The sequence below is a fragment of the Nyctereutes procyonoides genome, unplaced genomic scaffold (genome assembly GCF_905146905.1).
Source record: "Nyctereutes procyonoides isolate TBG_1078 unplaced genomic scaffold, NYPRO_anot_genome, whole genome shotgun sequence".
Lineage (NCBI taxonomy): Eukaryota > Metazoa > Chordata > Mammalia > Carnivora > Canidae > Nyctereutes > Nyctereutes procyonoides.
In genome coordinates, this window is record NW_026575131.1 from 41,658,895 (window position 1) to 41,797,131 (window position 138,237).

Here is a 138,237-nt window from a genome sequence, read left to right on the forward strand (position 1 = left end):
CTGAGGAGGGACCTATGAGTGAACGTGTGGTTTAAGAGTTTGCTAGTGACTTTTATGTGCACCAAAGTTAAGCACCTCTGGCCAAGAGTTTTAAAAAGGTGCTGGATATTTTGGTTCGAGACAGTCAACAGGCCAGCCACATTCCATCAGGGGACTTGTGTTTTATGGCACTGAGTGAAGAAACGGGGAAATCTACGAGTGCTGATCTGAACAGCAGTAAGTATATAACATGCGTTATTTTTCACCCGAATCCATGCTTATAAAATACACACACGCCTCTCCAAAGACTGCTTTTGCTATATATCTGGCTCTTCTCTTATTTTCACAGGAATATTTTTACTTTGTCCAATGTAGTTTTTCACTGAAATGCAATAAAAATGATTTACTTCTAATATTTAAAAAATAAGACAAGAATGAACAAGAAGGTATTAGGAGTGTACTCTTTATTTCTCTTTGGTTTTTTTTTTTTTTTTTTAACACAAAAGACATGCCTTCTATAAATAAAAGGAATAAGATTTGCTGGGAGACAATGAAGGGGGGGGAGCAGAATTTCTACCCACTCCTATCTCTGTGGCTGAGTCAAAAGGCTGGTCTTCAGCTCCCATCCTGGCTTTGATCTCAGGTGAAATGTGGAAGACAAGGCTCTGTATGTTATCTGGGAAGGGGAAATGCCCAAGGACAGTGATGCCACAGTCCCATGCTCAGAGCTGGGCTAGATTCCTAGGTCCACTGAGCACGGCATCTCTCCCACCTGCTGGTTACACCCTTTTCACGATATCCTGGGGTGATGACTTCTCTTCATGGGCTCCTGGAAAGGCTCCAACACCAAAGAGCCAGCCCAGCCATTTGCAAACATCCCCTCAGACTGAGGAGCTGACTGCTGAAGAGTGTGAAAATGTTGGGTGTTGGCTCCCTTGTGCTCAGAGCCCACCCAGATCAAAACACCGGCCTCAGGTGCAGCAGTGTAACTTCTGCACCAGGAGGTGGGAGTGGAGTTAGGAAGGTTAATACAAGAGCAGAAGATCATGGGGAAATGACCTATCAGCCTCAATGGCAAAATGTATGCCACTGTCCTGAGGACCTGGAAAGCCCACTTGTTAGCCCACTGACTGATCCTTAACCCCTTCACAATCTGGGCTGGCGAGGTCTGCTTCTAGTTCACAAAAGGGGTTATAACAAGATGGGTACTGACACACTCCTCTCTAGCAGGAAACATAGACCTACCCACTGCCTTCTGAGTCTACCTCTGTAGGCAAACCAAGAGGGAGGGAGAAATGCTGGGGCTAAGCTATATCAGGTTGTTGGGGCTTTCAAAATAAAAACATCATTTTCAAGTGCTTGCAGCAGAGGCCCAGCTCCTAAGTGGCCTAAGGTACTTCCCTCTGGATACATGGCGATTGCACACACTCATAAACCTTGTAGTGCCGGGGTGGGAAAGATGTCTCAGGCTCCACACTGGGCCTTTCTGAACACGCTTCCAGGCCACCCCAGGCAGGCAGCAAGGGACAGGAGACCAGCCAGGTGGAGAATGGGGCCCTCAGACCCAGTCTTGCAATTAAAGGGACTGCATCCTTTTTTAGTCTGTACTGGAAGCATTTTAGAAAACCAGATTTTGGCAGCAGCAGTTGACAGACAGCCCCACTGCCCAGTGCACTGGTAACAGAAGTGTCCTCCTGTTCGGGTCCTGCTGTGCGACATTGAGGTCCCGTCCAGGGAGGAGGAGGAAGGAGCATGGAGTCTCTTCAAGAGGTCATTTGCTGAGATCAGAGGAAGAAATATAAAATTGGTTCTTTGCAGCAGCAAGAGATTCTTTAGGCCTTTAGCTCTTTGCTATAAAGTCAGCTTTGCTTGAATGTAAAGGTCCACCTTGCTGGTTGGTCTGCCAAGGGCTGGAGGGAGGCCAGGCCCCTGGAATTGGCGAGTGGATGGAGAAGCAGTAGACTGGCAGGGTAGACGAGGTTACTGGACCAAGCCAGCCATGGCTGGTGGAAGGACCAAGTCCCTGGTTAGGTTCTAGAGGTACAAATGGTCAATGTGCCCTAGAAGCATCACAACAAGGAAAATGATCCAAGAATGATAGATGGGCGAGAATCTGGCCAGACCTGCTATCTTCCTTGCTGGTCGAATGAGGAATGAAAGTGGGGGCGGGAAATATGAGTGAACACCATGGTGGCCATGGGAGGTAACCCAGGGGCACCTCGAGCCTCCGGCAACCGGCTGGGAACTCCCACCTAGAAGAGCGGCTGGCCGTAATTCAGCCCACTCGCTAAACCTACGGTTAAAAAAAGTCCTCTGATGGTGGGTGTGAATAGAAACCCCGTGAGCACCTTGCCAGAGGACCAGTCAAGAGCACACTGATCCCAGACACGAGAGGGCTCAGAGGCGACCCCGAGTGCTGTGCGAGGTCTCAGGACCCTGGGACCCGAACATGGGAGCGGACGCCACCTTTTTTGTGGTGGGCAGTTTTCCACTGAAACACATCATCGCCTTTAATGTCTTTTAACAGTTTCTTCTCCCAAAGAATGTTCCCTTAAAAAAAAAAAAAAAGTACTTTTCTTTCCAGTTTTCTTTCAAGTGTTTGTTTCCATTTCTTCTGGTTTCTTTCAAGTATCTTTTTTTCCCCCTCTGCTGTTACTCCTCAACAAGATGAAAAAACCTCGCTGAAATCCCAAAACTCCAGAGGAAAATCTTCTGTTCTCCCTGATTACCTAGCAATGAGGACTAAGTCCTCTGTGCTCCCAGATGGAAGAGGGAGGTGCTTGTACGCAACCTGCACATAGCTGTGGCTGCACCACCACAGGCAACCAAGACACCCCCATCTGTATCCTAGCTTCCAACAGGCTCAGCACTACAGCCACCCCACTGCAGACAGGCCACAACATGCATGGCTGGAGAACAGCGGGTGAGGAGGAGCGTCTGATGGCAGGCCTTCTGCAAGTGGCAGGTGGGAGCTGGACTTGGATGGAGCCTGTGGACGTGTGGACCAGCAAAGCAGTCCCATGGTCACCAGCTGCGGAACCAAGAGGGGCTCTGTTCCACGTGGTGCACCTTGGTGACCTGGGCATGAAGGTCCCAAGGGCAGCACAGAGAGGGAGGATGTAAGCACCTGGAAAGGCTGCACCTCCAGTGAGCTCACATTCACCCCATCCTCTGGTCTATCACCTCTCCCAAGAGGGCCTGTCCCCCGAAGGGAGTGCCTATGTTTGTACCAGATCCCTACCCCACCACATCCCCCTCTCCGCCTTAGATGGTGAGGAGCGGGATGCAGCCCACACCGACCCCACCCTCGTGACATGCCATGGGGGCCATGAATGTCCAGCGGTCCGTCTCCGGGTCATACATCTCTACTGAGCTGAGGTTTGATTGTCCATCATAGCCCCCCACGGCATAGAGACGCCCACAGCTGGCCACCAGGGAGACGCGACTCCGGCGTGTGAGCATGGGGACGATCAGACACCACTGGTCCGCCACAGAACTGTACACCTCAGCGATACTGAGGAAGCCAGAGCCATCGTAGCCCCCACAAACAAACATCTTGCTTCCCAAGGAGGCGGCTCCATGCCGACAGCGCTTGTTGAGCATGCCAGCTGCTGGGTGCCAGGTGGCCGTGTGGTGGTTATAGTGCTCCACCTGCATCAGGGAGAGAACCAGGGAGAGAGGGGCACAGATCCAGGCGTCAGAGCCAAAGCTCAGTCCATGGGGGGGGGAGCCTCTTGGGGCATAGTGACCCACGTGGTGGCAGAGTCCAGTGAAAGGCCAGCGTGTGCTCTGGCTGCAATGCCCAGTCCCCTCAACTGTACACCTGCTCTTGGGCTTATAGAGAGAGATCTCCTGCTCTGACCCCTCCTATTTTACATCTCAGGAAACAGGGTGTGGCCAAGGATGCACTGCTGTGTAGGAACAGAGCCAGGAGGAGAACAGGGTCTCCTGAAATTTGTCCAGAGTGCATTCCATCACAGCACTGACTCACTTCACGGATCTACTACTAGATGGCAGTTAAAGGTTTTTTTGTTTGTTTTTTCCTTACAGAATAAATGCAATTTCAAACAATGTATCCAGAATATAACTCTTTGCAAATTTACATTGTCTATAATTGAGCTTATTGTGAATAGGATTTAGCCAGCTCTCAGGCAGGATTCAGTGGAGAATTGAACGGGGGGTGGGGGTGGTGGCATGGCTAGCCTCTACCTCTCCTTTGTGCACACTGGCTCCATTCTTGGAAGAATCTCAGAGCACGTGGCAGATGGCCTGAAACCTCACTAGATGATGCTTTGCCCAGCTATAGCAAGGCTGAAGTTTCTTCCAAAGAACTGCCTTTCAAAATTATACTCAAAGGTGGGGGGGGCGCCTGGGTGGCTCAGTTGGTTGAGTCCAACTCTTAATTTTGGCTCAGGGCATGATCTTAGGGTTGTGATATTGAGCCTTGTGTCAAGGATCTATGCTCAGCAGGGAGTCTGCTTCTCTCCTTTTCTCTTTCCCTCTGCCCCTCTCCCCAAAATAAATGTATCTTTAAAAATAAATTATTCTGGGCAGCCCCGGTGGCGCAGCGGTTTAGCGCCGCCTGCAGCCCAGGGTGTGATCCTGGAGACCCTGGATCGAGTCCCACGTCAGGCTCTCTGTATGATGCCTGCTTCTCCCTCTGTCTGTGTCTCTGCCTCTCTCTCTGTCTCTATGAATAAATAAATAAAATCTTTAAAAAAAAATAAATTATTCTCAAAGATGGAAGGAGTGAGTGCCCTTAGCCCAGGGGAGCCCAGACTCACACTGTTGAAGATCTGCAGACCGTCGTGGCCGCCCGACACATATATCCTGCCCTCAAACACCGTCACCCCAGCAGCGCTGCGACTTGAGCTCATTGGGGTCACCACCGTCCACCTTCAGGAGAGAGCCAGATGAGGGGAGCCATGAGATTTAGTGTTGCTGTCCTCCCAGGACAGCTCACTAGGGTTGGGGCAAATGGAGTAGCATTTCCTCTCACACTGGACTACCTCCCCACTTCTGTAGGCACTCAAAATTAGCATGTCCCACACCAGGCCCCTCTCTTATAGAAGTGCTCCTCCCCTGCACTGCCCAGTCTTGTTAATGGGACCACTAACCATCTAGTCCTACTTAGATTGTTTACATGCTTCTCTCCCCCCTCATCCTCAACATTCCTGTGGTCACCAAGTTCCCAGTGATCTGTATTCTAGTCATTGCTTGTTCCTATCCCCACTATTGCTGCCCCAGCTCTGGCCTCTTCCTGGGACAACCTATCGCAGGCTCCGTATGGGCAGCCTGGCTTATATACTGACCCCATGCAGCACGCCCCTCGGGTGGCTCCTCACGGGTTCCTCAAGGCAGTCTGAGTTCCCTATGCAGTTATCTCTCAGGCCTCACTTCACTTTTACATCCTGCCATGTGCCACCCATGCTGGGTCCTCATCCACATCGAGCACTTTCCTTCCTCTGGACCTCTCCTCTTGCTGTCCCCCTGCCTATAATGCTCATCTACTGCTATCCACAATGGGTCTGCTCTCAGAGGTCATCCCTGCCACCCTGCCTCTCCCTGCCAGCCATGGTAAAGATGAAGGTGCTCCCCACCCTTCACCCAAGAGCTCCAGAGAGGTCTCCAGGATAGGATAATCACGATAATCAGTCTGCCCCAGCAGACTGGCTGCTGCTTAAGGATCTTAGACACCCAGCTTAATACACAGTAAGCTGGTGAAGTGAATGGAATATTGGCTGAAAAGCATTCTGATGAATCCATTCAACTAACTGGCTTATGAGAAGATTCAAATACCGAAATGAAAAATTCAGGCTAACCTTGCCAACTCTTTTCCAAAGAGTATATTCCACAAAATAAGATGGTGACAGGCATTATGTAAGATGAAATTAAACAGATGTCTTTACTACAGAATTTTTCAATCTTTAAAATGTTACTATGTTTTATGAAAAGATTAAGCATTCTAGTGATACAGACATCAATGTCTTCCAAGTTTATCTGACCAGGTAACATTTTTTGCTTCTCTGAATCACGTCCTACCCAAATCATACCTATCTTACTTTGGAAAGTGTTGTTCACTTCTTTCTCACCCCCTTTCACCTGCATTTTCATTAAAATGGGCTGATTTAACAAAGAGGTGCAGATCATTAAATAAACATCTCCAACAACCTAGGCAGACCATTTGTTTTTAAAATGTATTCAATCCTTCATTCATTTAACCAAAAGTTATTAAATACCTATTATATGCAAGGTACCAGAGAAGCTGAAATGGTAAGATATTCCCATCCTTGAGAAGCTTAAATCAAAAACTGCATAATTCTTCAAACTCTCTGTTTAACCAGTTCCAGTTTTCCCAGGGGAGCTGGAGTCCTTACTTGTCTGTCTCAGGTGAGTAGGTCTCCACAGAGTTGAGAGAAGAGTTGCCATCATAGCCCCCACAGACGTAGATCTGCCCATCCAGCACGACTGTCCCCATGGCACTGAAAAAGACAGAGCTGTCATGCAGAAGGGCCTCAGACATCCTGGGCCAGCCTTTCACACTCCCTGGGAGATCCACCTAACCACCAACTGCCTCTTTCTAGAGCAGACCCAAACCCCATGTGCTTGATTAAGTGCAAAATTGAGGGGGAAGCAGCTGCCCTGCAGGGGCCCTTGCTGGGGTCCCTTCTCAACCCTGGATGTGTCTGAAAGGCTTACCTTCCACCCTGCTGTGTTCAATCAAGGTCTAGTTACATTTAAGGCCCAGGCCTCTTTCTTCTGCTCAAAAAGCCAACCTGGACCCCTCAGCAAGAATCTAGCCCTCCTGGCCCCACGCTGCTGGAGTAGCTCCTTTACCACACCACTGTATGGTCACTCATTCACCCCTCAGATCCCATGAGGCACTCAGGAGGCTTGCTGTCCCAGGCCCTAGATTCACAGTGCTGACCAAGTCAAAGCTCCTGCCCACAGGTGCTTATTCTGGCACCTGGGGTTATGGGAAGCCATCTGTCACCTCTTAATAAGTGGGGACCTCCTGGAAGACAGGGGTCTTCCTCTGTGTGATTCTGACAGTGCTTAGTGCAGTGCTTTGTACAGGAAAGGCCTTCAATATGTGTTTGTTGCGTTAGCCTGATTTTCCTATTTAGTTCCCTGTGAAGTTTGACAGATGTCTTTTCATGACAGATATGGCCATGGCAGCCTCTACTTTTGTCTCAGTGGGTGACACTCTGCTCCCATTGTGCACTGATGACATGTGGCATGTACTCTATGCTTTGCCATTTGTCCCCCACCTCACCACACCCTACAAGGAAGTAGCATGATCTTCATTGTACAAATGAGCGGCCACAGCTGGGGAGGTTGGGCCTTCTCCGGGCTGCCCAGTGAAAGGCATGCCTCGGATTTAAATGAGACAAGCCCATTCCCATGCTGCCCACCATGCCCCACTCTCCTCAGATCAGAGACCCAGTGGTCTGGCATAATCATAAAATCTTCTGTTCTATACAATGCCTTGTGAGAAATTAAACATGAGTGCGAAGCTGGCCAATTCACTGTTTTCAAATCTGATGCCGGAGAAGATTAAGAATGAATCTGGGTGGCTGAGAAACAGGAAAATAAAATATATCAAGTTTACTGCCATCTTTCAAATGTACACAGCAAATCAAACTGATCCACGCAATGTCCCTTTGAGGGACACTGTAACAGATTCCCCCAAACCTGCCCAAAACAAGAAAAGACTTTTGCCTCAGGCAAGGACTGTGGGAAGACCACAAATACACTAGATGTGTCACTATCCTTCCAGAAGAGGACAGAAGTAACAACACAGGAATTCAACAACAACATGAGAGGTGTCATAAACTGAGCAATATTAACTATCAATCAAGTGGTAGAGGCCACTGTGAAGAGGGAAGAGGACTGGAACGGTCCACCAGAGGAAACACTGTGGAACACTGCAGGCGAGGGGAAGGATGACGGCAGAAAGGAGGTTGTCACCAACAGGCAAGACAAGAAAGCCGTGTGGGACGGCAGGAGAAAGAAGACTCAGAACATTTTTAGGCAGCCTATAATTTAAAAGGGATATAATGGAGCTGGGTCCATGCTACTAATAACAGGGCATTAACCACAGTCAGGGAAGGGGATGCCCAGAGGACTTTCCTCCCACACAACACTCCAAACTCTGTGACATCAAAGCAAGCAAGCTGCCCAGAGCAGACACACAAACAAGAGCAACTGATTGTAGTGAAAGCAAAAAAGGCACTCATGGCTGGGGAAACAGAGCAATGAATCACTCAAGGCCAGAAGGCTGGTAGGCACCTGAGAAGCAGAAAAGGGAAGCCCCAAGGTAGGGAAAGGGAGAGGAAGGAACCACAAGAGTGTTAGCTCAGGGCCTTCGGAGGAGCAGATGGCTTATACAAATTTTCTTTTTCCCAAATGAACCCATTTTGACCCTTTGTGAACCTGGTCTTGTTGGTACAAAGGCAGATTTCTCCGGGCTTGAGGCCACACACTAACACTACAGAACATGGTACATATGTCTCTGGGCCTGACACTTCTTTGTGGCAAAGGTCACTCTGATTCTTCTTCCTTACCACACATGCAGTCTCTTGATCTTACACACAGAAAACCCAAGGCGGGGCCAGATAAAGAGGTCTGTAGGGCAAATGTATAAACCACAGAATTTACAAAGCTGAGAAGCCCTTAGAGAACATCTGCCCCGGTGGCTTTCAAACTACCCCTTTCGAAAATAATTCATGTAACTTTCTCCCTAACGTTGGGCATCTGTCAGGGAAGCTCAATTCATGAGAAAGAAATGCAGAAGTATTCTGGTTATATGGGTAGGGACTACTTCCTCTCCTGTCAGTCCCGGAAGAGAAAGCTGAGTACCTCTTGAAACCACTGATTCAGGGTGGCCCCACTGAGGGCAGAAGAACAGAAGAACCTGTCTAGTTATCCCTCCTCCACAGCTCAGCCGTGCACATGCTCCACACATGCCTGGTGTAAGGGAAGAGGCCGCCCTCCCCTTGAGCACTAAGGTGGTGGGATAGAGGTGCTACTCGGATGCTCTCTACTCTTCAGGAAATTGGAGCAGGCAAGTGATGGAGGAGACAAATATCCAGAGTGTCTTAAGAGATACAAACTTGGGGGATTCCCTGGGTGGCTCAGCAGTTTAGTGCCTGCCTTCAGCCCAGGGTGTGATCCTGGAGTCCCGGGATCGGGTCCTGCGTCAGGCTCCCTGCATGGAGCCTACTTTTGCTTGTGTCTCTGCCTCTCTCTCTGTGTCTCTCATGAATAAATAAATAAAATCTTAAAAAAAAAAAAAAAGAGATATAAACTTGGTCTACCTAGGTGCTCACACCTGGCGGGGGCAAGTGGGTAGCCCTGAAGTGAAATGCATTGCTATGGCTCACATACTCCCAGGGTGGCAGAAGCACCCGTGTGGCAGAGATCTAGGGGGTAGCAGGGGGAAGAGAGTATAAAGGACGATACCTCTCCCGTCCTTTTATCACTAATAAAGTTAAATCCTCCATATTATTCAAGTTTCAACCTCTTCCCTGAAATCTTTCAGATGTTTCCATCAAGTTTTTTTCCCTTCTTGAATCTTCCATAACATACACTTTCGGTCCTTATCTGACACACTTAAATAATACAACTTCCACACATCTCTGCCTCATCTCCCCAAGCTCCTCAGAGTACAGGGCAGGGATTTTACTTTGAGGAGAATAAGGCTAGCTCCTGGGATGTGCTGGCAGTGGCTGGCCTGGCGGCAGGAAACTCTCAGGCCAGCTCGGGCTTTATTTTATTATTATATTATATTATTATTATGTGCCCTGCTTGTCTAGCACAGCGCTACCTTCTCTTGCACAATACCTTCTCTTGCTATTCATGCTCCTCACTCTGGTCCATGTGTCCATCTCTGGGTTGTAGACTTCCACGGTGCTCAGCCGGAGCTGGCCATCATACCCCCCGATGGCATAGAGAAGCCCATTTACCACAGCCACACCAACGCGGCTGCGGGCCGTTGTCATTGGATGGCACTTCTCCCAGCGATTGGCGATGGGGTCAAACACTTCCACCACATTCAGGGAATCACCTGCATAAAAATTTGCTACTCAAATTAAAACAAATGAGACCATGTGTTTAGATCACAGCTGTTGGGCATTGATTACATGGAATGTTTGACTTGACTCTAACGGTTCTTCCCACAGAAATACTCAAGCCAGATGGGCCCACTAAGACACCTCAGCCGTGCTAACCTCAAACCTAATTCTTCAAGGAAAATAAGAATCAGACAGGAAGCACGTACTTTCTAGAGAGGACAGTTTTATTATTATTATTATTATTATTTTTAGAGAGGACAGTTTTAAACTGCAGCGAGGTATTCCGCCTGCTTGAGGCCAAAGTGGAAGGGAGATGGACATACTACTTCCCCAGTGCAGGAGAGATGCCCAGAGAGAAGGGCATGGGTTCCCCTGCTGACTTTCACTTACTAGCATGCGACCCTGAGCAAGGTGCTTTGTATCCCCATCTCCTGTTCTCACGTGTGAAATGGAGATCATCTCTATGGCAGGGATGTTGTCACGATTAAAGGACAGAATAGGCAATGCACCTATCTTACATAGTTCTAGAACACACTAAGTGCTGAATACATAGTAGTTATAGTAGCCAGGAATGATGATTCCAACCTTACCATTTACAACAGGGTCTTTTTTTTTTTTTTTAATCAAATAAAATAATCCCCCCTCCCTGTCTTATTCTACTGTGGGGCACCTCACACCTACCACACTCCAGCATTTACTAGTTGAGGACTTCTCTCTTCCAGAACACATGGTTAACAGACATATGGTAAACAGACTGACACCCACCTGTCATTAACCTTCAATTAAAAACAAAACTCCCCAGGACTGCCCACCATCTGCACCCCTCCATGAGCCTAGGCTGTCACTGAGCAGAGGTCTGGTCTTTACATGGGAGATGCCACCTCCCTTTGCCTCTGTGCTGCAAAGATTTAGGAGCCCACACTCCCCTTCCTATGAAATCTCCACTGCCCTGCAGTGGTGCCTTGGGTGGGCAGGAGGGCCAGGGGCCTCAGGAGTTTGCCTGAAAACTTGGCTGGATGAGAGCTGCCAGTAACACACCAGCTCTAAAGCATGTGTGCACTGCATGGGAGGCAGCAGGTAGAGAGAAAGCATTATTACATATTACAGATGGTGGCAGACCCTGTGTATTTGCAGAATTTTCCTTCTCATGGTGACTGACTCACAGTCTAATCCCAGAGATCCATATGACCAAATGTGATTAGCCTGGTAAAAAAAAGAGATGGGTCTCTGCATTCTATCCAGGGCTGGTATTTAGCTGATATTCTGATTTGATGGTATTCATACCTGCTGTGCTTTCACTGCATAACATTAACATAACTGCATAATCTAAAAGCTGCATAAAATCAAGAAGGACCCGTGTGATGACACACAAAGGAGGGGAACCAGAGGGCCAAGCCAGGTTTTTTGGTGCAAGACAGGGCCCTGCAAGGGGGAGCTGCAAGATACCTGCTGAATTGAGGCCCCCCACGGCATAGATAAGGCCTGTGATGGACGTGCAGCAGCGAGGCCGAGTTCTGAAAGCTGGCAGGTGGGGCCGGCGCTCTGGCATGAGATGATAGTCCTTTGCTTCATCTACCAGGTCCCTGGAATAAGGTGCAGGATGTTATGACAAGAGGTATTTCCCCCATGTGGTCTATATTTGTATTTCCAAGCCTAGTTGCCCCACCCCCAACTGGAGGGGAAACCTGGGAGAAGAAGCCTTCTGGAAGGTTTGGTCTTGAACCCAAGTGAGTCCAGGGGGAACCACACACAGCTACTGAAACATGCTCAAAATCGGAGGGGCGGGATGAGCAGCACCCACCTCAGCTAATGTAATCGGAACAAGCATCTTCTAACAGGCACACAGCTGGCAGAAGAAGAGCAGGGTAGGGGCTACAAGAGCTGGCATTGGAAAGGGTCAATAAGCAGGCTGCATCCTGTCACCACTGAACTACTGAGACCCAGCTCTTCCTTCCTATCCCTATTGCTTGCACCCTGCAATGTGCCATTTCTCACCTACACTGGTAGCAGAAGCCAACTGCTCCTGATGGATTTCTCTGCCTCCAGTCCTGCCTCTCCATTCCACCCTCCACACTATAGCCCACGCTAAGAACCTTCAAGAGCTACCCATGGCCTACAGAATAAAGTTCAAATTCAACAGCATACTTGAGAGTGCTTGTCACGGGGCCCCACCTGCTGGCAGCCACACCTCCACTCCCTCCTGCCACACACCTTCATACCAATTGCACACAGCCACTGGCTTCCTCTGAACCCGCTGTGAATATGACAAGCCGTTTGGAGGAAGGTGAACATTTTCCTTTGCTGCTCTACTTTTATAATGATCCTCTTATATGGCTACTGCCTTCTGAGCTGTTTTGGGAGCTCTGCTGCACCATGTCATCACCGATTTACCCTGCATAAAAGTTTCACGTGCTGGTAAACATGCCCCCTGTTGCCCATCACTGTAGACAGGTCCAAGCCCATCTGACACCAGAGCACTAATGTTTCTTGGAGAGGATGAGGAGCCCCAGGGAGTCACCACTGAGTCAGTTCCTGGAGATGCTAGGAAATCCTCAGGGAGCATAGAGAAGGAAGCCCCTTCTGCCTTGATGCTCCCTCCTGGCACATTTCTTTGACTGAGGGTTCAGACTTGGGCTCTTCCAGGCTCTAGACGAGGAAGGCAGAGCAGGTGCTGTGAATTAGGGCTGACAACTCCAAATCCTTCCTCCCCTGAGCTGGACACAAATAGCTTTGGTGGCCAAGTTCTCTTCTCTGCCCAGACCCCCCGCAGTATCCTGTGCAGGCTGGCCCTCGCTCACCTGCACTTGTGGCAGCAACGCACCAGGTCATCCTGCTGCACACGGTCTGACAGGAACTGGGGTCGGCATAGGGGCAGGCGGATGTTGGACAGCAGCTCAGGCAGGCAGGGCCCCCTCTGCTCCCGGTCATATCTGACCCAGGCCAACGCAGCTTCAAAGACCTGCCATGGTACAAAGTTCAACCTGTGTAGTCACTCCTCTCTCCCAGGGGCGACATCCCCAGGCCCCCCAGTCTCTTTGGGCCCATCCATCTTTCCTCCTACTTGTCTCCTGAAGTCACTGCTTTCTACTTCCCCAAGCTGCCCCATTTGGCCCAGTCTTTTGAAAGGCAAGCCTCAGTGACTGTAACAGCTTCCTGGCTTTTATTCTGTCTTCCTAAAGAAAAGTTGCCAATGGTTCCTTACTCCTTTCTGCATCTCACCTCAGTGGCCTCCACCCTCTGTTTTCCCAGGCTGGCTGGTTCTCTGTTCACACTGTCCCCTTTACCTCGAAGGCCCCTCTTCTCCTCCTCTTTGTCTAAACTCACCCCACCCCATCCCGACTTTCCTTAAGGCCGGGTTCCAGATGAATGTTTTCCGAGCTTTCCCTAACAGCTCCAGCCACAGGGGTATGTCCCTCTAAAACCCTGACCAAATGTATCAGTGATGACTGAGCTGCACCAGGTTGAACTCATTGGTGGAAGAGCTTGGGACAGGGCTTGCTCTTGGGATGGGGTTCTTCCCTGCACATCATAGCACCCACACTGCCACACTCAGGGCCCACTTTTCTACTGCTCTTTGGACATTAGGGAAACAAGCTGAGTTGGGACTAACCTCCCAACAGCTTGCCTCTTGGAGTCTCGGGCTCCTAACCAGAGTTTTGTGACAGGCCAGGATTCCACACTGCAAACATCCCAAGGTGCTCTGCCTGGGGTTTTGGTCCCATCTTTTTTTTATCTATTCTTTTTAGTAATTTCTACACCTAATGTGGGGTTCAAACTCACAACCCTGAGATCAAGAGTCACCTGCTCCTCTGACTGAGCCAGCCAACCACCCCCTGGCAGGTCTATTCTAAATTTTTGACTGCTGATTTCATCAGGGCCTGCTTTCCACCAAGCCCTCTTCCTTTCCCTGGCATATCTATTTCCTCTCCTGCTCCCAGAGGGATGGCTCATGCCGTTTCATCTCTCCTCACATTTCTCACCCTCCTCCTAATTCTCATTCTCAGCTAAGAAAATAGAAACATGTCAGAAGAGAACATCAACAGAATTGGCCAGCATCTCCCTTCCCACCCTGGCCTCCCTGTACTCCTCCTGTGCGGGTGGATGGGCATGGCTGGTGCTCCCAGCAGGGACACCCCTTGTGACCTTGACTCAGTCTCTTCTCATTTACTCCAGGGACATGTGCCAGCAGCCATTCTCCCTTTCCTCCTGCATCACCAACTCTTCCATCTCTTCTGGAAAATTCCCACTAGGAGTCAAATGTACTGCCATTTCTCTCACCTTCAAAAACCAACCAACCAACCCTTCCCAACTTCATATTCAATACTAGAAATAACCCGAACATTTATGAATAAGGGGTGTGATGCTGATAAAATCAATTGAATGTTAGACACTAAAATGGATACAAAGCAGGTGCCTGGGTGGCTCAGTTGGTTAAGTGTCTGCCTTTGCTCAGGTCATGATCCCAGAGTCCTGGGATCAAGCACCGCATAGGGGCTCCCTGCTCAGTGGGGAGCTTCTCCTTCACCCTCTGTCACTCCCCCTGCTTGTGCTGTCTCTCTCTCTAATAAATAAATAAAATCTTAAAAAAAAAATAAAATGAATACAAAGTTCTTATGAAAAATGCACGTAGTATAATGAAGCAAAGCTGCACACGTATCATGGTCTTTGTGAAAGAAATATTAATAGAAAACAAAGATTAGAAAGAACAGCAGATGGCTACCACACTCTACAGACCTGCTCCTCTGACTTCACATTAAGCTCATCCCGAGACACCAGCTCCAGCACGTCTTCCAAGGGCAGGGCCAGGAACTCTTCTGACATGGACACATCCACGAAGTGCTGGTGAATGAAGCTGTTGGCTGCGTCGTAAAGCACGGCACACATCATTGTCTCAGCAAACTGGCGGACACCCAGGCAATTTTTTGGGTGAAGACTTTTGGCATGAGAAAAGATGAAAAGAAAAAAATGTAGAGGAAGTAAGTATGTTATCTTTGGTCATTCTCAGGTTAGTGCTGGGGAAAGCTACAGAATGGAGAAAACCCAGCTTTGCTCTTGGCTTGGCTGCAAACTCACTGCATGATCCCAGACGCGCTGCTTAGGGACTCAACGACAAAGGTTTAAAATGAAGACAGTTTATCCTCAGAGGTCCCTGCCTCTTGGGCCTATGGCTCAGTGCATCTAAGTGGAATGAGCTTTCTGGGAAGTCCTAGGAAACAGCTCTGAGGACAGAAGCATAGAACACGTGCTAGAAAACTTGTTTGCTTGCCTTCAGCCATTGACATTCCTGGTGGGACATCTACCTGGTCCCTAGGAGGGCACTGAAGTTGTAGAATGAGAGTTTAAACCATGCGGAGATGACTTCTTAACATCAGGACCTTACACTTCTTTTTTAAACAGTAAAAAGCTCTGAGTCTAATTGTTCAGACACCCAGGAATGACGGCAACTAGCTACCACTTGCTCAGTGTCCAGTACTTTGCCAGGCCAGGATCTTTTCAACAGCACTGCAAAGCAGTCATTACTTCCATTTTTATTTTTATTTATTTTTAAAAAAGATTTATTTATTTATTCATTTATTTATTTATTTATTTATTTGAGAGAGAGAGAGAGAGAGAGAGAGAGAGGCAGAGACACAGGCAGAGGGAGAAGCAGGCTCCATGCTGGGAGCCCGACGTGGGATTCGATCCTGGGACTCCAGGATCGCGCCCTGGGCCAAAGGCAGGCACCAAACCGCTGAGCCACCCAGGGATCCCCTACTTCCATTTTTAGATGGAAAACTGAGGCTCAGAGAAATGAAGCAATGTGCTCACAGCCCTCTACAAGCAAGTGGTGGTGCCAAGACTGAACCCTGTGTGTGTTCCCATTACCCAGAGGCAGATCGGCCCTCGCTGGGGCCCTCTGAGTAAATCAGGCCCTGCATCGCACCAGGTGAGGCAGGAGGGTTCCTCGGGTGTCTGTAACAGTCTCACCTGGAAAAAGGTGAGGAAAACAGCTATCCAGCTCCTACAGCTGTAGCCATGTGTAAGCAAGAATGTAACAAAAGCACTCAGCATGATGCCTGGCATGAAGTTGGTTGCTGTCTTAATTTTTATCACAGGTTTTTTTTTTTTTTTTTTTTTTTTACTATTACTGCATCTGACAAAATCTCAGGTGAGCCCAATGTGGTTCTGAAATCTTGGCGACAGCAGGAGATCCTGGGGATGGGGCTTTTCTTATTTTGATTTTGTGACTGATACTCCTTGGAGGGAGAGGGTATTTATCAGATGGAAACTGCCTAGGTTTTACTAGAATGCTTGCTTTCTTTCCCATGCTGTGTTGCTTAAAGTTACAGGTAGAGTTATACTCACTAGCCATTGTCCCCCCCCCCCCCCCCCCAGCAGCACAGCCGAAGGGCAGAGTCTCTCAGGAGCCTGGCTTTGGGATAATCTAAATTCCACAAGTTGTTGCTTCCCTTCTAGCCTGAACTGGCTTTGTCCATTGCCTTGGAGACCTACATGCATTTCCACTAAGGACAGGGAAGCATGAGCACCAACAATGAGGCAAGGCAGCGTGGCCAGTGAGGAACACCAGGCTCAAGGTCAGAATGCCAGCTCAGTTCTCAAATACCACCTTCTTCCTGGAGCATTTACAATGACCGAATAAGATTTGTTAAAAGGCCTCTACGTACATGTGGCAGTGAGGAGGCTACACCTTCCCTGAGCTTCTACACCTGGTGCCTCAGTGATACTGATTGCTGTGACATCAACTCAAGAGGAGTCAGTGCCATGGACTGGGAATTAGACAGAAGCCAAAGACATGGGAAAGGATGATCAATATGTGTGTGCCTGGCACACACTTCCACCCGCTCCCTCTCAGGTTAGGACTCCTATACCTCACCTTTGGCCATCTTTCACTGGCATGGAATAACAAGGAGGGCAAAACACACCTTCAAGCGAACTGGGCTTTTGCATAGAAGAGGATGGGATATGGGAAGGCTGCTTGTGAGGCAACTGGTGAGGAAGGAGAAGGGAGAGCTGCCATGCAGGAGAGGGCCCCATTTAGGAACAGGAGGAAGAGGGAAAATGAACCCAAAGAGCAGAGACAGACACACAGCTGTAGCCACTCCCCAATGGGCAACCACCTTTCTTGCCAGCACAGCTGGACTCTATGCAAGGAGGCCATAGAGAAGATGTAATGCTTTATCAGAGGCAGGAAGCAGTGACTTGAATTAAATAAGTTACTGACTTGGTTCATGGATGCATCCAATGTTCTGATTCAATTCTGAGAGAAGAGTTTTGGAAAATACACAGTGCCAGTGCTCACCTAAAAACAAGGAAGCCCATACATCTGAAGGCTGGAAAGGGGCCACAAGAAAAAAAAAATCAACCCCTACCTCATGGAAAACTGACAGCTTTACAACTTCTCTGTGCTCTGGAAAATTATGTCTTTTCCACTACTGCTCAGAATGGGTTCTCTCAAGTCATTAGTGATCACACCTTGAAAATCAAGGGTCCATATGCTTGTCTTCAAATATGGGTAAGTGGGCAGGGAGCAGGTGGGACGCCCTAACACTCTGCAGCCAGGCTCAAGGAGAAGCCACCCCAAGGAATAGAGGCAGTGATGGTAACTACTGGAATGAAAACAGAAAGCAGGTCAAGCCTCCGGGGCCTGTGGGAAGGTATAAAGACAGGTATCTGGTGTGAAGTGAGGCTTCAGAAGGGATTTTGCAGGACTGCATGGAAAAATGTTAAGGAAAGACTCATAATATCAGGCTTTGTGTTAGTATGTCTTCCTAAAATGTCATTGGTGCATGTAAAAACTCCACAGGTCTAAAAATCACTCTTCCAAGCATCTTTTGGATGAGAACTGCTTTGAAACAGTATTGAGAATGATGACCTCAAAAGCCCCTAGGTGGAGCTGTTGTCCCCTTGTGAGAGTGGCCAACTTAATTCTTTCCAGAATGCCTACTTAATCATTCTGGGCTCTGTGGGGAGAGAGAGATAAACCGAGTCTGGTCTGTGTCCTTAAGCGGCTCACAAATGAGGAGGAAAGACAGTGCGCCTCATACCCGCCACACACATCCCTCCAGCCTGACCAGAAGGCATCCCAGGGCAGGGTCAAACCAGGCTCTGCGACTACACTGTCATTATGTGGCCTTCATCTATAAAACCTGAAACAGGACCACCTGCCTCACAATGAAACCACTCACCCTGCACCCAGCAAAGAGTGCCCTGTGTGCTGAACATCATTATCATGGTTATTAAGACTAGCTGCACTCACAGCAGTCATCAGTGATGTCCATGATCATCATAGGGGCAGGATGGGGAGAGCAGGTGGGGTCCAGAGAGGTGCTGAGTGAAGTGGATTGGTGGGACAGGAATGGGAGAGGGAGAGGTCACTCTAAAAGGCAATGAGGTTCAGGAGAGCAGATTTGAGATGGGAAAGAATGCTGGTCTTCAGGCCACGGACCTTGTGATCACAGTAGCTCAGGTGGAGGCCAGGCCTTGGAGAGTACCACAGACAAAGACTATGTGGAGCCCTGCACATTATAACCTGCACCCCCAAGTCCCAAGTGGGTAACAGGCAGCTTTTACATTATGGCTAGGAGTTCTTCCTCTTGAGGGGGAGAAAGAGCCTTGTTATCTGCTCAGTCATCAATAAGTCATTGCTGAATGCCAGACCTAGGGAGGGATATACTTCATGGTCCTTACCCTAAGACAGAATACAGTGATTGCTTCTAGGAGACTAAAGGGGAAAGAGCATTCCAGGAGCTGAAATTTGGGAAGGAGGGCCCTAAAGAGCTAAAGGAAAAAGAAGTCAAGACATCAAGGCAGGAGAAGGATCTACACAAGATGGAGACAGGCTATGGAATAGTGAGGCAGCATGGAATCTGTTGGTTTGGTGAGAACAGTCAGCTAAATCAGTAACTGGTCAAACTGGAAGACAAGAAGAAGAGGTACATGTCAGGCCAGGAGAGAACACAGGTATGGGTCCATGAATACGTTCCTCAAAGGTTCACTCCCAAAAACCTGGCCACTGCTTGACCACAATTTGAAGAAAGGTAATTTCTGCAGAGTCAGCCCCCTAGCTCACTCCCTTCATAAAACTCTGTGTGCCCGAAAGACTGAGCAAACTGGGAGGGGGTTCCATGAATGACAGCGGCGCACGCCCTATCACGGGCCAGGTTCATGGCCTCACCGTTCTCGGAGGAACGTGCAGCAGGCGTCCTTGATGCTCTGCAGCTGCAGGAAGCTCGCCCCCATCAGCAGTGACTGCACGTTCTGCTGGTCAATGGCAAGGTGGCCGTTGTAGGCAAAGTTGATAAGAGCCTCCAGGGCGCTAGAGAAAGGAGGAAAGATTTGCTTCAGAGACTGGCCCTCACTGAGTTGACACACTTACCTGGGGAATGCTCTAAAACCCATTTAGCCCATACCTTTCAAGAATCTGAGAGGAATAATGACTTCACCAGAGGCGAAGACTCATTCTACTTCTTAAGCTGTCTTTATTGCCCAAATAATTTTATTATAGAAAATTCTAAAAAGAGAAAGCAAGTACCCACAATCTCACTACTGAATGAGCCAAACAGTGGTTACTTTTGAGGGTTCACTTTCTTCCTATTTTCCTGCATGCATAAATAGTATGGAAATAATCACAAAATACTTATCAAGTCCTTTCCTATGTTGCTATAATGTCGTCATGTTTATCATTTTTAGGGGTTGCTATAAAGTATTTTAACACATAAATATGCTATAATTTATTTCCTTTATTGGTAGACCTAATAACTAATAATATCTTATTGCCTTCATAAATAATGTTTTTATTATTTTGAGGGGATATATTTCTAGAATGAGATGCCGACAAATTTTTCTGCCTTAAAATTCTGGGAAAGGCACTCCACCAGGAAAGAACTACAAGTTCCATCTCAGGGCTGTATGTGGTCTGGCCCCTCTCCGGCTCTCTGACCTTGTCATCTTCCATTTTTAGCCCTTGCTCTATCCCAACATGCCAAACACATTCTCACCGCAGGGCCTTTGCACTGCCTGCTCCCTCTGTTTGGAGGGCTCTGACACCAGACAGCTCACTCTCACTTTGATTATGGTCTTGGCTCAAACGTCACCTCATCACAGACACCTTCCCTGATCACCCTGAACAGCAAAGACCCCCACCATCACTCACTTTACTTTTCTTGCATCACTTTTACTTGCCTCCCTTATTGTGCATGTGTGCAGTTATTGCCAGATCCCCCCAACTAGAAAGTTGGCACAATTAGAGGCACAGTTTTCTCGGGGCTATATCTCAGTGCTTACAGTAGCACACATGACAGGTGTCCAGTCTACTTCTGCTAAATGAAGCACTTGAACTGTGCATGGCGAGGAGCATAGCTCCTTCAGATACAGACCTCAGAGAAGAGCGTGTACAACTGCCCTTGCAGACCCACTTCTGTGTCTTTCCTTATAAGTAGCTGGCCTTGGAGTGGGTATATAAATCCTCTCCATGTGCTGGGGCAGATCACTTTCAATCATCCAGAGGGTACTACAGTTTCTTGGCTCCTTTACCCCTAGTTTCCACCACTATGACATTAAGAAGGTAAGCAACAGATGACAGGTTATTGGCTGATGTTTTAGAGTCACTGGTTTATTGTTTCTCCTCTAACAAGAATGTCATTGCTCCGAATCACCCTGTGTGTCTTGTTTGCTACTGCATTCCCAGACTTCAGAACAGTGCCACGCACATAGTAGGTGCACAGTGGAGCCTTGCATATAGCCTATGTTATAAACATACAGCCTCAGTTCATAGACTTGCAGCAAAATCAAACACAGAATCAGTCATATAAACATCCTTCTCCTTTTCAAAGCCCAAAAAGGCATACTATGAAATATGTTTATATAAAGTCTTCATACAGTAATCAGGAAAGTATTTCCATGAAGAGGGTTCAGTAGTAAGCGACTCTACATGTCAGGACAACTTTAAGTAAATACCTAAATGACATGATTTCAGTGGTTATGGTACTCCCTCTTGCCCCTAACATTCATCTAGAGCAAAATTTCTTAGTCTTGGCAGGACTAATATTTGTGGCCAATAACAATTTGTTAGGGAGGGCTGTCTTGGACGCTGAAAGGCATTTAGGGGGGTAACTTTTGGGCTTGACCTCTTTGGGCTTCCATTTTTCTCAACCATCAAATAACCACGATTTTGCCATCTTCTGAGTCTGTGTTGTCCCATATATATATAGTAGCCACCAGCCACACATGGCTATTTGAAATTATTTTTAAATTAAGCAAAATTTAGAATTCAGTTCCTTAGTCCCACCAGCTAAAATTCTGGTGCTCAGCAGCTACATATACATATGGTTAGTGGCTACTATTCTAGAGGGTACAAATACAATGTTTCCATCAGTGCAGGGAGTTCTAACAGACAACACTGTTCTAGATTGATGGGAAGAGCACTGAATGAAGACACTTAGTTGAAAAACTATTTTGCCAGCTATAATGGTTAGCACAGGAAAGTGCATAGAACATTCAACCAGCTTTATACCCAATTCTAATTATAACAAGTATCTTGGATGCTATATCTCAGTGCTTACAGTAGCACACATGACAGGTGTCCTATTAAATGTGGTTCTCTAATAGAGTAAAAACACATCGAAATTGCTCCTTGATTTAACTCTGTCTCAGGCCACCGACTGAGGTTCTAACTGGTTTCCTAATCACCCACTGTGTGCATGGAGCTGTGCGAGAGGCTGTGTCCCACCGTAGGCTCCCCAATGGCGCCACATACAAGGGCTGAAGCTGTGCCTGGGAAGCTATGGACTGAGAGACCTAGGGGAGAAATTGTACCTGGGGTCCATTCCTTGCATTACAATCTCATCCTGCTTGCATTCCATCATGTCATTTGTAAACATAGCGTGGAAGTACGGGATTGAGGCTGCTAAGACGATCCGGTGGGCACTGAATTTGTGGTCCCCAATCTGCAGACAAAGTGAGATACAAAGAGAGACTCTGAGGAATGCCAATACAAAAAACAGCTGGCCAACTGGTCCCTTCCCTGGCTTCAGCCTCTGCCCATCGCACAGGTACTGAAGGCATCCCAGTACATGACAGCTGAGCTTATCACAGAGACCCAGAGATTTTCAATTCCACATACTTAGTTGCGGTAGAAGAATGTAAACAATACATTTTCGTGAGGCATTAAAATGGTTAAAAAAAAAAAAGCCCAAATGCTTCTAGTAGTAGTTTTTACTTATATGGCAGTCTCAGTGCACTGCTCCTAACTCCTCGCCAACTCAGAGACCTGATTTCTTTAACATGTTCTCCTAATCCCAGTTTTATTAAAGGCAGATTAGAAGAGACAAACTGTCCAAGAACCCTGGAACTCCTGATAGTAGGCTCCTCAAGAAGAATACACACACAGTGGCAGGAAGAGATAGGGAGAAACAAGACCAGACTTGAACAGGGGCTCATGTAGGGTGGAAGGACAGAGCAGGGATGGGAGGTAAGGATGGGGGGGGGGTCCTGGGGCAACAACCGGGCTGTGGTAGGCCACATGGAGCCCAGAGCTCCTCTCAGGAAAATGACCCCGGCAGCAACCAGATCAGACAACTGGTACTGTGTACTGGATGGTGCCCTGCAGGGCGCACAGGGCTCAGGCCACACGGGGACAGAGGCCAACTCTCTCCAACTTGTATTGCACCCTCCCGACAGACACATCTTTAGCCTGGGGAGTCCTATAAAGTGCTTTCCAACTATCTGCCAAAAGGATAGTCCTTTTAACAAGCCTTGCCATTTATAGCTTCTAGCCATAAACATTTCCACTTAAGAACTTTCTAGTCTTCGGAAAGAACAAAATAGTCTCCCCATCCCGCCCCCTAAATTCCATTAGTGAAATGCCAGAGCGATCTCACTACCTGATGCTCTTTTCTTTCACATTTATTTAGATATTCTAGTTCAGGTTCTGTCACTTCAGCCTCTTTGCCACTTTAGATTTATTATCTGTAAGCTGTCCTTCAAGATCATACAATCTTTAAAAAAAAAAAAAACTGCTTTAAAAAAAAAAGATCATATAATCTTCCAAATACCAAAGGATTAATGAGGAGTGATTCAGAGGCTGTGAGCTTCTCACCTAATCCATATGTGGCTCTGCTATTGGTGTTGAGGATGGTAAGTGGCTGTGTGCTTTGGGGGTTTTCATACTTAAAAAACATATATATCAGTAAAACATGGAAGTATTTCTTTTCTATTTTTTTAAAGATTTATTTATTTATTTATTCATGACAGACATAGAGAGAGAGAGGCAGAGACACAAGCAGAGGGAGAAGCAGGCTCCATGCTGGGAGCCTGACACGGAACTCGATCCCAGGACTCCAGGATCACACCCTGGGCCAAAGGCAGGCGCTAAACCGCTGAGCCACCCAGGGATCCCAACATGGAAGTATTTCTTAAAGTTGTTCTATAAAGTGTTTTTTTTTTTTTTAAGATTTCATTTTTTATTTATTCATGGAGAGAGAGAGAGAGAGAGAGAGAGAGAGAGAGAGAGAGAAAGGCAGAGGTAGAAGCAGGCTCCATGCAAGGAGCCTGATGTAGGACTCGATTCTGTGACTCCCAGGATCACACCCCGGGCTGCATGCGGCGCCAAACCACTGCGCCACCGGGGCTGCCTATAAAGTTTTTAAACTGGCAGTTTCTGGTTCCCTTATTCCTGCTCTCAAGAGCCATCTCTTTCTTCTGGTACTTATCTCTATCTTTCCTTCTTTTTAAGATTCATTTGATTATTTTAGAGAGAGACAGTGAAGATGAGTGAGTGGGCATGGGGGGAAGGGCAGAGGGACAGAATCCTCAAGCAGACTCCCTGCTGAGTGGGGCACCTGAGGATGCAGGGCTTGATCCCATGATCCTGAGATCAGGACCTGAGCCAACATCAAGAATTGCATTCTTAACCTATTGAGCTACCCAGGCGTCCTATTTTCCACCCTCCTAAGTAATGTGCCTCTAGTAATAGTTCTTGAATTTTCATTTCTAGTCATTACTTATAATATCATGTCTCCCAACAGCCCCCCACAATCCCTGCCTCCTGGCATTCATACCCTTGTGCAGCCCTCTCCCACACTGTCTCAGGACTGGTCTGTGTGGCTGACACAGTACAACAGAAGTGACGGTGTCATCTGAATGCATGCCACATTCATGGCTGGGTCATAAAAAGCACTGTACACTCCTTTTACCATCTCTCCCGGATCACTTCTCTTGGGAGCTGAGTAAAGGAATGACATATCCTGGGGAGAGCTGTACAAAAAGAACTAAGGCTTCTTTCTACCGCTATCTGAATGAGCCTGGGAGAGGAGCCTCCAGCTCCAGTCAAGCCTTCAGATGCCTGCAACCTCATGAGAGATCTCTGAACTGCTTCTGAATTCCTGACCCACAGAAGCTGTGTGATAATAGGTATTTATTATTTTAAGTCACTAAGTTTTAGGGTAATTTGTTAGGCAGCAAAAGAGAACTATTACATTACCTACTTAAGCCCTGTGATGGAAGAGCAGGATTTTGTTCTGACATTCTCTTCACATACAACCCCACTTAGTCTCCCCATCTTTCCAATATAATTATGTCCACTTTTAGTTAAATTAAGAGTTGCATTATTAGGTCTATGTGAATATTACTTGCAGCCAAGCCATGATGTATGCTATGATTACATTTCCTTTCTTACAGAATCACCCCCCCCCCGTGATAACAATAAAGTGTAAAACTCCTTTTAATATGTTCAATCAGGTACCCTAGCAGCTTGCTCCTAGGGTATTCCCTACTGGAACTCTGTCCTCACAGGAATCCCTTTCACTTCACCTACTTTGGAACCCATTTCCTGAAGTCCACTGAGTCCTCTTCCTGATTTATCCCCTTGTTCTGATGAAAAGCATCTTCTAGCAGAGTTGCTTAAGAAAGGGTATTCTATAAACTGTTTTTTGTTTTTGTTTTTTTTTACTCATAGCACTCTGACACCAAATGTGTGGGGTTTTTTTTTTCCCCCTCACACAAACCAATTTTCCAACTCTCCAGACACCAACTGCTATCCTCTAATATACTTCAAACCTGACATGAACTCCCTAGGGCTGGTGCAGGTTAAGGGCTCAGTCCCACAAGACGACCTCTGCTTCAGATGCCAACTGCAAGTCTGGCCCCCTTGTACTTCTGGGCAACTGGCTATAAAGTTGGGGTGGGAGTGGGGGGTGGGAATGTTCCCTACAACCTTCTCCTCAGATGTGATAATTTGCTAAAATGGCTCACTGAACTCAGGGAAAACAATTTACTATTACTGGTTTATCACAAAGGATGCAAAGAACAGCCTGCTGAAGAGGTAGAGAGGGCAAGGTCTAGAAAGGTCCTGAGCACAGGAGCTTCTGTCCCTGGGGAATTGAGGGGTGCCATCTTCCCCACACGTGGCTATGTTCACCAACCTGGAAGCTCCCCAATGGTCAAAGGGTGGGACTGGAAGTTCAAACCCTCTAATCATATGGTTGCCCTCTCTGGCAACCAGCCTCATCCTGAAGCTATCCAGGGGTCCACAGAGAGTCACCTTATTAGCATAAACTCAGGTGTGGTTGAAAGAGGTTTGCTATAAATAACAATGGACACTCCTCTCACTCAGGAAATTCCAAGGGTTTATAAGCTTTTGTGTCAGGAACTAGGAATGGAAGAGCAAATATTATAATAAAGGATGCTCTTATCACCCCTACCACTCAGGAAATTCCAAGGGTTTTAGGAGCTCTGTGCCAGGAACCAGGGAAAAAGACCAAATATGCATTCTTTTTTTTTTTTTTTTAAAGAACTGTATTTTTTTAAAAAAGATTTTATTTATTTGAGAGAGAGAGTGAGTATATGAGAGGTGAGAGGGGCAGAGGGAGAAGCAGGCTCCCCCCTGAGCAGGGAGCCAGATATGAGACTCAATCCCACAACCCTGGGATCATGATCTGAGCTAACGGCAGGGTTTAACTGATGGAGCCACCCAGGTGCCCGCCCAAATTCATATTCTTATTATATCACAATATCATAGGGCATATGCACAAAATGTCTGAAAATGTCTTTATTAGCCTTCAACCTGGGTGATAGTTCAGCTGGCTATAAAATTCTAAGTTGGGAATATTTTTTTTCCTATTAGAATTCTGAAGGTATTGCTCCATTGTCTTCTACTTTTGTCGCTTTTGAGAAATTTAATGCCCTTCTCAACACTAACCCTTAGTACATAACTATTTTCTCTAGAAGCTTTTAGTACTTTCTCTTTATCCTTAGAGTTCTGAACTCTTACAGGGTTACACCTTGGTGTTGGGTCCTTTCATTCATAGTGCTATCTCAATCTACAGACTTTATTTTAGTTCTGGAAATATCTTTCCATTCTATTTCTTTGATAATTTCCTCCTCTCTACTGCCTATTTTTTTCTCTCATGAAATTTCCATGAGTCAGGTGTTAGGTCTCTTGGAATGATCCTGCATTTTTTCACCTGTTCCTCATTCTGCACCTTTCATTTGGTCTTTCTCTTAGGAATCTTCTTCAATTTTATCTTTCAATATTTCTGTGGTTATGTTATTTTTAATTTCCAAAAGGTCTTTCTTGTTTTCTGAAGGTTCCCTGCCCCACTTTTTATTGAAAGAATCTTCTTTTTAAAAAATATTTTTTAAAAAAGATTTTATTTATTTATTCATGAGAGACATAGAGAGAGAGAGGCAGAAGCAGGCTCCATGCATGGAGCCCGACATGGGACTTGATCCTGGGTCTCCAGGATCACGCCCTGGGCCAAAGGTGGCATTAAACAGCTGAGCCACCCAGGCTGCCCAAAAAAAGATTTTATTTATTTATTCATGAGAGACAGGGAGAGAGGGGGAGGGAGAGGGGGAGGGGGAGGGAGAGGGAGAGGGAGAGGGAGGGAGGGAGGGAGGGAGAGAGAGAGGGAGAGGGAGAGAGAGAGAGAGAGGCAGAGACACAGGCAGAGGGAGAAGCAGGCTCCATGCAGGGAGCCCGATGTGGGACTGGATCTCGGGACTCCAGGATCACACCCTGGGCTGAAGGCAGATGCTCAACCGCTAAGCCACCCAGGCGTCCCTTATAGAAAGAATCCTATTCATCTTTCATGAATGCAGTATTTTCTCTAACCTCTCTCAAAATATAGTTACATTTTTTCTTCTCTTTCTCTTCCTCCTCTCCGCTTTTACTGTTTCCTGAGTTCTTTTCCCCCCATTTGGGGAAAAGGGGTTTTGGTCTCTGTATTTTATGCTAGAGGTTTGCTTTAAATGCCTCCTGACACTTGGCTCTCTGCTCATACTTTTAGAAGCTGTTTGAAAGTTCTGTGTGGGGGTGGCTAGGCTCAATAACTTCTGGACTTCTTATCAGGGAGATCAAGTAAGAACCTACCATTTTACTGAGGACTCCTAAAAGAAGTACCTTTAGGACTTTTTCCTCTGGGGCAAACTTTATCAGAGATGGATCTTCCAATCTCTTGCATGAGAGTGCCTGCCTGCAGGTATTCTGAATCTGAGTGAGAGAGGGGGATGGTTCTATCATGCACTGCTTAGACCTTTGCCTTATAGCCCTTATTTTCAGTTTTGCTCCATATTTCATCCCCTCTTCTATGCTTGGTATGCCTCAGGTTCAATATGTAAGACTAAAACTCCTGTCTCCTGGGAGAGTAGAGGAGGAGCTGTAGGCAACTAATTGTTTTTCACACAGACTTTCAACTAATCTTCCTGTTTTCAGTACTTTGCTTCTCCAATTTTGGAACTATTCCAGAGTTCTGCATTACAAATCCTCTTTCTTCCTAATTTCTCCTCCAGCAGGCACTTTCAGTTCCTCTGGTCAAGTTCAGCACACTTCATACTTTCTGGCTTCAATATTCCATTGATCTCTCATTGGCTGATATCTCTTCTCTATTATATTAATGGTATTACAGCAGGGCAGAGGGGTTAAAATATATGTTCAATTACTTGCGTTAAATTGCCATGCATTTATTTTTCATCTGGAAAGTAAATAGAAGACAAAAGAACAAACTGTACGTGCATAAACAAGGTGACCTGGATTCCCCCCAAAAGCTCAACTAAAGAGAAGGCAGGCCTATCTTGGGATATGCTAGCCAGATTACAACTGAATTCTGTGGTCTGTTAATTAAAGGGAAGAACAAATTTGTCTTTATCTACAAGAGGGAGACCAAGATGGGAAAGGGTCTGGAAGTTGCACCAAAGAGGAATGGTTAAGGATAGCTTATTTGTAAAAGATAATTTGGGGAGAGAGGTGGGATACAGTAGCTGTCCTCAAGCCCTAGAAGGGCCATCACATGGATGAAGGCAGATCTAAAAGTGACAGGGAGGCAGACTTTAGTTTATTATAAAGAATAAGAGCCTATCACCTAAGAATGTTTAGGGGAGTCCTTCACTAGTTCCAGAATTATTAAGGGATATTTCAATACTACAATCCTAGGACACTTCATTTTTGTGAAAAGCTTTAAAAAATGCAAATACTCTCATTTATAATCTCAGTTGAAAAAAGTCACTCAAAAAAAGAGATGATCATTTATTGAGTTCCTTTTTGCTAAGTACCCACTATACATTCTTTTCTCATTTAGTCCTCATGGCAACCTTCTACATTAAGTAGCTGCTGCAAATTTCATTTTGTAGAAGAGAAAACCAAGATTTAGAAGTCATATAACTTGCCCCAAAATTAAGTAGCTATGTATATAAAAGAGAAAGAATTATGCTCGAGCTGTTTATCAGTGGAGCTTGAGAGGGATCCAGTAAATAACACACCTCCTCCCAGCTCAAGTTCTCAGCCAACTGGGAAATTTTTGAAATAATAAAAAGCCTACATGTGATAAAATTATATCAAATTAAACACACACATACACATACCGCTGCGCCACCCAGGGATCCCACAATTTTAGGGTCTTAAGATTGAGCCCTGCATCAGGCTCTGCAATCAGCACAGAGTCTGCTTGAGAGTCTCTCTCTCCCCTTCTGCCCCTCCCACTTGTGCATGCTCTCTCTCTAAAATAAATAAATACATCTTTTTATAAAAAAAACATAATCAGGGATCCCTGGGTGGCACAGCGGTTTGGCGCCTGCCTTTGGCCCAGGGCGCGATCCTGGAGACCCAGGATCGAATCCCACATCGGGCTCCCGGTGCATGGAGCCTGCTTCTCCCTCTGCCTGTGTCTCTGCGCATCTCTCTCTCTCTGTGACTATCATAAAGAAATAAAAATTAAAAAAAAACATAATCAATTAAAAAGGGACAAAGCAAATGGGAAATAAAAATATTCTTTTATTATTGATAAGCTATGGCCTACATGGGAGGACAAGTGTGTTTCCTATTTTAACATCTTGAATTATTCAGGCCCATGCAAAGGCCACTTTCTCCACTGATCTGCAATTATACTGTTACCTCAAATCTTTCCCACCTATCCATTCCTAAGATGGCAAAGAAATGTGAAATGGTAGAACAGAACTTACAAAATATAATCAGTGAGCAACATATAATTGGTTGGTCAGAAAGGGCAATACTATTTGGTATACATCCCTACTTTTAATCACATTTTGCAATGCCCACTCTCAGGCAATACTTGTTATAAAAATATACCAACAGAATGGAATCAGACTTAATTTAAGGTATTGGAAAGAGTCAGGGCAAGGGCAGAAGAAAGAAGTGAATCTGTGGGATAATGAAACACTCTGAACTGAAATAATTAAACTCATGATCACATATGGAAGCTGCCTGGACTGGTTCAGGATATCAGGTCTCTGGGCACACAGCACACATCTAATGCCTGCGCTCACACTACCACTTAATAAGCACGTGTATGAGCACCAGCCACGTAACCACTGTGGGATGATATACAATGACTAGCATCTAAAAAACAAATTAGGGGCAATCACAGGACCTCCTGGGTACATAAACATCTCCAAATTTACTTCGAAGAAAAAAGTAAGAAATTCCAACTGAGAGCCCAAACAACTTCCACTAAAACTGCAGCAAAGACTTAGCACTTGTGCCCCTTGGCTTCTACAAAGAGTGGATGTCTAACCTCTGTCTGAGCAGAGGCTTGGCGCAGTATGATCTGAAGAGGAGACTGAAGCATTTCTCCTCACCTATAGGGTTCCTCCATGTATTTTTTAAATTATGAAGCCCCTGTAGCTTTAATGCCCATTAACAGTTTTGTTTGGAAAATTAAGAGCTAATAGAGCTATAAGGGGAGGAAGATAAAGTTTAAAAACAAGTCAATGGGTAACTTAAATCCACATGTGCTGCAACTCCTCTACTCAGTTTTAAAAATCATGGAACACACTATTCTGTTGAGAAATATTAAAAATCAAAGTGGCCTCCATGCTGCAAGTATAGATAGGAAAACGATATGATATGAAGCTGGAAAAGTAGATACGGTACTTAGGAATTCTACATTTTGCTTTAAGAGCGTTAGGAAACCAGGAAGAATTTCTAAGGCAACAGGGCCACTCTGCAGGGAGAGCATGAGCTGGGAGTTGCCATTCACTTAAATCAGAAACAAGAGAGAGGGGCTATGTTGGGGGGTAGAAGATCGAGTCAAGTTTTAGACAAGTTGTCACTGAGTGCCTGGGAGGCATCCAAGCAGAGATACTGTGGAGGAAGTGGATGGTACGTCTGGAACACAAAGAGATGGAGTCTAGGCTCAAATGACACTTTCAGGATGTGTCAGTGTAGAGATGAGAAGCGGTCACTGAGGGAGAGAACTTGGAGCACAAAGAGGGTTTAAGACAGCCTGGAGGAAGTCTAACATTTAAAGCTCACCTAGTAGAGGATGCATCTACAGGGCAATAGAAGGAAAGTACAGAAAGGAAGAGAAAAGGAGAAGAGAAGCAAGGACACGCCTAGAGGAAGAGAAGAGCGTGGGAGCAGCGGTGGCATCAATGCCACCAGATAGGCCGTATGGTAAACACAGAAGCTAGAAGGCCCTCACCAGCAAGGTCACCTCATGCAGGCTTCCTCCACTCTTGGCTTCCCAACTTATGAGATCATTCCCATTCCTCTGACTTCTCAAGAGGCTTTTTTTTTTTTTTTAAGATTTTATTTATTTGAGAGAGACAGACAGACAGACAGACACCATGAGCAGGAGGAAGGGGCAGAGAGAGAGAGAGAGAAGCAAAATCCACACTGAGCAGGGAGCCTGACATAAGGGCTTGATCCCAGGACCCTGAGATCACGACCTGAGCCAAGGCAACTGACTGAGCCATCCAGGTGCCCCTCAAGAGTTTTTAAGATCAAATATAAAGGTGTGGGATCCCTGGGCGGCGCAGCGGTTTAGCGCCTGCCTTTGGCCCAGGGCGCGATCCTGGAGACCCAGGATCGAATCCCACGTCGGGCTCCTGGTACATGGAGCCTGCTTCTCCCTCTGCCTACGTCTCTGCCTCTCTCTCTCTCTCTCTGTGTGACTATCATAAATAAATTTTAAAAAAATAAAAATAAAATATAAAGGTGTAAGAAAATAGTTGATATGTCATTTGACCAAATCACCTCAGCCACTCCAAATTCCTGAAGTTCCCGGGGGGAAAGAAGTGTTGTCCTGTGCAGACCATGCTGATGTTGCTGCCAATCCTGCGTCATTTGGACGGATGCATCTGCACTAATTTGTCCCAGCTTGGCCACCAATGGGGTGGGACTCAAGGGCACATTTACAAACCTGTCAGAGGTTCTCCACAAGGATATAATCTCCACAAGATGAATAAATAACTGAATGGATGGGCTCTGGAAGAGACTGAAGCTAGTTAGCTTTTTCTGAGCAGAGACTCAGAATTGCAAAGTTGGGCTTATTAAATTAAGTGATATATGATACACAGAAAAATACCCTAGCACAGTGTCAGGCATTTAGCAAAGATTTAACAAAAGTTATTGTTTTGCACCCAGCTGAGAGCCACAGTCATAGAAGACTAAGATATAAATAACTGAAATCCTCACAAGTCCAGTCTGATTTAGAGAGATTAAAACTCTTGAGTTTCAGAGCCCACGCTCTACTACAGATATAAGCAAGCTACCCAATTTTACTATACTTTGTTCCAGGTTGGCTTGGATTTGCAGGTAGAATTATTACTTATGGTAGTACAGCAAGGAATATAGCTTAAAAAAAAAAAAAGTAAGATTCTCAAGAAAAGCACTATAAATACTGGTAAAGTCACTGTGATCCACCACGCTATTAGACAATATGAGAAAACACAACATTAAAGGTCAAAATATGTGCCCATCTCCTTTATCTCTTCATCCCAGGGGAGACAGAGAGCATAAGCCATATGGTACATACAAATCGTGCCAGCTTCCAGGGCAGCTATTCTTTCTGTAATGATACAGGCAAATCTCTTCCCTCCACCCCTGAGCCTTAGTTTCTTCATCTGTAAATAAGGGGCTCTAACTAGATCAGGTTTCTCAACTGGTAGTAATTGTATTAATAACACTAGCCTGGGACGCCTATGTGGCTCAGTGGTTGAGTGTATGCCTTCCACTTGGGATGTGATCCTGGAGTTCCGGGATTGAGTCCCGAGCCTGCTTCTCCTCCTTCTGCCTATGTCTCTGCCTGTCTCTGTGTCTCTCATGAATAAATAAATAAAATCTTAACAAAAAAACAAAACACTAGCCTAACATGAATTCGGTAAAGCTTTTCTTTTTGATCATGATGGCATCTATACACATCTGAAAAGTAATTATACACACATCTTAAAGACATCATTTCTCTGCCCAACAGATTGGAGCACTTGTGGATGAGGGCCCCTGGCGATAACCCTGCAGAAGCCCTGGGGCACAGAAAACTCTGTACCAGAGGTTCTCCAAGGTCCCTCCTGGTTAGTAGAGTCTGAGACTATAAGCAAAAGGAATGAGAAATCCTGAGTACCTCATCATCCACTTAAGTTCTGACTTGCTTTAACACTTACACACATGTGCACACATGCATGCACACCTAGCTTCCGTGTTTTTCCTTGGAAAGACTGGGAAATTTTCCATTCACAGCCCTGCTTTGGTGGTATCTTTAGATCAACAGGGATAGTGTAGCATGATACCACAAATTCTGTTCCCTATCAAAAGGCAGGTGGGGCTCAAGATTAAACCAGCTGCTTGTTCAAGCAGGAAAAGCAGCATGGCAAAATCTGAGTTGGGAGTAATCTGAGACAAAGGAAGCAAAAGATATGCCCAGAATAGATTTCTCTTTGATGGAAAACATTTTGATGTTATTGCTTCTACCTTCAAGCATCTCACAATGAACATAAATAAAACACGAAGTGAACACTTAAGTGCCCAGCCTGTGCAGACAGATTACACTTGGGATAAGTGGGATTTAAGACTAAGCTTTCAGGCAGTCACATGAGATGCTGAAAGTGCATAATGGTAATCCATAATTTTACTGAGGCACAAATTTGAATCATAAAGGCCATGAAGCTGGTGAGAATGTGTTTAAGAAATAGAGATGCAGTAAGGATGGATTAATCTCTAAAATTCCTTTAGCCTAGAAAATCAGTAATTATAAATCCTTTAAGACAGCATATCACGGTAGATAAGAACAAGTATCTGGAGCTAAATCACCTGGGTTCAAAACTAGGTTCTGCTGTATGCTAGCTGCGTGATTATGGGCTATTTATTCAACCTCTTTGTGCCTCAATTCACACAACTGCAAGATAAGGCTAAAAAGTACCTCCCTCACGGGGTTACTGTGAGGATTAAGTTAGCTAACATCTATAAGGCATTTAAAATAGTGCATGGCATATATTAAGTGTGATACAATAGCTTGTTAAATGAATAAAATGTCCTCAAATTTAAAACATTATAGATATTATTTTTAAGACCTTTTTTTTTTTTTTTTTTTTTTTAAATTTTTATTTATTTATGATAGTCACACAGAGAGAGAGGGAGAGAGAGGCAGAGACACAGGCAGAGGGAGAAGCAGGCTCCATGCACCGGGAGCCCGACGTGGGATTCGATCCCGGGGCTCCAGGATCGCGCCCTGGGCCAAAGGCAGGCGCTAAACCGCTGCGCCACCCAGGGATCCCTATTTTTAAGACCTTTAGAAAAGGGGTCAGCAAACTATAGTCTATGGACCCAAATCTGCCCTGCCTTGTTTTTATGTGGCCCATAATCTGAGTCTAGTTTTCACATTTTTATTTATTTGGGGGAAAAATATTGAAAAAAGACTAGTATTTCATGACATGTCAAAATTATATGAAATCCAAATTTCGGTGTCCACATACAAAATTTTATTGGAACACAGACATGTCCATACCATGGCAAAGTTGAGTAGCTGTGACAGTGATTCAATGACCTGCAAAGTAAAAAATATTTACTATCTGCCTCTTTACAGAAAAAGTTTGCTACCCTCTGCTCTAGAGTCATAGGGAACATATATTACGAAGAGGGATTGAATACATTCTTTAGAAAGAAGATACTGATCACTTATTTAAGACCCCTTACCCCACATCACACCTGATATGCTAGTAGTCACGACTCCTCTTGCTGAACTAGTATGAACTTTGTGGAATCCAATAGTGTCTTATACAAAATGCTCCTTTTTAAAGGAAATGAGCTAAGCCTGAAATAAAGGCATTCACCCTGGAGCCATTAATGACCTGTATGGGCCTGCCTACCACCAATGTCATTTTTTTTTAACTTCAGTTTTTTAACCATAGTTATACAATTATTCTTTTTGCCCCTTGCCCCCATGGAGTATAAATGCTAATTAGGCTCAGCAATAAAGTAGCCTTGTCCATCAGAAATATAAGAGGGAGGCAGCCTGCATGGAGATGCCTTGAAGCATCTGCTTTCCTACCTCAGGTGTCAACCAAGTCCCCACCTTATTCAGCAACTGCAAAGCACAAAGCCAGCTCAGGGCGGCACTCTGCCACCAAACAAAGTCTTATTCAGATGTTAGATGAGTAGGGCTATTCCATATTGGAGATGTCAAGCCTCAGTCACAGGCACTGTATTTTTCTGTTCTTACCCATTCCAGTAGTAGACTTCAGACTCCCTGAGGGTCTTGTACATCACTTTTACAGCTTAGTAAATAGTCACTAAAATTAAAATACTGACTCTATCTTCAACAGCAGCCCAGAAAGTCAACAATTCCCTGTGAAAATAAATTAACCCCACAGAAGACGTAGCACTTTCACTGAAGGTTATAGTCAAAGTGGACAGCAGGTTCTCTCAGTTAAATTTAGAAAAGCATATCGGAGATGAGGCAGGGACCCTTATGATTTTCCACTCATGTCCTTCAAATTGTTCTTACTTATATAAATAGATACAGTAAATCTGCACGTAATTGTAGCACTTGAGGGCTACTATCATGACAATCTATTACCTATTATTTACCATTAACTACAGATATCTAAATAGCTATATAATATAAAGCTATTAACTATAATGTTATTAACACATAGTACGTTAACTATTACTTATCCATAATATAATAATGATTAAAATAGTCTATTACTGAACCATTTTAGGTTACTTGAAAGTTAGCAGAAAATATTCGTGGTTCAACACATGCGACTAAAAACCTTCCAAAAACATGACTAGCTATAGACTCCATCACGTCGGCTCTGTCCAGTGCTCCTTACCTTCTTCTGGGATCTTCTATCTTCATTCCAATCACACTACATAGCATATGATCTAAGCCCTATCAATGAATGAGACCCTGCCTTGGGACTTCTCAAATGAGAAAGAAGAGGGACAATCCTCCCAGGATAGGCAAGGAGTCATCAGATGGTCCAACACCTCCATGTATGAGAAACCACTCTGCAGTGGGAAGAGGGTGTTGACCATTGAGGGAAGTGTCTTGGCAGCATTCAGTCCCTGGCCCATCATCAACACTGTCCTTTTTTCCAGCTTGATTACATGAACCAATAAATGGCTGGTCTTGCTGAGGGTAATTCTGCTATTAAGAGCCAGAGTTCTGAGCAAGGCAGTTCAGAGAAAGCCCTGGGGGAAAGCAGAAAAGGGGGACCTTCCTGGATTTAGTAGATGGTTATACCTAAAGGTGGCTTTAGTTCTGAATAGGTCTCTGTGGTGCCTCAAGGCCCCCATTCTGCTCACCAGTCAGGTCTTAAAGGATTATAACACTTATACAATAAAGATGCAATTTCTTCCAAACTGATGTGCAGATCTGATGCAACTCCTATCAAAACCACAGCAAGATTATTTTTATAGATATAGACAAGATTCTTCAGGCAAAGGAACTAAAATAGCTGAAACAATTTTGAGTAATAAAGTGTAAATGGCCTATAAGCACATGAAAAGATGTTCAACAACATTAGTCATCAGGGAAATGCAAATCAAAACTACCATAAGATACTACTTATATACAAACGATAGCTGGCTACCGAAAAAACCAAACCAATACAAAAAAACAAAACAAAAAAATCCAGATAATAAGTGTTGACAAAGATGTGGAGAAACTAGAAGTCTTGGGCAGCCAGGTGGCTCAGCGATTTAGCGCCACCTTCAGCCCAGGGCCTGATTCTGGAGACCCAGGATCGAGTCCCACGCCAGGTTCCCTGCATGGAGCCTGCTTCTCCCTCTGCCTGTGTCTCTGCCTCTCTCTCTCTCTCTCCTTCTCTGTGTCTCTCATTAATAAATAAATAAAATCTTTAAAAAAAAAGAAATTAGAAGTCTTGTGTACTTCCTACTGCTGGTAGGAATATAAAATGGTGCAGCCACTGCAGCTAAGTCTGGAGGCTCCTCAAAAAGTTAAACATAGAATAATAACATGATACAGCAATTCTGCTCCTAGGTATATATCCAAAAGAACTGAAAGCAGAGTCTCAAAGAGATTCGTGTGTTCACATGTTCACAGCTGCATTATTCACAATCACCAAAATGTGGAAACCCAGATGCCCATCAATAGATGAATGGATATACAAAATGTGATATATGCATACAACAGAATATAATGTAGTCTTAAAAAGGAATGAAATAAAAAAAAAAAGGAATGAAATCAAGAGAATGAGAAGATAAGCCACAGGCAGGGGGAGGAAACGTTTGCAAAAGACATATCTGATAAAGGGCTACTCAAAACATACAAATAACTCTTAAAACCTAACAATAAGAAGACAAGTGAATTTTAAAAATGGGCAAAAGGCTAATAACAGCCATTTCAGCAAAGATACACAGATGGCAAATAAGTATATGAAAAGGTGTTCCAAACCGTGTCATGGGGAAATGCAAATTAAAACAAGTTATCTCCATGTATCCATTAGAATGGCCAAAATCCAGAACACCGATAACATCAAATGCTGACAAAGATGTGCAGCATCGGGAACTCTCATTGACTGCTACTTGGAATGCAAAATGGTACAGCCACTTTGGAAGACAGTTTGGCATTTTTAAAAAAATAAAACATATTCTTTTTTTAAAAAAAATAATTTATTTATTTATTTATTTATTTATTTATTTATTTATTATTATTAAGACACAAAGAGATGGAAAAATATTTCACGCTCATGGATTGGCAGAATTAATATTGTGAAAATGTCAATTTTACCCAGGGCAATTTACACGTATAATGCAATCCCTATCAAAATACCATGGACTTTCTTCAGAGACTTAGAACAAGTTATTTTAAGATTTGTGTGGAATCAGAAAAGACCCCGAACAACCAGGGGAATTTTAAAAAAGAAAACCATATCTGGGGGCATCACAATGCCAGATTTCAGGTTGTACTACAAAGCTGTGTTCATCAAGACAGTGTGGTACTGGCACAAAAACAGACATATAGATCAATGGAACAGAATAGAGAACCCAGAAGTGGACCCTGAACTTTATGGTCAACTAATATACGATAAAGGAGGAAAGACGATCCACTGGAAAAAAGACAGTCTCTTCAATAAATGGTGCTGGGAAAATTGGACATCCACATGCAGAAGAATGAAACTGGACCACTCTCTTGCACCATACACAAAGATAAACTCAAAATAGATGAAAGATCTAAATGTGAGACAAGATTCCATCAAAATCCCAGAGGAGAACTCAGGCAACACCCTTTTTGAACTTGGCCACAGTAACCGGAGAAGGACAAACAGTGTATGTTCTCATTCATTTGGGGAATATGAATAATAGTGAAAGGGAATATAAGGGAAGGGAGAAGAAATGTGTGAGAAATATCAGAAAGGGAGACAAAACATAAAGACTTCTAACTCTGGGAAATGAACTAGGGGTGGTGGAGGGGGAGGAGGGCGGGGGGTGGGGGTGAATGGGTGACGGGCACTGAGGGGGACACTTGACGGGATGAGCACTGGGTGTTATTCTGTATGTTGGTAAATAAACACCAATAAAAATTAATTTATAAAAAAAAATAAAAAAATAAAATAAAACATATTCCTTTTTTTTAAAAAAAATCATTTATTTATTTATTTATTTGTTTGTTTATTTATTTATTTATTTATGAGAGAGAGAGAGAGAGAGAGAGAGAGAGAGAGAGAGAGATGCAGAGACAAAGGCAGAGACAGAAGCAGCAGAAGCAGGCTCCATGCAGGGAGCCCAACATGGGCCTTGATCCCTGGTCTCCAGGATCACACCCCGGGATGAAGGCGGTGCTAAACCACTGAGCCACCGGGGCGGCTGCCCAAACTAAACATATTCTTACCATACAATCATACAATCTAGCAATCACACTCCCTGAGATTTTCCCAAAGGAGTTAAAAACCTATGTCCACACAAAAACCTGCACATGAATGTTTATAGCAGCTATATCTGTAATTGCCAAAAGTTAAAAGCAACCAAGATGTCCTTCAGGAGCTGAGCAGAAAAATAAGCTGTGGTCCATCAGACAATGGAATATTATTCAGCACAAAAAGAAATGAGCTATTAAGCCTTGAAGACATAGAGAAACTTTAAATGTATATTACTAAGGGAAAGAAGCCAGTAGGCTACATACAAAATGATCCTGACATTCGAGAAAAGGCAAACTATGAAGACAATGAAAAGATCAGTAGTTGCCAGAGGTTGTGGGGAAGGAGGGATGAATAGGTGGAGCACAGATGAGTTTTAAACCAGGGAAATATTCTGTATGATACTTTAATGGTGCATATATGTCATTATACATGTGAAGAACTACAGAACATATGACACTACGAGTGAACCTTAATGTAAATTATAATCTTTGGGTGATAATGAGGTGTTCATGTGGGTTTGATTATAACAAGTGTACTACTCTGGTTCAGGAATTGATAGTGGGGGGTGCTCCGTATGTTGCGGGGGTGGGGGATATGGGAAATCTGCATCTTCTGCTCAATTTTACTGTGAACCTAAAACAATTTTTTTAAAGATTTTATTTATTTATTCAAGAGAGACACACAGAGAGAGAGAGGCAGAGACACAGGCAGAGGGAGAAGCAGGCTCCATGCAGGGAGCCTGACATGGGACTTGATCCCAGGTCTCCAGGATCACACCCCAGGCTGCAGGCGGCGCTAAACCGCTGTGCCACCGGGGCTGCCCCTAAAACTACTTTAAAAAATAAAACCTTTTTTTTTTTTTTCCGGTAAACTGTACTCCCAACGTGGGGCTCGAACTCACGACCCCAAGATCAAGAGTCGCATGTTTTTTTTTTTTAATTTTTAAAAAGATTTTTATTCATTTATTCATGAGAGACACAGAGACATAGGCAGAGGGAGAAGCAGACTCCATGCAGGGAGCCTGAGGTGGGGACTCAATCCCAGGTCTCTGGGATCATGACCTGAGCCAAAGGCAGACACTCAACCGCGGACCCACCCAGGCATTCCAAGAGTCGCGTGTTCTACCAACTGAGCCAGCCGGTGCTTTAAGCCCCCCCCCTTTTTTATTTTAAAGGAATGAATTTCTAATACATACTACAATGTGGATGAACCTTGAAAACATTATACTAAGTGAAATCAACCAGACCCAAAAGACAAACATTGTATGATTCTATTTATAGGAAGGCTTTAGAATAGGCAAAATCAGAGACAGAAAAGAGACTAGAGGGCACCTGGGTGGCTCAGTGGTTGAGCATCTCTGCCTTTGTTTCAGGGAGTGATCCTGGGGTTCTGGGATTGAGTCCCGTATCAGGCTCCCTGCAGGGAGCCTGCTTCTCGCTCTGCCTATGTCTCTGCCTCTCTGTGTCTCTCATAAATAAATAAAATCTAAAAAAAAAGAGGCTACAAGGGGCCAGGGGAAGAGGCGATAGAGAATTATTGCTCAGTGGTTATAGGGTTCTGCTTTGGGTGATGAAAAGTATTGTAATAATAGACGTGTGCATAGTTACACAACATTGTAAATACATTTAATTGATTAAAGATTAGGAGTTAATGATTTCTTTAGAATAGATTCTATTATTAATCTATTCTTTAGAATATTCTATTCTTTAGAAGAGATTAATAATTAGGATTAAAGGAGTTAATGATTTCTTTAGAATAGATAACATTTAAGGAAGGGATCAGGTGAGAATGACCAGAAGCTATCATATACACATTTCAGATGACGTGGGTCTAGAAACTCCAATGTCCCAGGCAGCTATGGCTCTAAGGAACAACACCTGGACCCTCATCCTTGTTCCAACCAGTTCCTAGATGCCTGAGGGGACACATACATGAGACCACCTTCTTCAATAAAAACCCCTAGACTCCAAATAAATATCGGTTTCCCAGATACTCTATCTGTACCTGTATTCTCTCTATATCTTCAATAAACTCTGCTTTCACCTCTTGCTAGCTTGCATTTGATTTCCATCCATCCTCTGGGTCCCCATGGCATCATAATGACAACTGAATTATACACTTAAAATGGTTTAAAAGGGGGGTGCCTGGGTGGCTCAGTCAGTTAAGCATCTGCCTTCAGTTTGGGTCATGATCCTGGGGTCCTGGGATCCAGCCCTGCTTTGGGCTCCCTGGTCAGCAGGGAGTCTGCTTTCCCTCTCCCTCTGCTGTTCCCCCTGCTTGTGCGCTCTCAAAAATAAATAAATAAATAAATAAATAAATAAATAAATAAATAAATAAATAAATAAATAAAATCTTTTTAAAAATGGTTTAAAAAGTAAAAATCGTAATAATAAAAATAGTGTAATGCGGGGCAACACCGGTGGCCCAGCGGTTTAGCGCCACCTTTAGCTCGGGGTGTGATCCTAGGGACCCGGTATCGAGTCCCACGTCAGGCTCCCTGCATGGAGCCTGCTTCTCTGTGTGTCTTTCATGAATAAATAAATAAAATCTTTAAAAACAAAACAAAACAAAACAGTGTAATGGAAGAATAAAGTGGGAGGAATCACTCTCCTCATTTCAAGATTTACTACATGGCCAGGACAAGCAAAACTGCATGGTACTGGTGTAGGGATAGGGACCTTGACCAAAAGAATAGAACCAAGGATCCAGAAGTAACCCTACACAAGCATGGCCAACTGATTCTTGACAAAGATATAAAAGCATCTGTACCTCAAATGGAGGAAAGGGGAAGTCTTTTGAGCAAATGGGGCTGGACAAACTGCATATTCACAGGCAAAAGAAAAGAAGTTCAACTTACACTTCAGTTTATATAAAAATTAACTCAACAGGGATCATAGATTTTTAAGTGTAAAAATTAAAAATATAGAACTTTGAGGGGTGCCTGGGTGACTCGGTAGGTTGATCGTCCAACTCTGTTTCAGCTCAGGTCATGATCTCAGGGCTGTGGAATCCAGCCCCACCATGGATTCCACACTCAGTGTGGAGTCTGCTGGGGGATTTCCTCCTTTCGTCTCTCCCCCCTCCCACACATATGCATGCACTCTCTCTCATGAATAAATAAATCTTTTTAAAAAATAGAACTTTTACAAGAAAACACAGGAGAAAATCTTCAAGACCCAGGGCTTGGTAAAGAGTTCTCAGATATGAGATCAAAACTACAGTCTATAAGGAAAAGATTTGATCAATTCAACTAAATCACAATTTAAGACTTTTGCTTGGTAAAACACCCTGTTAAGGGAATTAAAAGACAATCCACAGACTGGGAAAAATATTTGCAAACTTGCAATATAAATAATTAAATTTTATTTTCAAATTAAATACAGGTGCGATTTCCCTGGGCGTTCAATCATATTTGCTGTGAAATGGGGAGAATTATATTGACCTTAAGAAAATCTTTTTTTCAAAAGAAAAACAAGAAAATATTTTTTTCAAGATTAAATGATACGAAAGAAATGAAAAGGTCTTTTAAACTAACGAGACACTCAGCAGGATCTCTAGAGCTCAGATCTTAGATCTTATCCCTTCTCTGCAGAAATCCAAGGACGGGGGATCAGCAGAGTATGTTTTCTGTATGGTAGGAACAGGCTTCTCCAGAACTGAGTAAGTGTCAGATTCCCAGATCCATCACAATGGAAAACCATGCTGGCGTAGAAATCCTCCATTACACACTCTGAGAGGTGTATGATAAAATAAAAACGAAAGTATTATTTGCAAATTACACTTGTATATTTGTACTATTTCTTGCAAATAATATTATTTAGTAACAGGACTTGATACTAATCAGTACTATATTCTTATTTGCTAAATATGAGTCCATTTGACAAAGGACTTCCAAAGGATATACAGGGACGCCTGGGTGGTGCAGTGGTTGAGCGTCTGCCTTTGGCTCAGGGCATGATCCCGGAGTCTGGGATCGAGTCCCACATCAGGCTCCTTGCGGGTAGCCTGCTTCTCCCTCTGCCTATGTCTCTCTCTCTCTCTCTCTCATGAATAAATAAATAAAATCTCTTTAAAAAAATAAATAAAGGATATACAGATGGTAAATAAACACACAGGATGTTCAACAACACTACCCACTAGGGAACTGCAAATTAAAATCACACTTAGATATCACTATACATTCAACAAAATGGCTACAATAAAAAATAGTGGTAATAGCAATTGCTGGTGAGGATACAGAACTGAGTCACTCATTATATCAGGGTTCTCCAGATAAACAGAAGTGTTGTGTGTGCATGTGTGTGCATATATGGGGAGGGAGTGAGAGAAAGGAGGAAAGGAGGGAGAAGAAGGGAGACTGATTTTAAGGAATAGGCTCAGACAATCATGGGGGCTGGCAAGTTCAATATCTAGAGTGGGCTTACAGGATGGAGATATAGGTAAGATCTGATGTTGCATTCTAGAGTCTGAAATCTGCAAGCAGGCCTCCCCACGTAGAAAAATCAGACAGGGTGTCTGTGTTACAATCTCGAAGAATTGTTTCTTCTTCAAGAAACCTCCATTTTTGCGGGTGAGGCCTTCAATAATTATATGAGGCCCACCCACATTATGAAAGGTAATCTACTCTGCCCAAAGTATACTAATTTAAATGTTAACCACATCTGAAAAATACCTTCACAATCAACTTCTAGATTGGTGTTTGACCAAACAACTGGGCACCACTGCTTAGTCAACTTGATCCCTAAAATTAACCATTGTATTTATACATGTTGGTAGGAACGTAAAATGGGACTGCCACTCTAGAAACCAGTTTGGCACTGTCTGCTAAAACTAAAAATCAATTTACTGGATGACCTAGCAACTGTACTTTTGGGCATTTATCCCAAAAAAGGAAAACCTACCTTCATGCAAAATTCAGTAAATGAATGTTCATAGCAGTCTTATTTATAGCCCCAGACTGGCAAGAACCTTAATGTCTTTCAATGATTTAATGGTTAAACAAAATGTGGTACCTCCATACCACAGCATACTAGTCGGGAATATTAAGGAAAAATTATCAGTAACATTTAATAACTTGGATGGCTCTCAAAGGCATTATGCTGAGTAGAGAAAGTTAATCTCAAAAGGTCACATACTTTACGATTCCATTTATATAGCATTCTTGAAATGAGAGATGGAGAAAAAATCAGTGGCTGCCAGAGAGGAAGGAGGGAGGGTGGGAGGGGGATGGGTGTGACTATAAAGGGACAGCATAAGGGAAATCTTCACGGTTATGGAATAGTTCTATATTACAGAGGTCATTCTGGGTGTGGAGGTCACGGGTAACCTTGAAAAGTGCAAAGGGTGGCAGCCTGACATAACTAATTTACCTATCTTACTAAAACAGGAGTTCTGCTGAGGGAGCCACCTTTGTATGTTTCCTGGAATAGCTGAGCAATAACTTTTTTTTTTTAAGATTTTATTTATTCATTCATGAGAGACACACACAGAGAGAGGCAGAAACACAGGCAGAGGGAGAAGTAGGCTTCATGCAGGGAGCCTAATGTGGGTCTCGATCCCAGGACTCCAGGATCATGCCCTGGGCTGAAGGCAGGCACTAAACTGCTGAGCCACCCAGGGATCCCCAGTAGTCGAGCAATAAACAATATTTGTTGAATGAATCAACCCAAAATATAATTGAGTCTCTCACATCAGTCCCCACCTTGATGGGCTCCCCACTGCCTACAAGTCAGATCCAAAACCTAAACTGGCTTCTATCTACCCCAATCAGCTTTATCCCCTACCATGCCTTTCTTTTTGGTTGTTGGTCAATTCCCCCAAATCACCCTATTTCCTCTCCTTGGATCCTTGGATCTTATTTTTCTGCCTGGTGATTTACTGCTTATCCATGTAAACCCAGCTCAAATGCTCCTCTTGTGAGGGGCTTCCCAGACTTCCAGGCAGTCTGCTTGCCATCCTGTAGCACCTGGTACAAGACTCCAGCATACTTTGTAGCATATATTATACTGTCCCATATGAATGCCTCCCCAACCAGAATGTATGTTTTTCCTACAAAAAGGAAAGGATATGTCCTAGCACTTAACACAGTATGTCATTGCCAAGTCTATTTAATGAAACCTAGAGCCCATTTCATCTAAGAGATAGCTCTCAGTCTTTCATCTGAGATACAAACAAATTAACAACTTCTGATGAGTTCCATCTCTTTTTTTTCTGATCTTGATCTTCTGGCTCAGTACTGCTAGAGCTGGTAGGGGGAAGACACTGAAAGCATCAAGAGAGCTACTATCTAACCTTCTCTGGAAATTTGGTTAGCTGAAGTAAGAGACTCAAAGAAAAAGATGGTAAGGCTTAGGGATGTCTTGAGAAGGACTTGGTGTCCAGGCTAACTGTGCATTCCCAACAGTAGAAGAAATAAACAAGCCACATTGTGGTTGCCTTGTTCAGGTGCATTTCCATCAAGGTGGCATGTAAGGAAAGTGGAGTGTTCTTTCATCTTGAATTTTGGATGGCCTGCCCCCAGCCCACAACATGGGCTAAGGAAAGCTAGTCCATCCCTCCAAATGCAGAAATGATTAGTCTCACAAACCCATGGGGTTGAGAAGCAGACAGCAAGTATAATAAAACATACTGGGTTCAGTCTGGAGTTTTGATGGCATTTTAAAGCACGCTGTGTGAAACCTTCTATTGATGGAGCTTTAGATCTCTCTGCTTTAGGGGGCCCTGCTGGGTAAGTGACTCCGGAAGGGGGAGAGGGAGGAAGTGGCTGACCAGCCAGGACTAAAAAAAGATGTGGGTCATGGTCTCATAAAGAGCCAGCGAGAACATTCAAGGCCTGTCCCACCCCACACTAAGGCCTCCCCCTACCTCTCATCCATGTCCAGCAAGGTAGAATGCGAGAAGAGAGGAAGACGACAGGAGGGCAGATTCCACCAAAACCACTGAACATCTAACTGTACCAACAACATGTGACTTTCAGATGTTCCTTAGCAGTCTATAGACTCCACACCATGCAAACTCAGAGAGAGTTCAGGGTACATTTAAACCCACACTAACGCAAATTTATTAAAAATACAATAATATAATATTAGGTAGGTGTTATTTTAATAATAGGATGATTAATGAGGTTGGGAGATGTTTCTTAGAATAATATAAGGTTTCAAAATAAAAATATGTGAGAAGGGATTTGAATTTGATGAAGGATTGATAATTGATTATGGTAATATAATGTTTAATGAATATTTGAAGGGTTAGGTTTTTAGGAATGGAAGAGTGGGGAAAGGTTAAAGAGGATGTGTAGGAGGGTATTTGTGTGGATATAAAGATGGAAGATGTTGGTGGTGGGTGAATGGTAAAGAAAATGGGGTTTTAATTTTGTGGGAGTTAAAATAGGATATATGGAAGATTTAAGTGATTGATATAGATATGGTGTAAAGAGGTTGGGAGTATTTTTATAGATATATAATTTATAAATTTGTATTGTATATTATATGGGTTATAAGTTTGTAAAATAACTGGCTTTTTAGATTAGTCGTCTCAAGTCACAGGAGATTAACATCTGGATGGGAAGAATGAACACGCAAGCTATCTATACTGTGTTCAGTATGGTAAGGGGAGTAGGTGCAAAGTGTGAAGGCAATGTTTCTGGAATCTTCATGTGCACAAAGTGTAAAAATCAACAGATTCTGGTTCAGTGGGTCTAAGGTGGGTCCAGAGAGTCTGTATTCCAAACAGGCTCTCAGGCTACATGGAAGCAAGGACAATATTCTTTTTTTTTTTTTTTAAGGACAATATTCTAAGTAATTCTCAGTAATGAGGCGTAAGGTACAAAGGAAGAGGGAAAGATTGACTAAACCTGGAGGGATATGAGAAGACTCAGAGATGGATTTCACACACCCCAACACACACTGTTCATTAACAGGGCAGCAAAAGAAGATGGCTCGGGTCTGCTTCATAGAAACATACAGGTGTGCAGCTTGTGACAAGACAATGCTGAACAGACACAGTGCAAAGTGCCTTAGGAGAAGAGAGGAAAGAGTGGCCACTTCTTTCCCTCTGAGAAAACAAATATATATGAAAGGAGCCTTGGAGCACGGGTAAGATTGCTGGCAGATGTGAGCAATACTCCAAGCCAAAGGAATGCTACAGCAAAGGCTCAAAAGAGAACACAGGTCATGAAGACAGCCAGCAGGAGGATCCTGGAGGCAACTAGGGGAGAACAGAGAGGGGCCTCGTCTGCAGGATCCTGATTATCAAGAACACCGCTGGTGGTCCTAGAAAAGTCCACCAGGACTGGTAGTCAGCACCACCAGGACAGGCTTAAGCTTTTCTGTCTCCCGTCTCACAGATGCAGTGATGGATTTCTGTGAGCAGCTTAGAGTAATCAGAGATGCAGTTAAATCATTGGCCTTTCCTTTAATCCTTCCTGAAAACCAGCCACCACCTGCTGCTGCTCCTGCACTCCCACCACTCAGGTGGCTCTCCCCAGATGTCTTGCTGACTTAAAGGGAGAGCCTACAAACAGGGAAAAAAGACAAGCTTTCCTGAACACAAGTAGGAGCACCTCTTAAACCACCAAGAGCTGAACAGCCCTGGTCTACTTCCTGCTCCCCCGGCAAGTCTCTACCCTCTGTGGTGCAGAAAAATAAAAGTTGTTTCAAGGACAAGCCAGAACTGGCCTCTCTTGCTCTGGGCATTAGGATCATGTCTCCTGTGAAAAGTCCAGGTGAAATCCTGTGCTCTCTTCACGAACTCCGGAAAACGCACCCTACCTTTCTCATGTGTGTCCTGAACACTGTGCCCTGATTGTCCACTCATAAACAAATACACGAGTAATAACTGTCTACCTTCATTCATTCATTCACTCATTCAACAAGTATTCACTGAGCCACTCAAACTGTGCTGGGCCTGGGAGTGGATCCCTCCAACCTCATGTCCTTCCATTTTTCTCCCAGGTCACTCTGTTCTTATCACACCAGCTGCGTGGTGCTTCCCAAAATACCAAGCATGCTCCTGCCTCAAGGTTCTGTGCTTACTATTCCCTCTACCTACAATACTTTCCCTCAGATATGCTCATGGGTCATTCTCTCATTTCATTCAGATCTCTATGTACAGAGGCTGGTTCTGGTCTAACAAAAACAACACTCTATCAGTCTTCTTGTCCTGCTTTATTTTCCTTCCTAGCACTTATCATCACTGGACATTTTATACATATTTGTTTATTGTCTGCCTCTGTACCCCCTACCCCTCTACTCAGAGGGGGTGCCTTACCCTGCTCACGGCCGTGTGTCCAGCACATGGAATAGTGCTTGGCATGAGGAAGGTGCTGACCTATCTGCTGAGGATATTGTTGAATAAGCATGAAATGGGAAGCCACTCAGAGCCAGAGAACTACAGGATCGGACCTGAGCCTGGGGAAAAACAGTCAATAGCTGTACAAGGACCATCCCCTCAAGTGTCTATAAGAATTCTCTCAATATACTATTCAAGAAATCCTGGGTTAGGAAAAAGATTAAGAGGATCCAAATTACAACAGCGGCTTACTAAATAAGTGCCTGTTATATAGACATGTCAGTGAATAAATCAGTTATAGTTCCTGCTCTCATGGAGTTATGATAGTGTAAATAATTACATCATTGTCATTGTGATAAATGTCACAAAATACAGGATGAGCTGAAGCCAATTCCAGAGTTTCAATCCTGAATACATGGATGGTGTGCCATCTATGAACAAAAGCAGTGATGGTTTAGGAGGGAAAGAGCTTTCATTTGAGACACTATTTAGCGTAAGGATCAACATGAAATGCACGTCTAGTATTTAGGAGCAAAATAAGCAAAACAAATAGATTTTTGAAAGCCATTTATAATTCACAGACTACACCAACAAACTTTTACTTGAAAGACATTTTAGCATTAGTGTGTTTTGCTGGTCCTCAGGACAGCTCTGTCAAGGTTACAGGACTTTTAGATTTTACAAATCAGCACAGGAAAAATAAGCTCATGACGTGTGTCCATCGTTTAAATATTATGTAACTCTTAGAAATCAATTCCTTTTAAGTGATCATTAGAAGTGCGGCTACAGGGCTGAGCTGACAAAATTTGGCTCTCAACAGCTGAAGCAGCACACTACAAAAGCAAAAGAACAGGGGAAGATTACTCCTTGGTATCCCGTGTTCCTCATCAGTGGGTTTGGACACAGAGCCAGCTTCTGTTTTTAGGGTCTTTGCAATCAAAGCACTATGAGCAATCTCGCTTGCCCATCTTGAGCTTATTAGCTTTTTAAAAAAATTGTGGTAACATATGTAACATAAAATTTACCATTTTAACCATTTTTAAGTGTATAGTTCAGTGGCATTAAGTATATTCACATTGCTGTACCATTATCCCCACTATCTATCTCCAGAACTTTTTTATCTTCCCAAACTAAAACTCCATCCCCACTAAACACTAACTGCCCATTCCCTCCTCCTCCCAGTCCCTGAGTAACCACCATTCTACTTTCTTTGTGTACTCTGGCTACTTCATTTCAGTGGAATCACATACCATCTGTTCCTTTGTGACTGGCTTATTTCACTCAATATATAAAGTCTTTAAGGTTTATCCATGTTGTAGCAGGTGTCAGAATTTCCTTTTTCTTTTCTTTTTTTTTTTTTTTCAATTAAGTAGGCTCCTCACCCAATGTGGGGCTTGAACTCATGACCCTGGGATCAAGTGTCACATGCTCTACTGACTGAGCCAGCCAGGCACCCCAAATTTCTTTCATTTTTAAGACTGCATAATATTCTATGTATTTCAACAAAATGGGGTACTATTTTGTTCATCCAGTCAACATTGGTACACCTTGGGTTGCTTCCATCTTTTGGCTATTGTGAGTAATTCTCCTATGACTATACATAAATATCTACCCTTGAGCTCATTTTTTGAAAAACATTTTTGTGTTCTGATCAGAATTGCTGTACACTCTGCCCAGAGATATTGGGCCATTTGTGAACTATCTACCACGCCTGCCATAAGCCCCAATTCTGGCCCTTACCTTCACGGCCCTGAACACAGCCAGTCAGGTCCACTGGAACACAGGAGCCATCACGGTCTCCTCTGGCCTGCCATTCTGCAAGCAGCTAAGCATCCTCAGCTTCAACTGAGACAGAAAGGGAGCATGGTGTCTTTAGTTAACGTTTTGGAAATAGTCTCCTTCAAGCTCCAGCAGAGCTAAAAGACTTTAAAGATGAGATGCAAAACTTAACAGTAACTTCTCCTATGTCAGTTATTCAGTCATCAACCAGGATAGTCCTATGATCACCTGCAATGAGCTGGAAAAAGAAAGTTCTTCACTTCTGGTCCATCTGTACTCTTTAACCAGAGATGCTTCCACCTGCTAGATACTGTATTGGAACAACAGAAGTATATGCTGGGGCTGTAAAAGAAGTGTAACCTACAACAAAAGCCCTGAACTTTACAAAGGCCATATCACTATACAACAGGGGTCTGCCAGCCACAGCCAATGGGTTTGGCCTACACTTGTTTTTGTAGATCAAGTTTTAATGGGCCAAAGCCATACTTATTCATGTATGAGTTATGTACGGCTGCTTTGGTGCCACAACATCAGAGTTGAGCAGTTGCAACTGAAACTGTATGACCCACAAACCCTAAAATATTTACTATCTGGCTCTTTACAGAAAATGCTTGCCAACTCCTGGTTCACACATCTTGGTTCCTTCTCTTCTCCCAAGCTGGAAATGAGTGGTGATGTGGTCAGCTGTTCATGTGGAAGAGGCCTTCCTAAACTGTGGGGAAACTGGCTGGCTCTCTACCAAAGAGACAATAGGAATGCCCACACTCAACAAATCAAAAGTAGGACGGGAGGTACCAGACTGATAATTTAGAAGGGGCGAGGAACAGACCTTTAGACAAATGTGATCCCATTTTCCATCAAACTGCCTGCTGTAGGAATCATCCCTGAACACAGGCTTCTTAAACTCATGCAGAAGCCTCACGGTGAACCCCATGAATGCTGCTTGGGTGGTAACTGATTTTTCAGGACGCTCCCAACTCCCTTTCCCTACCCACACATAGGGCAGCCACAAGCTCTTTCATCCTCTGACTGGTGTTCAAATGTAACAGCATTACCCACAACATAACTTGAAGAAGAAAGAGCAAAACTATTTGATGAACATGAATTCATATCCTAAGTGCAAGTGCTCACGTGCTCTCAAGAAGCACATTCTTCCTCTCGGGTCTAATTGTTCACTCAAAAGAGGCAAGGCTGGAAACAAACACAAATGCCTCAGAAAAGTCAGTAGAAAACTCTGAGAATGAACAATATTCAGAAGTACAAGTTTTTCAATGCAGTGCCATTTCAAAATCAAGAGTCCAGAATTCAAAAGGCTAGCAAATAAAACTGGCATCTTTTTTTTAATTTTAAACCTGTATCTTTTTTCTCTCCTGAAATAGAGCAATGGTGTTGCAACCGGACATATACATTGCTGTCCTCCATACTCGAAAATGACACTGTGGGGGCACCTGGGTGGCTCAGTCCACTAAGCATCTGCCTTCAGCTCAGGTCATGATCCCAGGATCCTGGGATTGAGCCCCACGGTTAGCTCCCTGCTCAGCAGGGACTCTGCTTTTCCCCCCTCTCTACTGCTCCCCCTGCTTGGGCTTGCGTGCTGCTATCATATAAATAAATAAAATCTTTAAAAAGAAAAAGAAAATGAGACTGCAGATGGCATTCCCTATTCTGCTTCATAACAGCAGCAGAACAGGTGAGTAATCTGAAAGAGGATGCAAAAGCATTCCTTCCACCACCAATAAAAAGCAATGCTGGATCCCAGAAAATATAGCTTTGTGCCTTGGGCAATCCCTTAATATCCCTAAGCCTCAGGGTTTTTTAAATATTTAAAATGAATCGCTCTGATAGACAACCTCTGTGGCTCCTTTTCATAGGATTCTCCTAGCTCTATAATTAACCTGTGTAACTCACTATGCCACATATAACATAAAAATGGCATGCATCAACAAGTCCTTACTTCACTTCCTGATATCCTTTCCACACACTCTTTCATCACCAAATCAGTGTGGGAGCAAATGAGGCAATATTTCAGACTCAAATGTGTGGCCAGCTTCAATGAGAACTGTGTACCTGGATTTAGTGGGTCAAAAGGAAATATTCGAATACTGTGCCTTTTACCCATGGAAAAGACGTTTCCTTCTGGAGGATAAATTCTCAGATCTGGGTTCAAACCTTAGCAGGGGCCTTAGGAAAATGGTAGAAGTTTGATGCCAGCAAATCAATGAAAAACCATTCATTAGTGGTTGCGAAACAGAGCAAGAAGGAAGCTCCTCTCCTAAGCTTATGGGGTCAGTGAATAATATGCAAGTCTGGTGATCCCATTTTGCTCTCACAAATAAAGAAAAAGGAGTAGGTGAGGAGAGAACAGAACAATGTTTAAGTGCTGGGTCTAGATCTTATGAATAACAAACTATGGTGAAAACTCACTGAATCTGGGGAGTCTGCTCAACTCACTGGACCCAGGGGAACCTGACAGATGTGGCCTGAGCACTGGGCAACTGGTAGCCCACAGGAAAGGAGAGGAAACTGGCTGTTGGCAAAAGGGGATGAGAGCCTCAACAGATGCAAACCTCTCTACCCAGACCAAGCCTGATGCTACACGTTGCCAAGAAGTCTTGCACTACTGTCCTCCTAACCTTTAAGATAAAATGATTTGTCACATAGATGGACCATGGGCTTTTTCTGTTAGAAGAACAATACCCAGCTGGATTCACAACCTATGAGCCAGAGATGGGCCCCAGGGGAATTGCCTGAGTGCAAAATTTTGCGTGTATGTTAAATATGTTGCATTTTTCTGGGGAGGGGGTTCATCATTTTCAGTTTTTAAGAAAAGGTTCCAGTCAACACAGACATAGAATAGGATTTTTAAAAATCCAATATCATTACCCTTTCTGTTCTACCTCTTCTTAATAATTCAATAGGTGCCCAAGAAATTTAAATTTCAATTATTTCCAAAAACAAAATTAAGTAAGGTTGGAGAGTTGGAAGTGAATTTTGAGAATGCATCATACCTGCTAACACTATCACACACTCCCTAAAGCTTGGGAAGATAGAAAAGATGACCTGTTGTTAAGAATGAGTACAAGTGACTTGAGGTAGATTAAATCACATGGTAGCAGATAGAATCGGGTGCGTCACTGTCAGTGATAAAATAGGCACCAGGAGAGCACGAAAGAACATTTTAACCAGGAAAACAGAAACCAGAAGTCCAGTCTCTAATTCTAGCTCTGCCTAACTCAATCTGTGACTTTGAACAAGTCCCGTCCTCTGGGTTTGGGTCCTCATCTGTAAAATGCAGGCTACTGAAGCAGAGTAGTGGTCTGCAAACTCTGTTAAGACAATGAACATTATGTTTAGATAAAATCATCCAGAATTCATTAGAAGCTAAAACAAATTCAAAATGGCAGGTTAAACATACTCATTTATTTATCCTCTCTAGAAACCCCATCGTTATCATTCATAATGACATCACTGTTCATAAATCTCTGCTGTGTGCTGAGCATTTACAACATGATTATTTTAAGCGCATTAACTAATGGAATCCCTAACACTCTTATTAGGTAGGTGATGATGTCCATTTTACAGATGAAGGAACTGAGTCCCCAGCTAGTTTAAGGAACTTGCCCAAGTTTCCAAAACTAGTAAATGGCAGAGTCAGGATTCAAACCCAGGCAGTCTGGCTTGAATCTGTGCTATATCATCTCTCAAACTGACAACCAAGGAACAGCAAAACTCCTAAGGAAAAAAAAAGCTGAAAGAGAGAGAGAGCAGATAAAAAATATCAGCAAACTTTGGAAGATGAATAAACTGGCTCAACTGAACACCGAGTGCTGCACATGGCAAGCCACTGCAGAGTCTCTGCTAAATCTCAACTGCTGGAGATTCAGGTTTCCTCTGAAGATGTGAGCATAAGGGAGGCTGAAATCAAGCAGTACTGGCCCCCTCCCCTAGGTAGGCAACTTTTCCATCACCACTCCAGCAGAAGACTGGAGGTTTATCATCTGGACAGGATGAATTAGAGACCCCAGACTTGGGCAGAAAGGGAAACAACCACTAAAGACAAAGAAGTGGCACCACTTTGGGGAATTAAGTGAAAATCTGCACGTGGAAGCAAGAGCCCTCAGGCTCCTCCCATCAGGAGGTTCCTAGGATAACAGCCAAGCTCATTCTACTCACGCAGAAGCCTGAATGAAGGTCCATGGACTCTGCACATATTGCATTGAAAAGGGCAGGTCCATCACCCTACAGCTTTGGCTCTCAGAATGCCTGCCAGGCCAGGAGCACCCCTGGAAAATTTGTCAGAAATGTAAATTCTCGGGCCCATGCCAGACGCACTGAATAAAAAAATTCTGGGGTGAGGTCCACCATTACCTGGTGTGCGAACTGGCCACAGGTAATTTTAATAGCTGCTTAAGACTGAGAAGCACTGCCCTGCAAGGAGGCCCACTAGTCAATAAATCCATCCCACAACAAAAAACTTCCAACTGATTTTTCAGTATGTATTTGGAAGACAGTCCAGAAACATCATAAGTTTCAGGAAAGACTCCATCCTGAGAAAGAGAAAGACCAAAACAGATATCACAGAGCAGCTCTAGTGCAGGGGAGTGAAATGAAGGAAAGCCTGGTTTGTTGGGCTTCTCCCCAGCCCTCACCATCACACGGCCATGAGCTACTCCTCAGGCTGTACCTTGAAAGAGCTAGAAAACCAATGAAACAAACACTCTAGGTCCTCTCCAGCTCTGCCCTGTGCCTTTGTACTAGTCCTTATGTCCCAGATGCTTGAAACTAACAGCAATTTAGACTGACATTATCGATTGGAACTACCTCTGATAACTTTCTTGTCCCTATGAATGAAAAAAAAAGCACTGTTATGATGAAGAGTTGTTATATTCTGTATTGCATTAAATGCAGAGACAAAACACATTGCTTCAATTTATATAGCGATATCTGTACCTGTCCCACTCCATTATACCCTCTTGTTTCTGCGTCTCATGAGCTTTACCCGGCTCACCCTTACAGCCTAAATCTTAACCTACAAATTCTCCCCTATTACTGCTTTTCACCAGTCTCTACTCACCCCAAGTCTTATTGCCACAAGCAGATCATTCTTCTTACAAACCTCTAGCAGCCTCGACATCTTCTACCATGTAATCAACATGGACGAAAATCTCTCATTTACATTTACCTCCTCTGCGTCCTTTATTTAGTTCATCTATCTCAAATCCCTTGGTCCCCCGCTAAAGATCCTTTTTTCCATCCTTTTTCCTCTCAGGCCACTTCATTCCTCTCTTGGAAAACCCAACCTCCTTCGGAGGATGAAAAACCTAAGCCAGGCACCATGCAAAGAATACCACAAATTTCCTCACTGAATTCTCACACTAATACCGGGAGTTAGAAATCATCCCTGTTTTTACCTTTGGAGGACTGATGCTTAGAGAGATTAAGTAACTTGCCCAAGGTTACAACTAAGATTTTATTCCAAATCCTTCTATCTTCACACTCTTAACCATTCTACTTTCCTGTATCCAGAGGTCTGACTCAAGTCCGGGGGCGGGGGGTTTCCTTAATTCTGTAGAAAATAAGCAGGGCAAAAAGATCTCTGCATGTGCACATATATTATATGTGGTCCTCCACAGATGCTGAGAGCCTTCCAGCCAAAGCCCAATAGGCAACACACAGTTCACAGCAGCACCTTTCCACCTGGAGGGCCCCTGAGGGCTCAGGAGTTGGGCCAAGGAGCAGCACAGCATGTCTCTCCGGCAGGAATGGATGCAAAGCAGGGGAGCAAGGCTGGCTCCTGAGCCCAGGATGCCAGTAGGGAACAGGTGGTTAAGGGATGCCTCTCCCCACGCAGAAGACCTTTGCGGAGGTAGTGAGGGCGGTGCACCTTCCACTGCGGGGCAGAGTGGATGCCCACCTGCAGAGACGTCCAGGTCTGATTTTAAAAGCTCTTAAGAGACAAGGTGGTAACCTAACAAGCAAGGGCAAGCAATGACTCCTAAGGAGAAGCCTGCGCCTTACAACGGCACAGCTAACTTGGAGGGGCACAAAGAAATGTCTACGATGACAAGAGAAGGTGCTTCACGGGTGCCCATCAGAATGTAGAGGCGGCCACCGTCCCCTCCTCTCCAGAGGGGCTGTAAGTCCATTTTCTACCGTCTGTGTGATAGGAAAGGCAGGCGGGCACCTCGATGTCTCCCACCCCGAGGGCCTGAGCCGCGCACCTCCCAGCCTGTCCTTCTAAGGGCGGAGAGGCTGTCCCTGCCCGTCGCCCCACTCAGCCCCAATCCCCCGCTCCCACTTGGCACCTGTCTCTCCCCTACTTGGTCTCCCTCCCACCTCCTCGCCCCATCGCTCTGCCCGCTAGACCTCTCTCCCCCCCACCCCCGCCCCTCTTTCCTTATCCCTCAGCCCCACGCTGCCCAGCGCTCCGTACCTTGAGCGTCACGTCGCACAGCTTGCCTTGCCGCCGGATCTCCTCCATGACGCCGTAGCCCCGACTAGGCAACTCGGACACGGAGAAGTGCACCAGGTCCTCCAGCTCCTCCGCGCCGTCCTCCACCATCTTCCCCGGCCGCCGCGACTGCGCAGGCGTGGCCGGCCGGCTCGATACTAAACGGGGCGGGGCGAGGCCGCGCGGAGCGCGCCAGGAACGCCCGGCTGGACGCAGGGGGCCCTGCGCGGCCGCCGTAGTCTCCTACCGCTCTGCGCCGGAAGCGCCGCTGCCCCGCTTCCTGGTGCGAGCGCAGCCTTCGTTCCCTCGCTTTCCCGACGGTGCTTTCGCGCCTGCAGCTGCCTCAGTCTTTCTGGATTAGCCGGTCCCATCTCCCGTCTTCCCGATCCGGACCTGACCGTACTCGTATCCCGACTCAGGGCCGCGGACTTCATTTCCGCCACTACCCAGATACTTCCGGCATCGGCGGAAACGTCCGGTTGCCATGGCGCCTCTGTACACAGTTCTGCAGCCGCGAGTGCGGGGTAGCGGTCGCTGCACAGGTAGCGGTCCAGCAACTGGCGGGCCACTGCCTCCACACCGGGGATCAGGGGCCACGCGCCGCCCGGGTGGGGAGAAGCGAGGCTGGAGAGGGAGTTTACGCCGAGGCGGCGGGCAGCGGCTGCCATCCGAACACCGCTCCATCAAGTCCCCCTGCTTGGCTCACTGACCCGGGAAACTGGAGCGGAGGAGAGGGCGCGGCATCGTGGGCGCGCTTGCGGGCTGCTTGGGGCGTAGGGTCTTCGAATCTAACGTTCTTCGGCCCCACGAGGGCTCTGCGTCGGTGCGGAGGTTGAGAGGGCGCGAAGTGGGGGACCAGAGGTCTTCTGGACCCTTCCGTACTCGTCAGTTTTCGAACTGGAGGGGGCTTCGGGATCGCCAGGTCGAGCCACTCGCTTTGCAGATGAAGAAACCGCACCAGAGAAGGACAAGAATGGCCCCAAGGCCCATTGCCTCCCGCGCCCCACGCAAGGGTCCGGTATGTTGGGTGAGGAAAGGGGAGAAGGCCAGTTCTGCCTGGAATCCAGGCCGGCTGCGTTTGACTCTGGGGTTCAGACGCTGCCGCCGCTCTGATAGCTGTGAGGATTCCCTATGAGAGCACCTGGTCTGGGCCGGAGCGCTGCAAGGTAGGGAGGGACTTGTCCCAGCAGATGCTCCTTCTCCTTTTATCCAGCCCAGATGTAGCAATTCTGTTCATTCTCACCCTTTAAACAATAAGGAAACCACGAGCCTCTCAGAGAAATCTCCTGGTGGCCACTCAGACGTTCACTTAACTTACAGCAGAACTGTATGAGGGCGGCGGCCATGAGAGAAGAGCATTCCCCCCAAGGTCCTGGCAGGGAAAAACCGTGCTAAAAAGAGAGGGCATGGTGAGGGACTGAATATGGCTTTTTTGCAAGTGGTGCCTGGAAACTTAGTGTCCTCTTGGAAGGGCTGTGGACTCAGGGACTGGAGGTGATGTGACAGGGAGTGACATATGCCCCTTGGGACTTTCTCAGTAGTGACCGAAGATGGACCCACATGTGGAGATTCAGCCACCCTCTGACTTCCAGCCATGACCATCACTACCAACCACCATTTCCAGAGTTCCTGCTCTGTGCTGGGCACTGTTCTTGACATTGAGCGGGGATTCAAAAGAGATAAAGCACAGTTGTATCCCTCAAGCAACTTGTAATTTAATTTGGGAGCGGAAACCCACTCAAATGATGCGGCGTAAGAATGATAACAAGCGTTATTTCAGTAAGTGCAAGATGGCATGGGGTCTCTAAATGTCTGGGTGTTTAGTGCCTGCTGAATCGCAGCCTTACAAGAGGAGTTAATAGTGAAGGCTTGTGGGGGGTGCCTGGCTTGCTCAGTTGGTAGAGTGTGTGACTTTTGATATTAGGGTTGTGAGCTCAAGCCCCATGTTGGGTGTAGAGATTACTTAAAAAAATAAAATCTTGGGGATCCCTGGGTGGCTCAGCAGTTTGGCGCCTGCCTTTGGCCCAGGGTGTGATCCTGGAGTCCCAGGGTCGAGTCCCTCGTCAGACTCCCTGCATGGAACCTGCTTCTTTCTCCCTCTGCCTGTGTCTCTGCCTCTCTCTCTCTCTCTCTCTCTCTCTCTCTCTCTCTCTCTCTCTGTCTATCATGAATAAATACATAAAATCTTTTTTAAAAAATCTTTAAAAAAGTAGAGAAGGCTTGCCTTAGTGGGTATAGCTCCTGGCATACTTGGAGCCATGAATGTGAGCATGGGGTGGGCCTTGGGAAGATAGGGGTCTGCATGTGCGTGCTGGCAAATTGCAGGCCCCGCCCTTGAGGGGAGGCCAATGCTTGAGCTTTTCTGTACCGTTCCTGTGCTGAGTGGATGGGGGCTTCCAGGAGTGAGGCCTGGGCACCTGCCATCTGGGCTGATTCCTTTTGGAGGGCATCTAGGGTGGGAGGTTGGGCCTTCAGACTGGTGTGAGCAATGGTTCCTAGAACTTTAGAGATTGATGGTAAGTTTGCTTGAGTCAAAACACACCTTCCTCCACTCACAACTTCCCAATAGCCTAGATCAAAGTGAATTTGGAATTAAGATTTTCTCTTCAATTTCCTCAATTTGGGATCCATGTTAGAGCTATCTGTGGCTTTGTATTCCTTAAGTTCAATTTTGCAGACAAAAATTTTAGAACTGAAATTGGATAAGCCATCATCCTTGATCACCTGAATACCTTTCAGACTCATTTTCCTAAAAATCAAAAAGTCTGAATGGTCCCATAATGGCTGTGAAAAGACTTCGTGAAATAATTACTTAAGGAATGTAGCAAGTGGACACAGCTCTACAGTAGACAAATATGAAAGTGACATGTTTGCTTATTTGATTTGACATCTGAAGGGCTTGTAATGGTTAGGGTTTCACTTGTCAATGTCATTGAAACTGTAAATAAAGGGCAGGGACTGTCTATTTAATTTGTTTCTATAGAGATACTTAATACGATTGATGACAATTAATATGATTATAATAGGAAATCTAATGGTCATTGCAAGTTGTGTTTAGAAACGTAGAGGAACATTAATATTTTTGAAATCTGCAATCATTTTTATGAGGTAACATTCATGTAATGTTGTTAGATAATAACACGTAAAATGTTAATATTCTTTGTTTAATGTGCTTTTTTAAAAAGTAAAATAATTAACTGTAATTCGGAGAAGAAATCCCTGTCATGCATGACTTTTTCTTTACAGTAAATGTCTTAACAATTAGTTTTTTAAAAATATTTTGCATCATAGCAGCTTATTTGTTAAAGTTCTTTGCAGTAGCTCAAGCAAGCTATTTTTTCCTTAATAACTATGTTGTTGCTTGTTTTCCAATTTGAATAGGAAATTGAATCAGTGCCCTACATCTCATGTTTCCTTAACTACTCATAAATTCAACAAATTCCTTTGTTGGTGGTTTTTTGTGTTTTGTTTATTTTGTTTTTCAATAATATCCAGGAGAGTTCTTTGGTTTCAACTCCTCTCTCCTTCCCTATGAAGGTACAGGTTATTTTAGTGGCAAATGCCTGGTTTCTTCTGAAGTGGTTTAACCATGAGAAGGGAGGTCAGAAGAGAAGTGTACCGTGAAGCACACTCCAAACCCTTGGGCCTTGTCTCTATTCCAAGTGCGTTTTGTACATTTAGAGCTTGAACTCTAAATGAGTTTTTACATTCTTTCTTTATATGTATAGCTCCATAAAAGTGAAATCATTGAATGTGAGAGCCTAGTGTTAGGACTACATGATCATAGACTACTTAATATTGTTCATGTTATTTGAAAAAAAAAAAAGAAAGTGAGCAGCCCAGGTGGCTCAGTGGTTTAGCGCCGCCTTCAGCCCAGGGCATGATCCCGGAGTCCCACGTCAGGCCCCCTGCATGGAGCCTGCTTCCCTGTCTACCTTGTGTCTCTTCCTCTCTCTCTCTCTCTCTCTCTCTGTGTGTGTGTGTGTCTCTTATGAATAAATAAATAAAATCTTAAAAAAAGAAGAAAGAAGGAAAGAAAAAATATTAGATTGATATTAGGGGAACTTATTTTTAAAAATATTTTATTTAAATTCAGTTTGCCAACATATAGGATATTAGGGAAACTTATATGTAAAATTAGAAATGTTTCCTCTCTGAACAATTTAAAATTGTATTTTGTTAAATACAAATACATTTTGTATTTCCCCAATAATTTCAAACAATGAGGTTAAATATATTTTCATAGACTTTATCTTGTTTTCTAGTATACTTAAATAGGTTTAATACAATTGATGATTATTACAGATTGATTTTTTTTCCTTAGCTTTCCTTAGAGCTCTTGACATTCTCTCTCAATACTTTTTATTCTCAGTGTATAAAAGGCACCTGAAGAGCTTAGTTTTAAGTTCCCCTCAAAGCAATAAATATAGCATAGTCATTCCTTCTGTTTAATAACCCTCTTTGCTTCTCCACTCTATGTCAATGCTGGAACCAAAATTTTCTGTCTAATTAGTATTAAATATTTTTACACAGGCTCTCTTAAGAGAGGGCCTCTTGTGATTTCACCAATGAGACTAATATCCAATAAAATATGAGATTTATTATCATTTGGTTATGCAATTCAATTTTTTAAAAAAATGTTAAATGATTTTTTTTAAAGATTTATTTATGATAGACATAGAGAGAGAGAGAAAGAGGCAGAGACACAGGAGGAGGGAGAAGCAGGCTCCACGCCGGGAGCCCCACACGGGACTCGATCCCGGGACCCCAGGATCGCGCCCTGGACCAAAGGCAGGCGCCAAACCGCTGAGCCACCCAGAGATCCCCTGTTAAATGATTTTTTAAAAAAATATTTTATTTATTTACTCATGAGAGACACACACAGAGAGAGGCAGAGACACAGACAGAAAGGGAGGAGCAGGCTCCATACAGGGAGCCCAATGTGGGACTCGATCCGGGGTCCCTAGGACTATGCCCTGGACCAAATGTGGTGCTAACCCCTGAACCACCCGGGCTGCCCTGATTTTATTTATTTGAGAGAGTGAGCGAGCACGCAAGCAGAGGGAGAGGGAAAGAATTTTAAGCAGACTCTGGGCTGAGTGTGGAGGCAGTCATGGGGCTCCTCATGACCCTGAAATCATGACCTGAGCCAAAACCAAGAGTCAGACCTTTAACCGACTGAGCTGCCCAGGCACCTCCAATTTTTAAAATTTTTGAGGAAAATATAACGAATGAGGCAAAGCATGAATGGACTCAGTTACAGAACATTTTTAGGGAATAATACATCCAAGATTAGAGCACTAAAGGGAGCATTCTTTTTGTCTTGTATATCTGTCTCTTAGGGAGCCATTGGTGGGAATTGATGAGACAGCCTGTAAAGTAGGAAGTGCCTATACATGTTGAGAGCAGTGTTCTGTGGATAGAGCACTGACATGCTAAGGGGTAAAAAGGAAGACTGGCTGTCAGTGGGATAGGAAAACACAGACTGTATCTCACTCTGTTCTGATCTTAATGTATGATACCTCCCCTTGTCACTTGATGATGACCACTGAAAGTTGCACTGTTCTCTTCTTTTTAGCTAGAATGGGTACTAGGAAAAAAGTTCACGCATTCGTCCGTGTCAAACCCACCGACGACTTTGCTCATGAGATGATCAAATACGGAGATGACAACAAAGTAAGTGGAGCATGCTTGTCTTCACTGGCCTGCCCCTCTCTGTCCCACCTTGCTACGGCTTGACCCTGTCTCTAAACATCCTTTAGGAACCAAGACGGGGAGATCCCTGGGTGGCTCAGCGGTTTAGCGCCTGCCTTTGGCCCAGGGCACGATCCTGGAGTCCTGGGATTGAGTCCCCGTCGGGCTTCCGGCATGGAGCCTGCTTCTCTCTCTCTCTATGTCTATCATAAATCAATCAATCTATCTATCTATCTTAAAAAAAAAAAAAAAAAAGAACCAAGACGGGGATCCCTGGGTGGCTCAGCGGTTTAGCACCTGCCTTAGGCCCAGGGCATGATTCTGGAGACCCAGGATCGAGTCCCACATTGGGCTCCCTGCATGGAGTCTGCTTCTCCCTCTGCCTGTGTCTTTGCCTCTCTCTCTCTCTCTCTCTCTCTCTCTGTGCCTCTCATGAATAAATAAGTAAAATCTAAAAAAAAAAAAAAAAAAGAACCGAGACAGAATTGATAAAAGGTGAGCTGGACTCCAGAGTCCAAGTCCAAACCACTCCCTCTGAATTGCTTCTGATGAAGAAACTCCTGAAGTTCCCATTTTTATTTGTATTTTTGATTAATAGATTTACCTTCATCCTCGTATCTGATACATAAAAACTGACATTTGTCCACACAAAACTTTCTGGTGATCAGATCTGCTTTTATATAACCACCACTCCCCTGGGGTGGGGCAGGGTGGGGCATCCAGTAAGAATGTCCTAAGTTGATAACTGGTAAAGTTACCAAACCAGTGGGAGAAACTCTTATCTGGAAAACTGGGAAGATTGATCCATCCCCTTGCCTTTATCACTAGCCTGACAAACTTTTTGAAGCCCATGACAGGCTTGGGACAGGTTGAGAAAGCCCTATGTTTTCATTCAGTAAACAGCTGTGAATCTCCTCCGGGCAACATGGAGACATTCTTTAAGGGAAGAATTCAAGAGCAAACTACCCAGGCTTTGCAAGTCCTGGCAGTCAGAAAAAAACTCACGTATAGCCCTGTGAAGTGTATCTTGCTGGACACATTTTCAATGAACACAGAAGCACAGAGCATTTAATGTGTGGATGGACCAAGCCTCTTTTTCTTGATCTTACTTTTTCTGCATATGGCTGTGTCTTGGCTCCTGAATTAGGGCATCTAGTATAAAGTTCCAACAAGACTCTCTTTACATCAGAAGTCCCCATTGTGAAGACTGAAACCTACCACTGACCTAACATAATGTGTTCCTAAACCAGCTACTGCCATAGTGGCTTGCTCTGGAGGGTTCTAAAAAAAATTATTTTTTAAGATTTATTTATTTATTTGTGATAGAGAGAGAGAGAGAGAGGCAGAGACACAGGAGGAGTGAGAAGCAGGCTCCATGCCGGAAGCACGGCGTGGGACTCGATCCCGGGACTCCAGGATCGTGCCCTGGGCCAAAGGCAGGTGCCAAACCGCTGAGCCACCCAGGGATCCCTAAAATTTTTTTTTAATCTGTTCATCTAAATTACAAATGGGTAGGCACCCTTAATTTGCTGTAGTACCAGTGAGGAACTAAGTCTGAGAAGCCAAGAAGAGCCTCTTCTGTGGCTATTAATTCATCATCATTCACAGTGGGCTATAGTATGTAAAAGATGTGGCTCAACCCCAAACCTGTGTCCCCACTGTTCTCTCTGGCCTAATTCAAGACCTCACTGTGCTTAATGAATGTGTCTAAAGCTTGTTTAATAGAAACATGGTGAATGTTCTTGACACCCCCTCCCTCCATTTCATACATGGGGGAACAGAGACAAATAGTACTCTCTAACCTAAGGTGACAAGTCCTGAAACTAGGAGGTGCTTCGGTCTCCTGATCCTTCCGCCTTGAGGGTTGTGTGGCTTCCCTGCAGGATCTTCCCTCTCCCATCTCAAAGAAATCGTTAGACTATTGGCCCATTTGTGGAAGTACCTGTTCTTCCTAAAGTTCACTTCCTCTCTCATTTCCAAGTCAGGCCTCAGCTGGCAGTGAGTTTTTCATACTGGTTTCCTAAAAACTAGCTCACTCTCTCTTTTCCTCTCTTTTTAGAGCATTGATATTCATATAAAAAAAGATCTTCAGAAAGGAGTTGTCAATAACAAGCAGACAGACTGGTCGTTCAAACTGGATGGAGTTCTCCACAATGCCTCCCAGGACTTGGTGTATGAGACAGTGGCAAAGGACGTGGTTGCTCAGGCCCTCGATGGATACAATGGTAATGTAGTTAATTGACAGTTGTTTTACGTAAGAACCCGCAGAACCCTTACTGGAGGAAGAGATGCAAGTGTTTTATGGTGACTAGAATAAAAGATAACCTCACATGCTAACTTCTGATTGCTTATTTGTCTATCTCCATATTCTTATGGTGGAAAACTGATTATTTGCTTGGTGATATTGTGGCCATGACTTGATCCAAAGTTCTGGGATCCTGCCTTCTTAGGAAGATAGGAAGGCTGTGGTTCTCCATAAGTCATGGGGATTGAACTATTATCCTGTTCCAAATCTCTCAAATATTAGCTTTAAAAAAAAATTAGCTTTGAGGATAATGTCCTTATGAATTTGATTGAATTCAAATAGTTTTCTCTTGGCTACCTGGTAGGAGCTACTTCATTCATTCTACTGGCGAAATCAGTCACTCTTCCTATTCCAGTATGGGGTTATTTACATATAGCACAGAAAAATGGAGTAGAGTTGGATTGCCTTAACAAATTACAAGCAGCTTTATTGGGAAATTTTTACAAACTAATTCAGTCTAAGATTGCTTGAAAATTTGAAGGTCTGTAGAAAGGATATATCACAATTTGTAAACTTTGCCAATGTGACTAGAATGCTCCCTATCTGCAAGTTTTAAGTCTTCTGTTAAAAAGTCTGTGTAGGGAGGCACCTGGGTGGCTCAGTCAGGTTGGCAGAAGGCAGTCCCAGGATCGAGCCCCGCATCAGGTTTCCTACTCAATGGGGAGCCTGCTTCTCCCTCTCCCTCTGCTGCTCCCCCTACTTGCGCTCTTTCTCAAATGAATGAAATCTTTAAAAAAAAAAAAAAAAGTCTGTTTAGGGTTGATGCCCACACATTGTAATGTATCCCGCTTGAGATACATAGCTGTGGTCTTCATTGACCCTGAAGGCATATGTCCCCGAGGAGGTAGAAACAGAGCAACTGAGAAGGCCTAGAAGGTTGAGAGTCTTGGACCCTGGGTGCTGTGGAATCATAAATGGGCTTTGAGTCCCAAATGCAGTGACTTCTTCCTACACATTTGTGTTAGTGGACACTTTCTTTTTGAAAAAAAGATTTTATTTATTTATTTGAGAGAGAGCATGCTTGCGAACAAGGGCTGGGGGAGGGGCAGCAGAAAAGGGAGAAGCAGACTCCCTGCTGAGCAGAGAGCCCAACACAGGGCTAAATCTAAGATCCATGATCTGAGCTGAAGGCAGGCACTTAACCAACTGAGCCACCCAGGCACCCCAGTAGACACTGTTTCTGACCTCAGCTTACATGCTGAGTTAGAGCCCCTTGTGTAAAACCTACCAACCAACCCCAGGAACTAGAGGATTGGTGTGGTGAAGGCAAATGCTGATTTCCACGGTCCAGCATTGCCCCGAAGCAGCGTTTGGGATGGGTCTGGCTCAGGATGGCCAAACCAGGAGGAAGGGCAGAGGGGAATGGGAGCCCAGGATGATAGCATAGTTCATGTCCCAGAGCCTAGTGGTGATGGTAGAGCAGACCCCATAGATGTTAGAGGTGCAAGAGGAAGTCTTCCTGAAGAGGGTGGTGGGACCAGATCAGGACCTATCATGATGATGTTTCAAAAGTGGCATGGGACCAACTAGCAGCCCTGTTTAATCCTGTGGGAGCTTGCATTCTACAGAGGATTCTCCCCATTAACAGGAAATTTCCTTCCCATACCCATTTCTTCCCCAGGGATTTCCCCCCTCCCCAGGGATTTTGAAAGCTCTTCTGGCCTCCTGCCTGGCCAGCTCCAGTGAGGCTTCCACCTGAGACTCTGGCAGTTCATGGCTTTACTAAAGAAGAGCTACAGTTCAGTGTTCCTATCTCCCACCTCACCTGATTAGGAAAATTGCCAGTTCTGCTCCCTGGGATTCCCTGCTCTGCTCGGAAGCTCTAAGGTCAGATCTTCTCTTGGCACAGGGAGCAATAGAGCATTACATGGGGCACAGATTCAGAGCAGCAGTCTCTGTTTTGATCACTTATGTCTGTTTCCCTGCCCACCCACCTCCAGTGGCAGGAATTCCTCAGTTCCATGGCTGCTCCTGATGGCCACCTTCACACCAGGGGTCAGGCTGGCACCAGACGTACTGGGGAATAAGAGAGCTATCCTTGGAGCTATTTTCCTGGACATCACCAAGACGTGCTTCCAAATATTTGCAGGTACCATCATGTGTTACGGGCAGACAGGAGCTGGCAAGACATACACCATGACAGGGACAACCGAGAATTACAAGCACCGGGGGATCCTTCCTCGTGCCCTACAGCAGGTAGAGCGGGCCCACAGGTGGGGTGCCACAGAAGGTCCCCTCTCTACCACAGCTGCTGCCGACCTCAGGCCTGCTACTGAAGACAGGATAAGCATTGCAGGGGTGAGGGTGCAGGGGCCTCAGGAAACCGAGGTTTCAAAGTCTGACCCAAGCTCATGTGGAGCCAGTTTCTTCATTTGTGAAGGAGGGATTTGGACACGCCAACTGACCTCTTGCTGCTGCGCTGATCTGTGATCCTATAGTTTGGATCACAGAGAATTTGGAGGTCCTAATCGTGTTCCTTCCTTGTTTTAATGAGGGGGATATAGACTTCTGCAGAATTTCCCTACTGGCCTGCTCTGGCTTCTTCTACCACCTCAGCCCCAGAAATAGCAAAAGGAAGAAGCAGGGCACAACGTGAGCTTTCAGGGCTGTCATCCCAAGGGGTCTGGGAACTCTGAAGACAGGACAGAGGGGCCTTCCTTTGGAGTTCTGGGAGGACCCTCTTTTAGGATGTAGGAGGCAAAGGGCTTTTCCCCAAAAGCATCTTGAGATTTTAGAGCTGTGTCTTATAAGAAATGGAGATGACCCTCTAGTGAATAAACCACTCATGCTCTAATTTGTGAAGCAATATCCTTTGTGCCCCACTGTCAGAGCTTCAGGATCTCAGCATCTTAGACTTCAGTAGTCAAGCCCAGTGCTGCCCAGTAGAAATATAATGGAAGTCAGACTTGCAATTTTGAGTTTTTTCATGACCACAGTTTAAAAAGAAAAATAGGTGAAGTTGATTTTAAGAATGTATTTTATGTAACTCCATATATGTAAAATATAATTTCCACATGTGGTCGATATGAAAAATCTTGAGGTATTTTACATTATTTTTCTCATACTAAGTCTTTGCAGTGTATATTTTACACTTATGGCCCATTTCAAGTTAGACACTAAATACATACCAGGCATACTGGATTTGTATTTAGATTTCATAAAATTGGGCAGCCCCGGTGGCACAACGGTTTGGCGCTGCCTGCAGCCTGGGGGTGTGATCCTGGAGACCCGGGATCAAGTCCCACATCGGGCTCCCTGCGTGGAACCTGCTTCTCCCTCTCCCTGTGTCTCTGCCTCTCTCTCTGTGTCTATGAATAAATAAATAAAATCTTTAAAAAAAAAAAGATTTCATAAAATTTACCATTGAAAAAGTATAAACCCAAGTTGTTCCAAACATACTGAAAAGTTTACCAGTAACTGAATTTTGCAGCCACTTTGAAATTTAAATTCAAATTAATTACAATTAAATAAAATTTAAAATTCAGTTCCTCAATTGCATCAGCCACATTTCAAGTGCTCTGCAGCCACCTGTGGCTAGTGTCTACCATGTTGGACAGCACATACCTGGACTGTTAGAGCCAGGTGGGAGCCTCAGGGGATCATCCAGCCCAACCGTCCCCTGCATTTGACAGTTAAGAAAGTTAAGGTCCAGAGAAGGGGAAAGACCAGTCCAAAGTCACCTGGCCATAAGTACCAGGGAGGGTATTAACAGTTGGGAAGGCTGAGTTTGGTCTTGGCTTCTCTTACTAGCTGAGTGACCACAGACAAACAATTTCATTTCATGGAGCTTTCTAACAGATGGGCATAGCCCCCTGCCCTGCTTCAATCACAGAGGAGTTTTGAGAATGGAATTAAATAATAGTTGTGAAAGAGGCTTATATATAGTGAGACCCCATAAAATAAGGGATCTGCACTCCAGAGTCCTTTCCATTCATCATGTCATGGGACTGTGCAACCTGTTAAGTCAGGCCTTAAACAACTACATGACCGTAAGTATCACTCAATGGACTTAATACTAGTAATTGTTGATGATGATGACCATCATGCTAGCTAGACTACAAATTCTTTTATGACAAAGATTTTTTTTTTAAGATTTTATTTATTCATGAGAAACAGAGAGAGGCAGACAGAGACACAGGCAGAGGGAGAAGCAGGCTCCATGCAGGAAGCCTGATGCGGAACTCGATCCCAGGACTGCGGGATCATGCACTGAGCCAAAGGCAGACGCTCAACCACTGAGCCACCCAGGTGTCCCGATTTTTTTCTTTTTTAAGATTTTATTTATTTATTAGAGAGAGAGAGAGAGAGAGAGAGAAAACGTGAGCAGGGTCCGGGAGAGCCAGGGGGAGAGGGAGAAGCAGATGCCCCACTGAGCAAGGAGCCTGATGTGGAGCTCATCCCAGGGCCCCGAGATCATGACTTGAACCAAAGTCAGACAGTTAACTGACTGAGCCACCCAGGTGGTGTCCCAGGGCAAAGATTTTTTTCATTGTACATCTTGTTCTCTGCTGAAGTCAGAACTCTCCTAACACTGGCTGGTCATTGGAGTTTTGCTCTTGGTGACTGCCATCCAATATCCCATCTAGGTTTTTAGGATGATCGAAGAACGCCCCACACATGCCATCACTGTGCGTGTTTCCTACCTGGAAATCTACAATGAAAGTCTATTTGATCTCCTGTCTACTCTGCCCTGTGTTGGACCATCAGTCACACCAATGACCATTGTGGAAAACCCTCAAGGGGTCTTCATTAAGGGCTTATCAGTCCACCTTACAAGTCAGGAGGAAGATGCCTTCAGCCTCCTTTTTGAGGTGAGATGAGCAAGTCTAAGGGCTCCTTCCTTCTTTCTCTCCTACGCTCCCTCCTTCCTTCTCTTTTTTCTTTTCCTCCCTTCCTCTTTCTTAGTTTTTTACTTACTTTGATAATCAGAATGAATATTAATATTTGCTCATTTAGCAAGTTCAGATAGTAAAGAAAAAAATACAGAAACAAAAAAAGAATTCACTTGCCTGTTTCCTACAAACAGCAACAATAATGTATATCTTGGCTTATTTCCTTCCTGTCTTACCACCCCCATCTACACAATTTTTTAACATAGTTGAAATTGTCCTTTTTTTCAGTTAACATGAAATTGTAAACATGTGTAGTATAGGAAAAAATAAGGATTAACATCCTTAGTGTATAAGAGCTCTTAGAAATCCAAAAATTCCCCAGCATATGGTATTCTTTTAAAAGTCATATAGGTTGGAACTCTTACACATTGTTGCTGAAATGTACAATGGTGCAGCCATTTTGGCAGTTTCCTAACAAGTTAAATACTAATTTTATCATAGGACCTAGCAATTCTATCCCTATTTACCCAAGAGAAACAAAAGCATAGGTTGACACAAAGACTTCTAGGCAAATATTATAGCAGCATTATTCATAATAGCCAGACTGGAAATAATCAAAATATCAATCACCTAGTGAAAAAAAAATCACCTAGTGAATGGATAAACAAAATGTACATCCATACGATGGAAAACTATTCAGCAATAAAAAGAAATGGAGTATTGATATATGCTACAATATGGATGAATCTTTAAAAGGTTAAGTAAAAGACACAAAAGATCCATACGTATGATTCCATTCATTTGAAATGCCCCAGTAGGCACATCTTTAGAGAAAGCAGGTTAGTGGTTGCCCAGGGGAAGGAATGGGAAATGGTTGTAGTTGGGCCCAGGGAACTTCTTGGAGTGATGTTTCCACATTTCTAAAATAGGATTGTGGTGATGGGGACACCTGGCTGGCTCAGCAGTTGAGCGGCTGACTTTGGCTTAGGGTGTGATCCCGCAGTCCCAGGATCAAGTCCCGCATCGGGCTCCCTGCGTGGAGCCTGCTTCTCCCTCTGCCTGTGTCTCTGCTTCTCTCTCTGTGTGTCTCTCATGAATGAATGAATACAGTCTTAAAAAAAAAAAAAGGATTGTGGTGATGGTTGCACAAATCTATACATCTACTAAAAACAATCACTGAATTATACTTTTTTTTTTACTGAATTGTATACTTAAAGCAGAGAATTTTATGCTATTTAAATTATATATCAATAAAACTTTTTTATTTTTATTTTAATTTTAAAGCATTTATTTATTTGTTCATGAGAGACACAGAGAGGCAGGCAGAGAGAGAGGTAGAGGGAGAAGCAGGCTTCATGCAGGGAGCCCGATGTGGGACCTGATCCCAGGACTGCGGGATCACACCCTGAGCCAAAGGCAGATGCTCAACCGCTGAGCCACCCAGGCGTCCCTATAAAACTTTTTTAAAAAAGTCACATGGGGGGCACAGTGGTTGAGCATCTGCCTTTGGCTCAGTGTGTGATCCCAGGGTCCTAGGATTGAGTCCCACATTGTGCTCCCCACAGGGAGCCTGCTTCTCCCTCTGCCTATGTCTCTGCCTCTCTTTCTCTCTCTCTCTTGTATAAATAAATAAGATCTTAAAAAAAGAAAAGTCACATAAATGTCCTCAGGAGTGATTTACACCCAGAGCCCTTGCATCTGTAGGCAGGAGAGTGTCCCAGGAGGCAGCAGTAGGGTATTCTTGTTTTATTGTTGCTCCTAATATTTCACCATGACTAATGATGTTTGCTATAGACTTTTGGTGGCTTCAGGTTAAAGAAGGTCCAAGTTTGGGAAGAATTTTTATCCTGAATTAATATTCATACCCTTAGTAGTAACCACTCTCTTGACTTGTGATCATTTCATTGGTTTTCTTTCTAGCTTTACCACCTTTGTTTCCTCTAACAGCTTTATTTATTTTTTTTGAAATTCGTTATATGAAAGAAATCACATAGGATGAATTATCTTATTTTTCCTTTTATCTACTTTTTATGTGAAATTCATCTGCATTCTTGCTGTATATTTTTAATTGTCATCATCATTGTATTACATTGGGTGAATATACCACGAGTTAGTTATCCTCCCTACTACTGATGGACATTTGGGTTTTCCTAATTTGGGGGATATTTCAAACAATGCCACTGGGAAGATTCTTGTTAATCTTTTGGTGCACACAGACAGCACAAATTTTTCTAGGACTGAAATTTTGGGTGGTTGAGTATGTGTGTCTTAAGTTTTCTCAGGTAATGCCAACTCTTTTCCATAACAGTACATTCCCACAGCAGGTTATCAGAATCCTGAGTATTTTGACCTTAAAATTTTGACCAATCTTCCGGGTCTGGTGTGTGGTAATTCCCACTATGGTCTTCTGTTATCATCTTTGATTACTAATCGAATTAAGGACCTTTTTGTGTGTTTATTGACCATTTGGGTTTCCCTTTTCCTGTCTTTTGTTTTCTTTACAGATGTCCTTTCTTTCTTTCTCTTACCTGTCTGCGTGAATTCTTTATATACTCTGAAAACTAATTATTTTTCAATTATATCTATTGCAAATATCTTATATTTCTTGTGGCTTTTTTTTCTCTCTGTGTTATATGATGAACAAAAATTCTAGATTTTAGGTTAACTGTGTAAATTTTTTGTTTTGGCTTACTTTTTTAAAAAAATAAAATTTATTTATTTGAGAGCAAGAGAGGGAGTGAGAATGAGAGAAAGCACAAGCAGCAGGGAGGAAGAGGGGAAGGAGCAGAGGGGCAAGCAGACTCCTGGCTGAGCAGGAAGCCTGATGCGGAGCTCCATCCCAGGACCCTGGAATCACAACTGAGCCAAAGGCAGATACTTAATGGACTGAGCCACCCAGGTGCCCTTGTTTTGCCTTTTCATGTAAAGAGTATATAAAAGAATTTTCTTTTAAAAATCCATGGATAGAATTCATCATCGAAGTCATCCGATCCTGGACTTTGTTGGAAGATTTTTGATTACTGATTCAATCTCCATACTAATAATTGTTCTGTACATATTTTCTATTTCATCATAACTCAGTCTTGGTGATCTGACAGTATTTATTTTTTACCTGAAACTTTTCCTTCCACTTGGGACGCCACTATTTAGGTGTCCCTAAATATTCAATTTTAAAATAATTATAACACAGGGCCACCTGGGTGGCTCAGTGGTTGAGTGTCTGCCTTTGGCTCAGGGTGTGATCCTGGGGTCCTGGGATCGAGTCCCACATTGAGCTTCCTGCATAGAGCCTGCTTCTCCCTCTGCCTGTGTCTCTGGCCCTCTCTGTGTCTCATGAATAAATAAATAAAATCTTTTTAAGAATAAAATAAAGTCAAATATTTAAAAATAAGACTTCTAGGAATCTAAAGTTCATAAAAACCTTTCACCTCCTCCTGGATTCCATAGGAATCTTAGGATTGTTGCCTTGTCTGTTATGTTTTTGGTTTTTGACTCCACAGAGGCATCATTATTGTTTTATATAGTCTATATTCTTTTATATGTACCCTCATATTTACCACTTTCATTGCTTTTTCTTTCTTTTCTCCATAACCTTCCTCTGGAGAATGTTTTCCTTTTTTTCTGTTATACATTCTTTATAGTGAGCATACTGGTGATAACAAGTTTCTTGTTTATTGAGATATTTTTGCTGGGTGTAAAATTCTATTTTGGCATTTGCTTCTACCATATTAAAGATATTACTGCAAAGTTATGGTTTCCATTGTTAGTAGTGAGAAGTCAACCGTCAGTCTATTATTCAGCAGGCTTTTCAATGTATGTTAGTCTGCATTGTCTAAGAAGCAGATGCCGAGATGGGATTAAATGTGCAAAGATTTTATGAAGGGAAGTTCCTGTGTCAACAAAGCAGGAAGGGATCTGGGGTAGGCTGCATAGCTGTCAAGCCACCATGCAAGTCCTACCTCAGGTAAAGGGAAGAAAGGTCACATAGATGTCTCCTAGACTGCTATGCCACGTAAGACGAGTTAGCAAAGAACTCTTCATGGAGGGGATTGCACTTCTCAGGCCACCAGAGGTTGCCTAGTGGAAGCCAAAAAGACAAGGGGAGAGGGCAGTTCACAAAGAGGGGACCCTTATATCCTTCGCCAATGTCACTGAATTTGTAGGACAAGTGATAGTGAGAAGCTGTAGGAGACATGGCCACAGGGGTGAGCAAGGGGGGCAGCCAGGTCTGCTCCACAGCTTAGGGCTTTCCCTCCTCTTCAGGTGTTCCACTCTCCCCAGGGGGCCCTGTTGTCACCACTTTGGGACTTGTTCAGAGCATTTCTCTGGCGCCTTTAAGGAGACTGGAGTCCCTCCCACAAGGACCTTTTTCTCTTAAGAACAGCCATTTCCACCATTTTAAAGTGTATTTTGGTCATAGCACCCAATCCTGTGAATTAGAGACCTGCTGTCCCTTTAAAACTACAAATAATTGGGCAGCCTGGGTGACTCAGCAGTTTTAGTGCAGCCTTCAGCCCAGGGCCTGATCCTGGAGACCCAGATTGAGTCCCATATTCGGCTCCCTGCATGGAGCCTGCTTCTGCCTCTGCCTGTGTCTCTGCCTCTCTCTCTCTCTCTCTCTCTCTCTCTCTCTCTTTCTGTCTCTCATGAATAAATAAATAAAATTTAAAAAAAAACAACTACAAATTATTCATTTTTCATAAATTTTAAAAGTAATAACATGTTCACTGGAATGTCTAGGTGGCTCAGTCAGTTAAGCATCTGCCTTTGGCTCTGGTCACCATCTCGGGGTCCTGGGATCAAGCCCCATGTTGGACTCCCTGCTCAGTGGGGAGTCTACTTCTCCTTCTCCCTCTACCCCTCCCCCTACTACCATGCATACACATGCATTCTCTCTCAAATAAATAAAATATTTTTTAAAAAGTACTAACATGTTCACTGTAAAAATATGAAAACATACACCTATATAAAAAGAACAAATGGCACCTGGCAGGCTCAGTTGGTGGAGCACAGGGCTCTTGATCTGTGGATTGTGAGTTCAGCCCCACATTGGGTGTGGAAATTACTTAAAAATAAAATGTTTTTTAAAAATGAAAAAAATAAAGAAATGACCTCTAAGCCCCAACCTAGAAGTGACCATTCAGAGCATCTTGTGTATGAATGCTTTCTTATGTGAATGCTTTTGCATTCCTTAGGTGGTCCTATCATATGATTTTACCCACCACATCGATTGATTTGCAAATGGTGCACCGTCTTTGCATCCCAGGGGTTAATCCCACATCACCCTGGTATATGATCCTTTTAATGTGCTGTCGAAGTTAGTTTGCTATGATTTTGGATTCTGTGTTTCTCTATTATTAAAAAATATTTGTCAACATTTTCCTGGTTGTATAACATTCCATTGTATAGACAGACCATCCCCTAATTACTGAATATATAGATTGATTGTGAATTGGTATTCATGAACATTTCTAGAACTCTTCATTCTTACTGCTACTTCGCTTTGCAGAAAGATCTATAAATTCTCATATCCGTAGCGGAGGGTGATGGTCTAGGTCTGGACTCCCAGTTGGTCTGCCATTCTACTAATTTATAAACAATTTTTTAAAAAGATTTTATTTATTTATTCATGAGAAACACACAGAGAGAGAGAGGCAGAGGCACAGGCAGAGGGAGAAGCAGGCTCCATGCAGGGAGCCTGATGCGGGACTTGATCCCGGGTCTCCAGGATCGTGCCCTGGGCCGAAGGCAAGCGTCAAACCGCTGAGCCACCCAGGGATCCCCTCTACTAATTTATAAATGAGATATCTCTGGAAGGTCTGATTGCAGTAACATGAGATCACTTGTGTAGCTTTTGGGTGTAGTTGAAAATGACCCAAACATGGGCGCCTGGGTGGCTCAGTTGGTTAAACGTCTGCCTTTAGTTCAGGTCATGATTCCAGAGTCCTGGGATGGAGCCTCACATTAGGCTCCCTGCTCAGAGGGGAGCAGCTTCTCCCTCTCTTTCTGCCCCTCCCCCTGTTTGTGCTTTTCTCTCTCTGTCTCAAATAAATAAATAAAATCTTTTTTTTAAAAATGAAAATCAACCAAACACCTCATTATTTTAATTTTTCAAAATGTCTATGTTTTCCCTCCTCTTCAGGGAGAGACCAATAGGATTATAGCCTCCCACACGATGAACAAAAACTCATCCAGGTCACACTGCATTTTTACCATCTATGTGGAGGTGAGTGTGAGCTCCTTGAATAGCCTGGGAGGGGCGGCCGAATTCCATGGGGCCTGCTCTGTCAGAAGTTTCTCCCTGTGACATCTGACCTCTCTTTGAATGTTTCATAGGCCCATTCACGGACTTTATCAGATGAAAAGTATATCACTTCCAAAATTAACCTGGTGGATCTAGCAGGCTCGGAAAGGCTAAAGAAGTCCGGGGTAAGTGGGTAGCAGGAGGATTCTCCTTAACAAGTCATAACCCTGTTGCCAGCATAGCGCCTGTGTACATGGGCTGTACCTCGTGGGGCATTTGAGAGCCCAGTCCTCAGCTCAGCACAGTAGAACACACAGGCTTGACTCTGTGGAGCTGGAGGGACGGAATTTGTAGAGATGAACCAGCAGCAACACAGTTGCAATTCTTACCTAATGGGTGTTTTGTAAACATTAAATGAGATGATGGCCCCTAAATTCTTAGCAAGGTACTAGACCCTCAGTGCTCAGGAAATGCATTGTGCTAGTATTAGCCTTTCTCTGTGTATGCAGGTGAGTGTTCACATGAGTCTTTTGGTGAGTATTTCATCTCAGATATTCATATGAGTGTAAATAGTAGCATAGTCACAGGAGTATGCAGTGAGCATTCCTATGTGCATTTTTAAAAAAGATTTTATTTATTTTAGAGAGAGAGGGAGAGGAAGGTGGGGAGGAACAGAGGGAGAGGGACAAGCAGACTCCTTACTGAGCACAGAGCCCAACAAGGGGCTTGATCCCACCCCCCTGAGATCATGACCTGAGCTGAAATCAAGAGTCAGACACTTAAGTGTCTGAGCCACCCAGGCATCCCTCTTATGTACATTTATATAAGTGTTTTTAACTGTATGATAGTCATAGGATGATTTATCAAGTATCTGCACAAATATTCCTATGCATATTCACTCTTAAGTGAGCATTCATACGAATAGTCACATAAGTATTCATGTTCACGTGAACGCTCCCATGAATATTTGCATGGGCATTCCTGGGAGTATTAATATTAGCAGGAGATGGAATACATTTCCATGACACTGAGAAGAGCTGGCTCTAGGAGGTTCTGGCCTGGCCACCCACCTGCAGTGTTTTCGGCGGGGCAGCTTCCCCATGTGATGAGTGGAACTGACCTTTGGTTTGTAGTCTGAGGGCCGAGTCCTGAAGGAAGCCACCTACATCAACAAGTCGCTGTCATTCCTGGAGCAGGCCATCATTGCCCTCGGGGACCAGAAGCGGGACCACATCCCCTTCCGGCAGTGCAAGCTCACCCACGCCCTAAAGGACTCGTTAGGTGAGGGTGTGGTTGGTTCCCCAGGGAGGAGGGACAGGCCTGGCATAGCTGCTGCTGGTGATCACAGAATGGCTCCCTTCCAGTTGCATGCACTTCCCAGCGGCGTTTTCACAGTGACGCCAGACACAGCTGGAGAGGCAGAAGCATGTGTGGTACCCTCTTCCATCACCCACGGCCTGCTGTGCTGGTCCTTCAGAACCTTTGCTTAAACTTTTGCCACTGCTGGGAATACCTTCTTATTTCCCCCATCCCTAAACCTGGCAGAACCCTTCACGGCCCTTAAGACCAGGTGGTGGGCCTCACCCATGCCACCTTCTCTTCTCCTGTAGCCTCCCTGACAGAGGAGCAGGCTGTGTCTTTTCATCCTTGTATCTCCAGGCTTTCATGTTGGGCCTGATGGCACAGTCGTGGGTGTCTGCTTATTAATTGAGTGCTGCCAGTAGCAAAGCCCTGGTCCACAGCCCTCTCCCTGCCACTCCCTGCTCCATGCTCTTGCCCTCGCTTCTCTTTTAGGTATGTCCAGTGGCCTTTCCCCTTCCCTTCCCTCCTCCAGCCTTATACATGCTGGGGTGTGTCTCCTCTGACCCTGTCTGAGTCAGCTCAAGTGGCCAGAACAAAACACCATTGATGGGGGGGCTCGAACAAGAGACATTTATCTCTCATAGCCCTGGAGGCTGGAGACCCCAGATCGGAGTTCAGCATGGATGGTTCCTGGTGAAGACTCTGGCTCATAGATGGCTGCTTTCCTGCGGTGCTTTCACACAGCAGAGAGAAACGAAAGAGAGAGGGACCAGAAAGAGAGTTCTGGTCTCGGTCTCTCTCTCTCTCTCTCTCTCTCTCTCTCTCTCTCTTTTAGGGCCACTAATCCCATTATGGGGGCTTCACCCTCTCAGGACCTCATCTAAACATGATTACCTCCCCCAAGCCTCATCTCCAGATGCCATCACTTAGGAGGGTAGAACTTCAATGTAAGAAGTTTGATAGGACACAAACACTCAATCCATAACAGACCTCCACCAGCCTCGAAGGAATCTCTTGGCAGAAAACCCACATGGTTTATGGCCTTTCTGTGTCCTGCTTTCCACAGGGGGAAATTGCAATATGGTCCTCTTGACGAACATCTATGGAGAAGCCTCCCAATTAGAAGAGACGGTATGTCAAGACAGCCCATGCAACCTAGTTGGAATCCCTTCTCATATGTTCCAGGGCTGGGTAAGGCTGGCTCCAGGCTGGCTAAGCTGGCATACCAGCCATAGACATTGTCAGGAGGAAAAGGATCCAGGGGATGAATCAGCCAAACTTGCTGCTGGAGGCCTGGGCAGAATCCAAATACCAAGTACTAAGGGGCAGAGGCTGTGTTGAGGAAAAGACAAGGCAGGAAGCAGGCACAGTGTGGGGGCCTGTGTGAGGAGTTTCACAGAGGGCAAGGGCCAGGCTTCCTGGGGTGCTGTTCCTGTGAATTGGGACCAAGGACAGCTGATTTCTTGTCCTTCATAATGATACAATTAAAAATCTTAGAAGCACCAGAGTTCCAGGCTGTGGTAATAAGGCCAGTAGGAGCTGACAGGTGCTAAGCATGTGCTGTGTATAGGGTGGTGAGGGGTGGTGGGAAGAGCAGCTCAGTAGAGGTGAGTTATCTGTGGCCCTAGGCTTCAGGGTTCCTTGCCATGGCCCTAAGGAACGTGAGCGGCCCAGATGAAGGAGTCCTTCAGAGGAAGAGGGACTCTTCCTCAAACTGGGGTGAGGAGGGTGGGCCCTGAACCATCTGGGGTTAAAGGCGGTACAGAAAGCAAAGATGCTCCTGGCAGAGGGGACTGTGGGCCTGAAGGTGTGAGCCATGCCAGGAATCTCTGGCCACCACAGGGGAGGCCATGGGAAAAAAGGGGAGAGAAAAACTGTGGAGGCTGCGTGGGTCCCGGTGGCCAGGCTGACGCCTTGGCTCTGGTTGGCTCTGGCTGGTTGCTGGGGTGTCCTAGGGTTTGGATAGGGGAGGGTTATGGCCAGAGTTATGACTCAGGGCGATTAACCAAGCTGCAGGACCCAGGTGACCTGGGAGGGTACAAGCTTATGAGAATCAGAGGCAGTCAGATTGGCGCTAATGGCGAAGGCAGTGACACACATGAGCTCACACAGCTGGGCACCCTGGCAGTGGTTCTCTTCTTCCTCTGAAGGGCCACACATCATATATAAAGCAGATTTGGAAAGCTCTCCATAGATATTTTGTTTTGTCAAGTGCAGATGTTCAGGGCAAGCTGCAGTCATCAGGAGAATCTACTTAGGTGAAATAGGTCCTTTCCAGGCACGCTGCAAGGCAAGATGTTCCTGCAGGGCCTCCCAGTTTCTTGCATTAGGGACCATCCCTGTGTCCAGAGAGTGTGTCCTGGGACTTGGAAGGCCAAGGAGGGAGCTCCTGCTGACGCACAGGCAACATCCCCAGAGGGAGGCTCCAGGAACCTCCCAGTCTCATAGCATAACAAAGCACATGTGAACCCCAAGAGGAACCATATGAAAATTGGGCCTCCGACTGCCTTGTTGAAAAATGTCCTCCAAGACAGTGGAAGGCCCCCCCCCTCCTTGTCCCCACCTCTGAGGTCGTCACCGCACAGGAAGCAGGTCTCCTGGTACTTGCCTTCCTGGGGGATTTGTGACCCAGGAAGGAGCCCACAGAGCCCAGAGTTGCAACGGGGGTTTGAGACAAAGGCATAATGGAGTGTGGAAACTAATGCTTCTCTTTTTCAAATGCTTTAAACCGTTAACACTGTTCCTGTCAAAGGATCATATTGCTTTACTCCTTGACAGTGCATGTATATGTGGGAGTAAACACAGTGAGGGAGTCCTGGCCACACTTCTGGTGAGTGTGGAGCAAGACAGCTTGATTCCAGTCCCATACAGAAGCAGCTGTCTCCTCCTGAGGGCTTGCTGTGAGCCACTTCTGTATAGAACATGTCACAGACTGGGGCGCCCGGGTGGCTCAGTCGGCTGATCGTCTGCCTTCTGCTCATATCATGATCCCAGGGACCTGGGATTGAGCCCTATATTGTGCTCCCTGCTCAGCGGGGTACCTACCTCCACCTCTCCTGCAGCCCCTGCTTGTGCTCTCTTTCTCTCTCTGTCAAATAAATACAATCTTTAAGGAAAAAAAAAAAAAAAACATGTCACAGACCTCTTCATTAGCCTCCCAGGCTCTGGGAGGCAAGTTTCCCCAATCTTACAGAGGAGTTAGAAGAAGTTGGTCAACAGCAGAATTCTTAACCACTAAACCAGACTGCTTGAAGGAAGAGTCCTTTCAGGGCCCCAAGCCAGCCCAGTATGATGTGAGGCTGGGATCTCAGGGCCCCCTTGTGCTACCACTGGCTGCTCCCCGCTGCCAGGGAACAGCCCTCCACCTCTCATGTAACAACAGTGCGGAGGGGCACATCATTGGGGCTGTTTGTCAAGTGCCTACTCATGTGACTGCCTCATGGGCTTCTAGCCATAATTACCCCTGCCTGGCTGCCCCTCCAGAGGGACTTGGGGGGAACCTCCAAGAAGGAGACCCCATACTTCACTTTGGAATATGTCTACATGCAGAGATTTATCTTTCCCAGTAGACTCCTTTGACCTGCTTTGCAAATGTCTCTATTTGCAGCAATTGGCCAAAGACATAGAGGTCTGTGATCTGTTTTTCAGCTGTCTTCACTGCGGTTCGCCAGCAGGATGAAGCTGGTCACCACTGAGCCTGCCATCAATGAGAAGTACGATGCTGAGGTACTTAGGGGCTTGTGGGCAAGAGTCTCACTGTAGAGAAAGTGTGTGGATTTGCTGCCGAGGACACAAGACTGGCTTCCCTTGCCACCTCAACTAAAGATACGCATGCAATCCTGGGTCAGTCCTTTTAGCCCTGGACAGGCCAGAGTCTTCAGGGTCCCTGAAGACCCCCTAGGGGGCCACCCAGGTGAGAGGGCTGGGTCAGGTTACCACCCAGTTCATGTGTGAGGCTTCAGGGCTTCTGACTACCCAGGGCTTCTCTATGAGAGTTCCTTAGAGCTAACTGTTCCAGATGCAAGTAAGGACCACCTCTCATATTCATCTGGTTTTATCACTACAAAACCTCTTTCCTCCCAGCCTGTATGATCCCTCTAAGCAAGCACAGCTGCTGAATCAGAAGGCATGCTTAGCATCACCATCAACCAGGGAAATGCAGTTGAACCCTTAGTGAAATTCCACCCTCAGACTGGCAAAAATTAGAATTGTTCCGACAATGGAGAATGACGGTGAGAATGTGCAGAGATGGGAGCACTTGTCTGTTTCTGGCCAGAGTGCCATCGATACAATTGGTTTGGAGAGCATTTTGGCAACATCTTACAAAATCAAAACTCATTTACCAATAATTTGGCTTTCCTTTAGGATGCTTGTGGAATCACGGTTACCAGAGATAGGAGCATATGTGTGTCTTAAGCTCACGATAAAGCAGTTAAACCTTCCAGATTCTAAATCCTGGAGGAAAATTAATGGTCCCTCTGGCTCCATGGAGCTAACCCATGGCTTGGAGCCTGAGGAGGGGAGTAAGTTAGAGCCGTGGCTCTCAAACATGAGCAGGTATCAGAACCACAAGTGGGCTTCTCGAAAAGGTCACTGGACCCATTTGCAGAGTTCCTGATTCCATTGGTTGAGTGGTGAAGCTTAAGGATTGACATTTCTAATAAGTTTCCCAATGCTACTGCTGCTGCTGTGCTGGGGCCATACTGAGAACCACTGGCACAGTAGTTACGGGCTATGGTCCCCACATTAGGCTGTCCTGGAAACCTGCTGTTTCCTTCCATCTGCTGTCTAGCCTCAGCCAGATGCTTATTCTTTCTAAGCCTGTTTCTTTGCCTATAAATTGGGGAAGTAGCAGAAGCTACTCTGAAAGAGATGTCATGAAGAATAAGATAATGGAGAGAAACCCCTTAACACGGTGCTGTCATGGAGTAAATGCTCAGTAAATGTTAGCTAGTCCTCTACTCACTTGTATAGGTCAGCAGTGTCCCTTTCTGGGTGGACAGCTTGGAGGCATTCTTCATATTTGTATGTGAACACCCCTGAGGCAGAACAGGGCTCACACTGCTTAGTATGTAGTGAGAAGTTGGAACCGTGATGAATAGCCTTTAACAGGAGAGTAGCTGAGTGAGTTACGGAGGGCAGGAGCCAGGGCTCGAGCTGCGGGCATGGATGATCTCCAGTGGGATTGTAGCCGGCCAAATGATAGCCTCTGTCATTTACACTGAGTCTAAAACAGTGCAAAGCAAAGCTGAATATCATTAATGGATATATGGGAGTACAGTTTAAAAAAAAAAAAGACCAAAGCTGGGGGTTCCCTCTGGGATGTCAGGGGAATGGACTTGGAGTGAAGTAAAGTGGGGCTTCATGTTTATCTACTGTGTTTTATTTCTTAAAACAGAAAACAAAAAACCCTGAAGCCAATACAGCAGCATGCTTTTTTTTTTTTAATTTTTATTTATGATAGGCACACAGTGAGAGAGAGAGAGGCAGAGACACAGGCAGAGGGAGAAGCAGGCTCCATGCACTGGGAGCCCGACCTGGGATTCGATCCCGGGTCTCCAGGATCGCGCCCTGGGCCAAAGGCAGGCGCTAAACCGCTGCGCCACCCAGGGATCCCCAGCAGCATGCTTTTAAAGTTGGATTTGGGGGTGGTCTTCCCAGGTTTCATGGCATTATTTGCTATGCTTTTCTGTAGCTTGGAGCTTTTATTTATTTTTGTTAATTTTCTTATTCGGGGCAGCTCCGGTGGCACAGCAGTTTAGCACCGCCTGCAGCCCAGGGCGTGATCCTGGGGACCCTGGATCGAGTCCCACCTCAGGCTCTCTGTATGGAGACTGCTTCTCCCTCTGCCTCTCTCTCTGCATCTCTATGAATAAATAAATAAAATCTTTAAAAAAATAATTTTCTTATTCAGTGTTCTCTGAGCTCGGGACCACCATATTGCCACATGCGAACCAGGCTGGGTAGGAATTGTGCCAAACAGCAAGGATTTCCATGCTCTTCCATGTAATTTTTGTTCTGAAATCTGCATTGTCAGTCCTGGCCAAACAAGTCTCCATGTCATCCGATGTGACTGTGTTTATCTTTATGATAAGCATTTATGAATGTGTGTTCTTGAGAGAGACCTGAGAAATTACTTTGGTTGCCCCCTTCCCTAGACTATAGCCAGGCCGCCTCTGTTATTTCTAGTGTCATCTTCAGCCTAGATGCCTGTGTTCAAGGCAGTGGGGTAGCTTCCATGGAATTTCCTTGGCAGTGGGGCTGACTGTAAGATGGGGAGACTGGGTTCCCATCCGCCTCTGCCACCAGCTGTCTGTAGTGAGTTGTTCAGACTCTGAGCCTCAGACTCTTGAAGTTTTTACCTTTGAACTAGGAAGTTGGACTGATGAACTCCAGTGCCCCTCCTGCTCTGTGGTCTGCAATTCTGTGAGGGGGTGTGAAAGTTGCAAGCCTAGTGCCCAAACAGGCAGCAGAGAGAGACACTTGATATTCTTCTCTGCTGAGAGAAGATATCACCTACAGGCCACAGGGTGGGGTGTCAACTAGAGAAGCTTCCTGGATAGAGAGCAGCTTCTAGCCTGGTGGGCTTCTTAAACAGAACTTTCTGAATTATCCTCATTTTGTTTATGCTGAAAAACCTCTGACCATCAGGGAACTTAGACCTGAGTCTGTGCTGTTTCCAAGGCATTGGTTCCATCCAGAAAATGTCTCTGATCTTTACTTTATTTTATGTTTTAGATTTACTTATTCATGAGAGACAGAGAAGCAGAGACATAGGCAGAGGGAAAAGCAGGCTTCCCACAGGGAGTGTGATGTGGGTCTCAATCCTGGGATCATGGGATCATGACCAGAGCCAAAGGCAGGCACTCAATCACTGAGCCACCAGGTGCCCCTATCCCTGAAAAAGACTCCACAAGGCAGGATTGTTCTGTGTGTGTGGCAGGATGGGGCGGGGAGAGGGGGGAGGTCTGCTGCTCCAGCCCTTTGTTTCTGAGCAGCTTCTCTCCAGTCAGTACAGGGGAGCAAGTTGGAGGCCACTAAGTGTGCCAGGCATTAGGAGAAGCAGCTCCTACTGCTATGGAGGCTGGTTACCCTGGGAACTGATGGCATGTTTCCCCACATCACTTGACTGGCACAGAAATCTCAGCCTGGCTCCCCGCACCAACACTGGACAGTCATCTAGCCAGAGGTCCTCAACAGTGCAACCAGACTTTTTTTATCTGGGGCATGATGTATTTTTCAAAGTGGAAATACTTCAGCTGAGAGGAGGGGCCAGCCACCAAGCCTCTCCCTTAGACTTCATAGGAGGCCTATCTGAAAGAGACCATAGGGGCTTCCAGAGTGGTAGAACCAGGATTTGGACCCTGGTCATCTGAGTCTCAGGTCTAGTTCCTGAATTGCCACAGAGCCACCGGCTTGCCAGGGTTCTCTGTCAATCTTTGCTGCAGACTGGTCACGGCTTTGGTCACCAGTTCCAGGATCCAATTGTCAGGGGCTCCCTCCAGTGGCCATTTTTGGACACCTGAAGGAAGCCCTGTTCACAGAGGTTCTCTACATAAAATCCCTTGTGCCTCTCATCTCAAAGACTCTAGGGCAGTATCTCTCAACTGTAAAATGACTCAGCAATTCTGTTTCTAGAAATATATCATTTATCCATTCACCTAATGTCTACAGAGCACTTATCATGTGCTGGACACTTATCAGTGCACTTATCAGTGTTTTTTGAAGCACTTGGAGTGTTAGTATACAAATAAACATTTCTGTCCTCAAAGAGCTGACGGTCTGCTGGGGGGAGAGAGAGAGACAGAGAGAGAGAGAATGAATATGAGAAATAAGTGAGTCTAGGGCACCTGGCTGGCTTAGTCGGGAAAGCATGTGACTCTTGATCTTCGGGTTGTGAGTTTAAGGCCCACTTTGGGTAGAGGTTATTTAAAAAAAATAAACTTTAAAAAAAAAAGTGAGTCTAGATCTTGCTATTTGCAACAACATGAATGAACCTGGGGGACATTACGCCAAGTGAAATGAACCAGATAGAGAAAGAAAAATACCACATGATCTCACTTATACATGGAAACTAAAAGATCATAGAAGCAGGGAGTAGAGCCATGGTTACCAGGCGAGAGGACAGGGACTGAGGAAAGGGAGATGTTGATCAAAGGGTACAAATTCTCATTTATAGGATAGATACATTCTGGGGATCTAATGTACAACATGGTGACTATAGTTAATAACATGGCTAAGAGAGTAGATCTCAGCGACTCTTACCATACATAAAAAAAAAAAAAAACGGTTACTAGTTGAGGCGATAGCTATATTAATTAACTTGACTGAATCATTTCACTATATATATATACATATTATCGTGTTGTACACTTTAAATATCCAGGCATACCTCCAGAGATATTGTGGATTCAGTTCCAGACCACTAGAATATAGTGACTATCACAATAATGTGAGTCAAATTAATTTTGTGGTTTCCCAGTGCCTATAAAAGTTTTATTTACTCTATACTGTGGTCTATGAAGTGTGCAGTAGCATTGTATCTAAAAAAAACATGTATATACCTTAATTGAAAAAATATCAGTGGAGCACTTGGGTGGCTCAGTTGGTTGACCATCCAACAATTCTTGATCTCAGCTCCAGGCTTGGTCTCAGGGTCATGAGATCAAGCCCCACGTTGTGCTCCACACTGGGGAGCCAAAAAATAACAATAATGAATAAAAAGCTTAAATAATACTTTAGCGCTAAAAAAAATGCTGTCACCTGAGCTTTCAGCAAGTCGTAATCACTGATCACAGATTACATAACAAATATAATAACGAAAAAGTTTGAAATATTGCAAGAATGACCCAGATATGATGCAGAGACATGAGGTGAGCAAATGCTGTTGGAAGAATGGTACCAACAGACTTGCCTGACACAGGGTTGCCATAAAACTTTAACTTGTAAAAAAAAAAAAAAGCAGTATCTGGGAAGTTCAGTAAAGCAAGGTGCAATGAAATGAGGTATGCCTGCATAACTTCACTTGAAAGATTTTTTTAAAACATTTAAGAAAAATGGGACACCTGGGTGGCACAGCAGTTGAGCGTCTACCTCCGGCTCGGGTCTTGGTCCCGGAGTTCCAGGATCGAGTCCCGCATCGGTCTCCTGCATGGAGCCTGCTTCTCCTCTCTCTGCCTGTGTCTCTGCCTCTCTCTGTACCTCTCATGAATAAATACATAAAATATTTTTAATTAAAGAAAAAGATAAAGAAATGGGTTAAGTTCTAGAGCTCCACTGTCTAGTACAGTAGCTGCTACTTGCTTGGGGCTATTTAAATTAGTTAAATGAAATTAAAAGTTCACTTCCTTGGTCACACCAGTGACATTCCAAGCGTTCAGTAGCTACTTATAACTCATGGCACAGATACAGAACATTTCCATCATTGCAGGAAGTTCTATGAAATAGCACTGCTCTAGGGGATGTTGGTGATAGGTGCCATGAAAAAATTAGAGCAAGATTTGAGAAAAGAGTGGTGTGGGGGTGGGGAGGGGATTGCAGTTTTACCTGGGGTGACTGAAATGTGCCTGATTTAGAAGCTTCTGAACAAAGACTTGAAGGAGGTACAGGAGATAAGCCAAGGCAATACCTGGGGGAAGAGTATCCCAGGCAGAGGGGACAGGCTGTGCAGAGGTGGGCGTGTGCCAATTTGATAGGACTAGAATGAGCTGAGGGGGAAGAGTAGGAACAGATCACAAAGAGCTGTGTTATCCTACATAAACCTAGAAAGACAACGAAGTATAAGGACAAAAGTGCTGTGCAGTGTTGTTTGTAGCATCAAAAAAATTGGAGGTGATGTACATGATTATCAGCGGGGAACAGTAATGTGTTTGTGCAGCAGTTGGGAAGGAGGAGGGTAAAAGGTACACCTGTGCACGGAAAACATCCTGGAGGCAGAGGGGACCATCACCCTGGTAGACTGGAAATATCCTGAAGCTCCTGGGAATTGGTGGTGTGTGCCCTCTGGGTGCCTGTGCTTACTTTGTTCTATTTCCTCTGCTGTAAGAGGCAGAGGCCAGGGGACCATTGAGGCCCCCAGTGACCCTAAATTCACCCCAGTTGGAGCAAAGTCACTAGTGGGGAGGGAACTGTGTCCAGATGCTGGCATCACACCACCTGGATTTCCCCTGGGGGATGGGGGCTGGATGTCCAACCATAGTTTGGGGAATTGTAGGCTTGATGTGGAAGAGGCAGGGTGGCCTCTCTGCCTTACCCCAGACTCTGTGTCCTGACAGCGAATGGTCAAGAACCTGGAGAAGGAGCTGGCATTGCTCAAGCAGGAGCTGGCTATCCATGACAGCTTGGTAAGAGGCTAGAAGCAGGAGTCTGGGTGAGGGGCTGGCCAGACTGCTAGAGGGACTGGGGTAAAGGTACCAGGTGGGCAGAGGGACTGGGTGGACAGGGGCCAGATGAGTAGGAGGGCCAAGTAGGCAGGGAGAGTTGGGGGTCAGAGGGGCTGGGGAGCAGGGATACTGGGTGGGCAGGAATACTGGAAGAGTAGGAGGATGTGAACAGGGGTGTGCAATATCAGGGAGGGGAGGCAGGCAGTTGATAGGAGAATGAGGGGCAAGGGGCCAGGTGCCAGGTAGTTAGGGCAGGGGCAGATGGCATGAGGATGGTCAAGGTCAGGGGAGGTGGGGCAGATTGGATAGTGAAGAAGGGGAAGCAGCAGAGGGCCATGAGGGCAGAAGGTGGGAACAGGAGGCCTCTGGTGGCTTGCCTGGGTCTGCTCATGGTCTGGCAGGTGGGGTGAGGTCTCAAGGCAGAGGCAACCACCTCTCTCCCGTGGCCCTAATGCTACCGGGTCTGCTGAGACTCAGCCGGCAGAGCCCCCTTGCTCAGAATGGCAAGCCCATGTCAGGTGGCTCTTAAGACCCAGTTGTCCCTCTTTGACTCGAGCACCTGGCCAAGCCCCAGTGGTGAAGAGAATGGAGCTGGCTTAGGTGGCCAGGGCCTGTGTCCAACCTTCCCACCTTGGCTCTCAGAATGACCCCTGCTGCCCCTGTTGGACTCAGGTGTTTGGAGCTTATTGACCTGTTACTCATCCTCCTCCAAGGCCAACCGCACCCTTGTGAACTACGATCCCATGGATGAAATCCAGATTGCTGAGATCAACTCCCAGGTGCGGAGGTACCTGGAGGGGACACTGGACGAGATTGACGTAAGGAGCCTCTCCTGGGGACCAATATCCCCTCCCTATCCTGGGCATACTCTCACTTGTGCTGTGCCGGTCTTGGAACCTCACAATGAGTGGGTGCAGTGGGTGTGGGGTGGGTGGTGCTGGGCCCCTGGCCTCAAGCCCTGCAGCCCATTGAGGCCTCAACATCCATGTTTAGGGTTATAAGGATGAGTGTGCCCCCAGAGAGTGGCCAGCAGTCTTGAACAGCCTTGGCCACATAGGGAGTGGTCCATCACTGCAGGTGTAAGTGCAGGCCCTGGAGCCAGGCTGCCCTAGATCATATCCTAGCCCACTTGTCTCCTTGCTGAGCTACTTCAGCGAAATGCTCAACCTCATGTACTTTGGTGGCCACACCTGTATAGTGAGGAGGGAAACCAAACTGGATTTTTTAAAAAAGATTTTATTTGTTCATGAGAGACACAAAGAGGCAGAGGGAGAAGCAGGCTCCCTGCAAGGTGCCTGATGCAGAACTCAATCCCAGGGCCCTGGGATCATGATTTGAGCCAAAGGCAGATGCTCAACCACTGAGCCACCCAGGTTCAACCAGACTAGAATTAACTGAGCTGTGGCAACTCAGGGACTCAGTGGTGCCAGGGAGAGTAAGGCCATTCAAGGATGATAGTCTTGCTGGTTTACAAGGCAGATACCCATGACCTGTGTTGGAGTAGGCCAAGGAGGAAGACAGCAGCCGTACAGGGAAGGGTGAGGATGCATTCTGTTTTTACAGTGTAGGCCAGCAAACCCCTCATCCGGATTGCAGAACCCCATCTGGGCCTGTCACTATGGCAGCTATAACTGGCAGGCCTGCAACAGCTGAGGGGTGGGCTCTTCTGGTCTTGTAGTAGGGTTAGTCCCAGACTGATCCCCCATCAAGGGTAATGCTTGTGTCTATAGGGCCAGGAGGGAAGCCAATGGCCACAGATGTGAAAGTTCATAACGGAACTTTGTAGAAATAGGAGAGCTGAACACAGTAAATTTTATTAAAATTTTTTCTTAGTGTTTTCAAGAACTAGAGTCATTTTAATTTTTTTTAATTTTTATTTATTTATGATAGGCACACAGTGAGAGAGAGAGAGGCAGAGACACAGGCAGAGGGAGAAGCAGGCTCCATGCACCGGGAGCCTGACGTGGGATTCGATCCCGGGTCTCCAGGATCGCGCCCTGGGCCAAAGGCAGGCGCTAAACTGCTGCGCCACCCAGGGATCCCGAGTCATTTTAATTTTATAGAGATTTTCCCTTAGAAAAATTAATTTTTAAAGATTTATTTGAGAGAGAGAGTGTGTGAACATGCAGGCATGGTGGAGGGAGGGGCAGAGGAAGAAGGAGAGAGAATCCTCAAGCAGACTCCCCCACTGAGCACGGAGCCTGATTCAAGGCTCAATCTCATGACCGAGATCAGATCTGACCCAAAACCAAGAGTCAGCAGCTTAACTGACCATCCAGGCACCCTAGGAAAGGCCATTTTTAGAGCCTTCAGTAAATACTTGGTCTGAAAACTGAATCAGTTGTTTCTCTGTTCTTGAGGAGGTTTCAGATGTTCCATTCTTAAGACAGATGATCAAAGGGTTAGCCATGGAGTCTGGTTTCTCTACTCACATAGACACACCGTCAGTCCTGTGCTGCCTGAATCCCCACCTCTGCCTTATTCTCTTCTCTCCAGATCATCAACCTCAGACAGATTCAGGAGGTGTTCAACCAGTTCCGGGTGGTTCTGAGGTGAGGGACCCTCCCTGCCCAATCTAACTCCTACAACAGGCTGCCATTTTCATTTCTCACGGTCAGGGTGTGACCTCTCAGCGCACACCTTGTCTCTCGTGGATGAGAAGCCAGATCAGAGTCCTTGGGGTCTTCCCAGGCCCCTGAGCTCTCAGATCCTCCAGCCCTTCCCCTCCCCTGGGGGAACTGGATAGCCCTCCATTCAAGGACAACTCGGGAAGTGGTCCATGGTAGATGTTTCCTGAGTTCATTGATTAGACAAGAGGTCCTTGTGGAGTGCCAGCCCTGAGCATGGCCAGAGCAGTGCATCCTGACTACTCCCTACTCCCCACCCCAACCTCAGGAGGCATTTGTAGTTTAGCTGGGTACAGACATACCTGTAGACTGAGTGGCTCATGCTGTGACCCACAAAAGTGGGTCACATGATAGAACCTAGGTGGGAAAGCATGGTCCTAAGGCTTATTTTTTTTTTTTTTTTTTTTTGGTCCTAAGGCTTATAATGAGGCTTATAATCCTCATTAAAGTTATCTTAGAGCAGAAGTGCCTGGCACCTGAGGGAGGCCACTGCAGATTTTATGGTTTGACAGTGGGTGTGTACACTGAGGAATTGGGTGTGCAATGGGCTTGTTTTGTCTGGTTTGGTTCATAATGAGGGTGTGGCTCCATCACACGGGGCCACACCCAAATGACTTCTAACTCCCATACTTGGTTCTTGCTCTGGAGGGTTCAGTGTAGCATCAGGTGTGAGGTGTTCTCTCATTCTCTCTCTCAAGCCAACAGGAACAGGAAGTGGAATTGACTTTGCGCAGGAAGTACACCCTTATAGACAAGAATGACTTTGCAGCCATTTCTGCAGTCCAGAAGGTATGTATGGTTGCTTCTTGTTGACAGCATTCATGTCAGATTTTTCCATCCCCAGACCTTTCCAGAAGCAGCAGGTGTTCCACATTAAAGCAGATCCAGGATTGCAACAGATAAAGGTAACATCAGGATGAGTGTGACCCATGCAAGAGTAAACCGTATATAAATTCAAAATGATCTCCAAAATTGGAGGCATGACCATAAACATGACCATAAACAAGACCAATTCCTGGAGTTAGGTTGGAAACAGGTCTTAAGATCCTCAGGGTATGGCATGAGACAAGACATCAGACCATTGATGGAGTTGATGTGCAAAGTGGGCATTTGGTAGGGTGGTCAGAGATAATGCTGCTGGGGACAGCCTGAAGCCAGCAGCCTGGGCCTGCCATCCTGGTGTATGGGGTGAACATGCCCACCTGAGTACATGTATACTTGGGTCCCCCACAGGCTAAAACCCTTAATCTAACCCTTGACCCTGTGGCTGGCCTCTATCCAGGCAGGGCTTATGGATGTTGACGGCCACCTAGTGGGTGAGCCTGATGGACAAGGCTTTGGACTTGGGGTCACCCCTTTCTCTGCCAAACCTGGGAAGAAAGCCAAGTCCAAGAAGATGTTCAAAGAACAGCTAAGGTGAGTGACCTTCCTGTTGCTTTACCTGCTCAGTCCTGGCCCTCCTCAGCTGGTGAAAGAGAGGACACAACCTAGCATCTTAGCTACTGGGTGGTTCCAATTGATCATATTGCTGTCAATACTGGCAACGTTTGTGGGGTCCAGGCTGTGCTGATTGCCTCTTAACCACACAGCAACCCCATGAGATACGAGGTCTCTATTTTACTGACATAGAAACCAAGGTTCAGAGAGGGGAAGTTATTTCCAAGGTCACACCACTGACGAGTGGTAGAGTAGAAGAGAGAAACCAGGCGAGCACTCCCCCTCTGGTACTTCATGTGTAAACCACCCCTAACCAGAGTCCTTCTGTGACCCAGCTGCCTGGTACTCATGTCACCTAAAACCCCCAGTTCACCATTCAGGCAAGAATCATTTGTGTGTGCCAAGTGAGAGGAGTGTCAAGGCTCGCTTAATACGACACCCTTCCTGGGAGGTGCTGGTAGCGGTGGACTAGAACACAGGCTCTAAGATGCTCCTTTCATCAAAGGGGTCACCTTGTATGAGGCATGACAGCCTCTCTGTGCTTCTATTTCCACCTCCCTAAATTGGGAATCATAATAGTAGCATCAAAGTTGGGGGGGTATTGGGAAAATAAACGGGTGAATGCCATTCCTCTACCTAGAAAGTATGCAATAGGAATGTGGTGTTGCTGTTATTATCGTTTGTTAAAGGACACAGGCCAAAACTATCCCATGAGGGACAGGAGTCAGGTAGCAGGGGTTGCCAAGGCCCCTGGCCTCCTCCTGATGGTTCAGGCCTGGTCCAATCTGCCTCTCTGAGAAGGAGGAACCTGGGCGCCGTCACATGGAGAGAGAGGACAGCTACTTTCCTGGGAGCTGGTGTGGGCACTCGTGGAGCTGGTCAAGGCAGCAGGGCAGACATGTCTTGCTGGGTGGGGACTCTGCCACTCGTTCCCGGGGATGCCTGTGTGATGAAGGCCCCCCTCAGCCTGGATGCTCCCGGGGCCTGTGGCCCACCCCACAGGTCTACCCGCTTTCAGACCTGGAGACTGCCGGGTTTTCCCAGGTGTCTCCTGACAGGGACTGCAGAAGGAGAGCTCCTTATTCTGATGCAGGGGAGAAGAATGCTCTTCTCTTCCTTCCCAATCTGCATGGCTTACGGTCATACTCTTTGGCCTTTGGCCTAGGTGTGTGAGCCAGGTCGGACTGAGTGGTGTAGGGCTTCTGATGTACCACGGTTTGGAAATGTCACTATCCTAAGTACCAGAGACACCTCACTGCCCATAACTGAGCCCTGGGGCCTCCCTGCCTTCTCCTCCCAGCACCTCAGCAAGAAAGGAAGGTGCCAGCAGCCCTGTGGGTGGCAAGGATTTGGATTTCTCCACCTCTAAGACCCAGCTGACCCCATCCTCCAAGGAAGGGGATGTCAAAGACATGCTTATGCGGGACCGGGAGACCTCCAGCATTGAGCCGCTTCCCTTAGACTCCCCAAAGGAGGAACTACGCCCACCCAGGTAACCAGCTAATGCTAGTTCACCAGATCATTCAAAACCAGAGTGGGGGATCCCTGGGTGGCGCAGCAGTTTGGCGCCTGCCTTTGGCCCAGGGCGCGATCCTGGAGACCCGGGATCGAATCCCACGTCGGGCTCCCGGTGCATGGAGCCTGCTTCTCCCTCTGCCTGTGTCTCTGCCTCTCTCTCTCTCTCTGTATCATAAATAAATAAAAATTAAAAAAAAAAAAAACCAGAGTGGGATCCTCAACATGTCAAGAGTGCCTACAGAGAAATGAGAAATAAAGTAGGGATAGGGACAGCTCAGGTGGCTCAGCGGTTTAGCGCCTCCTTCAGCTCAGGGTGTGATCCTGGAGACCTAAGATCAAGTCCCACATCAGGCTCCCTGCATGGAGCCTGCTTCTCCCTCTGCCTGTCTCTGCCTCTCTCTCTCTCTCTTTCTGTGTCTCTCATGGGTAAATAAATAAAGTCTTTTAAAAAAATAAATAAAGTAGGGGATAATAGGCAAAGATGAGGAACACAATCCAAAAAGAAGCAACAGGATGGCTTATACACATGTAAAATAGTCCCAACTCAGGAGTCCTCCAAGATATGCAGCTATACATGGAATTGTTTTTAGACCCTTCAAATAGCGATTATTTAAATAATTACATTTACATTTTTAACTAATGGATTCAAAAGGCCCTAAATTCTCAAAGTATGATACCCCTTCCTCTAGCTACTCCCTTCCTCTCCCTGATGAGCCAGTAACTGAGTGTTCAGTAATGTATCCCGAGGAAATGTTAGAGATGTGGACAGAGATTTATGCAAACAGATGTTCATTCCATCATTAATTTAAAAAGCCAAGAATGATTTTTTGGAAACACCTTCAGTAGCTAACATTATGGAAAAGGCACTAAGTGAATTATCATCTCTGCCCTTGGGATGTACAAGGATGTACATGAAGGATTTTTTTCTCCAGCAAGTGAACATTTCCAAGCACTCAAGAGAAGTTGAAAGTACTGTACAGAAAACACCTTCCTTTTTTTTTTTTTTAAGAATTTTATTTATTTATTCTTGAGAGACACACACAGAGGCAGAGACACAGGCAGAGGGAGAAGCAGGCTCCATGCAGGGAGCCCGACATGGGACTCGATCCTGGGTCTCCAGGATCACACCCCGGGCTTCAGGCAGCACTAAACCGCTGAGCCACTGGGGCTGCCTAGCAAACACCTTCCTGATTCTACATTTAGCACATTACTATGCTTACTTCATCACACATCCATCTTTCTCTCCATCCCTCTTTTTTAGTTTTTTTTTTTTTTTGATGCATTTCTTTTTTCTTTTCTTTTTTTTTTTTAAGATTCATTTATTTTAGAGAGAGCGTGCTCATGAGTGAGTGGGAGGTGGGAGATGGAGAGAAAGAATCCTGAAGCAGACTCCCCACTGAGCAGAGGGCTTGATCCCATGACCCTGAGATCATGACCTGGGCCAAAACCAAGAGCCAGCTGCTCAACAATCTGAGCCACCCAGGCACCCTTTGATGCATTTCAAAGGAAGTTGCAGACAGGCCACGTTCGTTCCCCTGCCCTACACTTCATCTTACATCTCCTTAACCAGAGTTCTGAGCTCCTTATAGCATGAAGGAATGCCTCTGTGAAAAACTAAGATGTAAAATTATACCTACTGCATGACCTCAAACATTAAAAAATTTATCAAAGAAATACCTGAAGGAGATTCGCCAAAGCATGGTTGCCAATAGGTAGCAAGTTGGGTTTTTTGCTTTTTTTTCTGTTTTTTTTTTTTACACTTTTCCTTGCTGTCCTCTCTTTCTGCAATGGTCACATGCCCTCTGCATGCCGAGAGAGAGAGAGAGAGAGAGAGAGAGAGAGAGAGACAGGAGAGAGAGAGAGATTGAGAAAGAAATAGAGGGATCCCTGGGTGGCGCAGCGGTTTAGCGCCTGCCTTTGGCCCAGGGCGCGATCCTAGAGACCCGGGATCGAATCCCACATTGGGCTCCCGGTGCATGGAGCCTGCTTCTCCCTCTGCCTGTGTCTCTGCCTCTCTCTCTCACTGTGTGCCTATCATAAATAAAGAAATAAAAAAAAAAAGAGAGAAAGAAATAGAGACAGACAGAAACGGGGGAGTGGTTCATGCACAGGGTGGCTCCAGTGCAGGATGGGTGGTGCCTGGGAGTTCTGGCCTTCTGCTCATGGGAGATGGAAGGTCAGTGAAGTGCCCTATTTTCCCCTCCCCCTCTGGCTTTAGGCCCAGTACCCCACCCCCCAAACCTGTGGCCTTCGAGGACTTTAAGAACGAGCGGGGCAGTGAGATCAACCGCATCTTCAAAGAGAACAAATCCATCTTGAATGAGCGGAGGAAGAGGGCCAGCGAGACCACACAACGCATCAATGCCATCAAGCGGGAGATGGACATGACCAAGGAGGCACTAAATTTTCAGAAGTCACTCCGTGAGAAGCAAGGTGAATGCATTGGGAAGGCAGCCTGGGGCTGTGCCAGCTGAGTCACCTTGCTCTAAAGGGGGCAGTCTTGGGCCTTGGAATACTGAGATGGAAGAGGCTGGCAGGGTGTGGTCTTTACACCTGGGTCATCACGTGGCTCTAGTCAGCCCTGGGGAGCCACAGGGTCCTTCCCTGTAAGTCAGCCTTTGGCTGTGGATCCCCCATTATTTTGTTATCTCAGACCTAGCTGCTGGAGGAGGGAAAGAGAATATGGGTACCAGAGGGCCTCAGTAATCATTGTCACTGAGACCGTTCCTTATGCCAAACCCTCAACAACTGCTGGCCTGGCAAAGTCTTGTCTTCTAAGGCAGGTGGTGTGAGGGCCCTCAGGCTCAGAAAGTGGGGACCTCAGTGTGGGGAAGGTACTTATCTGGTTACCCTGATCTGGTGTCCTTGTCCCAGTAGCAGACAGTGCTCACACCTGCCCTGTGGGCTAAGGACCCTCAAGCTTGAGTATGCAGAGGAATCATCTGGGAGGGCTGGCCAAACACAGATTCCAGGCCCTGACTACTGGCTCTAACTCAGGAGATTGGGAGCAAGGCCCAGAACCTGCATTTTAATGAGTAACTATCCCAACTCTGAGGCCACAGGTTCAGAGGCCACAATCTTGTTCACATTCCTGGTCCCACTGTCCTCCAGACTGGACACTGGAGGTTACTAGGCTTTCCCCTGCTAAATCACAGCCCTGTTCAGGCAGGCTTTCCAGACAGCGATCCGTTGGGGAATCTCTGGATGTCATTTGTTTTATTTCTGCAGGCCAGGTGGATATGTCAGAGATGTGCACTTTATTCATTTACTTCTCATAGGGCAACTCCAAATTCTTGAGGCCACTCTCTTCATACCCTACAGACCCACTGTGACTCACTATTCGGACGGCTAAGCCTCCAGGGTGTCGGCATGGAGGAGGGCTGATGATGGTAGCTCCAAACATGCCCCCACCCAGAACCTCCAGGGTGAAGATCTTATAGGACCAAGGATTTCTTTGTCTCTCCTACCCATACCTTCTTTGAATATGCAACTTACTACATATCTGTATGTCTTTTTTAAAAAGATTTATTTATTTATTTATCAGAGAGAGAGAGAGAGAGAGAGAGAGAGAGAGAGAGAGAGAGGGGCAGAGACACAGGTAGAGGGAGAAGCAGGCTCCATGCCGGGAGCCCAATGTGGGACTCGATCCCCGGTCTCCAGGATTGCGCCCTGGGCCAAAGGCAGGTGCTAAACCGCTGAGCCACCCAGGGATCCCCTACATATCTGTATGTCTTAAGCAATATATATTTATACTATGCTAACATATCAGTTATGCCAAAATATACCTGAAAATGGGTATTTTAAAGGATGAGGTGAAGATTAAATACTGTTTTTAAAATAACTAACATTTGGGACGCCTAGGTGGCTCAGCAGTTGCACGCCTGCCTTCGGTCCAGAGTGTGATCCTGGAGTCCTGGGATCGAATTCCACATCCGGCTCTCTGCATGGAGCCTGCTTCTCTCTCTGCCTGTGTCTCTGCCTCTGTGTGTGTGTGTCTCTCATGAATAAATAAATAAAATCTTTTTTAAAAAATTAAAAAATAAAAAATAAAAGAGTTAACATTTGGGGATGCCTGGCTGGCTCAGTTGGAAAAGCATAATTCTTGATCTCAGGGCTATGAGTTCAAGCCCCATGTTCAGTGTAGAAATTACTCAAATAAAAACGTAAAGTAAAATATATAAAATTTTATCTCTCAATATAAAAAACATTTAAAAATATTTTGTTTGAGGGAGAGAGCATGCACAGAAAGAAGCACGGAGCAGGGACCTGATGCTGGATTAGATCCCAGGACCCTGGGATTATGACCGGAGCCGAAGGCAGATGTTTAACTCACTGAGCCACTCAGGTGCCCTAAAACATTTTTTTGCTCAGGGCACCCAGGTGGCTCAGTGGTTAAGCATCTGCCTTTGATTCAGAGCGTGATCCCGGGGTCCTGGGATTGAGTCCCACATCAGGCTCCCTGTGAGGAGCCTGCTTCTCCCTCTGCCTCTGTCTCTGCCTCTCTCTGTGTCTCTCATGAATGGTAGATAAAAATCTTTAAAATTTTTTTTTTCTTTTTGCTCTTTCCCTTTAAAATCAGTTGTTTTCCAATTGGTTGTTAAAATACCAAATAAAATACTTCTTTCTTGAGGAAATAGATCAAGTAAATTCATTTTTTGGTTCATTTTAATTGATAGCCACTTACCAGCCCAGTAAAGTCAGCAAATTTAGCATGTTAATTAGTGTTTTGTGAAAGAAAAATGAAAAATAATTTTAGGTTAAACTGTTTGAAGTTTTTTCCTTGGCAATAATCAAAGAAACTGCCCCCCCCCACACCCCACCAGGTAGGATACAAGGTATTCACAGTCCCTTCCCGTGTCAACAGAATACTGGAAAGACTACCCTGTGAAGGACTTGTGTCTGTCACAGTGATCACAGTGGAGATTGCCCATAGCACACAGACCAGCTCACACAGCACTGAAGGAGAGGGACCTGATAAAGGCCACTCCACCGCCCCCCCCCACACACACACACACTCCAGATTTCTTGAATTGGGACCAATTCAAGATTCCTAATTGCCTCTCCATAAATGGTGTCAGTGACAATGCACCTTAATTTCCCCCCAGTAAATGTCAGTGGAAGGGCACCTGGAGACTGCCTCACACACCCCTGCCACACACCTCAGGCACTTGTAGGACTCACTCTCTAGGGTTCCTGGGGGTGGAAGCCCCACACCTCTGGTTGGGTTGACATGATACCTATGCTTAGCTTTTAAGGTGCTATGGACAGTGGCCGGCTGAGTAAATGGCTCCACAGACCATGTTATTTTGTCTTAATCCAGCAACCCTCAACTGACAGACCTTAAAAGCTCATGCAGAGACTGTAAGTGACATGAGAAATAGCACAACTGCCCCCTGTCCTCCTGGAGCCTCTGACATCCTCTTGACATGACACAGATTTACACACACTGTTCTGAATAAGGAACTTTGCCCAAGTACCTTGTGGTACTAGCCAGTGGTGGCAGTCCGTGTATATAACTTACAAAAAAGGTAAACATCCGTCTAACTGAGGTGACTGCTGAACTATCTCTGGCTAGTGAGGTTTAAGATCAAAATAAGTGTGAAGGGGGATCCCTGGGTGGCTCAGCAGTTTAGCGCCTGCCTTCGGTCCAGGACATGATCCTGGGGTCCTGGGATTGAGTCCCACATCGGGAGCCTGCTTCTCCCTCTGTGTGTGTCTCTGCCTCTCTCTCTCTCTCTGTGCCTCTCATGAATAAATAAAATCTTTAAAAAACAAAACAAAATAAGTGTGAAGTATGTGCCATCTCTACCCTCTCCCCTGACACCCTCCCTCCCCCCAGTCCTGTTCGTAAGGTGGCCAGCATGGTCCCTCTGAGCTGAACTCCCTCTTGTGGTGAGACGTGTTCTGGTGGCTTGGCCTCCTTGTGTCTTGCCCACCCCTGCCCCACACCCCTGCCCTTCCTCTATTCCCCCGTCTTCGAGCTTTGCCAGCACTTTGTTCCCTCTTTCCAGAATGCCTTCCTCCCAGCACCCCCAGTGAGCACCTCATTCTCTGACCTCCTCTGTCCCTGCAGGCAAGTACGAGAACAAGGGGCTGATGATCATCGATGAGGAGGAATTCCTGCTGATCCTGAAGCTCAAAGACCTCAAGAAGCAGTACCGTACTGAGTATCAAGACCTGCGTGACCTCAAGGCTGAGATCCAGTACTGCCAGCACCTGGTGGATCAGTGTCGTCACCGTCTGCTCATGGGTGTGCCATTCGGGAAAGTTGGCTGGCCCCCTGAGGTCCTGAGAGGCAGAGGGCAAGGCTGCCATCTGGGTTCTAAAAATGGCTTCAGAGCTTCTCTCTGACAGAGGCTGGGTCTGGACTGGGGCTTCAGGGGTGTTTCCAGGACTCTCAGAGCAGAAGAGGGAGACAGGAAAGGGTGAGACCCCAGAGCAGGAAGTGACCAGAGGGTAAGCCTGTGCCAGGCCCACTCAGGCTTTACCTGCTTCCCCCTGGACTCCCCAACAACACTTCACAGTGCTGTCTTCCTGCCTCCCTGCAGAATTTGATATCTGGTACAATGAGTCCTTCTTCATCCCCGAGGATATACAAGTGTCACTGAAACCAGGTAGTAGCATCCGACCGGGCATGGTGCCTATCAGCAGGATCGTGTCTCTGGTGAGTGGCATGAGGGCAGGAGTGGGGACAGCGGATGAACACAAGGTGGTGGGCAGTACCTCTTGTTCTCTATCTTCTCCACAAACATGGCAGTGTATAGGCTGCTCCCAGCCTCTCCCACGGTTGGCTGAGGCAAATGGACAGGTACAGGTCTCTTCCCTGTTATGGAGGATGGGGACACAGAAAACATCACTTGCTGCTGCCACCTTTTTGGGGTGGCTCATCCTGCCCAGGTGGCAGCTACAGGGTGTCTGGCAAATACAGGGCCGGGGGTTCTGAACTACCCTGCGTGGGGTTTGCAAACCCTGCGAGGGGCTGCCCTGATGCCCCCCACAGGCCTTGTCAGGGTAGACCTAACAATGCCAGACTGAAGGGACTGTGCTGAGTTGAACCTCCCCTAGGGAGAAGATGACCAAGACAAGTTCAGCCAGCTGCAACAGACGGAGCTGCCTGAGGGCCCTGACTCTATCTCCTTCTACAATGCCAAAGTCAAGACAGAACAGAAGGTAGCTTGGGAGGGGGGCAGTGGTGGGCGGGTTTAGGTCTCCAGGAAAGGGGGGCTTCAGGGACCACATTATTAGGACACCCAAGATCACACTTCCCATTTTGGACAAGCCAAGAAGGAACATGTGAGCCAAGGGAAACACAGAGGCACCCAGAGTCAGTGGGTATCTTCTGTAAACTCTAGAGTCCTGGATTCGGTGAAACCCAGCAGGGGTCCCACAGGCCATGGCCAGGCCTGGAGACGGTTATTGGGAGCTAAGCTGGCCCATGTGTGGTTCACAGCCCAGGGTGGGGTCTGGGAATCTTCTGAGACCACTACCTGTTGGGGACAACCTCTCCAATGGGGGCCACCATGACCAAGAGGCAGGGGACAGAGGACCACTGCAAGTAGTACAATGCAGTTGAGGCAAAGCTAGACAGGGTATTGGCCGTGGGCTGGGCCTGTACTCTCTTCCCTGGGTGGGTTGGGCTGGAGCAGAGGGGCTCACTCTGCTGAGGCTCAATCTGGAGCCAAGACACACAGGGCCTGTGGTGTGAACCTCTCTGTACCCATAGGCTATTCTTCTTCTTCTTCTTCTTCTTCTTCTTCTTCTTCTTCTTTTCTTCTTCTTTTTTAAGATTTTATTTATTTATTCATGACAGAGAAAGAGAGAGAGAGAGGCAGAGAGGCAGAGACACAGGCAGAGGGAGAAGCTGGCTCCATGCAGGGAGCCCGACGTGGGACTCGATCCCAGGCTTCCAGGATCACACCCCAGGCTGAAAGCGGTGCTAAACTGCTGGGCCACCAGGGCTGCCCTTTTCTTTTCTTTTTTCTTTTCTTTCTTTTCTTTTCTTTTTCTTTTCTTTTTTCTTTCTTTCTTTCAAGATTTTATTTATTAGAGAGAGAGAGAGAGCATGAGCAAGCACAAGTGGGGATGGGGGTGGGGTGGGAGGGAGAAGGAGAAGCAGACTCCCCACTGAGCAGGGAGCCCAGTGGGACTCAGTCCCAGGACCCTGAGATCATGACCTGAGCTGAAGGCAGACGCTTAACCAACTGAGCCACCCAGGTATACTCCACAGGCTATTCTTATACAGCAGGTAGCAGGTGCACATGGGGAGACTGCCCAAGAGAGCACATCATTTAAAAATATAAATACAAAATATAAATATAAATTACAGATACCCAGGCCCCAACCTCCCTGATGGGGAACCCATTGCGTATTGGCTGTATCTTGCTTTTCCCACTAAACGGTGTATCCTGAAGGTCATTCCATGTCAACCCATAGTTGCTGCTATTTTCTTTTTTGTTATAGCTGTATATCAGCACTCCATTGTGAGGTGTATCAAAATGTGCTTAACCCATCTCATACTGAGAAACATTTGGTCGGTTCCATTTGTTTACAGTACAAATATTGTGATAATTAACCTTGTACAAATGTGAATTCACACATGAATGAATATATGTGAAAGTTAAGTTTTGTAGAAGTGAATTCTTGGTCACCAGGACTAATGGATAGTGTATTTTTAATGGATGGTACTAAATTGCCTGCATAGAGCTGAACCCATCTATACCCCGACAGCCTTACCACAAGATGTATTACCTGCTTTTTGTTTTTTTGGGTTTTTTTTTTTTCCAATCTGAAAGGTGAAAAATGGTTTCTCAGGGGAGCTTTAATTTGCATTTCTCTTAGGATTGAAGTTGAGCTTCTCATATGTTGAAGTGCCATTTTAACTTCTTTTCCTGTAAATTGCCTATTTGTATTTTTGCCTATTTTTCTATTATTTTTTGGTCTTTATTATTAATTTATAGGAAGTCTTGATATACTGGGGAGACTGGCTCTTTATGATATGAGTTGCAGATATTTTTCCCTGTTTGTCATTTGTTTTTTGTATTCACTTCTGGTTTTTGTAGTTATTCTGTTGATTTTTTAAAAAAGATTATATTTGAGAGAGAGAGAGAGAGAGAGCATGCATGAATGAGTGGAGAGGGAGAAGGAGAAGCAGGCTCCCTGCTGAGCAGGGATTTCCAACTGGGACCTAGATCCCAGGACTCTGGGATCACGACCTAGTGGAAGGCAGATGCTTAACTGACTTGAGCCACCCTGGTGCCCCATTTTGATTTTTGTGAAATCAAGTGTAATAGTCTTTTCTCTCTTGGCTTATGGATTGTGTGTCATAATTAGAAAGACCTTCCCCTGACTGAATTCATTCTTCCTTACATGTATAGTTAAGCTGACATCTTTAATGACTTGTTAGATTGCAGATTCAGGTCTAGCAGGTCTAGGGAGCCTGAGATCCTTCATTTCCTATGTATGTGTGTATTTATGTATTTATTTGAGAGAAGGTGTGTGCGTGCATGCCACACTTGCATGAGAGTGGAAGGAGAGGGACAGAAGGAAACGGAGAGAGGAAATCTTAGGCAGGCTCCACACTCACCAGGGAGCCTGACTCAGGGCAAGCCCTGAGGACCCCAAGATCATGACCCGAGTTGAAATCAAGATTCGGATTTTACTTACTGAGCCACTCAGACACCCCAAGATTCTGCATTTTTAATTAGGCTTAGATGATGCTCATGGTGTTCATCCAGGACCACACTTTGAGTAGCAGGCCACAGAGTTCTTTTCCCTTCAGGCTTTTTTCCTTCCAGACATCGACTTAGCTTCCCCGAGGTCTGCTCCTTCCCCTATTTGTTCTACTCACCTCACTTCTCAGTTTTTTGCCCCAGTCTTGGCCCTGGCATGTTCCTATTTTCCAAGACTTCCCAGCCCCAATGCCTATTATCATCTGACTACTTTGTGTCTCTCCAGAGGGAAAGCCTAGTTAACTCTTCTTGGATTAAGTGTACATTCCTGGTCCAATATGTGGTGGCACAAAGCAAGAGCACCTGCCCACCCCAGCTACCTGGCCCTTCAGCAGGAGAGAGGATGGCTTTACCAGGCAGCCATTAGCCTTATGCAGCAAGCATCAAGCTTTATTAAACCTAGTGGCTGGAGGGAGACCCAGATCAGTGGCTAAGGCCCTGCCGGTCTATCTGGAAAGGTTTGCTGGACCCCAATCACTTTGGCTGGAGAAGGCAACCCTGGCCAAGCTGCTCCCATGGACCCTACTGGCTGACTCCAAAGAGCTTGCTCAGAGTTGTATGTGAAAATCCCTCTGTGGGAAGACAGAGCTCTTCCAGAGCATTTGGGAAAGAATGGAGTAGGGGCAAGTAGGCCTAGATAGCCCAGCCTCAGAAATCATTTGACTGTGACTGCCATGTAGGACTTCCTTCTCTGCCTACAAAGAGGCCTGCGCCTGCTGGGCTCAGTGGAGGAAGCACATGGTATAAAGTAGTGGTCCAACTTTATTATTTTGCAGATAGATATCCTGTTTTCCCAGTACTAATTATTGAAAAAAAAAAGATACTTCATTGAATTTTCTTGTTACCCTTATTGAAATTCAATTAGCCATAAATGTGAGGGTTTAATTTTTGGACTCTCAATTCTATTCCATTGATTTTTATGTCTGTCTTTATGCTAGTACTATAATGTCTTGGTTACTGTAGATTTGTAGTTAGTTTTGAAATTACAAAGTACAAATTCCTCATCTTTGTTCTTCTTTTTCAAGATTGTTTTGACTATTCTAGGCTCCTTGTTATATCCATGCAAAAAAGCCACCTGGGACAGGGGTTGTGTTGAATATAGAGATTGCTTTGGGGAACATTGCCATCTTAACAATATTAAGTTTTCGGGACACCTGGGTGGCTCAGTGGTTGAGCGTCTGCCTTTGATTCAGGGTGTGATCCTGGAGTCCTGGGATCAAGTCCCACATTGGGCTCCCTGCGAAGAGCCTGCTTCTCCCTCTGCCTGTGTCTTTGCCTCTCTCTGTGTGTCTCTCCTGAGTAAATAAATAAAATCTTTTTTAAAAGCCCCACAATTGGGATCCCTGGATGGCTCAGCGGTTTAAGCACCTGCCTTCAGCCTAGGGTGTGATCCTGGAGTCCTGGGATTGAGTCCCACGTCGGGCTCCCTGCATGGAGTCTGCTTCTCCCTCTGCCTGTGTCTCTGCCTCTCTCTCTTCTCTCTCTCTCTCTCTGTGTGTGTCTCTCATGAATAAATGAATAAAATCTTTTTTTAAAAAAAAACCCACAATATTAAGTTTTCAAATCTATGAACATAGGCTCTCTTTCTATTTATTTAGATTATTATTCTAAATAATATTCTATTATTCTATTCATTTCTTTCAGTGGAATTTTGTACTTTTCAGAGTACAAGTTTTGTATTTTTTTTAAGATTTTATTTATTCATGAGAGAGACAGAGGCAGAGGCAGAAGCAGGCCCCCCTCAGGGATCCTGATGTGGGACTCAATCCCAGAACCCCAGGATCACAACCTAAGCCAAAGGCAGATTTTCAACCACTGAGCCATCTAAGTGCCCCTCTCTCTTCCTCTTTTTATAAGGACACTAAACCATCATGAGGACCTCTACCCTTATGATTTCACCTAAATTTAATTACCTCCCCAAATTTCCCACCCCTTAATACCACTACAGTGGGGATTAAGGCTTCAACAACTGTATTTTGAGAGAATATAAACATGCAGTCTATAACAGAAGGCATAAGATGTTGCTTTCTTCCATTATTGATGAAGTTAATTTTGATCAGTTGGTTAAAGTCACCCTGTATGTTGAATAAGAGGATCAAAAAAGGTCTTTGGTATTGGAGAAAGAACTTACAAAATTTTATTCATTATTGTATATTGTTGTAAACCTGTTTTGACTGGCATAAATTATTTCAAGATCATAGAAAAGGTGAACTAAAGTGATTTGCATGGTTGCCATCATGAATCTCTCTCTTGATATTCCAGACAAACCTTGTATTTTCTTTAATTACTTACAAAGTCTCAGATAAACATTTATTTTTTTTTAAATTTTTTTTAAATTTTTATTTATTTATGATAGTCACAGAGGGAGAGAGAGAGAGAGGCGCAGAGACACAGGCAGAGGGAGAAGCAGGCTCCATGCACCGGGAGCCCGATGTGGGATTCGATCCCGGGTCTCCAGGATCGCGCCCTGGGCCAAAGGCAGGCGCCAAACCGCTGCGCCACCCAGGGATCCCTCAGATAAACATTTAAATTCTAAATCATTCAACAGAGGAATCTTGCATTTCTATAGGTCAATGCTTCCTTTTAAACATGCCTTCAACACCATTTTTGGGGGCCCCTGGGTGGCTCAGTCAGTTAGTTAAGCATCTACCTTTGGGCAGACCCAGGGTCCTGGGATCAAGCCCCACATTGGGCTCTCTGCTCAGCAGGGAGTCTACTTCTCCCTCTCCCTCTGCCCTTTCCTCACCTCATTCTCTCTCTCTCTAATAAATAAAATCTTAAAAAAAAACAAAAACAGACATACTTGCCACACCATTTTAAAACAGTTTTACACACTTTCTTTAGGACAAAAAAATGAAAGGGGATGGAACATTATTTCTCACAGAATTGGGGCTGGTCAGAGGGCATTCTTATCCTCAAACTGTGATGTTTGCAGGAAGAATTAATGGGGTGGATATAAGTGGCAAGACTTCTGAGCCTTAAGTCCATACCTCCTAATCAATTCCTGTTTTCTCTCCTTTTCGGTGTCCAGCACAATTACTTGAAAACCATGATGGGCTTCCAGCAGGCACACAGAAAATAAGGCTTCATCATCAGTGCCTTGAAGGACAAGATCCCCAGTAACTCCCACCTGCTTAGTGGAGCTGCTATACCACCTGCCCAGAGTTCTAGGCCCTCTGCTCCAAGGCTGGGGCCCAGTCCGGGGAACTCACAGTGACCTGCCTCCCTCCCAACAGGAACATCCTTCACAGGATACCCTTGCTCACCTTCACAGAACACTTTGGGTTTCAACCCATTGTCTTATATGCAGAGACAGGATAAAATAACTTCCTAGTCTGGACTTTTGATGCTCACTCAAGAACTTGCTTTTTATTTCCTGTTTAGAAGGATGTCTTCCCTTTGTTCAGGTAGGGTCAGAATGGAGTCTCCCATGAGAAAGTGAGAAAGCAGCTCAGCCACACTCCTGGAACAGCTTTGTCCCACTGGTCGGCCCCTTCCCTTCCCCAGATGGACATCCTGGGGGTGAGCTGGGTCTGAGGAGCCCTGGTTCTCGCAGCTCCTTCAGACTTTAGGTTCGGTTAGGGCATCCTGTGCTCCTAAGCCAGTTCACTGGAGGCCCTCCTTCCTCAGCAACCAGAAGAGGAATGAGTCTAGGTGGAAATGGCTGAAAGGCAGATTTTTATTTCAAAATAAGAGGCTTAAAATTAGAGCAGTCCTGCCATGAAGTTAGCAGAAGAGCCCCCATAATGGGAGGCTCCCTGGCAAGGAGGCTGCAGAACATGCACTGGATAGAAGGTTGGACTGGATGACTTCAGTGATTCTGACCTTCAGCCCATCAGTGAGCAAATGGATGGGGGTTTGTGGAAAAGAGAAAGTAGAAAGGCATCCGTGGGGTCCCTGTCTTCTTCCTTTTCAGCTGCTTTCTCTTTCATTGACTGGCACACAATGATTCTAAAACAGCTTTTAGAGACTCCAACCTTGCCAAGGCTTTGCAGAGCAGATTGGAAGTGCCCCCAACTTCACCCCCCTGGCTGCCACACACAGGGACTGTCACTGATCAGCACTAACAATGTGCACATAGCCCTGTTGGTCAGTCCTTGTGTTTCCTGTGATTGTGGCCAAATAGACAAGCCTGCCTGAGCTCTGTCTACCCTCCCAGTTAGTGGAGACCTTAGGCAGAGAGTTCTGATTCTTTCCTTTCTTGGCTGCTCCTGCTCTTACCAAGACTTGTTTGGGGTTCCCAGGTCTTTGGGACACCTCAGGAAATAGGGCATAGCAAACAGGTTATCATCATGTTGGAGCCACAGGAAGAAACTGGCATTACCAATCTCCCTTCCCTTCATTCCCTGCCACAGGCTGGAATGGCATGGCCCTGCGGGACATTGGGATTCCTGGACAGCCAGTCGTGGGGCCTGCTGGCCAGGGCAAGCTGGGCCTCTGTCATGGCAGTTGGGCACATTTGTCTTTAGCTAATTCATTACCACAGAGGCCTCTCTGGCACAATGTGAAACAAGTAATCATCAACGTGGGCAGGGCCACAGGAATAAGCCAGGATGGTGCTTGGTAGATCACTCCACACAAACTCCTTGCAGGAGCAGATGCTTCCAACATGATAGGGAGCTAGGGGGCATCATGTCCACTCAAATGGGCCTGTTCTAGAAAATAGTTCCTGCCGACCTAATCTAACCACAAAATCACCTGAGGGGACTTCCAATTCCATCATATAACAGATAAGATAACCTGAGAACACTCCTGCTACAAACAAATTCTGGCTCAAGTAGAAATTCTTTTAAACGCAAAGCTAAATTTGAAGGAAAGAAAGGGAACTGCTAGTTGCTGGAGAACTGAAAACTCAGAGTGGTCAGCATGTGAACTGGATGGGGCCACTGGTGATAGAAATGTGTGAGTGGATTGTTGCCCATGATGTAATGTCCACAAAAGCATGAGAAATAAGACTTTGGCCCATGCCCCATAGGAAGTTGGAAGTGGGACCCTCTGCATAAAGCTGGCACCTTGAAGGCTTCATCCTTGATGAAGAGGTAAGCTAGAAAAAGTTTCCCCACTTTGGGGGAAGATGTTCTCAGAGATGAGGGGGAACAGGTCCTATGAGAATTTGCAACCATGTATAGGTTTAGATTCAGATTTACACAGTGTGGTCCAGGAACCACTAGGCTGAGAGATTAGCATAAAAATTAGCCCAAGGCTGAAACACCTAGTAGAATCAAATTTAAAAAATCTACACCTGCCCTTTACCAAGCCACACAGCATTCTCTAGTAAACTCGAGTTCCAAAGACTAAACACACACACATGTGCATGCACATGTGTGCCCATGCACGTGCAGAAACAACCTGTCATAGCGGAGGCAAAATGAGAGTGTGATCAGATAACAAATTATTGAATAAAGATTATACAACATATATGTACGTTTTAAATAAAGACAAGTAGGAATCAATATGATAAAGGCTCTCCAAATAGGTCACAGATTTTTTTTTAAAAAAAGCAGAACTTTAAAATAAAAAACAAAAAGCAGAACTTTTAGAAGTGAAAAAATGTTTTAAAAGTTAAAATAGCAGACTAGAAACAGCAAAAGAGAGAATCAGTGACCCGGATGTTGGATCTGAAGAATTTGCTTGGAATGAAACATAGAGGGATGGCAAGATTAAAACTGAAAGTGTGGCTAAGAGATGTGGTAGACAGAATGAGAAGCTCCAGTATACATGCAGTCACAGATCCAGAGGAGATCCCAGGATGATTACTGTCTTGGTGAGCACATCCAGTCTCCTGGCCCTAGGCATCATTCATATACTAATTCTCAGTCTTATACATCTAGCCTAGACTGCTCTCTGGAACTTCCAAACCTCTACAGCCAACAGCTAATTTGGCATCTCCATTTGAATGTCTATTAAGACATCTATAAATCAGCATGTTTAAAGCTAAATGCCTAATTGTCCCCCAAATATGCCCCATTCACAACCTCCCTTATCTCAGCTCAATTGCTCAGGCTAAATCCTTAGTTTTATACTAAACTCCTCTTTTCCTCTCACAGTCCCCATCAAATCTGTCAAGAAATTCAATAGACTTTATCTTCCTACTGCATTAAAAATCTGACCACTCCTCCCTACTTCTGTTGCCCTGACTCTGATCTAAGCCACCGTCCTGTCTTGCCTGGATATTGCGGCAACTTCCTTTGTCCTCTCTCTCCTCTGCTCCTCTATAGTCCATTTCCAAAACAGCTGCCTGGTCGATCCTTTTGAAAGTCGACCACATCACTCGTCTTTTCAAACCTGAAACGGTTCCTGTTTCTCTCAAGAGTGAATCCCATCCAATTCCTTAAAAACAGCTGGAAGGTCCTACATGATCTTACCTCCTGTGACTTTACTCTTTTCTCTCTTCTGCCCCCTTGCTCACTCTGCTCCAGCCATGTGGGCCTCCTCACTGTTCCTCAGACATATTGGCTGCTTCTACCTGAAATCTCCCAGACGTCCACATGGCTCTGACTTCCTTCAAGTCTGCTTAAATGTCACCTTCTGGAGCAGATCTTGTCATGCCTTGATCATAGACCTTGCACTTGCCATTCCTGCTAGTGGGTTCCTACCAAAAGCATCTGCCACTTTTTACATAAAGGCTTTCTCAACTGTAGGTGCTTATTTGCTGCAAAGGGGGCCCAAACGCCAGGGAGTTAACACACTGAGGAGCAACCCTCAATGTATGAGTTGGTGGTTGAGTACCCTAACCTCCTTTCCCTTGGATGGGACATCTCTGAGGCATGTTGTCCACTATATCCTGGGGCTTCCCCGAAAGAATACAAATGCACACATAGATAAATGGAACCAACATAAAAAAAAGATGGTTGGTGTAATTAGTGAAATTATCAGTAAAATAATATCACAAAATATCTAAAGTGGTTAATGGTATAATTTTTAATCATATAATAACAATATAATGATAAGATTGGACCAATATAGCATCCAAGGTTTCTTTCTAAAGTTCAGAGATTCAAGATAAGACAAAGAACTGGGTAGTCCTGATCTTTAATCTGGAGGGTTCAGACACCTCTGTTACTATTTCCTCTGGCATCCTATGGAGATTCCAATCCACTTGTGGGCCACCACCCTCCCCACCCCCCACTGCTGTCAGGGCCGAAGAGTCTCCTCTGGACTTTTCTCTTGATAGTGGGCTACATTTTCCTGAGGCAATACGATGTAGTGGTAGAGCACAGGCTTTGGGCCAAGACACAGGAGTTTATTTATTTTTAAGATTTTATTTATTTATTTTTATTTATTTTTATTTTTTTAGATTTTATTTATGAGAGAGAGAGAGAGGCAGAGACACAGGCAGAAGGAGAAGCAGAGGGAGAAGCAGGCTCCATGCAGGGAGCCTGATGTGGGACTCGATCCGGGGTCTCCAGGACCACGCCCTGGGCTAAAGGTGGCGCTAAACCGCTGAGCCATCTGGGCTGCCCAAGATTTTTTTTATTTGAGAGAGGCAGAGACATAGGTGGAGGGAGGAGCAGGCTCCCTGCTGGTTATGTGATGTGGGACTTGATCCTAGGACCCTGGGACCCTGACCAGCCAAAGGCAGACGCTCAACCACTGAGCCACCCAGGTGCCCCAACACAGTTTAAATTTGGACTCCATATCTTAACTGGTGTGGGACTTTGGGCAAGTTGTCCATTTCCTCAGCCTTTTTTCATGTATAAGACAATGATTAATAACCCTGGGACTGTGTATGTCTGGTGCACAGCAGGGCCTCAACCAACTGAAACTGCCACAATATTAACAATAACTATAACAATAATAAAGTGCCCAGCATTATGTCTGATAGATGGTAAACATACACACACCCACCCCAATGTTAGACTCCCTTTCCATTCCCCAGAAAGGATTTTGAATTTGAAAAGGCAGCATTCAGACTGGCATTATCTTTCTCTAGTTAATCCTGACTGCAATGGCTTTTAAAGACCGATCCAAAAGCTGAAGTACAGAGAAGTAGCTGCTAAAAATATCCCCAGTGTCATCCTGGGCGGGTTACTGGAGGTCAAGTGTCTTGGGTCAGGGAAGTAGTAGTCCCACTATACCACAGGGCCAGGCTGCCGTTGGAACTTCATGCTGGGGGCTGGGGACAGCGTTCTAGCTGGACAGACTGCCCTGGGAGAAGTGACCAGCATCATGAGAGGCTCTGAAGAGACTGTCAAGCAAGGAATAGCCACAGAAATTAGAGACATTTAATGTGAGAAGTGAAGTCCAAGCGGGGGGGCAGATGAGTTTTTCGAACCTGGAATGGATGGTCTTGGTGCAAACTGGGTCCCTAGTCCCTGGAGGAGGCAAGCAGTGTCTGGGCAGCCCCAGTCAAGGTTCATGTGAAAGAAATCCTCAAGCTAGGACGTGAGGACTTCGAAGTCCCCAGGTTCCTTCTAAATCTAAATTCAGTGATTCTAGAAAAGTAACAGTGGAAAGTTATTTAATATATCAGTTGAAAATCACACCACAGGAGTGCCTGGATGGCTCAGTCAGTTGGGCATCTGCCTGTGGCTTGGGTCATGACCCTGAAATCCCAGGATCGAGCCCTGCATCAATCTGTGCTTAGCGGGGAGGCTGTTTCTCCCTCTCTCCCTCCCCCTGCTCTTATGCTCTCACTTTCTAAATAAATAAGATCTTTAAAAAAAAAATCATGCCATATACGTAGATATATTTATATTTGAATAATAAAGACTAAAATGTCAAAACGTCGGTAGTTTCTGGATAAAACTAGAGGTGATTTTTTTCCCTTTTGAATTTTTAATTTATTAAATATTAATTGCTTTTATTAACAAAAATATCAAATTTAGAAAGTATTTTAATGTAGAAAAAACAGTCTTTCTATGAGCAGGTGAAAGACCCTTCTGCTAGTTCATGTTTGCATAAATGTATCCACAGAGGCTGGAAGGAAAACAGGGGTCTTACAAGTAGGGAAGGGATTTACTTCGAGGCTGGCCATGATTGTGTGATCTGATGACTAAGTGCCTTGCTAAGAAATGCATTTTTTAAAAAAGATTTTATTTATTTATTCCTGAGAGATACAGAGAGAGAGAGAGGCAGAGACAGAGGCAGAGGGAGAAGCAGGCTCCATGCAGGGAACCTGACATGGGACTCAATTCCAGGTCTCCAGGATCACACCCCGGGCTGAAGGCGGCGCTAAACCACTGAGCCACCAGGGCTGCCCAGAAATGCATTTTTAAAAAGAAAGGAAGAGGGGATCCCTGGGTGGCTCAGCGGTTTAGCCCCTGCCTTTGGCCCAGGGCATGATCCTGGAGTCCCGGGATCAAGTCCCGTGTCGGGCTCCTGCTTCTTCCTCCTCCTGTGTCTCTGCCTCTCTCTCTCTCTCTCTCTCTCTCTCTCTCTCTCTCTCTCTAATAAATAAACAAATCTTTAAAACTATAAAAAGAAAGGAGGGAGGGAAGGGAGGAAAGGAAGGAAGGAAGGAAGAGATGTTTGAATGCAGGTGGGATTTCCCTGTTATAAGTCCCCTGAAGGAGAATCTACTCTGTCCAGAAAAGCTGTAAAACGGATTATGAGGCTGTGTGTGTGTGTGTGTGTGTGTGTGTGTGTGTGTGTAGTAGACAACTGCTATTCTTAAATTTGGAGATTTGCTGTGGGGCTGTGCTCTGGCTTTCTGCAGAAGGTGGGAAAGCTAAAGGAGGGACCTAGAAGAGGACAGAGAACACAGCCATATATGTGGACAGGTATATATGAGAAAGGAACACAGGATCTGAGAACTCCCAAGTCCAGATGCTGCTCTTCTTTGAGTCTCAATCTCTGCATCTGTAAAGTGAAGGCAGCAGCTATCACTGCCTTCTCTACCACAGGGATGCTAAAAGGATCACAGGAGAAAATGTCAATGAAGACCTCACTATCTAAAGCCTTACATAAATATCTTTTTTTAAAGATTTTATTTATTTGAGAGAGAGAGAAAGCACAAGCAGGGAGGGTCACGGAGAGGGAGAAGCAGACTCCCCACTGAGCAGGGAGCTCCATGTAGGGCTCAATCCCAGGACCCCGAGATCACGACCTGAGCCGCTGAGGCAGATGCTCAACTGACTAAGCCACCCAGGTGCCCCATAAATATCTTATAAAAATGCCACTGTCGTGGCAGTGGTGTCCAAATCTAAGAAAGATTTTGGACTCGAATTGTGAGTTTATTCAAGCCTGACAAGAAACCAGGATCTCCTGAAGCATGGATGGATGACTGGATATTAGTGAGAGGAACATCTAAATGGTATTTAGGTGTTTCCATTCCTTTAAATCTTTTCATCTAAATTTTGTTACCATCTGTTTGAATATTCTAATATTAGTCAAAATGTATAATTAGCTCCTGTATCAAGCCTTGTGGTCTTCTGCCAATGCCACTTTCTTGAAAAGCTCTAGAGGCAGAAGATGGATTAAGAGCCCTTCCCTTAATGGTTGGCAATACTGTGGTCCTGGGGGCCTGTGATTCTAGGTCAGTCCTACACACACACAATAAATAAAGCAAACCAAGACTCCAAGGGCAAAAAAAGATGCAAATTATTACCTCAAATATTATTTTAAGATTGGACTCTAAACTGCAAAAGAAAAAAACATGTTATGTACATGCAAAAAAAATTAGCCAATAAAGAGAGAGGAGTGCCTTTTTTTGAGTTCTGACACAACTGTTCTTATCCCCGGCTGCATGTTATAATCACCTAGAGTGCTTTTTTAGAAATATTTATTTATTTATTCATGAGAGACACACAGAGAGAGAGAGGCAGAGACACGGGCAGAGGGAGAAGCAGGCTCCATGCAGGGAGCCCAACATGGGACTCAACCCTGGGAACTCCAGGATCATGCCCTGGGCTGAAGGCGGCACTTCTTCCCAAGTTTTAAAAATTTAACATTTTAATACTTATGGGCATTATAATTTCCAAGCACCTTTGGCTGCTCAACTCCTGTGTGTACTTCTGAGATACTAAAAAGACATTCACGTTGTTCTTTTTTTTTTTTTAAAGATCTTCTTTTTTTAAAAATTTATTCATAGAGACAGAGAGAGAAGCAGAGACACAGGCAGAGGGAGAAGCAGGCATCATACAGAGAGCCTGATGTGGGACTCAATCCAGGGTCTCCAGGATCATGCCCTGGGCTGCAGGCTGCGCTAAACCGCTGCACCACCGGGGCTGCCCCATTCATGTTGTTCAAAAAGGAACAACAGAAACCCAGTCACTTGCCTCCAAGAGCAAACCAAGACTGAATTGCAGTTTCAGCCACTGCCAGAATGTGACCTGTAACCAATCCATCTGGGATTACCTGGTCAGCACCAGTGAGGTCATCTGCATGAAAACCCCCCGAAGAAACCTTGTCTGAGACAAGCCACTCTTTGTTAGTAAACTTCCTTTCCAGTCCCTCTGTCAACAAAAGCCTTCCATTTTACACAGCTCCTTGGAGTGCCTTTCTACTTACTGAATGTACTGCTGCCTGATTCATGAATCAATGAATAAAGCCAATAAGATATTCAAATTTATGCAGCCGAATATTGTTTTTTCACAGCTTTCAGCAAAGGTGAGTGGAGGAGCCAAATTTATTTCCATAGGTTCTGCAGTAAAGGGTTCAGCTAACAGTGATGCCATCAAAGTACTAAAGTTTCCTTCCTCTCTAATAGTATTTGGGCAGATTTATTTCCTCTATAATTCCCGGACTTGAGGTTAGGGTGAGGATACAATTTCTATGAAGCAAACACACAAACTGCAGAGTTTTGCTTTACTTGGAGAGGTCACATACTGAACATCAGGTGCAACATTGCTACTTCCGCTTACGTATTTTTATTTCTAATAGTTTCCCATTATACCATCCTTTGACCTTGGACCTCGAACTGTGGCTGTGGAGCAGGGTAAGACGTTTTTAAGGTAAGAAAATTGTCCTTGAGTATCCATGTGGTACTCAGCTTCCAGTGCATACACACCAATTTTAGCATCTTCTCTGGAGTGGGAATATAGGAGAATCTCTACAGAGGTTTCACAGGGGGATCCCTGGGTGGCGCAGTGGTTTGGCGCATGCCTTTGGCCCAGGGCGCGATCCTGGAGACCCAGGATCGAATCCCACATCGGACTCCCTGCATGGAGTCTGCTTCTCTCTCTGCCTCTCTCTCTCTCTGTGACTATCATAAATAAATTAAAAAAAAAAAAAAGAAGAAGGTTTCACAGGAGATATACTAGCACTCTCAAGGTTATTTCTATTGAGTATAGATTCCAAAAGACTGCCTGAAAAGCTATTTATCAAGTAGAGCTAAATTTATAAACTTGCTGCATTAAAAATGCCAACTGGACAAAGTCATAATAATTTCTCAGAAGGGGAAATTCAGGGGAGGATATTAATAGGGTTTTAGGGCCTAAACTGGGTGATTTTTAAGGGGGGTCTTGCAAAGCAACAATTTTGGATTGGTAGGTACAGAGAGGCAACAATTTTTTTTTAAATTCCAGTTAACATACAGTGTATTAGTTTTATGTGCAGAGTTCAGTGATTCTACACTTCCACACAACACCTGGTGAGGCAACAATCTTTAAGCAAATCTTGAGTAAAATGCTAGTTTCAATAAGTAAGCTCTTTTTGTTAGTTCATAGTCTTCTAGGATCAAGTATTTCTTGGAAAACATAGCTAAGCCATTTTTGCTTATTCCCAATATTATTTAATATACAGACAGGAAAGCATGCCTGGTATTTTTTGACCCAGAGACAGGAAACTAAGTTGGTTTTAGTTCTCTTTATCAGGTTCCTGCAAACTACTTTTGTTGTAAGTAACCATTGGTTGCTAGTAAGTCCTATGCTGGTATTATTATTAAAAAAATAGTGACAAGTCTTATACTTAACACCTAATGGCCACCATTTCATCTTGCTTGAGGAACTTGTATAAACTTGACAAGGCAGTTCCCAAATCTCTGACAAGTCCGGTAATGTCTTTGCCTGAAGAAAAATGGTGAAAGCAGCCCACTCTCTGCCTTTGACCAGTAATTCTGTTACAGCCTGCTGCACCAAAGGGACTGTCTGAACAAACATGTGAAACATGTGAACAAAACTTTGTATGATTCCAAAAACACTCATGGTCTTTACCATGATTTTCTATCCCCTAAATACTTAGCCAGATTCACTCTGTTGTTAGACCTGGAAATACCTTGTGACTGTATTAGTTTTCTATTGTTGCTATTATATATTACCACAAATTTAGTAGCTTGAAACAATACAAATTTACTATTTTAGTTTGAAGTCTGACATGGGGCTGAAGTCAAATTGATTGTAGGGAAGAATCCATTTCCTTGCCTTTTCCAGATTCTGCAGGGTGCCTACTTTCCTTGGCTCATGGCCCTATTAACCTTAAAAATGAAACAGCCAGGGCAGCCCCAGTGGCCCAGCGGTTTAGTGTTGCCTGCAGCCTGGGGTGGAGTCTGGAGACCTGGGATTGAGTCCCACGTCGGGCTCCCTGCATGGAGCCTGCTTCTCCCTCTGCCTGTGTCTCTGCCTCTCTCTCTCTCTCTGAATGAATAAATAAATACATCTTTAAAAAAAATAAAATGGCCAGTTATTTTACTGGCAAAAATGACAAGAGAATTTCAATCTGGCACAGGCAGGCTGTAGGCAAAACCCTAGGCAATTCCTGCAGAACAAAGGAGGGGAATTCTCTTTTATAGAGGAAAGAGGGAATTTGGGAAAGCTGTTTTATTTTATTTTAAAGATTTTATTTATTCATGAGAGACAGAGAGAGGCAGAGTCCTAGGCAGAGGGAGAAGCAGGCTCCTCACAGGAAGCCTGATGCAGGACTCCATCCCTGGACCAGGGATCCCTCCCTGAGCTGAAAGTAGACCCTCAACCACTGAGCCACCCATGTGTCCTGGGAAAGATGTTTTAAACAGAAAGTCCACTGGACTAAACTAAGAGTCCAAAGTAAAGTGGCTTTTCATTGGCTGAGTTGTGACACTCACTCATTGGCTGGACTGTTGTCAGGTGAGGAGGAAAGCCTTTCTTCTGGGGTAATAAAGTAGTAGCTATGGTAGTATGTACTTGCAAGGTGCATCTCTTCCTGTTGGTCTGCAATGGCCAATGAGCGACTCAGCATGAAAAGCTCCTCTGCCTGCCTCTTGACTCCATTGTAAAGGAAGTTTACACTTATTAATTTTTACAGCCCCTCTTCCTTTCATCTTCAAAATCATCTCTCTGACAGTTCCTCATAGTCATGTCTCACCCTGACTCTCCTTTTTGTTTTTCTTTTTAAAGATTTTATTTGGGGGATCCCTGGGTGGCACAGCAGTTTGGTGCCTGTCTTTGGCCCAGGGCACGGTCCTGGAGACCTGGGATCGAATCCCATGTCGGGCTCCCAGTGCATGGAGCCTGCTTCTCCCTCTGCCTGTGTCTCTGCCTCTCTCTCTCTCTCTCTCTCTCTCTCTCTCTGCGACTATCATAAATAAAAATTTAAAAAAATAAAAATTTTGTTTATTTATTCATAGAGATGCAGAGAGAGGGAGGTGGAGGCAGAGGGAAAAGCAGGCTCTATGCAGGGAGCCCGACGTGGGACTCGATCCTGGGTCTCCAGGATCACACCCTGGGCTGCAGGCGGTGCTAAACCTCTGCGCCACCAGGGCTGCCCTCACCCTGACTCTCCTTCCACTTTTAAGGACCATTGTTATTACATTGTCCCCATCTGGGTAATCTAGCATAATTTCTTTAATTTAAAACCAGCTGATTAGCAAACTTGATTCTATCTGGAACCTTAATTCACCTTTGCCATTAATCTAACATCTTCACAGGTTCCAGGTATTAGGACTTAGGACATGGATGTCTTTAGGGAGAGGGGCATTATTCTACCTACCACAGTTATCATGGGAAGGAAGAGCTTGGCTGACTAGATGGACTTGCTGATGTCCAGGGCTACCATGTGATCACTGGTGACAAGGTCAAGGAAGTCAGAAGTAATTATGAGGTAGGCACTTTGCTATTTGGGTAAAGTCAATCTCAAATATTAGATTTTGGTAGGGTACCAAGGCTGAGACTGAACTTTATTACATTCCTAACACCCTTTGACCCAGCAATCCACTTCTAGAAATTTATCCTACCAAATTACTCATACAACTGTGCAAATTTATACAAACAAGTATACTTATTGCGGCATGATTAGGTTGAGAGAAAAGCTATAGATAATTGTCCATTGGGGAAAAGTTTATGAAATATAGTACACCTTTATTCTGGAATACTTTGCAACTTACATAAAATGAGGTAAAATTACAATTACAGACTAAGATAAGAGGATGTTCATGATGTGCTGTTTTTTTTTTAAGGTTTTATTTATTTATTCATGAGAGACACAGAGAGAGAGACAGAGACAGAGACACAGGCAGAGGGAGAAGCAGGCTCCTGATGCAGGACTCAATCCCAGGACCCCGGGATCACAACCTGAGCCAGAGGCAGATGCTCAACCACTGAGTCACCCAGGTGTCCCATGTGCTGTAGTTTTTATAAAAGAGCAAGCTGTTAAACAAAATGCATAGTATGAAACCACTTTATCTTTTATAAAAGTGTGTCTGTATATGCACAAACGTGAATGAACATGCAGAGAAAAAGGGCTGGAAGGATGCACACCTGTTAGCAATATAAACTACTGTGTTGTCTAGATTTTTATGATGAAGATGCATCCCGTTTGTTTATCCCTTGACTCAGAAATTCTAATTCTAGGAATTTACTAAGGAAAACCTCATGGCAATGAACAGAAATTTATCTGCAAAGATAGGTACCATTGTTTAAGAATGAACAATTGTTAGAGCACCCAAAATGAGAAGGGAATGGATGAAATGAGTTATACATTTATACTCTGGAAGAGTACGCAGCCATTAAAAATAAGAGAAACAAATATGCTATTGAATTAAAATATCATAAAACATATATTATGTGTTCCATTTCAAATACACATGCATATACAAATAAAAATAATGCAAATATCATCAGTAGCTATTTCTGTAGGGTGGGGTAATGGGTGACTTACTTGCTTATGAGTTTTTGGAAGAGAGGAAAAGGAAGAAAAGAAATCCAATGTGAAACTCTTCTTCTACACTTTTCTCAGGGTTGAACTTGAGAGGACAATGTGCTTTAAGGACCCAGAGTTCTGGGGTTGGGTAAGAAATCCCAGAGTGGGCAGTTAATCCTGGGTTCTCTGGAGCAGCCATTTAGAAAGCCTGAGCAGCACTTAGTAAGCATGCAGAAAGCGTGGTGGTGACTGGGCTTTGTAGGTGGGGGCTAACAGTAGGAGGGGGAGAACAGGCACAAATCCCATAGTCCCAGACCCCAGTCTCTGGGCTGGAGCAAAAAGTACCTCCTTCCAGGCTTTCCCTGTGGGCTGAGCCAACCACAGGGCAGCATCAGGACAATTTTAGGCCATCATTACGTGGCTGGTAGGAGTATCCAAGGGTCATAACCCATCTCAGACTAAGACTCCATTGTAAGAATCAGGATTTTTCTGATGATTCTTATGTTTTATGAGGTCAATTTATCAATTGTCTTCTGTTTGATTACAAAAGGAGGAAGGCAACACTGAACACTAAATCACAATTGCCACTTGAAGTTGATGGATTAGAAGGAAGGAATTCAGAGATCCTGTGATTTTTTTTAAAGATTTTATTTATTTATTCATGAGAGAGAGAGAGAGAGAGAGAGAGAGAGAGAGAGGCAGAGACACAGGCAGAGGGAGAAGCAGGCCCCATGCAGGGAGCCCGACATGGGACTCGATCCCGGGTCCCCAGGATCATGCCCGGGCTGAAGGCGGCACTAAACCACTGAGCCACCGGGGCTACACTGATTTTTTTTTTTTTTATACTTAGACCATCCAGCCCCTGAACACACAGGCCAAAGGTAAAAGTTCTAGCTTAGAGCTTCCTCACACTGTGTGGCCTCTTCATGCCCAGTCCATCTTGAGAGCCAAAATGCCAGCAGCTCTGGCCTGTTCTAATTCAGCAATTTGAGCTCTACCCACAATGCTGGATGCTTGTCTGACATTTCTGCCTACAGGCTGGACCGCTTTCCCTCTAGTGGATTGGGGCGGGGGGTGTCTGTTCCATTTCCTCTTCAGAACTGATGCACCCACCCCTCCCCTGCTGGAAATAATAGTTGCTGATGGTTCATTGTTACACTCCTCACCAGAAACTGTCCTCAGCTATAGGGAACTGCCTGTACAGGCTATGCCCCCTTCCAGACTCTTAGGCAAGGATGTCGAAAATTTAAAAGCCTGCTCCTCATCTCACAATGTCAACTCTGAGGGACTTTTCCAGCTTCCTATCTGCTTGTTGTATTATCTGAGGCCCTATTTGCAACCTCATTGGGGGTCAGCTTCTCCCTTTGCCCAGTTCTGCCTCCTTCACCTCCTTACAGTTGTCTACTGACTACATTCTCTAACAAACTGGCTGTACAAGTTTGCTGAACAAATTCTCTGCAGCTTAGACTCTGTTTAAAGGGAAGCCAATGTAAGATATCCACCTACTGGGAGTTGGGACTATGCTTGTTGTAAAGTCACAGGAAACAAGCAAACCCATCAGAGGGTAGAGAGGTTGGTGTTCAGCCAGGCCTGTGTCCATCACTATTAGGGTGATCTTGGGAGTGCTCCTTGACCTCTTGAGTTCCTAATTAGTACATGAGGAAAGAAGACAAGCTGTCTCTGCTAGTCATAGAGGTGGTGCAAAGTCCAATCCTACCATATATATACATAATATAGCCTAATATAGTATGTATGTATGTATGTATGTATGTATGTATTCACATGCAAATATTCCTTAGCTCTGGGCACTGAGAGGCCTTGGAGCAGTAACACCTTCAATAGCAATGTACCAGATCTAATACCAATTATCAAGATCTTGGCTTCTAAATACCACCATCCACTCAAAGAACCAGAATTCCTTGGCCGTGACAAGAAAAATTATGAGATGAGGTTGGAATAATTTATGCCAGAAAACAAGGAAATGCTCAAAGAATGATATGGTTTGATCAAAAGGACTTAGAAGACAGTTGAAGAGGCTCTTACTAGTTAAATCTGAGACAATTTGAGAGTAATTTTTAAAAATGGTTTCCTAATTTGATTTGTAAATTTAACACAATTACTATCAAAATCCAGTGGCATTTGGTTTTTGTTTTCTTTTTGCAAAAATTGACAAGCCAGTCCTAAAATTTATATGGAGATGCAAAGCACCCAATATAGCCAAAACAATTTGCAAAAAGTTGGAGGACCCACATTTCCTAATCTAAAACTTACTAAAATGAAGAGATTGGCAAACTTTCCTGTAAAGGGCTAGATAGTAAGTATGTTAGGCTTTGTGGACTGTACACTGTCACAACTATCAACTCCGTTTTTAGTATATTCAGTGTTGTGCAATCATCCTCACAATCTAATTTTAGAACATTTTGTCACATCTTTAAAAACCTTGTATCTATTAACAATCACTTCTCATTTTCTCATGTCACCTTTGCAGCCATAGACAACCACTCAATCTATGTTCTGCCTATAGATTTGCCTGTTTGTGACATTTCAAATAAATGGAATTACATAATATATGATGGCTTCTTTCACTTAGCATTATGTTTTCAAGGTTAATCTATGTTATAGCATGTGTCAGTATGTCATTCGTTTTTATAGCTGAATTATAGTCCATTGTATGAACATACCACAATTGCTTATCTACTCATCAGGTGATGGATATCTGGATTGTTTACATTTGTGTGAGGTATTATGAATTGTGCTGTTATGAATCAAGTACAAGTTTTTGTGTGGACGTATGTTTTCATATCTTTTGGTTATATACCTAGGAGTGGAACTGCTGGTTCATATTGTAGTTCTGTTTTGTTTTTAAGATTTATTTATTTATTCATGAGAGGCACAGAGAGAGAGGCAGAGACACAGGCAGAGGGAGAAGCAGGCTCTATGCAGGGAGTTCGAAGTGGGACTCGATCCTGGGACTCCAGGACCATGCCCCTGGCCAAAGGCAGGCGCTAAACCACTGAGCCACCCAAGAATCCCCTACCCCTATGTTTTCTTCCAAGAGTTTTACAGTTTTCATTCTTTTGAGTTGATTTTGTGAAGTAGTAGTCCAGATTCATTCTTTTGCACGTGGATATGTGATTGTCTTATTACTGACTGCCAGAGTTAGCAGTCTATATCCTTCTTTTTGTGATCCAGTTTCCAAGGTATTCTGATTTATTTTTTCATCAAAATTGTTAAAGCTGAATTTAGTCTCGTTAAGTTCAACATGATATTACAAATTTCCCACCAACTGTACAAAATATCCCCCTGGATTAGTTCTAAATTAGGCTCATGCAACAAAATGCACATTTCATTTGAAAGCTTTTGTGCAGGTGTGCCCAAGCTGTCAAATCCAATTTAATAGGATCAAATGCCTAATAGTTGAAGACTTAGTTTTTCATCAGGCTAGCTCTAGAGAGGTTCCAAGCAAATAAGATAGTAAAATTCCATGAACCCTTTTTTCTTTCTTTTTTCTTTTCTTTTCTTTTTTTTTTTTTTATATCAGCCAAGACAGATCAGTACTAAGTAATTTGGAATAGTGTCAAGGAGGACTCAATTTCTTATAGCACTGATTCAGCTTGAGGGGGAGGGGTGTGCCAGCTGCATTGCCTCTGAAGATTAAGTGGTGCCTGACCTCTGGAAATGAACCATGGGGTCTGATACATAGGAAGGTGGGTAGTATAGGCGAGTGTGGGAAAAGTGTAGAGGGAAATTGTACTTATAAAGGCATGCTGGGATGGATAGATGGCTGAGAGAGGGCTCAGATACGTGGCTGAAGATGTTAAGAAACATTACTTGGGGGGGCATCTGGGTGGCTTAGTTAAGCATCTGCCTTTGACTCAGGTCATGATCCTGGCTGAGGTCCTGGGATTGAGCCTCCAGTTGGGCTCCCTGCTCAGTGGGGAGTCTGCTTCTCCCTCTCTCCCTGCCCCTCCCCTACTTGTGCTCGAACCTCTCTCAAATAAATAAAATCTTTAAAAAAAGAGAAAAATTACTTGCAAAAAAAGGCAAAAAGCAGTTAGCATTTACTTTCAGTGTTATACTGGGAATTAGGGAATTAAGGAGGATGATGGTTTCATCCAATAATTATTTAATTACCTATCTTAAAGGAATATGCCTTTGTTATTTACTATCAATTAAAGTTATATGCTAAACATTATCCAGTGGAAAAGATAACCCTCAAGCTTACAGTTTGATTGCTCTGCTTGACACAAACCAGTTTAACATCTTATCCAACATTTTAATTCTAACATTCCTTTTTTTTCTCCCAATATTCCTTTATAAATGTCTGTGAATACCCAGTTCCTCAACATGCTCTTTGAACCAGCTTTAATATCTTACTAGCTCCTTTATATTTGTGTAAGTCACATTTTCAATTTTTTGAAAGTCATACTTTGCCAGGATTCAACTGTGGTGACTCTCTGACCAAGAGTTGTTAAGTGTCCTCTGAGAAAAAAAAAAATCAGCCCTCACTGCAACAATGAGTTCAACTCTAAATTGCCATTGGAGCCCTCATTCTCTATGGGTTTGTAAAAGATTAAGTGAAAATATGAAAAAAAAATGTATTCCAAGGGAATGGGAGGTTCTTTCCTGATGGCTGTAACATTACATCATAGTACAAACCCTAGGGAACCTGACATGCCAGTAAGCCAGACGTTCTCACATAAGCATGTGTCTAAGAATGATTTTAGGCAATATTGCATCTCGGCCCCTGCCTGAGCTACCTGCTGCTCCATTGTTGAAAGTCCATGTTAAGACAATCAGATGCTTGTAACTTATCACATAAAACTGACTACTGTTTTGGTTGTCTGTAGGAAAGGAGAGAACAACTCTCTTGGCTTCAAGTATGGTCCAGTTACTAACAAACTCACTGGGGCTAACATTCACTGCCTGGAAATGTTAGCTGCTTATTTTTTTTAAAGATTTATTTTATTTATTTATGATAGACATAGAGAGAGAGAGAGAGGCAGAGACACAGGAGGAGGGAGAAGCAGGCTCCATGCCGGGAGCCCGACGCGGGACTCGATCCCAGGACTCCAGGATCACGCCCTGAGCCAAAGGCAGGCGCTAAACTGCTGAGCCACCCAGGGATCCCCTGTTAGCTGTTTAAAAGTGTTTCCCCCAATGTTTGAGAGCTTCCCAAAGGCAGAGATAATCTCATTTATCTCCATATCCTCTATTTCTACCCACAGGAGTTGGCATGTATAAAGTGTTCAATAAATTGCTGTGAGAGAACAATTTTTTGGAAAAGTTCTACTGGCAGGTACTATAACAGGCAAACCAAAAAATAAAAATAAAAGATGTTCACTGAGAGAAGCAGAAATCTACTAATTTACTGCTCCAAGCTTGGGATTTGCTTGGGGTTTTCATGGTAAGGATGAAAGAGCCTGCATCAGATAAAAGAGGAAAAAAAAAAGGTAACATTTATGTAACAATGAAAATTAGCCTCAAACTTTCAGTAAGATCTGAGCACCATTCATCTAGAGAAACCAATTTCTCAAAAAAAAAAAGTATGGGACATTACTGTACTTCCTTAGAGTATACATATCATTTTTCATTTTGAGATACAAATAGTTGCCTCTGTCTACGGAGGCAGAAATTAGAGTATCAGAGGAGTAAAAGGACACAAAATTGTCCCTACCATGTGGGCGACTTGAATTATGTTCAGTCATATGCTAGGGTTACATAATATGAACTAAACAGACAAAAGCTGTGCATATTATAATAGTGTTAAAAGGTAGCATTTATAAATATTAACTAATCTCTAATCTCAAAAATAATTCACATTGATTTGGAACGGACAACAGTATACATTTATAGTTTGGCCCAAAGCTGTTTAACTCTCCTGACTTCTTTATAATAACTGTTGTGATTTTACATAGTATTAGCCTTCCAACATTGTTTTTTCTTTTTCTGAGTTGTTTTGATGGTTCTATTTCTTTGAATTTCCATGTGAATTTTAGAATTGGTAAGTCAACGTTTTCCAAAAAGCTTGCTGGGATTTTGATTGGTATTGCACTGACTCTATAGATAAGTTTGGAAAAAATTGACACCTTAACAATATTGAGTCTTTTAACCATAAAGAAGGTATATCTTTCCATTTATAAGGTTTTCTTTTTCTCAGCAGATCTTTCATATCCTTTGTAAATTTATTCCTAAGTAGTTCATATTTTTATGTTATTAGTGAAATTATATTTTAAATTTCAATATCCAATTATTCATTGCTAGCATATAAAAATACAATTGACATTTTTCCCTGTGGCTTCTTCTATAAAAAACATTTTTTAAAAAAGATTTTATTGATTTTTTCATGAGACACACAGAAGCAGAAATGTAAGCAGAGGGAGAATCAGGCTCCCTGTGGGTCTTGATCCCAGGACCCCAGGATCACAGCCTGAGCCAAAGGCAGACGGTCAACCACTGAGCCACCCAAGTGTCCCAATAAAAAGTTTTATTACAATATAGTTCATACACAATAAAAATCACCCACTTAAAAAATGTAATTCAACGGACTTTAGTATATCCACAGACCATCACAATTTAAGAACATTTGTCACCTCCCCCAAAACCTCATGTTTATTACCAGTCACTTCCCACTTCTCCACCCCACCTCTGTCAGCGATAGGCAACCACTACTCTGTGTTGTGTCTCCATAGATTGTCCATTCACTGATTTCACATGATCATATAATATGTAGTTGTGGTGGGATTCCCCCATTTAAAACAATGTTTTTATTCATGAGAGACACAGAGAGGGAGGCAAAAACATAGGCAGAGGGAGAACCAGACTCCCTGAAAAGAGCCTGATATGGAACTCGATCCCAGACATTGGGACCAGGACCTGAGCCAAAGGCAGATGCTCAACCACTGAGGCACCCAAGTGCCCCTACAGTCTACTGGTTTTAATATTTTGCTAGTTCAAGTGAAGTATAAAAAACTTACCTCCCTTTAACTCCTTTACTCTCCCCTATTTATAATTGTCTTAAATATTTCTCCTATATACACTGAGAACCACATCAGACAATGTTGTATTTTGAGCTTCAACTGTCAAACATAATTTAAAAACTAGAAAGAATTTGCCAACATTTTCACTATTTGTTGTTTTAATTCTTCCTGATATTCTAAGTTTTCATCTTTTATCATTTTCTTTATATTTTAAGAACATTCTTTAGCAATTTTTAGAGTAGGTCTAGTGGTGACAAATTCTTAGTTCTTCTAAGTTTTCTGTAGTTTCCCTTCAGTTTTGAAGGATAATTTCACTAGATGTAGAATTTGGGATTGATAGTTCTTTCCCTTGAGTACTTGGAAAACATGCCACTTTCTTTTGAAATCCATGGTTTTTCATGAGAAATCTGATGTCATTAAAAAAAAATTCCCCTATAGGTGTTATTTCTGTCATTGCTTTTTTTTTTAATTTTTATTTATTTATGATAGTCACCCACAGAGAGAGAGAGAGAGAGGGGCAGAGACACAGGCAGAGGGAGAAGCAGGCTCCATGCACCGGGAGCCTGACGTGGGATTCGATCCCGGGTCTCCAGGATCGCGCCCTGGGCCAAAGGCAGGCGCCAAACCGCTGCGCCACCCAGGGATCCCCTGTCATTGCTTTCAAGATTTTTTTCTTTTAGTTTTAAGAAGTATGATGTACCTTGGAGTGATTTCTTTGGGTCTCTCCTATTTGTGATTTGTCCAGCTTCTTGACTCTATAGGTTTATGTATTTTGACAAATTTGAAAAATTTCAGCCATCATTTCTTTGAATACTTTTTCCACCTCATTCTTTCTCTTCTTTTGGGGCTCTGATTACATAAATGGATATCTTTTGTTATAGTTCCACTGGTTCCTGAGGACCAGTTCATTATTTTTTTCAGTTTATTTTCTCTTTGTGGTTCAGATTGAGTAACTTTAATTGTCTTATCTTCATGTTCACTGGTTCTTTCCTCTGTCTTCTCCATTCAGTTGTTGAACTCACCCACTGAAAAGAACATTTCTTTTTAGTTCTACATTATATTCTATTTCTTTGCTGATACTTTATGTATGTTTCAAATGTGCTCATAAATGCTTGGTGAAGCAGTTTTATGATGGTTGTTTTAAAATCCTTCTCAGATAATTCTGATATCTAATTCATTTCAGCATCAGCATTATTCAAAATGTATTTTGTCATTCAAGTTGAAATTTTCCTGGTTCTGGTATGATGAGTGATTTTTTTTTTTAATTGTATCCCAGACAAGGGTGCCTGGGTGGCTCAGTTGGTTTAGTGTCTGACTCTTGATTTCAGCTCAGGTCATGATTTCAGGGTACTGAGATCAAAGCTCTGCATTAGGCTATATGCTCAGTACAGTCTGCTTGTCTTTCTCCCTCCCCTTGCTTGCTCTTGCACTCGCTCTCTTAAATAAACAAACAAACAAACAAACAAACAAATAAATAAAATGTTAAAATTGTATCCTGGACACTTAAGACACACAAGACTCTGGGTCTTATATATAAGTCTTCTACTTTAGCACATTCTTTTTGACACCATGCCAAAGAGGAATGGGATATTCACCTCCTTTCTACCAGATGAGGGTGAAATTCTGGACTTTCCATTTGACCTTCTTGACACTTCAGAGGGAAGCAATACATTGGTGCCTTGTTCCTTTGTATGAAAGTTGGATATCTTGCCTCCTACTATGCTTGACAGTATCTTGGTTGGGAAGGTGGGGGTGACTTGTTAGGTACGACAATTACATAATAGTAATTGTAGCTCATTATTGCTGGGTGTTGGTCAAAGTTCCATCTATGTCTCCTCTTATATCCAGGCTTTTCCTCAATTATGAAATATATATTGCACAGAACTCTGAGGTACTGCATTAAATGTGATTCTTATACACTTGGTTGCAACATTTCTAACATACTCTGTCCATAAATTTGGTACCCATCTGTGCAGACATCTCTAGGCCTTGCTTTTTAGCTATCAAGTCTGACCAAGTTTAGGTAGATATTGTCCCCAAATGGTAACAACAGTTTTTCCTATCCAAAGTGCTCTTCCAGAATCTTGCCACTCTCCTATTAAGAGGTGGAGTTATGTTCCTTCCCCTTGAGCTTTGGTGGGCCTTGTGATTGCTTCAGTAATAGAGTACAGTGGAAGTAAATGCAATGTGACTTCAAAGGCTAGGTCATAAAAGTCAATGCAATTTTCACTTGGCTCTTTCTTAGGAGGATCATTGGCTATTTCTAATAGAAATAACCACTATACTATGAAAAAGCCCAGGCCACATGAAGAGGTCTAACAGGAAGAACTAAGGACCTTAGTCCTCGCCCTGGCTGAGCTGCCAGCCAACAACCTATAGCAACTTGCCAGAAACATGTGTGAGCCACCTTGAAAACAAATCTGCTGGCTCTCAGTAGAGGTGTCCCAGCTGATTCCATGTGGAACCTTCCTGCCTGAGTCCTGACCAGATTGAAAATTTGTGAGCACAATAAATGACTATTTCTGTTCTAAGTCACTGTTTTGTTATGCAGCAATTGTTAACTGATACAAAGATAAATCTGAAAAGTAGTTGAGTGGGAAGCATACTGCTTCTGAATTTCTCCATTCATTTAAAAGCTTTCTTCTCATGCCTTCCACAGACCACACTCTCTTGTTTGTTTTCAACTTCACCTTTGTCCCTTTGCTGGCTTATCATTCTTTATGACCTGTAAATACTAATGTTCCCAAATGCTTAATCCTGCCAACTTCCCATGGAGCAGGGAGCCTGACATGGGGCTTGATCCTGGGACCTGGAGAGTATGACCTGAGTCAAAGGGAGACACTTAACCAACTGAGCCACTCAGGCACCACAGCATACTCTAACTTAATATGTTCAAACCAGATTTATTTATTTATTCATGAAAGACACAGAGAGGCAGAGACATAGAGGGAAAAGCAGGTTCCTCACAGAGAGCTCGATGTGGGACTCAATCCCCCAACTGGAATCGTGCCCTGAGCTGAAGGCAGATGCTCAACCGCTGAGCCACCAAGGTGTCCCCAGAATCATTAAAGAAAAAAAAAAAGATTTGAGAGAGAGCGTGGATATGTACACATGAGTTGGGAGGAGGGCAGAGGGAGAGGTAGAGGGTGAGAGGCAGACTCCCCAATGAGGGCGGAGCCAGACAAGGGGCTCAATCCCAGGACCTGACATCATGACTTGAGCCAAAGTTGGATGCTTAACAGACTGAGCTACCAAGGTGTCCACCCCCCTTCTTTTTTTCTGTCACTTCTTCCTTCCTTCATTTCTCCCCACTCTCAAATCATTTAGTTGAGAACTCAACTAAATGGCGTATACCCACTCATATCTTGCCCCATATTCCTAAAGTCAAACAAATATATGCATGTACATACAAGTTTAAGTGTCTTGCTTTTCCCATTCAACAAACCCCAAAATTTCATGGGAAGTCCTCCAGAACTTTTAGTATAGTGAAAATTCATTCTTTTAAACGACAGTGTAATATTCCTATGAAAATTATAAAATGCTTTCCTCCATTCATTTATGAGCAGAATTCTCATTATTTCCCCCACACAGGTAAAGGTAATGGTACAATTAATATCTTTGTATATTCTATGTACATGTACTTTTATTTTTTTAAAAGATTTTATTTATTTATTCATGAGAGATAGGGAGAGGGAGAGGGGGAGAGAGAGAGAGAGAGAGAGGCAGAGACACAGGCAGAGGGAGAAGTAGGCTCCATGCAGGGAGCCCGATGCAGGACTTGATCCTGGGACTCTGGGATCACTCCCCGAGCCAAAGGCAGACAGACATTCAACTGCTGAGCCACACAGGAGTCCCTGTACAAGTACTTTTATTTCTATAAACTAGAATTTGAGAAATAGAATTTGCTTGTCAAAGGATACACACAAGTTTTTATTAAATAGTAAATAGATACAATTATTAATCAAATAGGGGGTAGACAAAATAACAATAAAACAAATACCTGTGGACTTACCACCTAGTTTAAGAAATAGAGCTTTAGTGATCCTCTGAAGCCTCCTCGGTGCTTCCACATGATTCCTTTCCCCCTTTAGAAAAAAAAATCCTGAATTTTTTTACTTTTCCCTTTGAGTTTTGTCATGCTTAATTCCCTGCATAATCTGTTAATTTGCTGAGAGAGACTTATAAAACTTCACATAAATGGAAACTCACTGAGACTTATAAAACTTCACATAAATGGAAAACAATTATATATTCTTTTATGTCCTTTGCCCCCTGATCATTATGTTCCTAAGAGTTAACCATTTTGATATGCATAGCTGAAAGGTTCATTCATTTCTAATGCTGTTTAATAATCCATTATATAAATACACTACAGTAGATGGACATTTGCCAATATTGCTAGAACATTCCTGAACATGGCCTTTGTTTTTTTTTTTTAAAGATTTTATTTATTTATGCATGAGAAACAGAGAGAGAGAGAGAGAGAGACAGGCAGAGGGAGAAGCGGGCTTCATGCAGGGAGCCCGACGTGGGACTCGATCCCACCCTGGGCCGAAGGCAGCACTAAACCGCTGAGCCACCGGGACTGCCCCTGAACATGGCCTTTGGTGTACATGTGCAAGTTTCTGTAGTTTGTATACCTAAAATGTGATTGCTGGGTTGTATGGTATGCCCATACTCGAATTTTACAAGGTAATGCTAAATTGTCTTCCAAAGCCATTATACCAATTAACATTCACACTAACACTGCATTGTGCCTGATTTCCCTGAGACAAATTTTCGTATGTTTCTTAGCTGTTAATTTTTCCCCTTTGGTGGTATTTGCCAATGTAAGAAATTGGGTTGACTTTTTCTGATTTGCACCAGTTCTTCATATATTCTAGATCAGTGCTGTCCAATAGAAATAAAATGCAAGGGGATCCCTGGGTGGCTCAATGGTTTGGCACCTGCCTTCGGGCCAGGGTGTGATCCTGGAGTCCTGCGATCAGTCTCCCAATCGAGTCCTGGGATGGAGTCCAGCATCGGGCTCCCTGAATGGAGCCTGCTTCTCCTTCTGCCCCCCCCCCTCTCTCTCTGTCTGTCATGAATAAATAAACAAAAAATAATAAAAAAATAAAAAAAAAAGAAATAAAATGCAAGTCACAGATGTGATTTAAAATGTTCTAGTAGCCATATTTTTTAAAGATTTTTTGAAAAATTTATTTATTCATGAAAGACAGAGAGAGAAAGAGAGAGAGAGAGAGATAGTAGCCATATTTTTTAAAGATTTTTTGAAAAATTTATTTATTCATGAAAGACAGAGAGAGAGAGAGAGAGAGAGAGAGAGAGAGAGAGAGGAGAGAGAGAGACGCAGGCTCCATGCAGGGAGCCTGATGTGGGACTCGATCCCAGATCTCCAAGATCACACCCTGGGCGGAAAGCAGGTGCTAAACCACTGAGCCATCCAGGGATCCCCTAGTAGCCATGTTTTAAAAAGCTATAAGAGGGGCAGCCTGGGTGGCTCAGTGGCTTAGTGCTGCCTTCACCCCAGGGCATGATCCTGGGGTCCCGGGATCCAGTCCCCACATCGGGCTCCCTGCATGGAGCCTGCTTCTCCCTCTGCCTCTCTCTCTCTCTCTCTCTCTCTCTCTCTCCCCCTGTGTGTCTCATGAATAAATAAATAAAATCTTTAAAAAAAAGTTATAAGAAACAGGCAAAATTAATTTATTTTTATTTTTTTTAATTTTATTTATTTATTCATGAGACACACACACACACAGAGAGAGAGAGAGAGAGAGAGAGAGAGAGAGAATGAGAATGAGTAGGGGGGAGGGGCAGAGCTAGCGAGAAAATCTTAAGCAGTCTCCTCTCTCCCAGTGGGGAGCCCAATGCAGGGCTTGATTTCAGTACCCTGACTGATTACTTAATTAATTAATTAATCCGATTTCACCACAGCTGAAATCAAGAATCAGCCGCTTAACTGACTGAGCCACCCAGGTACCCCGTGAACAAAATTAATTTTAATAATTTTTTTACTTAATAACCAAAAAAATGCAGTTACTAACATATTATTTCAAGATGTAATACATCAAAAAATTTTTGTACCAACTCTTTGAAATCTGGCATCTATTTCATACTTGTAACACATCTTAATTTGGCTTAGCTACTTTTTTTTTTAAAGATTTTATTTATTTATTCATGAGACAGAGAGAGAGAAAGAGGCAGAGACACAGGCAGAGAGAGAAGGAGGCTTCATGCAGGGAGCCCGACACAGGACTTGATCCCGGGTCACCAGGATCATGCCCTGGGCTGAAGGTGGAGCTAAACCTTTGAGCCACCCGGGCTGCCCTGGCCAAGTTACATTTTAAGTACTCAACAGACACAGGTGTTTAGTACCTACTGTACTGGGGTATATAGCTCTAGATACTTTTGTTATTGTTTTTAGTTATGTGTGTTGCACATCTTTCCTTTTAATTTATGATTCTTCCTTTCACTTTTTGTCTTTTGATTACAGTTTCAAGGAAGCTGAATTTTGACTTCTTTGGTTTGCACTTTGAATTTAAGAACATTTTTTTCTATCACATGGGCATGTCCCAAAGATATTGTATTATTCTATATTTTATTCTTTTTTTAAGCTTTTTAAAAAGATTTTATTTATTTATTCATGAGAGGCACACACACACACAGGCAGAGGGAGAAGCAGGCTTCATGCAGGAGCCCGACATGGGACTCGATCCCGGGTCTCCAGGATTACGCCTGGGCTGAAGGCAGTGCTAAACCGCCAAGCCACCCAGGCTGCCCTCTATATTTTATTCTAAATCTTTTCATGTTTTGCCTTTTATATTGAAGTCGTTAATCCATCTGGAATTGACTTTTCGGTTAAATATGAAATAAGGATCCATTTTTACTTTCTCTCCAGATGGATAAGATAACCCACCAATAATAGTTTGGTGTTGATGTTGTTTCTGTAAATGGTATGTTTTGTTTGTGCATTCTAACTGCTGTATTATAGAAATGCAGTTGATTTTTTATCTGAAAAACTTGAAGAATTGTCATTAGTTGTATTATTCTGTAAATTATTTTGGGTTTTCTAAATAGACAATCACATTACCTGTAAATAACAACTGTCCTTTCCATTCCTTACATTTCTTCTTCTTCTTCCTTTTAAGATTTATTTATTTATTTATTCTGAGAGAGAGAGAGAGAGAGAGAGAGAGAGAGAGAGAGAGAGAGAGAGAGAGAGAGGCAGAGACACAGGCAGAGGGAGAAGCAGGCTCCATGCAGGGAGCCTGACGCGGGACTCGATCCCAGGTCCTCAGGATCACACCCCGGGCTGCAGGCAGCGCTAAACCGCTGTGCCACCAGGGCTGCCCTTTTTTTTTTTTTGTTAAGATTTTATTATTTACTTATTTGAGAGAAGGAAGAGAAGAGGAGCATAGGGGGAGGGAGAGGGAGATAATCTCCAGCAGACTCCACACTGAGCACAGAGCTGGGCTCAATCTTATGACCTGAGGTCATGACCTGAGCAAACCAAGAGTTGGAGGCTTAACTGATTGAGCCACCCAGTAGCCCGTTACATGTTTTATTTCTTTCATTGTTTTATTTTGCTGGCGAGGATTCAAATACGATGTTGAACAGAAATGGTGATAGCAAATATTTTGTTTTATCTATAATTTCAAAAGAAATGCTTAATTTCACACTTCTATATAATGTTTGCTCTAGGTCTTTATCAGATTAAAGAAGTTTTCTTCTATTCCTGATCTGTTAAAGGTTTTCTTCTTTCTTTTTTTTTTTAAATTAAGAATGGTTACTGAATTTTATTTTTATTTTATTTTTTTAAACATTTTATTTATTTATTCATAGAGACAGAGAGAGAGAGAGGCAGAAACACAGGCAGAGGGAGAAGCAGGCTTCATGCAGGGAGCCCGACGTGGGACTCGATCCCAGGTCTCCGGGATCATGCCCTGGACTGAAGGCGGCGCTAAAGCGCTGAGCCACCAGGGCTGCCCTGGATTTTATTTTTTAAAAGATTTTTATTTATGAGAGAGAGCCAGCATGAGGGGCAGACAGAGAGAGAGAAGCAGACTCCCCACTGAGCAGGGAGTCTGCTGCAGGGCACAATCCCAGGACCACCTGACCTAAAGGTAGACGCTCAACTGACTGAGTCACCCAGGTGCCCCTGGTTACTGAATTTTATTTTATTTATTTATTTTTTAAGATTTTATTTATTTATTCATGAGACACACACACACACACACAGAGGCAGAGACACAGGCAGAGGGAGAAGCAGGCTCCATGCAGGGAGCCTGATGTGGGACTTGTGTGGGACTTGATCCCAGGACTCCAGGATCACACCCTGGGCCAAAGGCAAGCACTAAACCGCTGAGCCACCCAAGGATTCCCTGGTTACTGAATTTTAACAAATACTTTTGCCTACATCTAAAGCATTTGGTTGTATCATCTGTATTAGCTTGCTTGCTTCCTTATTTTTTTTTAAGATTTTATTTATTTATTCATGAGAGAGACACAGGCAGAGTATAGGCAGAAGCAGGCTCCCTGAGGGGAACCCAGTGCAGGACTTGATCCCGGGACCCTGGTATTACAACCTGAGCCAAATGTAGATGCGCAACCACCCGGCCACCCAGGTGCCCCCTGTATTAGCTTTCAATTGCTGCTGTAACAAATTACTACAACCTTAGTAATGTACCCACAGCACATTTATTTTTTACCGTTCTGCACATCAGAAGTCCAGTATGGGTCTAATTGAACTAAAAACAGTGTTGGCAGGTGGCATTCCATTCTGGAGGCTCTGGGAGAAAATCTATTTCCTGGTCATTTGGGTTACTAGCAGGATTCAGTTCCTATAAGTTGTAGGACCACAGTCCCTGTTTTCTTGCTGGCTGTAAAATGAGAGAGGGTCATTCTCATCTTGCAGAGGCAGCCACGTTCCTTGGCTCATGGCCCTTTTCCTCCATTTTCAAAGCCAGCAACAGGCAGCTAGAGACTTTTTTTTTTAAAGATTTTATTAATTTATTCATGAGAGACACACAGAGAGGCAGAGACATAGGCAAAGGGAGAAGCAGGCTCCCACAGGGAGCCTGGGATCCCACAACCCTGGGATAATGACCCAAGCCAAAGACAGTCTCTCAACCACTGAGCCATCAAAGTGCCCTGAGTCTTTTTCCTTTAGCATCTCTCTGACCAAGTCTTTTGCCTTCCTCTTCCATTTTTTTAAGGATTTGTGATTAGACTGGGCCCAGATAATCCAAGATAACCTCTCCCTCCCAAGGTCTTTGCCACACAAAGAAACATTCGCAGGTTCCAGGGATTAGGAAGTGGACATCTTTGGGGAGCTATTCTGCTTACCACACCATCATAATTTAATACAGTGAGTTACTTTAAAAAGTTTGCAATATTGAACTTTAACTTTCATTTCTGAAATAAATTCAACTTGACCCTGATTTTTATCTTTTTAGCAAATTGCTGGATTTTTTGTTCAGGATTATTCCATCTTTGTTCAAGAAGGAGAATAGCTTGTAACTTTTCCTTTCTTAGCTTACCCTTGACTGTCTGGGTCTGTCTGTCCATCTGTTCATCCTTCCTTTCTTTTTGAGGGAAAATTGACTACTGATTCATTTTTTAAATGGTTTTAGGACCAGACAGGTTTTCCATTTCTCATTCAGTCAGTTTTGCTAATTTTTATTGTCTTAGAAAGTTGTCCAAGTTGATCTAAATTTTCAAATTTGTTGGTATCAAACTGTTCGTTTTTTAGGTTAATTTTATAATCTTTGTAGTTTCCATAATCCATAATTCTGTCCCTCTTTTCCTTATTTGTATTTTCTTTACATTATTCATTTGTATCTTCCATTTTTTCCCCAGTTTGTCTTAAGTTGGTCAATAGATTTTTTTAAATAAAATAATTGTTGGCTTTGTGTATCTTCTCCATTGCATGCTTTTTCTTTCATTAATATTATATTCTGATCTTTTTCTTTATCTCTACTTTAGTTTTTAAGTGTGACATATCATCTGTTAATTTTGTCTTTTTTCCCCCTGTAACATAATTATGTGCATACATGCTTAAATTCCTAGTTTCTGGGGCACCTGGTTAGGCTCAGTGGTTGAGTGTATGCCTTTGGCTCAGGTTGTGATCCTGGGGTCCTGGGATCAGAGTCCTGCATCAGGCTCCCCAGGGGGAGCCTGCTTCTCCCTCTGCCTATGTCTCTGCCTCTCTCTCTCTCTCTCTGTGTCTCTCATGAATAAATAGGTAAAATTAAAAAAAAATTCCTAACTTCCCTCTACTTACTGCTTTAGCTATATTCTTCAATTTTGGTAGTTATTTCACTATTTTTCTCCAGTTTTATTAAGAAATAATTGATATAAATCACTGTACGAATTTAAGGCATACAGCATGATGGTTTCATTTACATATAATGTGATTACCACAGTAGGTTCTGCTCACATTCATCTTCTCATATAGATACAAAAAAGGAAAAAATTTTTTCCTAGTCATGAGAATCTAGGATTTACATTTCATTGTTCTTTAGTTCCAATTATTTTGAGACTGACATTATTTTTTTTTCTGACCAAGGAGTTATTTAGAAGCATGCTTTTGAATATTAAAATGTTGTCCACCCCTCTCACCCCCACCCCCCGGCAACCTGGGTGGCTCAGAGGTTTAGCGCTGCATTCAGTCCAGGGCCTGATCCTGGAGACCTGGGATCGAGTCCCATGTCAGGTTCCCTGCATGGAGCCTGCTTCTCCCTCTGCCTGTGTCTCTGCCTCTCTCTCTCTCTGTTTCTCATGAATAAATAAAATCATAAATAAATAAATAAATAAATAAATAAATAAATAAATAAATAAAATGTTTTCCCCCCTTAGCAATTTCTAACTTAATTGCATATTTGTAAAAAAATTTTTTTTGCATATTTGTCAGAGAGCATGACTTATGCATCATCAAATCATCTGAAATTTGTTGAAAATTACTACATGCAAAAAAAAAAAGAAAATTACCACATGCACATACATATGGTCCATTTTCATAAATATTCCACACATGCACATTAGAAGGCTATGAGTGCTGTGTTGAGTGCAACACTTTATATGTCTATTTTTTAAAAAAATATTTTATTTATTTATTCATGAGAGTCAGAGAGAGAGAGGCAGAGACACAGGCAGAGAGAGAAGTAGGCCCCATGCAGGAAGCCCAACTTGAGACTCGATCCCGGGACTCCACGGTCATGCCCTGGGCTGAAGGTAGACGCTCAACCACTGAGCCACCCAGGCATCCCTATATATGTCTATTAATTCAATCTTTTAAATTATGTTGTTCATATCTTTTAATTCTTGTATATAAGATCTATCCATTATTTTGAGCTGTGTTAAAATCTCCACTATAGTGGGAAATTTATACATTTTTCTTATAGTTCTGTCAAATTTTATTTTGTTTTCTGTATTTTAAGGACATGTGATTATGTGCATACATGTTTAGAATTCTGAAGTCCTAGGGATCTGAACTTACCATTATTTAGTAACCTTCTGATGTTACCAGCTTTCTACTGATATATTAGCCTGACATGTTTTTTTATCTTTTTACATTTTTTTATGTTCTTGGTTTTAAGAATGTCTCAAAAATAGTATATGGTTGGATTTTGTTTCCTTGTCTATCTTACATTCTTTTTTAAAACTGGAGACTTTAATTTACACTTACTGTAGTTATTGAAATATTTGCATTTATTTTTTACCATATTATTTGTAATTTCTATTTGTTTCACTATTGCTTTGTCTCTTTTCTATTCCATATGTTGATTTTTTTGTAATTTTATTTTATTTTCTCCTATGAACTTAGAAATTAAAGATCTCTTAGTAGTTACCTGAGATATTTTAACTCGGATACTTAAAAGAATAAAGCTCAATCTATATTTTTACCCTCTTCCAAATAATACAAGAATGTTGGAAAATTTAACTCCAGTCATCACTCCATCCTTCCCACTCCAAATTATGATTTTTTTAAATCCAAGATATTAGTTCTTTCTTGCATTATTTTATTAACCAACAAATTATGTATTAGTACTTTATTACTTCTTTTAGTTTTAACCACCTATTTACCAATTTCTTCGCTCATTTTTCCTTCTTGTATCAGAGAATATTTTCTGTTGGTGGTAAACTCCATATTTTTTTGTTTGAAATGTCTTGAATCGATAGCCAGGTTCAAATCCTGACTCTACCTTTCCTTAGTCATGTGACTCTAAATAAGTACTTTAACCTCTGGGATCTTTGGTTTATTAATCTGTAAAACAGAGTTTCATCCTTTGCTGGGAGAGCCAAGGCTTGGAAGGAAGATGCAATAAGCAGCTCCTGAGATGAATTGTCTGGAAGGGTGCCAAGATCCAAAACACAACAAAACCAACCCTATAATCACTCCCCTGAGTGTTTGATACTCTCGTAGGGAAGACAAGATTAACACATATTGAAAAGAAATTAATAATATTCCTGTGTACTTGAGGGTTAAGCGTATGGTTCTTGAGTCAGCATTTCAAGCCCAATGAAATGTTTGGCTCCTAGTAGCTTATGAAGGAGTCCTCACAGAAGACAGCGCTTACCTGGATGTCAGTAGCTTATTAGCTGCTCAATCATCTAGTCTTGACAGAAAAATCCAATGTGAATTCTTTAGAGTTTCTAAAAGAAAAGGCATAAAAAGAAAAGGTTTTCAAAAGAGTAGCAAAGTAAGTATTCATTAAACACCTGGCACATACAGGGCCAAACACTATAAAATATTAAAGACAATAATGCTTCTGCCTACAATGAACTTAGAGTTGGGAAGATAGACTTAAGTAATGAAAGTCAGTTAACAAAGAAGTGTGGAAGAGAAAAGACAACTACAGAGTATATTACTACTCTATAGGAGGGTGCTGACTTGATACAAATAATATATGTTATGGGGTTCAATTTGGTCATTGTTTTCTAGATTTTTCTTAACTTGTGTTGAGGTCTGCAGATTGAACATGATTAAAAATCAATTGTAATTATACT

At 44.3% G+C, this 138,237-nt stretch overlaps 2 protein-coding genes across 8 annotated transcripts; one reads left to right on the top strand and one right to left on the bottom strand.

The window, feature by feature from the left end:
* Positions 1–426: 426 nt before the first annotated feature.
* On the bottom strand, positions 427–56,395 carry KLHL18 (kelch like family member 18). Of its 4 annotated transcripts, XM_055343504.1 has the most exons (11): positions 56,170–56,239; positions 49,698–49,802; positions 21,870–22,000; positions 19,231–19,371; positions 14,790–14,988; positions 12,854–13,014; positions 11,502–11,638; positions 9,826–10,063; positions 6,357–6,461; positions 4,764–4,875; positions 427–3,630 (listed from the first exon to the last, which is right to left on the bottom strand). In XM_055343504.1, exons 3-11 carry the CDS (start codon positions 21,932–21,934, stop codon positions 3,244–3,246), a joined length of 1,545 nt encoding a protein of 514 aa, XP_055199479.1. In that variant the 5' UTR covers positions 21,935–22,000; positions 49,698–49,802; positions 56,170–56,239; the 3' UTR covers positions 427–3,243. The 4 variants fall into 4 exon arrangements, with proteins under 4 accessions (XP_055199479.1, XP_055199478.1, XP_055199477.1 ...); XM_055343503.1 differs by lacking the exon at positions 49,698–49,802 and having other exon boundaries at positions 9,826–10,048; positions 56,170–56,395; XM_055343502.1 differs by lacking the exon at positions 49,698–49,802 and having other exon boundaries at positions 56,170–56,395.
* A 744-nt stretch (positions 56,396–57,139) lies between these two features.
* Positions 57,140–105,594, top strand: KIF9 (kinesin family member 9). 4 transcript variants are annotated; one of them, XM_055343500.1, is made up of 22 exons: positions 57,143–57,205; positions 57,726–57,966; positions 61,766–61,863; positions 63,941–64,106; positions 66,276–66,382; positions 68,773–68,997; positions 75,161–75,244; positions 75,355–75,447; positions 76,396–76,543; positions 77,631–77,695; positions 80,213–80,290; positions 86,839–86,907; positions 87,660–87,764; positions 89,443–89,498; positions 90,272–90,362; positions 90,856–90,989; positions 92,311–92,502; positions 94,747–94,961; positions 98,602–98,778; positions 99,077–99,192; positions 99,594–99,698; positions 105,288–105,594. In XM_055343500.1, the coding sequence occupies exons 2-22, from the start codon at positions 57,930–57,932 to the stop codon at positions 105,336–105,338; spliced, it is 2,412 nt and encodes an 803-aa protein (XP_055199475.1). In that variant the 5' UTR covers positions 57,143–57,205; positions 57,726–57,929; the 3' UTR covers positions 105,339–105,594. The 4 variants fall into 4 exon arrangements, with proteins under 4 accessions (XP_055199473.1, XP_055199475.1, XP_055199472.1 ...); XM_055343497.1 differs by lacking the exon at positions 105,288–105,594 and having other exon boundaries at positions 99,077–99,689; XM_055343498.1 differs by lacking the exons at positions 57,726–57,966; positions 105,288–105,594 and having other exon boundaries at positions 57,140–57,205; positions 99,077–99,689.
* Positions 105,595–138,237: the final 32,643 nt, after the last annotated feature.

What these genes read in the sequence shown, in the direction of transcription:
- KLHL18 (XM_055343502.1), bottom strand. Translation starts at nt 56,298, where the DNA reads ATGGTGGAGGACGGCGCGGAGGAGCTGGAGGACCTGGTGCACTTCTCC. An exon ending in TGCACGTTCCTCCGAGAACG is followed by an intron (nt 14,989 to 19,230) that starts GTGAGGCCATGA and finishes TCATGCCAAAAG; the next exon opens with TCTTCACCCAAAAAATTGCC. An exon ending in AGCATGAATAGCAAGAGAAG is followed by an intron (nt 6,462 to 9,825) that starts GTATTGTGCAAG and finishes TGTCTTTTTCAG; the next exon opens with TGCCATGGGGACAGTCGTGC.
- KIF9 (XM_055343497.1), top strand. Translation starts at nt 57,930, where the DNA reads ATGATGCGGCGTAAGAATGATAACAAGCGTTATTTCA. An exon ending in CCATTTCTGCAGTCCAGAAG is followed by an intron (nt 90,363 to 90,855) that starts GTATGTATGGTT and finishes GCCTCTATCCAG; the next exon opens with GCAGGGCTTATGGATGTTGA. An exon ending in GAGGAACTACGCCCACCCAG is followed by an intron (nt 92,503 to 94,746) that starts GTAACCAGCTAA and finishes CTCTGGCTTTAG; the next exon opens with GCCCAGTACCCCACCCCCCA.